The following is a 141487-nucleotide window of genomic DNA, read 5'->3' as shown; positions in this document are numbered from 1 at the left end:
GCGATCACAACAAAAAGAACTGCTGATGTCGTGTTGATATCCACCATACCACTAGAACCAGTGCCCTCTGTACTTAGAAACTCATCTGAAGCATCCTACAAGATAAAAAAAACAGTCCATACATTCAATGGAAGAACAAATGGATCATTCAGAAAGGATTCTTAACCCATGAGTAAGGAGTTCCCTCCTCAAAAGAGATCGAAATAACAGTAACTAAGGAGAAGATTACCTTTAATAGCTTGTCCTGCTCATTAGCTGCTTCTCTGGCACTCCATGCAGACCAGTAAGATGCAGATAAAATGGTACCAACGGCCATGAGCCACAAAAACACCTCAGCTATGTCAACAAGTGGACGCTTTGGAGAGTATAGCTGAACAGCAACTGAAGAATAGGGAACCATATAATGAACAGTTTACAGAAAATAGTTTGCATGCTAGATCAGGTATTTACCAATCAAGGAAACTATTTGAACAACAAAGCAATGGTGAATTAAAGAATATATTTGAAATATTTTTGAAACCTTGAAAGCATGCAGAATAAGGGAAAGCATACCTGAAGAGTTGTTCTTTAAACTTTTTTCCAAGCTGGCACCAGCATCTTGTGGAAGCATGACAACCGGAATGCTTATATTTATGGCAGTTTCATTAGCTTCACAAACCATTTTGAAAAGTTCTGCAGAATGAGAACCAAAGAGTTTTAATTGACAAAATTAACATGGTTTAGGTCTATTGTTACTACCATTCATTATCATTACAGACAGCCATTACAACAAGTTGTCCTTTTCACATAACCATGGACATACTTACCAGCACCCTAAAATAATGAAACAGCCAATAATATATAAAATAACTATGAACATTATTTTTTTAGGCATTATCCACAAAAAATAAATTCCACTGTTAAGTGCTTCCACAGGTATTGACAAACTTAAAGTCACGACAAGATGGAAGGATAAATTTTGTAATCAGACAACAGGGGAATCTGGATCAGTATCCATTCAATATAATATTGTCCACTATTTTTCATAGCAGAAAAACTCATTTATGATAAACTGCCATCCCCAAGTTGAAAAAGAAGTTAATCTTCCAGCATTTTATAAAAGTGTAGAATTCTAATAAACAAAGTACCTATACTATTTTTTCCTGCAAAAACAAAGGCAATTCAGGCTTTTGGAATATAATTCACTTGATCAACTTGTTTCAAATGCAAAATGGAGCTTTAAGGATAATCATTCCAAGATTGGTCATCAGCAGTAATATAAGTGAAATCCATACTGACTTAAGAAAAACCCGCAGATGGCTGAGGAATGGAAAGAGATGTGGGTATGGGACGTGTTTGACTACATCAGAGAAAATACACATACACCTACATACCTGTCTGGTTGTTTACAATGAGAACTGCAGAAGCACCAGCATTTTCTGCAACCTTTGCCTTGTTTGTGAAACTGCAGTTACCTCGGTATACCAAGATGACTTCACCTGTTAGCTAACAAATGGCAAGATAATCCAAATCATAACCCTGAGGAATAAATGAACAAATCCATAGCTTTCAATCTTTGCATCATATGCTTCACAAGGTGAGCATGTAAGTTAGACACTAGAAATTCAACTAGTCAATGCAGAAAAATATAAACAAAGAAAACCTTGTTTTTGGGTGTACTGCAACAATCAGGAGGATCTGCAAGAGTGAGTGTTGTTTGGTTAGCATGTTTCTCTTTTGATTCCAAGGTAGGACCGAATCGAGCACCAACACCAACATATTCATTCCCTTCTTCATGATCAACCCAAGTTGGTACTTTTACCTATGAAATCAAAGTGGATTATGAGTACAATTACAGATTCTCCTTGTGGAATAAAACAAAGGGTTAATAAAACAAGAAATGGCTCAACATATTCATGCCTCCTCCACAAGAATCATCTTAGTATGGCTAAAGCTTTATCTAAACCCATTTTCTTCTTTAAAAAAAAAGTCTGGCACATACAATTGGCTTTGAAAGGCTCTTACAATTCAAATCTTGCAGCAACTCAGATAGCATCAAAAAGGGAAAATAACCATCAAAAAGGGAAAATAACCACCAAAAAAATATTACCTAGGAAGTCTGTTTCTGAAATTAAAACATTTGAAAAATCATCATCCATCACAAGACCTGAAGGATTAACAACTAAACCACAAATATATATATATATAAACAAAGCCATGCTTTCTAAATTAATTTTCCAGGAAAAACAAAAACAGAATTCAGTACGCTGCACCAAAAATAGAAAACAACGGAGTATTTAAACAAACCAAAAAGTTGAGTCCAAGTAGTGAGGAATATTGATGATAATCAACAAACCGCAAATCATACTTCAACCCAAAAGGGGAAAAGATGAAGAACACACGCTTCAATTAAAGTCCAAAATCAAAAGCCAAAAAATATTCGCGCAAAATTACGTTCCACTCACACCAGCTTCAACAACAAATAATCAAACAGAAGAACAAGGCCTCGTTTGGTTAATGCAAGTATAAGAAGAGGAATCAAGCCTAGGAATCTGAATTTTTTTTCGTCACTCATAAACACTGTTTTGGCCACTCCAAAAGCATCAGAAAGCAAAATTAGCTCATCGTGTCAAATTCTCTCAACCTTTTAAAAATCAGAACAACAAAAATAAAAATAAAAATTACAAAATTCACTTTCCTCCACTTTCCCTCTCTGTTTTCTCAGCAACCAAACCGAGACCTAAGAAAGCACAAGAAAGCTGAAAAAGAAAGACGAGAATGAAGTGGATCGAAGTAGGACGTCTTACCAGAACGAAGTTGTTCTCGCAGCCAGGCTTCTTCGGAGCGATGTCATCCTGGTGAACTATGTCTCCGGCGAAGGCCACAGTAAGAGTGCAGACAAGAAGAACAAACAGAAGGAGCAAATTTCTGGGAGAATCCATAGAAACGAAGCGATTTTCTGGGGAAACAAGCGGAGAAGGTTAGGGTTTGGTTTTGTTTGGTTCCAACAGAGGGAGCAAGAGAAAAAGCAGAAGAGAAGACTGGGAAATCGATGAAAAATATATCATCTACACCCTCTCTGCTTTGCCTTTTTCTTCCCCTTCTTCTAGTACATGAGAAAAATGCCGTGTTTTTTTAACCGTTTGGACCTTTTGACAACCAATCGCACCCACCGCGTGTTTATCACTGACTAAATAATCTCAGTTGATAAGAACTGCAACCACCTTGTACTACAATCTACATCATTGTACGGCCTTGTTTGGGCCGTATAAATATTTTTTCCTTTAACAAAAATTGGAGGAACTTGAGAAAAAATACATAAAAACAAAATATTATATATATATATATATATATATATATATATATTAAAATTTATTTTCATATAAAATCTATAAAAAAATTTAATAAATTCTAACTTTTTTATTTTTTAATATTTTCTGAAAAAAATAATATAATGGTAAAATTAATAAAATAATTTATAAGTTTTTCTCATTATTATTCAATTTTAATTTTTTTTGATATATTTTTCCTTAGTATTCACTTTTTTCTTTATATATGTTTGGTCAATCATTTGGTTCAGGGAATGTTTATTCAAAAGTCATAATTTAATATTTTTGAAAAAAGAATTTTAAAGTTTTATTTAAGAATTATCTTCAAATAGCCTTTTTTTTACTAGTGGAGAAACACCTTATTTTTATTACCATTTGACTAGGGTTTTATATAAATAAAGAAAGAGAAAGCGCGTGGGGACAAGGTCTCTATTTCATTAATAGTAACTGGCTACCGTCTGGTGAAGTTAGGGCCTCCGTATAGACCGTACAGATAAGACGGCGGAATAATAATTACCAGGAATTCTGGTACCAAGCGGTGAATCCTAGGCCAGTTCTATACGTTTCGAGACACGATTGGTGGGCATGAGGAGTCAAAGACCGCCCCGAATTTCTTTGACTTTTTGTTGGGTTTAGCAAATTCAATGATGACACGTGTCATATCGGTATGGGTGAGGAGCATGGGATAATGGAACAGGCAATTCAGAGGGTGGAAATATGTTGGGGTTTTGGTGGGGTGTTATCTCACACATACCATACCTGATGGTGGAATCACACGTGGGGGCTCACATGTCTGGGCCCCACACTGCTTTCTACTGTTTTGTCTTTTGCCTCTCTCAAAAGTAAGCGGGCCCAGGCCCACTGGGCCTCCCCATGATTCTTGATGAGTATATCCACTATACATTATTTTTAATTTTTTAAGAAGTTAGGAAAATACAAGGAAAGTACACTCCAAGGAAAATACTAGAAAAAAGAAATATTTTATTATATTTGGTTTAAATTAGTTCATCTTTATATAAAAGAAGAAAAATATAACATGTAAAAATAATTTATTATCTTTATTTTTTTTTTTTTTACTTTTTTTTCTCTTGATTTTATTTTATTTTTTCTCAAATTTTCTAGAACCAAAATAACCTAAAAAAAAATTAAAAAATAATGATTTCCCATGTTTAATTATCATAAAAAAATATAAAATAAATTTAAATATAATTAAAATTATTTAAAATTTTATACATTTTAAATTTATTTAACCTTTATATGAAAATAAATAAATAAATGAAGAGTTTAAAGAAATATGTAAGAATAATTTTTAAAATATACCCCTATTTTATATATAAATTTTCGTAACAAAAAATTATTATTTTAAAATTTTTATTTAATGTATAAGTTAATAAAATATTACATTTTTTATATATTTTTTTTAATGTTATTTTCTATTTTGTGAAATTGAATGACTTGATTTTGACGAAAATGTAGTGAGCCACGTCCTCAAAGCAAGATGTGGGCATGATTTAGAATTAAACTTGGTTTTAAAAAATAATTAAAACCATAGTGGTGTCCAAAGATTTTGCTCCAAGTTAATAATTTTAAATCTCTAAGAGCATCCTTGATGTTGGTCAAAAGGTGATTAACAGGGCTAAGATTTGGTGGAATGCCCTTTAATACCACTTTCACCTTAAAATAAAAAAATATTTATATTAAAAATAAAGTGGATAGAAAGCAAGCATAAATTACTTATGGCTGGATAATATGAATCATTTGACTTTTGAATATTCTTAGTAAACTATTTAAATAATCCAAAAGTTCATTAGAATGAAATGTCTTCCAATGATACCTGTCAATCATGGGTGCCACGTCTGTATCCCAATACCACTACAATTCAATAACTTTGTAGCTAACACCTTATTACTTTATATCTTATGTATTGTCTCGATAAACTCTAATCTATTTCGGATCATGTTCTCTTTTTTTTTTTTTTTAACTCTAATCCCATTTTTTTCTCATTCAATGTCTAGTTTTCATCCGGCTAGATTCAAGAATTAATTTCCATTTCAAAAATTAATTGAAATGATTATTTGTATTCTTACAAATGATTTGTTAAACTATGTAAGATGTTTTTAAAAATATTATTTTGGATAATAACATCCTCGTGACTTTAAAACGTTATATATATAATATTAAGAATATTTTCTCCTATGCAAAGCAGAGATGCACTTGGTAAGGTGCCCAATTGAACCTGATGTTTACGTGAAGTTGATTTTTAATATTTGGGTTAGACTTGAATTTAGTTTTTTTAACTTGAATTTAATTTGAGTTGGGTTCAAAGTAAGGTTCGAACAAGTCGAGTTATCTAATTTAATATTATTATAACATTTATGATATATATTATCATATATAATAATACTTATTTATTTTTTAGATTTTTTTAAATATCAAATTATAATTATATCATATACTTTTTCATTTTTTTAAAAAGATGTATAATTTTGTTTTTACTTTTTTATTACTATTTTGAAATTTTGTCTCATTTACTATTTAAATTTTGGTGTGAATATATAAAAAAAAATTAAGAATATTGTGAATTGATTTTGAATCATACAAACTAACTAAAATGAGTCTAGTTTAATCAACCCAACTAAAACGTTTTTAACTTTATCAACTCAAACTCAACTCCAGCTAAAAAAACGGTAATTGAGTTAAACTTAGGATGGTGTTCAAATTGGGTTTGGCTCATATTAGTCACCACCCCACTCATATTTCAGCCCTAATTTAATATGAAATATCATATGACACCTCTTATATCATTTGTAATAAATCACTCCTTCTCATTGTGATATTATCCATTTTATGATATATATATATATATTTCATTTGATGTAAAATATCACAATCATTATTTATACTGATATGATATATTTATCATGTCTCACAAGATTTTAGGGTTAAATGGATCGACACCTCTTGCAAGACTCAACAAAATAGAGGTCAATATTAGAATTAAGGATTAGTTCTAATATTATGTATAATAATCCACTTTCAACTATGTGTTTGAAACGTAATGGTCCTAATGAATTTAAAACTCGTTTACATAGTTGAAAAGAGATCATACGTGTCATGAACTTTTACGATTCTACAAAGAATATAGTGTAGAATGCACCTTTTGTGATTCAATATATGGAGATGAAGTTGAGGTCGCAACTATTGAAATTCAACACACGGGATAATAGAATGGGCAATTCGTGTAGTGGAAATGTGTTGCGGCAATGGTGGGGTGTTATCTCACACGTACCATACCTCATGGTGGAATCACACGTGGATGTGGGCCCCACGCTCCTTCCCATTTGCCTCTCTCAAAGGTAAGTCGGCTCAGGTCCATTGGAACTGCCCATGATCCTTGATGAGTATATTCCCATATACACTATTTAAAATTTTTAAGAAATTAGAGATTTTTTTAATGCAGTGTTTGGTTTCAGCATTCAGGAAAGCGTGTCATGCTTGGCTCCAAGAAAAATCCTAAGCAAAAAATATTTTATCATATTTGATTTAAATCACTTCATCTTTATATAAAAGAAGAAAAATAAGGAAAAGAAGCTTATCAAAGCATATAAGCTCCAATATTTTTATTTTTTTTTTCATTTTTTTTCTTTTATTTTTGTTCTTAATTTTATTTTCTTTATATTTTTTCTTTATTTTTTCTAAAACCAAAATAACATAAGGAAAAAAATTAAAAAGGAATGATTTTTCATGAAGTTTTGCGAAAATTTATTTCTCTAAAGGATTAATTTGTGGTTCTTATGAGGAACAAGAAGACAAGTTATTGGTGTCTAGGTTGTTCAAACATCTTTATCTCAAACCTATTTTAAGTGTTAAGTTTTTGAATTTTAGAAATAAAATAAGAGTAGAAAATCTTTTTACCTCAAGTTTGGGGAATGTTGGAGAATGATTAACTAATTAGTGGAAATTAATCTAGCTTTGTTAAATCATATTGTCTTTTAGTTTCAAACATTCCTAATGTCGTGTTTGAAGACTTTTGAGAAGTCAAAACCCATTTTTTAAGTTCAATAAAAACTTTTATGTCTGTTTGACTAATTTTGTTTAAAGAGGTTATGACTTAAAAAAAAAAATTAATATAAAAGTCTAAAAAATATTACTTCTTGTAGAAGCTCTATTTTAACCAATGCAATAAGTTTTTTCATGTTTAATAAAATTTTACAACACCGATATTACCCTCTAAAAGTTATGACTCTAGCTTCAGTTTTATCTTTCCTCCAAAGGAAACTATCCCAAACAAGACCTAAATCTAATAAGCCTACACTTAGTATAAAAATATAATTATATAAATACATGAACATGCTGCTTTTCTGTACAATGTAATTAGAATATAATCCTTATACATACTCCAGAATCTCATAAGGAAACAAAATGGTGAAAGACGAGAAGAGAAAAAAGGAAAAGAAAAAAATAAGTTGAGGATAGACATTATGAAGAATACAAAATGGTGTACGTAGATATATATAAATGTTCAGGGCTGCTGCAACCACTCCTGAATTGCAGAGCGAAGAGCCCGGTTGGGACAAGATTCAGGTGACCAAGCTTCAGGTTTGTCATGGGTGAAGTGCTGTGGCCGCCATCAAGCCATCCTCGCAGAGCCTCGGCCTCATAGGTGAACCCATCAGCTGCCACACAAGGGTCTTGCATGATTTCCTGCAAGTTTGAGACAATGAGAGGAATGTGTAAAGTACAGAAGGGATTCTCAGTAAGGCTTGTTTTTGAAGCATGAAGGGTTCTGGATATAAGGAAGAATTCAGAGTTGGTTTGCTGACACAACTGGGTAAAGAAGGTGTGAAGTTACACTGATTATGGAGAAAGTAATGGAAAAGACAGTAGAGAGTGAATATGAGTGTAATGAAGTTACCTGGAAAATGGGACAAATGAAGTAGGGTGGAATCTGGCCACGCTCTTCAGAACCGACCCGAAATGATGATGATGAAGCTCCACATGAAACCTTCATGGGTTCAAGCACCCTCCATACTTCTGAGACAAGGTCTGGCCTGCTCTTCCTGTTCATCTCAGAGCACCTCAGTGCCATGAGAGCCAACTGCTTAGCCTGCACAAAGGGCCAGTCCCCAGCCAAGGGATCCAACAGGGTGTTCAAATTTCCCTGATCTAATGCATGTTGCACTTCTTTTGTGATCCCAATTGCTGGTTTCCCTGTTAACAACCGTAATAATATAATTCCGAATGAGTATACATCTGACTTTACAGTGAGCTCCCCTGAAGAGAGGAACTCAGGATCCATATAGGCAAAAGTTCCCTTTGGGCCAGTTCTGCAACACATGGTTGCACTGTTGCTCGAATTTCCATCATGAGAGATCACACGACAGATTCCAAAGTCGCTGAGCTTGCTCCCAAAGTTGGCATCCAGAAGAATATTGCTAGGCTTCAAATCTCCATGCACTATACTGTCAGGATTATTGGAATGAAGGAAGATGAGCACGGAGCATAGCTCTGCTGCAATGCGAATACGAGCTTGCCATGACAGTGGGGGAGTGTTGTCCCTGCAGTTGAGTCGGTCTTCCAGGCTTCCATTTGGAAGATACTCATAGATGAGTGCCCAGGCTTCTGGGCAAGCACCTATGAGAGTTACCAAATTTGGATGCCTCAACTTACTCAAAATGTCGACCTGCAGTACCAATTTTGTAAGTAAATTTACTTTCATTTTTCTACCCCAGGTTCTGATATGTTTGTTTAATTTTTCCCCCAATTGCAAAAGATTAACTACTATATTAAAATGCAGATATGGAGAAAAAGAAAAAAACTAGGGCTACAAGTTGGATAGGTTGGTTGAGTTGATGGCTAACTTGAGCCCAATCGAATTTAAAAACAATTAATCCCTCAACCCAAACTTTAATCCGAGGTACTGAACCCAAACCTAACCCATTCTCATTTTTCTAAGTTCGGATTGAATTTGGGTTGCTCAAGTTAAACTCATATTCATCGGGTTAAACTTGAGTTAATCAGGTTAGACTTGGGTTGGTCTGTTGATTAGGCAACATGATTCAAAATTCATCTATAGTGTTTTTTTTTAAAAAAAAAATCTATATATTACTACCAAAATTTAAATAGTAAATAAAACAAAGTTTCAAGATAGCAACAAAAAAAAGTAAAAATAAACTAATATATCATTCTAAAAAAAATGAAAAAAATATATGATATAATTATAATTTGACATTTTTTCTTGAAAATATATATAAAAAAAAAAGAATATTATTATACAGCATAATAGACATTATAAAAATCAAGTTTGGGAAAGGCCCAAGTTGTCTGAACCTTATCCTGAAATGAACTCAAATTAAGTTTGAGCTGAAAAAACTCAACCCAAGATCAATCTAAGTGTTGAAAATGTTTAACCAAGCTTGCCCAAACATTGGGTTGGGTTCGGACCACCCCGCCCAAATTGCACCCTTAAGGAAAACTTATATAATATATTAAAAAAAGAAAGGTCCCCTTGAAGCAGGAAATCCTTTTATAATTTTCATAACAATTTTCTTTATAATCAACTACTCACTGCATTGACAAAATTGAGCCAAACAATTAATTCTAGAGTGAATCACATTTCCAGAAGATATCAAAATAACACTTTCAAGCATATAAAAGAAAGTTGTATGCAAGATATGCCATGTATGATTGTGTGATTTGACAAGATATTTTGGCTAACTAAGACAGCGAGTGAGTAAAGACACAAGCATGAATTCAACGGACATAACATGCAATATCAAATAATATGCACTGCATATATTCAATTGGAACATATGCCAATTGAATGGGAGTAAACAAACAGCAAGACATCCTCAAAAATGCATCTACATTTGCCTAAATGATTAATTGATTCAAATATAAAATGATAAGACAATGCATTGAGGGTACTTGACATATAATTTACCTGCAGATGAGAACAAGATTCATGATATAGGATTTGAATTCCAGATTAAATGATTGATTTAGGGCCATCAGCCTGAAATTGGATGCTGAAGACAAATGATTCCAATGATTTTTGAGTGAATATATAGCATGCATCTTACCTCCTGTTGAAATTCTGTTGGGCCTTGGAAGCTATCAGAATGCAGCATCTTTATTGCCACTTGGGTATGGCGCAGGCAACCTTTGTAAATGCTTCCATACCCCCCTTCCCCAATTTTCACTGATGGGTCAAAGTTCTGAGTTGCTTTCTCAATTTCTGCAAAAGAGAACTCAGCAAAGTACTGAGGCGTATGTGAAGTTGATGCTCCCTTTTTCTTGAGTTCCTCAGCTGTTTTGATTGCATTGTCGCGCTCAATCTGCAACTCATCCCGTTCTTTCTTGTAATTCTGTAACAGCTCCACGGCAGCGATAATCTTCTCCTCCAACTCCTTTACCACCTGCTCAGAATCTGCAATTTGATTCTCCAGAAGCGACTTATGATTCAAAGAAATCTTCAGTTCTTCCATGATTTCTTGTTGCTTGTTCCTCAGGCTTTCAAGTTCTTTTCCTTGGGCTTGTAATGCCTCCTCAATGTCTCTCCGCAGTTTCAACTCCTCACTAAATGATCTTTCCACTTCTTTAGCCTGTAAATGGGGGGGGGGGCGCATGATTAGCAGCACACATTACATTCATTAGTAGTCTTCATGTTTATGCTTTGAATGTAAGGAAATATTACTCAAAACGATATCTGCCCAGCATACTGGCCATCTAGATCATGCATGATAAATGTCTCTACCCCCTAGATATTACACAAGCATGAAGAGAGAATCTTTAAGGCTATGTGTGGTTCCAGGGAAGTACTAACGAAAGTATAAAAAATTGTTAAGGAGAATGATTTTCTCATATTTGGTATATCATAGACAATATGAAAGAAAATAAAATCTAATTCAAATTAATTAAAGACTTGTGCATTTTCAAATTATTTATTTTTTATATGAAAGAGGAAAAATAAGTGAAAAGAGTTTGAAGAAGCAAGTAAAAATAATTTATTAACTTCAAATCTATTTTCTTGATTTTTCCTTCACTCTCTTTCCCTTTTTGTGCTTGACAGCCGAAAGAAAAGCATCACCATAAAAGAAAAAATGAGCATTAAATATTAAGTCTTACCCTGCGAATAGCCTCAATAGCATCTTTTTCAGCTTTGCTGCGCCTAAGAGACTCTTGAAAAGCTTCCCGCCTGGAATTTTCAGCTTCCACCATTGCTTGCTCAAGTTGATCATAAATATTTTCTTCCTGAAAAAAATTTATGAACCGTGTTTGCAACTCTTCAGATGGTGTAGATTTGAGAGGCTTGTGTCACTGAATCAACTTAGTTCATTATGCTAAAGAGAGAACATTTCTTATAATCCCAAATATGAACATAAACTTGGAAATGTACACATGGCCCATCACATAAATATATATATATCTTTCCTTGTGACAGTTTTGCACATACCAGTACACTGGGAGGAGATGAATGGTGAAGAGCCTGCTTGGCTAGAGGAGACGCATGTGACTCTAATCCATCTTCGTTTACCTCACCAGCCATGTCACCTGAGGAGCACGTAGAAAAACCTGAACCCTGAGAAGGACTTCTCTTTGATATCCCATCCCAATAGTCAGAACTCCCTTCCCTACCCATCCTGCTCCATGGTGCTGACACCCCTCCAGTACCATCGGGGGAAGAAAGCACTGTAATTCTCAAGGGGACTGACATTGTTCTGGGTAAGTCTTGACCTGGATTGACAAGTTTTGATCGATGATTCTGCCCCAGAGATACGGACATTGATCTGAAGGTATTTGATTGCCCTGTTTCATTGTTTGGACTCGCTTGCTGTGATGGAGGTGTTCTGAGCTCTATATCAGCCCCATCCATGCTACCTTCCCTATTTAGATATAGTCCTTTCATTAGAGATCATGAGAGTAACAATCAAGCGATAGTTCAAAAATTATGAGGTTATTGATGAAGGAAGCAATTTTACTAGTTACAAGTGCACAGCCTACCCTATAAATCAACCAATCGGATATTTTGTAATCATAATTACAAGGTCCATATAGACACAATTGTCGACAAAGCATAGAAAGCCATCTCGATTGAGTAAAAATTTTACCAAATAAATATTTAATTAATAAATTACTGATATACAATAAATTTACAAAAATGTCAAGCATACCTTGTGTAGATGAGGTGCCCCCTGCATACGAACCAAATATGACAGAATAAAGGAGCCTTATCCCGCACATATGCTGCCTTCTTTGACTTCAGCTCTAACATTCTCCTTGAGTAGTGCTTATCCGCTGCTGCACCCACGACCAGTTTCTTGATCCCATGTTCAGAAATGAGTTCCAAAATACCCTTCTCCACATTCTCTGACTCGATATACAGTTTCTCCGCTCTCACCTAGAAAAAGAAGTCAGAAAGGGCAAAGCATGTCAGGGAATTTAAAAACATGATTATTCAGTAATAAAAAAGAACTCCAAGGATTTCAGAATCGTGTAACAGAAATTAGTGCTTTTGTACAATTTTATGATATACCCTCCTTTTACACTCATTGTAAATGGGTGTAATACTGAAGACTTAGCTTTATTAACAGAAGTAAAAACTAGCTCAGCTATGCAGTATAAAGTAACTCACAGGAAAAATACAATTCCACAACAACAAAATTACTAAATGTACATGAGGAGACAAAAGAAGAAAACAATACCCCTGCTTTCCTACAAATGAGAAGGTAGTCATTTAGAATCTTGTGCATATCTTGCCTCTCAAGATCTCGGTAGGCTTTGACCTCCTGCTCCTTCAGTTTGCTGGCAGGAAATTTCCCACCCACTGTAGACCAAGAAAGAAGGAAGCAAATGAAAACTCCAATTAGCGTTTAAAAGACTGTAATATTATCACTTCAATTCTTCTCCTCTACAGTAAATCGTAGCATGGATTGGAGCTGGAGGAGACCTCAACTCAAGATCCATGGTTTGTCTGCTTTAGACATCAAAGAACTTGGAAATCTTTTCAATTAAATTTATCCCAAATTCATAAAAGAATGCTTTTGTAAGTTACAGCCATGAAATAATGATTAACCTAATGACTTGAATCATTATATTAAGAAAACTTTTAAAGCGACTTAAACTTTTCCTAAGTTGTGAACTTAAAAGCAAAGTAGATAGAAAAGGCAATTTAGTTGTAAAAAGTAATTACACAATAACTGGGGTAGACTGTTTGGCTAGATAGTAGAGAAGATAAATCAATCATTTTCAACCAAAGACGCTTCTCAATTTAGCAAATGGCAGGTCATATGGCTCCATTTCTTGTTTGATTCTGGAACCAAAATATTGACCCAAAGTTAAATTGAACCGGAGTCTTTTTCAGCTGGAAAACATTCAGCTGCAAACTCATAAAGTTCACGTTCCAAATTTAGAAGAAAAAAAAAATTCATTTTCTTGTAAACCATTAATCATTCAAGCGAACATTAACACAATGGTCAAATCCTTTTAAAAAAAAAAATAATCAAGCACAAACTTGGAATTACAGAAAAATCGAGATCCAGGGCCAGAGAAAAACTGGGGCAGCAACTGATGAAGTAAAGACCATTTCTGCAAAATGTTCTCAAGACCAGTGCTTCGAGCTGAACAAAACTGAGTCAATTGAATTTACCACTTCTAGCAATTAGGATCAGATTAGAAGAGATAATCTCAGAATATAAAAACTGCATCCCCATTAGAATATCATAAAATTCATCAGTTTCAAAACAATGATCATCAAACGACAAAAAATATTGAGCTGGGCACTTGTAGTTCAACAAAACTGAGTCAACCCAGCTGGAAATTCAAACAAATCAACCATCATTTCACGATCAAATCTCAAGAGAAATGATGAAAATAACAATAATTCAATACCCATCAAAATTTTAAGCCAAAAAAAATGCAAATATAGAGAGAATTACTAGAAGGGACCATCTGGGCTAGCCGATGAACATGAATTACAAAATTCAAACAAATTATCCATCATTTCACATTCAAATCACACGAGAAACCATCAAAACAACAATAATTCAATACCCATTAAGATTTCATCAAGAAAAATGGAAAACATATATATAGAGAGAGAATTACTTAAAGGGATCGTCTGGGCCGGCTGATGAACATGAACTATACTAATTCTTTTGCCTCCAGAGTTCTGTAACGCCCACACCAGAATCGATTTACTCTCCTTCACTTCTTTGCCAACTGCCACAAATATCTTATCTTCGACCACAAGAGCCAGCGGCGGTTCCTCCACAATTTCTCCAGTGCTTGACATCACCGCAGAGACCCCAATTTCATGTAACCGTACGTGATCAAGCTGCTGTGAAATTGCCGGAACTGGACTCACCACGGCCATTGAAACATGCAATAATGGAGAAGATGAACATCAAACGCTCATGGCTATTCAATTCAATTCTCTCTCTCTCTTTAAAGAAAAAAAAAAAAGGGAAAAGGAGTTTTTCTAATTGGAACCCTAATTCATCATTGGGTGGAAAGGGGTTGCTTGTCTTCTGCTCTCAGAACTGGTGAACTACAAAACAAAGAACATTGATGAATTTGGGATTTTTTTAGTTGGATAAATTAATAGATGGGGGTCTCCATCTCCAATTTTCTTCCAAAATTCTCTCCCCAAAAACCCTAACACACTCTCTCTCTCTCCAAGTTTCTCTTTCCACGACCCTGTCTGCTTGCTTGTTGCCTTTCTTCACCTTGAAGAAGCTTCTCTGAATTGCCTACTGACTTAAATAAATCAAAATTTTAAAATAAATAAATAAATAGATGAAGCTTCCACGACAGCACCCTCCCTTATTTGCTTACCATGAGGTTTTTTTTTTTTTTTGTCTCTCTCTCTTCTAAATATAAAGCATAATTACTTGAAAATTGTTTAATTAAAATAATTCAAGAAGTATTTTCAATAAATTTAAGGTAGAATGAAAGAACCTATAATAAATAATCAATTCATGTATAAATAAATTTGCTAAAAATAGAGAAAATTAAAATGGATCGGAGAATAAAATGATCCATGATTTTCAATTTCTTTCCAAAATAAATCTATTTTAACTAAAAATGAAAGCTCATAAATTTAAATTAATCTACTTATTTACCAATCCATCAACTTCTTAAAATTGTTATAAATTTATATTTTTTAATTTAAAAACATTATTTGAAATTTTTATATTAGATTTGATAATATTTTTACTCAAAATGTTATTAATTAAAATGTTTTATCTAAAAGTATTTTAAAAAAATTACATATCAAATATTTTTTGTAGAAAACACTGTAGGTGAAAGTGATTCCTAAATCTTATCAAACACCTATTTTTTTATTTTTTTTATTTTCAAAAATTCTTTTTAAGTGGAAAACACTTCATAAAATCATTATCAAATGAACTTCTAATCATACTTAAGTAAATAATATAAGAAAATATGTGATTAAAAATATAAGTAGATATTTTGAAAACTCTAATCAAAAATAGTTTTTAAACTTGAAAATATGCATGGTAAATCCTCAACATATTTATATTGAAGATAGGTTATTTTTATAATGAATTAATGGATTTTTTATAATATTTTTTTATGTAGTATTTTGAAGAATAATTCAAAATATAGAAAATACTATATGAACTTTTGCCATCATATAAGAGTGGTTCCACCTTTCAAGATAATAAGTTGAGATTTTTCTTTTTTTTTCATATTTTATAATTTAAGCTTCCAAAAATATATTTTTTTGAAAAATAATTAAAAACTATTTTCAAGAAATATTTGATGATAAATTTTTTAATTTTACTTTTAAAAATATACAAAAAATCACTTGAATTAATTTTTAATAGTCATAGTGATTGGAACGTTATTTTATATTTAGAAACGTTTGTAATCGGAATAAATACACTTTATATATAATAAATTTTAATTTCTTTCATCAAATTTTAAAATATATTATTTTTAAAAAATAAGTTTTAAAGGGTTGGTAAATCGAACATTTTTATTCATAAAATAAAAATGGTGTTCAAACCCCACCTCAATAGAATAAGTTATGAATTAAAAAATTAATAGCTTCCTATGATTTATTATAATTTATTTAAAAAATAAATAAAACAGTAATAAATATCTTTCGTCTTTGGTTTTCTGTATCATAATTGATAATTCAACCTCAACCATGAGCTATTTCCCTGCCGACCGAGGAGAAAATAATTCGTGTGCCGCCTCTACAGCAAGACTCGGTGGTCTGCATCCACCAATGCCGCGTGAGAGACACGAGCCCACGAAGTCGAATGACAGTTATTACAGTTGACCTAAAGACACAGAACAGGAAACTTGCCGGTGGAAACGAGGCCACGTGGAGAGATCGGCGGTAAAAAGGGTTACACCTGGGTGGTTTTATCGCCGTGGACAAATGCCAAGCGACGGTTTTGCAGAGAGTATCAAAGTCGGGGCATCCGAATATTCCTTTATCCATGGCCCCACAGTCATCCGTACATGTTGACTTTAATATTTTTTTTTTATTATTTCTATTTTTATTTTTTAGTTGTAATTTCCATGAAACAAGCTCTTGTCTCCCTTATTCAATGAATTTGGGAAATTATTGAAACATTTCTCTGAAACTTGAGATTTGAAAACTTGACTTTTCTAAAGGAAAAAAAATCAGAAAAAAATCAAATAAATTATATTAGAATGTAGCAAGCAAAAAGGGAAAAAAATTATTTATTTATCATAGATTATAAAAAATATAATATAACCAAACTTTTATATCTTAAATTCTTCATTAGGGAATATGATTAAAAAAATGATTTAATAACAAATTTATTAAGTTAGTGTTTGGTAAATAAAAATGATTTATAATTTAATTTGAGTCATTAAATAAATTAAATATTTTTAATAATATGATTTAAAGTAAAAAAATAACTTTAAAGAATAAATAAAAATAATTAATTTATTTTTTAAGTTTACATTTTTTTTTCTTTTCTATTTATAATTATCCTAATTATTTCAATGACCCTTTTGCTATTCTATAACTTTTATTATTATTTGATATTCTTTATTATAATTAAAATTTGTGAAAATAAATATGCCAATGATTTAGAATAAATATATTTAAAATAAAAATTAAATAATAAATTATAAATAAATTGTTTAAATATAATTTAACTTAAAATCAATTTAAATTATTAAATAATAAATATTAAATTTTATCAAACACCCTCCTAATTTCAACTTAATGTAATTTCAACTTAATTACAATGTTTTTTCCTTTCACGTCAATCTTTAATTAAGATTAGATTATTAGTTTTGAGACAAATTTATGACTTTTAAATATGTGTTTATTATTTTCCGATGAGGTGGAACCCTTATCCCTTAAAATTTGATACCGAATCTTTGATGAATCTTTTCAACAATACGTGGATCACACCTAAGCATAAAAAATAAATAAATAAATTTAAAAGCTCTGAAAAATAGTAAACTATGATGAAATAAAATCTAACACAAGCATTAATGATATGTCACTATTGATGAGTTGTACAGGGCCAAAAACAACTAGAGTAGGCAGTGTGGGTCCAATTGAAGTTTTGACTATGTGAGAGTACTTAGCCAATCACTATTTATGAGTTGTACAAGGCCAAAAACAACTGGAGTAGGCAGTGTGGGTCTAATTGAAGTTTTGACTATGTGAAAGTACTCGGCCAAGGGATTTTTTGTCTCTAATTTCTTGGTGAACAAGTATTTATTAATTCAACTACCTACAAGTCACACTCAAATAATTTAAGCTTAATATCAATAAGTTGTACCAATATGAACATTAAATCTTAGTAGTTTTAGCAAAACAATGCTATTTTCTTGGTAAATATCGGAGAAATATCATATACATGAACACGCATTTTGAAAATACCAATAAGTTGTATGTTTTGATTGATTGAATTAAACAAAATTTATAATATGATTTTCAACTATATATTTTGATATTTTATATTGTAAAAATGATATTATAAGACATTAGTCTCTTAAATGTTTAGTTTGTAAAATAATTTAAAAACAAAATAATATATATAAAGATATTTTTTTTATTTTTGTTTTTTAAAAAAGTATTAATAGGGGGAGACAAATGCAAGATTTGGATTTATTTTAAAAAGATGATAACTTTTAAAAAATTTTAATACCTCAAATTTTAAAAATAATTTTTACGAGGGTAAGGTAAAATCCATGCATAAAAATTAATATTATTTTTTTTTTCAAAATATAAAACAAAAAAATGTAAGCCTATTAATAATATTTATAATTAAAATATTTAAAATTCATAAATAAAATTTTATTTTACTACAATAATACCACTTTTATGTCATACCTACCGTCTAAAATATGATGAGTTAGCATATTCCAATAAAACATAAAAAAATACGTACATTTATCTCTTATTTTATATTTATATTATATTTGATCAACTAAATATGATTTAAAAATATTTTTTATTAACGATAATAACTATAATATAAAAAAACATCGTTCTACTTGCTATTAGAATAAGAATGAGTTGAATTGACCAGCTTGATTTATACTTGAATTAAAATGGTAAAAGGCCGGGGATGAGCTATCCTATCCCCAGTAAAACACAAGCCACAGTCAATAGTGTAAGATTCAAGTCAATTTGGAGAATAGATCTTCATGGTATCAGCCTAACATCCATTCGATTTCTTGATAAATATCAAGAATATATTTCACGCGTTTTCAGAATGGAATAAAATCTTAAGTCACGGGAAAGTTCCTTTCGTTAACGGTGATAGAGATGTTTAGTCTTTGATTTTGAATGTATCTTTTTGTATTTGAAAGTTCATCATAATTTGTGTGGCATCGTTCACGTTGCCAACCATCTATGCCAACGCGGTTTTTTTTTTTTTTTTTTAATTAATTTATTTTCTTTTTGATATATCTTTCTTTATTGCTTCTAATATAAGGCTTGTTATATTTTTCAAAATAAAATTTAAGGACCCACTTAAAAACGTTTGGAAAATAATTATCTAAAAAGGTTTTTAAAAACGGTTTTAAATTATTTTTAGTAATAAATTCAATTTACGAACTTAAATATGAAAAAAAAAAACCATATTAACCCATTATCTCTATGTCAAACAACTCAAATGATATATGTGCATGGTCTCATGTAGTTATTCAAAATATTTAAATGATCGAAAACATCTAAAATTAAGCTCGGTTTGGTATATGTTTTCGAAAACAACCTTTTGTTTTCTAAACAAAAAAAAATATATGTTTGATAATAAAAAATAATAATAATAATTTTAAAAAATATATAAAATATAGTATTTTAATTGTTTTTACCTATTTTTTTTAGAGTTGTTTTAAAAAATAATTATATGAATACGAAAAATTATTAAAAATAAAAAATTGAATATGAAACTTATTTTTAAAACATGTTTAAAAATATATAAAACATATTAAAAATATTTAAGGTTCCGAAACAAACATTTGTTTTACAAAATACTAAAAAATGGTTTAAAAAAATAATTGTCAAACATAACCTAATATTCTTATAAATAAAGAAAAATCAACACCACCACTGTAAAAATTTTTTGCAGAAATATTGTATTAGTCGATAATACATTATTGATTTAGTACTATATTCAATTTAATAAAAAATAACGAGACTATTTTAGATATATGAATAAAATGTTTTTTAATGATAAAAAAAATATATTTTTAACACAATATCTAACACATGCCTCTTCCACACAATGACTTCCGTATGGGCTATCTAAAACTATATAATATGACTTAGGGGTGATGCATGCTTGACAAAAAGGAATAAAAAACATCTCTCTGAATCAAATAGATTTTAAATTGATGATGGAGGTAGACTAACAATACTTGTTGTCTTCACTTCACTTCACTATCATTTAATATTAAACATATAAATATTAAAAGAAGTGAGGTGACTTGTAGACGCGCTTTTCCCTCTTATAATAAGAAAATTATTGTATCTTTCAATAATCATGCAAAAATTATACAACAACTTTAATTGAGGTGGCTATGATTACTTTCCACTTAAGTAATGTTCCGGAAAGTTAATGAAGTGAAGATTTATCAGAAAAGAAAAAGGTAAGAAAATTCTACATATCTTAATGTCCATTCAAAAGTTAGGAGAAAAAAAAAATTATTATGAAATATTTTCTTTTGGAAAAATTCCTTGGGCAAAGATGAGTATTTTCATTTTCTTTTGTTTGGTAAAATTTAATACTTATTATCTAGGGAGAATTACCCAATAGGGTGGACTGGACAGAACAATTACTAAAAATAATGGTATTTTCTCATAATTTCTGGGAAGGATTTTAATAAGCTTAATATACCAAAATTGTCATTTAATTAAAATTTTTAAAATTCAAAGCATTTAAAGTATTTCACTTGATTTTTCAATACATTTATGGTACATGGGTCATACATATTGTAATTATTGATATTCAATTTTTAAATCAAAATTTTGGGTTTAACCCTTACAATTATATATAATTTTTTATTTAAATTTACTATTTAAAACAAAAATACTTTTAAAAAATATTTTCAAAATATCATTTATTGTTTTTTTTTACATTTTTTATTTTTATTCTAATTTTTAATTTTGTTAGGAAAAAAAAAATAAGTTTTATAATTATATCATAAAAATGATGATTTTTTCATATACATATATATTATAATTTTAAATTGATAAATTATATTTTTGTATTAAATTCAAGGAAGATAAAATATTTAATTTTTCATTCAGATTCTCTAAAAATAATAAGAAAATGATAGAGAATGTTTAATCATTTTTTATTTTTATAATAAAATAATTTAAAAAAATTTATATGATTTTTTTTCCTTTGCATGGTGTTTTTTTTTTAAAAAAAAAACTTCATATAAATTTTTTTTCTCAATGCATCGAGTGGATAATGTTAATATATTTGATATGTTGAATATTAATAAGATATAAAAGGCGATTCTCAAGATTATTACTTTTATTATAAAATACAAATACAACAAAAATATGATATAATTACAATATAAATACACTTGCATTACAATACATTACAATAAAACCTAATTAAGAAATTTTTAAAATTTTTTATAAAAATGGTAATTTTGTATTATTATACCATATTTCAAAACATACTTATATCATAAATAATTTCTGAAACCAAATCAAACACTAATTTGAATTCACGAGACTTGTAGTTTATATATATATATATATACAAAAATTATTAAATAATTTCAAAACACTAAATAAATGTTGTTAATATATTGATACAATGCGTTAATACCAATAGGGTATGAATAAACATTTTTAAAATTATTACTTTTGTAATGAAATATAGGTATGACATAAATGTACTATACTTACAATATAAATACACTATCATTATAATATAATTTAATTTATTTTTATTTAATTTTTACACGTGCAATATTACCCAATGAATAATTGTGAGTTATTCCATTTACTAGATGTGTGTTAGTCAATTGAATATTTATATATTATTCAATTGATGAGTGCTCGTAAAAAATAATTATTCATTATATTATGATAACAAAGTTTCTAATTATATGTTTTATATATAAAACGATATAATAAATTTAGGATATGGTTTTTATTTATGAGATATTGAAAATTATTTTTTTTACAAGGTTCTTTAAAAAATCTCAATTTTTTTGAAAAAAAAAATAACAAATTTTTAAACAGGTCGTTGATTATCTATCAACCTGTACTTATTATCATATAGGAACCCCACACAATCTCAATTTATTTATAAATTATATAGAAAATATATTCAAGTGTAAAATTGTCATCTAAAAGAGTGAGCCTTCATAGTAATTATTTTTTCCAGCCTACCATATTTGGTAATTCTCCCTATTATTTAATTACTTAAATTGGCTTTAAGTTAAATTATACTTAAATAGTTAATTTAAAACTTATTAATTAATTATTACTTACATACGAAGGTTGTTTGATAAGATTAACTTAAAACTTATTTTAAATTATCAAATTAATATATTTATTATTATAAATTATAATTAGGGTAAACGGCGTTGAGTAACAAATGAAATAATTGAGGTAACTAAGGAAAATGATGATAAAAATGTAAAATCAATATGTGAATTAAAAATAAGTTAATTGTTTTTATTTAATATTTAAAATTATTTTTTATTTTAAATCATACCATTAAATTATTTTATCAAATATATTTAATTTATTTAATAAATTAAAACATATTATTAAGACACTTTAAATTATTAAATTGATTTACAAACACTTGTTTAATATTTTTAATAATAAAATATAATATATTATGACGTGTATGGTACAGGAATGAAAGTAGAATTAGAATAAAGTTGAATTACAATAACATATAAAAAGGAATAATTAAAATTTCAATAAGAGCGAAAATTGATTTCTTTAGTAATAAATTTTTTATTTTAATTCTTATTTTTAAAAATGATTTAAATAAGTTCACAAATAGAAAATATAACCGATTTCTTATTTTTATTATTTGTTCCAATAGTTCAAATATAATTTATGATTATTGCTAATAATTTGAGCTTAAGTGCAATTCACCAAGCAAGCTAACAATATCATCATCTACTTGTCCATGAGCATGTCAACTATTAATGTCGACGATAGCTTTTATTTTTGAATCAAAGTCATGGGAATTTTGATCCATTTCCATATTAATTTAAATAGATGATGGGCCCGTAATATTCTATTGGCTGCCGTTAGGTAATGTGGATGAATAACTGCCAAAAATTGGTCTCCAAATATTATACACATTTGTAATGTGGTTGGACTAACCAAAAGCATCATGCCTTGGGGAATTATTTTATGGGGATAATAATATTATATAACGTTATAATAATTTCGATTTTGTTTACCACAAATATGATGCATTCTATGTGGCTGACAAAGTTTCATGCCCAAAACCCGATTTGATTGTTTTATTGGTAAATTTAGTTTGCATTTCATAGTTATTTTAAGAAGTGTTTTTATATTTTTCAATACTTGAAAAATAAAAAATTTTAAGCTTAAAAAAAATAAATTAAAAACACTTTTTAAAATCACTATCAAACTCGTTCTTATACAACTACAAATTGAAAAGAAAAAAAAAATAAATTTAAAGTTAAAGAAATATCTCTTTAAATATTTGACTTATTTTTCATTTTTGTATATTGAAATTAAATAATTTAAAAATTTTATAAATTGTTGATTAATTTTAATTATATTTAATTTTATTTCGCATTTTAATAATGAACCAATAATTTTCTCTTAATACTTTTCCGTGCCTGTTTGAGAATGTTAAAAACATTTTTCAAAAAATAACTCTTAAGAATAATTTTTGAAAATAGTTTTAATTGATTTCAAGGGTTAAAACAGTCTTCCCAGATCTCTAATAAAGTCTGTCTGTAAGACGACGTCGTTTTAGCACAATCACATTTCCCGCCTAGTTGTGTTAGTCCTGTACTCCTGTGTGTACAAGACTCGTTGCTCTTTACTCTCGTTCTCTCGTTCGGTTCAGTCAGCGGATCGGTCTCCACGATCACGCATTGTCCAAATCTCCACGATCTCAGCCGTTAATTTGATGAAATGAAGATGAAGATAAACAAAGCCTGCGATCTGAGTTCGATTTCAGTTCTTCCTCCTCATACCAGGTTCGTTTCCATCCAAAATCATCAGTTTGGTTTCTAAGAAAATGTAGGTTTCCGAGAAAACGTGGAAAATGACAAGAAGTCAATTTTGGAGATTGAAATTTTCGTTATTTCCATAACTATTTAGCTTGTTTGAGTTCATTTTCGCTTCTCTCATAATGAAAAGAAGACAGGTGAAAAAACTGGAAAATAAGAGATATAGTGAATTTTAAATTTTAAAATTGTTATTATTCGTGATGTAACTCAGCGTAATTCACGTCAATTTGGTTTAGTTCAGTTTGGTTTTTTACTTTCGAGAAACAGAATCAGAAAATAGAAGATTTAGAGGTTGTTGTTGCTTTCATTTTCTTATCGACCGAACGGAATGAAGAACATTCCAAATCTAAATTCATTTTGATTATTCTTGTTGTTACTAATTCTTTTTGTTTGCTCTGGCGATGATTTAAAGGAGATCAAGCACCGTGCCAACTGGACCACAAGTATCACAGCAGCTCCGATCACAGCAGCAGTCACAGCAATCTTTCTCGCAGTCGCAGCATGGAATGTTTTCTCAGTTTTCACAGAACTCTCTTGATGAAATTGTGGCAAATGATCAGGTCAATTTCAGTTTCAATTTGAACATTTTGGCTTGAGACGTTTTGAAATGCAATTCTACACGAAATCTACTCTCTTCTGCATTTCAGAAGTCTTTCACTTGCTTTCAGAGCTAATGATAGTATGTAAAATCTGTATTCTAAGACATTTCAATTTTCAGCTAGGTAATGAAAGGAAATCAAATTGATTTGAACATTTATTTGGATGTCAAGAAAGATTATGGAAACATGAGGTCTTAGCATTATCCTTTTTTTTTGCTGTTTAATTCCTAAAGAAAGGAAAAACTCAACTCAAATGATTGCAAAATACTTAGTTTACTAGGGTGACAAAAATATGGGAATTTTTCCACATATTTTCATCCAGATTTATCAGCATATGAATGACTTTGCAACAGAAACATGATTTTGTAGGATGGTATTTCATTTAATGTTTATGATTTGCAATATCATCACTCTTAACTTTTGTGAAACTGTTTTTTGTTTCCATCTTTCCTGAGTTGCTGATTTTTTTTTTCCATACATAAATAAACTGTATTTGTTATTTCTCTCTTTGTGTCTTTGCAGAGATTTGGTTCTCAAGAAAGAGAGAATTCGATGAAAAGGATTTCTTGCTTAGCCCCAGTTAGTTTTACAAGGGAAGAGAGTCAAATTCCAATTTCAAGGTCTTCCACCAGCCTAGCTCGCAAATGGAGTTCTGCCTCCGCTCCTGATTATAGATGTAAGCCTTCTTTGTTGTGATAAAACACTATTGTTCATTCACCTGAACAAGATTCAAAAGGGATTCAAGTTAGTTCACCATCCAAATTTAGCATGTCAAATAGACTTGTCCCCTTGTACCTGTGGTCATGTGCTAGCACAGAATATTAAATTGTGATTTGCCTGTGCAGGTCAGATTGGTGAAGACCTGGAGCACAGGATTGGGATGATGGAAACTTCATTAACCAGGTTTGGAATGATCTTGGATTCTATTCAGAGTGATGTCATGCAAGTGAATAAAGGAATGAAGGAATTCCTAATGGAGAGTAAGTGTCAAAATTCCTCAATGCCAGAAATAGAAAACATCCATTTAGTTTTCTGTTGTAGTACTTCAGTTTACATACAATTAAGTGCACAACTGACAAATGAAGAAAGTCCTGAAAAAGACATTTGGGTCATTAATTACTTTAGACAAGAGGGCTTAGTTTCCAAACGTACTGAGAACAAAACTCTAGGAGGATGTGCCATTTGATGTGGCTCTACAGATTCAGGTGAATACAAGACAAGGGAACACCATTTCTTCAGTGTATATGTAATGATGCATTTTCACTTACCGATGGCTAAATATTAATGGTAGATCTTCTTGGGGTGACTTTGTAAAAAAGAATATAGTTCCATTGGATTGACATGCATATGAAATCTGAATATGTGATGAGCAGTGAACTCACAGGAATGAGGAACAGAGTTTTGTTGAAATTGAGATACAATTTTAATCTTCTTTACAGCTGCAAAAGTTTATTTTTATAGGCTCATGATTCTCAATTTCGTTCAGTGGAAGGCCTTCAGCAGAAGTTAACTGTTCATGATAGCTCACTTCTGCTAATGGTGAGAACATTGTTATCTGGCCTGGTTACTTTCTCTCTTGTACTCCCTACTTGTATGAATCAATGGATGAAGACTTCCTGACATAACTGAGACATGATAACCAGAACAAGGGACATGAAGATATCAAAGATAGGCTTGATGCTGCCTTGAAGTCTATTTCTGATGAAATGAGCAAGGATTTATATCAAGACAACTTACAGCAGAGCTTCTTAATGCTTTCAGCTTTACCAGAGCAGATTGAAACGTGTTTACAAAAATTACAAAATGAACTCTGCAAGACCATCACCAAAGAAATGCAGGCATGTATAATACTCTAATGGAAAATGCTTCAATACATGAAGATTTTGAACACTGCAAGATAAGTCCTGTTTATTTGAGACAATGTGGAGAAGTGCTGAATTGAATTATATTTCTTTCTCAAGGCAATATTTCAATTGAAATTTCTGCTTTATATATCTCTGTGCTTCCCAGCATTGAAATTTACTTATCTGTGCATCATTCAATTGTTTGCAGGAAACCGCACACATCCTGAAGACCCCCAACCAAAAATATGCAATACAGACTTTTTTTCCACCAAATGTACACTGCTATTCTCAGACAATGATCTACTTCTTACCTCTTTCCATGCAAACAAGTATTCTGATATCTGTTCTCACAAAACCTCTACATTGCATAACTGTAGAGTACCAGTTACTGTGCCTCTCCAAAGGAAAAGCCAGAGCCTCTCAAGAAGTATGTATAATTCTTATTCCTTTGTCACTACTCTGCTCAATTAAACCATTTATGGCATGAGCTTGAAAATGATGTGATCTCCTCAAAGATAAATACCATCAAGCAATTTGCAGCTTGGGGACTGGCTTTTTTTCTGTTCCTGTTGATGAGGTGTAAATTTTAGCAATGGAGAAAGAATTGAATCACAACATCCTGGAGTTCAAGCTGCTTGATGTGAAATAGAAATAGAGTCCTGAACATTAATATCTGCTTTAGCATGATATGTAGGATGGTTAAAAGTGTTTTCTGACAGACTTAGGATGCAATCCACTTCTCTTTCAGAGTGTACACATTAGTTAATTCCGAATCTTTATTCAATATCATTGCTCCTTTTAACCTTGGGAGAGACTAAAAAGATTCTTCATGATCCCAGGCCAGTTTTGCCCACAAAAGTTTGTATGCAAGCAACTCTACCTCCAAAGATAGAAATGGGAAGCTGGAACTCAGTACAACGAGAACGAGCCACTTTCCCAGATAGGAACTCCAACAGGCAGCCCAAACAGAATGGAGTTTCTCCTCTTGAACGGGTAACTCAGTCTTTACTGTTCCTCTTGTCCTTTTTTTGGATAGAACAGTAGAATATCTTCTAATTGGGAGATGCATAGTACTGACTTCTATTACATGAAATACATGGGCCAAGAATTTTACATTTCCTTATGCAGAAAGAAGTACAAATATCAACTTATACCAAATGCTAGTTAATGAGTACCGCATGTTCAGAATTGTAGCCTACCATGGCATAGCTATGGTTAACCTTTTTCCCTTATATGTGAAAAAAATATTGCAGTTACTCCTTTGATGAACTGTGTAAATCCTTTTTTCTTTTTTGCGGGTCACCTGAGATGAAGGTCAATGATGCAGGAAAGAGAATGCAGGGTTATCATTGACTCTGATGAGGAAATTGATGGAGGCTTTTCCTGCTTGCTTCAGGAAAAAGAATCAGGTAAGTGATTAAATGCAAAACTGTAGGTTGTGATTTTTCTTGGTGACTATTACTCGTATCTTTTCCTTGCTAAACAATTTTCGAAGTCAAATATTCCTTGAACCAGAAGTGCTAGCTGGTGTCCTAGACATGGGGAGATAAATCTGAACTCTAGCATAAGTTTAAGAAAATTAATGCATGTTTGGTTCAAGAAAAGTACCAAGAAAAGAAAAAGAAAATGCTAAATAAGATGATTTTCTTATATTTGGTTTAATATGAAAAGTATAAAAGAAAATAAAATTAGTTAGAAATTTATGTATATTCAAATTATTTAATCTTTATATAGAAAAAAACAAATGAAATAAATTTGAAAAACATGTAAAAATATATTATTAATTTAAAATTTTTTTTATCATTCTTTCTTTCATTCTATTTTTTTTCCCTTTCATTTCCCCTCAAAATTTTGAATAGCCAAACATAGGGTAAAACTGTCCTGAATGGATTCTTTATTGTTCTATGAAGAGATGCTTTTAGCAGAGATTGATCAGTCTCATATGCTGGATAGAGTTTTAAGATTCAATGCTGAAAAAATTATACTAGAAAACAACAGTCTGTCTAAACACAAAATGAATCAAAGCAAGAAATAGACAAAAGAAAAGAAAATTCCATTCCAAAGGTCCTTCCATTTTTCCTTCACCCGAACACTCCTTCAAAATGGGTTTGCATTTGTAATATTGGTCAGACATTTTACTTGCTTAGACTGCCTTTTGGCATACATAGTTTGTTTCATGTATGTTTTTTCTTTTGGCTAACACAGGAAACCATTTGGTAGAGGAAGTGAAGGAAGAGACTGAACGAATCCTGAGGAAAGCAAGAAGGAGAAAGAGAAAATATTCTAACACTATTATTTTGAATTGAGGTACGATGACATTTTATAGCTGTGAGACTTTCCATTTTCTACTGTACTTGTGGTATTGCAGATATAAATTTTTTTTTCATTAGCTTAGTCCAATGAGTGGTTGAGAACTAGTCTTAAAGGTGCTTTTCGATCTACAATGGAATGAAATTATTCCTTTGTATTTCACCTATCAGTTGAAATTAGTCAAATCTGTTTTTGATGTGTTTTAAGGTGGTGTTTCTTTTTTTACTTAATTCTAAATAGAACTTTAATGCTTAATAGTATTAAATATTAGGTTATTTATTTTTGTAGTATTTTATTTTTATTAAGTATTAAAAAGTAAAGAAAAAATGATATGTTATTTTTTCTATTTAGAAAAAGCTACATATTTTGACTTTTTTTATTTAGTAAAAAGTTTATAATAAGTCATAAAAAAGTAAAAAAAATAAACAACAAAAACAAATTGCTTTTAGTAAAAAACCAAAAAAAACAAACACCTTCTTTTGTAAATATCATCTCTAGGGGCCAATTCATGGAAGAAACCCATAGTAACGCCCTAAAAAAACCCAAATTTCTGGTAACTTTTTATATTAACATTGCATTTGGAATGATAGGACTTTGGAAAAAAAAATGATTTGAAATTTGAATCTAAGATAATTTAAGTAATTAAGAGTGGTTTATCATTGTATTTTTTTCGAAATTTAGTTCCAAACATAGAACAAGGTTTGGCTCGGACGAGATAAAATTAAGTTTGAGCTCAACAATTTATTTTATTTTATTTTATTTTTCTCTACTATTACTGGAGTTTTTATTTTGACATTAGAAATATCAAACATGTACTGTTTTCAACATCTAAACGAAAATTTGGGAGACAACTTTTAGGCCGTTAATTCTTCAGAGCCCGAGCCCAAGAGTGGCCCAATTCAGTCTTAATCTTCAATTGGGATCTTAAAGCCCAAAACGCAGACGTTACACAGCAAAAGCCCACGATTCCCAGCTGCGTTTTTATGGTATAAAGAAGCCTTATAATTGAAAATTGAGACAAGATTAAACGATAGGAAAATTTCAGCTTGACATGCTGGCAAGAAAAGATGATTAAGTTAGACCTAAATTTCATGATTAGGAAAAATCTGATGGAGGTTATTTAATGTAAGAACCTTATCTTCACCATAAAAATTTACCCGTTTTGATAAAAGATAAAAATATAAAATTAATAAAATTATCAGATTAAAAAACATGTATTTTTTTTTAAAAAAAAAACCTAAATGTAACAATTTTAAATTTTAAATCTTGCCCTATCAAATTGAGCTCAAACTATTATTCATCAACCATTCTAAGATAGGAGTGTAACTTGTGTAAATTGGGTTGAGTTAATATTTAATTCAAACTTAACTCATGAATAAATTACATTTGGTTAAAGCTCAATTCAATTTGGTTTATAACTTGAGTTGCTTAACCCAACCTCAATTTGAACATTTTTTTCCCAAACTCGAATTAAAATAGGGCATGACTCAAGTTAGGCAAAAAATATATCGATGGCTAGGGTTCAATGTGTTATGGGGGTTAATCGAGTCAAAACTTGAACTAGTTTGGGTGATATTATCTTGGGTTGGGTTGGATTGCACGAAAATAGAAAAAGAAAACTCACTTGTTATATTCATCAATGTAATGTAATGATTTGTTAAAAGATAAATTATTTAATTTTAATAAATAAAAGTTAATCCATCCATTTTCATATAATTTGAATATGAATTAAAATCGTTAAAGTTAATTAAAATTTAAATATCATTAGTTAAATAACATAATATAAACCATAATTATTTATTATATATATAATATCTATTTAACTAAAATTATTATATAATTTAGATTTGAGTTACCCTACATGCCAATCCCATTACAACCCAAATTATTATTATTATTATTATTTTCGCCCAAATCTAAGTTAAATTGTAAAAGGGGTTGTCCAAATATGCTCAAAGTCGGATTAAATTCGGATGGGTTAGGTTACACCCTGTCATACCACAATCATGGACTTAAAATTCAATGGTCCTATGTTCTTCATGGGGGTCCAATTCCCACCTCTATTAAACCCACATGTGCCTCCTAACCACCAATTCCCTCTACATTCCTTTTTCTTGGTTGTCCTCCCAAATTCACCTTACACCATTTGGTCCCTTCACAGCCCTTTTTCATTAACCATCTTCTCTTATCCTCTTAACATTCTTTCCTCAACTCTCAAGATTCCCATTATGCTTCAAACCAATGATTATATCAATAGATTGCAAGATTATGGAATAATGCCTTTGTTTACTCCTCCCCTTTGTCTTATTAAGACTCCCCTAATTAACTTCAATCCAATGATGGAGAATGGCACACGTGTCAACCAAGTGGGCCCTTGATGTGTGATGGTGAAACCCATTATAGTACTGTGGAATGAGTCATGATTCCACTCTCCAAAATGGATCATCATTTGGGACATGTTTAAAAGTAGGGTTCATCCCATAATCTTTGATTGCTTTATTGAGTGTAATGCAACTTATCAAACTTTTACTTTTTTTTCTCAGATTGGGTGTGGGTTGGTGCTCTGCCTTTTACACCCATGGGTGTGCCCAAAAGGAGGGGAGGCATCCAATGCTGCAGGGCAGAAAGAAAGAGAGAAAGAAAGAGAGAGTCGTTGGAATAGGTATGTCCTTATTCTTTTATGTGATGGATAAATAAGGCCACCCAACCCACCATCAACCCTTATCCCAATTTTCAAGGAGGTTGAGTTCCCCATTGTTGGATGAAGTTCAAAGGAAGTTTGGTTTGATTCCTTCACAAGTTTCTTTGTTTCTTTTTAACTCACTTAACAAACAAGTAGACCATTTGCCACTCTTCCTTCTTTTAAGACAACTTAAAATAAATAAATAATAATAGTGGCCAGTCATCATCTAGGTAAACATCAGCCAGTCTCCCCCAAACCATAATCTGAAGCTGGGAAATAAAAAAAAAAAAAAAAAAAAAGTTCTTTAACATATAGAATAGAACATGTAAGGTCAGAGTAGTGACATCATTTGGTGCAGAACCCTTACATGGTAACTACCAAACATATTCCCTTCACAACATAAGAACCAAACTCCTCCATAGTCCATACAGAATCACCTAATTTGATAATCTTATCTCAACCATGTCTCCATAAAATATTCCCATTTCATCCTTAGAGCAAGTCAATAATGACAAGTTGGAACATTTTTGGTAGATTTAAACCCCACCAAACCCACAATTATTGCATCTTATGATTTATAACAAACCCTCTAACAAACTATATCCTTCTATAGATAATTCTCAAATAGAAAAGCCCACATGTATACTAAGACATTCTAACGAACCCATGGATTTGTACCTATTTTCTATTTTTGTTGTTTAGCTATTTTAAGATATAAAAATATATGTACATATTTAAAAATAATTTTTTTTTTAATATAGAAATAGTCCTCTAACAAGGAATATTTTTAGGGGTTCTATAAAGTATTTTGACAAATAATTAAAAATATAAATGATATTTTAAAAACTTGTACGTCATACATAAATATATCATACTTTTATGTAGAATTGACCGAGAAAGTTATCTTAAAATCTATCATAAAACCGATGTTTAAGAACTACTTAAATAATGTTACCAACCTAACAAATTTTTTTTGCTTTATCTTTATGAGATGCATCCAAGACTTTGGACTTAAAATCACTAATCAATATGACTTTTTTTTTTTTATGGCTAAAATAATTTATTTATTTATTTAATTTAAAGGTTTGAATATCATTGCTTTGCATCCAAGGGTAGAGAGGAGTAAATAGGTAATGGAATCCATTGGAAAAGCTAGTGTAGAATGATTAAATTTTGGAATGAATGCTTGCAGTGTGGTCCTCTCTTTGTGTATTCCATTCCTCCTCCACCACCTTTCCTCTCTTTAATTTACGATTGAATACCCTTTCAGAACAAGCAAAGCAAAAGCTGACTTATACTCTGTGGGATGCAGGCTCTCACACACATATATTTCTTAAATAAAAACTATATATATATATATATATATATATATAGAGAGAGAGAGAGAGAGAGAGATGAGAAAACAAACAACATATTCATCCATCTCCTTCTCAATCACTATCCCATAAAGTTGTTCAATAAATAGAGTTAAAATTTGGGTTGTTTTTGTATTTCATATTAGGGTTTCTTGTTTGGTAGCAATCAAACTTTTGGCCACTTGAGAACAAGAAGTATATATATTGATGATTACAATGGAATATCAAACTTGTATACACACTCGATAATGTGGTTTATGGTAATTATAATAATTATTTGTGGGGCCTATCGTCTTTATTTATCAAATAAAAAATTTAAACTATGATTAAAGTATGAGAAAATATCACCCAAATCATGAAAAATGTGATCACAACATGAAAAGTAAGATTTGATAACGACAAAAAAAAAAAAAAATACTAAAGATGCAAATAACGTGAATTATAAAAATTTAATTTCTAATATTAAAACTTTAATAGTAATTGATATTAAAATTTTGATACGATATTTCATAAATGATCGATACTAAAACTTTGTTAATATTATTAAATAGTGTCTGCAGGTGAAGAAAAAAAAAATCGATATAATGTTTTCCTATATAATCAAATGTATAAAATAATGGATATTTTTATTCATTTTCTTTCTCCTTTTAGTAACACTTTACAAACTTCTTTAAATTTTCCATAAATATTTGTTTTAATTGTTGTTAGAAAGTCAAATAATTTTGTTGAGAATCCGCTCTTTTAAGTACTTATCGGACAGAGAAGAGTGAGGTGGGAGGGGTGTTATCTGTAATGGGCCTTCTCCATAGAAAAATGAGGCCAGCATGGGAGTCGGTAAAATGTGGGCCCAACATCTCTTTCAATGTGTTGGGGCCCAACTGAACTGCCTTTTGGGCCAACAACTCCTGACATTAGAAGACCAACAGGCATCGGTGAACCCAAAATAGCATCTCTGCATTCCTCTGCCTTTTATTTTCTCAGCACGCACGTGCCCCTAACCTTTTTCTTTTTTGGCCTTTTACCACCGTCAAGATGCCATTCCAATGAGCAATGAATCTAGGGTTTTAGTCATACCTATCTTTGAAAAATTCATAATGCTTGTTTGGTAACATACATACCAAACATTCAATTTGGATTCTTCATATACGAAATCTAGGCCAAGGTACCACCATAAACCTTTGATGAGTTTTAATATCTTTTATAAAATTCGATATTATATCTAACAAAAATATTTCAAAAGTCATTAATCAAGTGATTTATCATTTGATTTAATAAGAATATTATTACACCCAACAATTCTCGATAGGAGTTGATACTCTGTCTCTAATACCAATTTTCATATTGAAATTTGATAATCTCATTTAAAAACTAATTGGTATCTATAACGAATATGTCAAACATTTTATAACATTCAACATCATATCTCAATATATTTGTTTTAAAAATTATTATTTAAGTGATTTATCATTTGATTTAAAACCGTTACACCCCCAATAATATATGACCAATATATTAACATATAAGTACAAATAAAAGGTATTACAATACAAATCAATGAGATTAAAATACAAAATAATAAGATTACATATCAATAAATCACAAAGTAATGAAACGTCAACCACAAAAAAATAAGATCAAGATTGTAGTACATAATACCTTTTCGATGTCGATGTCAAGTTTAAAGTTAGATTAGCGATATTCATTCACATCCTTTTTCATAATATTATTTAATGAGAATTAAAAATATTTTATATTTAATACACGCTAACCACATTTTAACATATCAAATCACTATTTTTTATATAATTAAATAATAAAACTATATAATAAAATAATCATCATGCATAAACAAAATAATAAGAAAAACCCTAAACGTGTGGAGAAGAGTAGTGTTGCTCATATGTGATAAGCTTCATTCCTATCCTTAGGTTGGAATCTACCTATTATTTTATACATAAAAATTTTGTCACGTGGAAACACTTCTATGGTCAAGAGTTTCTAATCTTAGGGTCATGTCATCTATAAATATTATTATCAAATCTCTTTAAAAAAATTAACACTCTTAGTCGTATTCCATTCTCATTAGCCAAAAATATCAATAACCAAAAAAATGTTCCCAACTCATAAAGGGGTTGAAATCCATATAATTTTTTATCCATAAATTCCTTGTCATTGGAGAATAGCAAGGTCGTATGATCCCTTGCCCACCTTAATTGTGGTTTTGTTTTTCTTAATTGTACCGACAAAAACATAAAAAGTACCATTCATTAACAAGAATATGAAAGGAGACAAGGTTTCCAATTTGATAAATTAATAGAATAATGTAATAAAATATTTTATGAATTAAGAGTCATTTGTGGGTGATTTTAGGAGGGATGGAAGTATTACTAATGGTTGGAAAAATTAATTTAAAAAATATACATTATCACTTTTTTGAATATAAACCCGTTTGATAATGATTTTAAAAAATGTTTTTACTTTTTTTTAACATTTGAAAAATTTTATCATTTCAGTGTTAAAAATATTAAAAACATTTTTCTAAAATCATTATCAAACACATTCTAATTATTTTATAAGTGATTTTTTAAATTTTTTTTTCCTTTTATAATAGTATATTAGAAATACTTTTTAAGTAAAATCACTTTAAAAGAGTGTTTGAGAATGATTTTAAAAAGTATTTTTAATATTTTAAAAATAAAAAATTTGAAGTATTAAAAATTATAAAAATGTATTTTTAGAATCACTGTTAAATGTATTCTAAGTCTATTTTTAAAAAACGTTTTTGAATATAAAAAGTTTTTTTAAAAAAATAAATAAATAAAGTGTTTGATCAAATTTTGAAAAATTATATTTAATTTGATATATCTCAAGAAAAGGTAAATTTCTTTAATCATTTCTTTAAACACAAACATCAAATTTGACCGCCCAAAGCCGAAAGCCACAAGCCACCCTCATGACCCAATACTCTCCTTGAAAGATTTTCTTGCAAGAGGGATGGAGATTTGAATTTGAACTCAGCCAGCCAACCATCATTGCCATCATAATGATAAATAAAGATTAGTTGTTATTCGTTAAAAGGAGCATGGCATTAAGGGCTTTCCTCCTATTTCTTTTATTGATTTCATTGATTATGATATCATCTTTGTGAGGCCCCTTGTATACTCTTCATTGTCTTCCTTACTTTTAAGGCCTCTAATCTCTTCCAATGGCAATCATTCACCTCCCATTTTGTTGAATATCTTTAATTCCAAATGGGTATATTATACTCTATAAACTAAAAATAAAATAAAATTACATAAAAATTTTGCATTTTAAATATTAAATAAATGTTATCATAAAAAATGATAATTTTATTATGGTAAATATGATACGCAATCCAATTCAACCCATTTATAAATGAGGTATAATTATTTTGTTAGAATTAAGAAACATTTAGTAAATCAAAGAATTTGTTTATGATTTATATCTACTAATTTGAAATTTAATTTAATTTTTGGTTTGATTTGAATGACTACCTAATTTCCTGAATCAAATTTGTTAGAAAAAATAGTTGAATAATTCTTGTTTTTGTAAAAGGACAATTTTCTCTTCTTGGCCTGTTTTAATTGATGTTCACCAAACGTCTACTCACTCTTTTTATCTCTTTCTACCCACTGTCCTCTCTCTTTCTCTGTCTCTGTCTCCCTCCCTGTCAAACGCGTGGATGCGTATTATACCCATCATCTCAATTCTCAACTCTCATTTTTCAATCCTTATACGGACATTGTCCGCTGATGTTACCTAGAAAGCAATAACAGGAGGAGGGAGAGAGAGAGAGATAGAGGGAGAGGGCGTGAGACGGAGGGAGAGAGAGAGAGATGGGGGGAGAGAAGGAGAGAAAGACAAGGGGGGTTTGAGTGGTGACACTGATGATGGTTGAACGTGGAACTGTAGCTGAAAAATGGAAACCCCCCAAACTTTTCTTCAATGGAAAGCTCAAATGGGTCCCTCAGCCCAACCCCAACTGTCACCAATTCTTCTACTATCAGCCAACAGAGTAAAGCTCTCTCCTTTCTCTTTCTCAACTTTCCTTTTCCTCTTCTTCTTCCTCCTTCTTCTCTCTTCACTCTTTCTCTATCCTCTCCCTTTCCACTGAAAATTTCACGTTATAAAAACATGGGTCGGTGCTAAATAAGCATTTGGGCATCTCTTTTTCGCCTGTCAAAAGATACCCACCAAGGAAAAGTTTTGGTTTTGCTGAGATTTTTCTCAGAAAATTTGCAGAAGTGCGTGATGTGGGTATTCCATGGCCATGACACCCATAAAGAAAAAGCTTCAATTTTTATTATATTTATGCTAGAATTTCCAGATTCTTGATTTGGGTTTTTTCAAAAAGCTTGATTTTTTTGGATCTTTCGTTGTGAATTGGCGGTAATCATACAGAATTGAAGTGTTTTTTCTTCTTCTTTTAATTCTATCTTTTTGGTGGGTTTGGAACTTTGACATTGAAGTTGAACTTTCAACTCCTTATAGCCATAAACCTGATTTTGTTGAATTGTGGGAGCTGTCGGTTTGAATAAAATGTACAGAAACCATAAAAATAAAAATAAAGTGGAATTGATGGCTATAGCATCTGGGTTTTTTTTTCTATTTTCGTCATATCCTTCCTCAAAGCCCATCTCTAAATACTTACCATAGTTGAGGTTTCAAGGCTGAAATTTCAAGGAGTGCAGTCATCCGATTGGCTTTTTCATGAAAGAGAGGATTGAATTATTAAAATTTGGCCTTTTTTTAGTGAAGAATATTTGATGCTGCTTAAGGCTTATGGATGAAGAAAGGAAGCTTTGATACCTTGCCATCCAAAGAAAAGCTTTAGTATCTTGAGCTTTACTCTGTTGAGAGAAAAAAAAAAGCCAGAGGGTTTGATTTGAATTTTTGTGGGTTTCTCTTTTATTCTCATATCTGGCTGCATCATCACTCTTCTTGGGGAATATCAAATTGAATTTCAGGTATTTTCTCATCCATTTTTTATCATTCTAGAAAATAAGACTAATTGCTTTGAATTTCAGGTATTCTCATGTTCTCATTGTTGTATCATATGTTTTTTTTCTTTTTTCAAGTTGATTGTTCTAGGAAATAGGAGTAATTGCTTTAGAAATTCTGCATTTTCCTGAGCCTGAAAATATTGTAATTTGGTATGTTCAGCTATGCTGATTTCCTTGGAAAATGGAGCAAAGTATGGATTCAAGTCAGCACGAAAATAATAGAAAATATGATCTTAGGGGAGAAAATATTTCAGAGCTGCAGGAGAACAATCTAAAGCATGGGTTGTTGAAAGATTATTGGTAGGGTTGAGCATTGTTTTATTGGTCAAACCAAGAAACATCCTAGCTTGTCTAGCTTATGAGATGTGAGGTGTGGTAGAATTGCCATAACCCGAGCCTCCTTGAAATGTTGATGACAATGTGAACACCTTGGTGATTCACTCTTTGGCTTGTGTCTGATCTTGCCTTTGGGTGTTATTTTTTCAATGGCTTCTACGGTTGTTTTTTTCGGGTTTTTCTCCAGAGCCTGAATTGTCATTTTTAGTGTTCGTCTGTGAAGAAAAAGTTAAGAAAAGGCCATAGGTTTATGAATTTTCAAATCTCCTGAGAGCTCCAATGAAGATCCAGGACTATGAACTCGATTGTTTTTTCTTTTCTTTTCTTTTTTTTAATTCTAATTTTAATTGTTTCTGTGCTTCAATGAAATCTCCAGAGTAGCTTTTACTTTCTGGTTAGATCGAATGCCCCAGCTCCATGTCCATTCCTTTAATTTTTCTAGACTTCGTATTGTGGTACATTGCTTATGGAGGAGCCTTTCTTTTGGTTTCCAGGTGGGGAAAGGGGATGGGCCAGACGGCAACTTTTCTGTAAAATATCTTCTAATTGTTGTTTCTATACTTCTTTTTCCATGCATCAGGTTCAATGTGGCCCTAAAATAAGGAAAATTAGATGAACACAACATTCTGAAGCTGCAGAATAATCCATTAATGATGGGAAAGAGATCGCAGAGGCGCCCTGTGCGATATGAAAAAGGTCAGTCGGGCTGCATGTGGAGTTTGATTAATATGTTTGACTTCCGCCATGGTCGATCCACTCGGAGGCTTCTGTCAGATAGGAAGCGTGACAACTGGCAGGCTGTCGGTAAGAGACTTGTTTATTATTCAAACAAACTGTATATGATTCTATCCAATTCCTCAGCTCAGGGCAAAAAAAGAAGTAAAAAAAAAAAAAAAATTGTTGTTGGGCATGAAGCGATCTGTACTTGTTCCTAGATCCATGTCGACATTCAGATGTGTGCTTTTTTGGCAGTCTTGTCATACATGTTAATTTTAAATGTCGATATCTCAGAATCTTCTTTTTCCCTTCTGCAGGCGAAGGATATTCAAAGGGTACATTTAACTTGTTGACCGACTTTGATGAGAAATGTCAAGGCACTGATGTAAGTTTTGATAATTTACACACACATATCCCAACTGAATGTGTATTTTGAAATTTTAATCGTATATACATGAGAGAAGGGCATTCACCGTGTTAGTGAACCTCGTAAAATTAGCAAATGGTGAATTTTGAGCCATTTGCTATGGGTGAATTATATGAATATTGATTGATATTCTGGCTTCTATATGTTCCAGGATGGGGATGAGTGCCAGATGGTGACAGCTGATTCTTGTAAACCAAGCATGAAAAAACTCATAGAGGAAGAGATGTCGAACGAGGAGGAAGTGAAGAAGCAGATGACCAGTGATGAAGTAGAACCAAAACAGTCTGATCCAGAAAAAGGAGACCCCGTAAGAAAGAATCGAAGAAGAATAAACAAAAGCAAGAAAACATGCAATGTGCACATCCACAATAATGCTGGATCGGGAAATTTGTCTAAGTACAATTCAGAGCAACAATTTATGAGTAGTCTTGATCTAGATGCAATAATGGAAGAGCTCTGTGGCCAGATCCATCAGAAAAGTTCTACTTGTGGGAGGCATGACCATCATGGTGAACATAACATGCAGCCGGATAAGAGGTGTCCTGCTTCCGAGGAAAAGTTAAGTGAGGCAACTAAGGTGTTTATAAGTCAGAAGTTTGCTACTGGGACTGCTGAAGATGGGAAGACGGAGAATTCCCAAGAGTTCACAGATGCGCTTCAGACATTAAATTCAAACAAAGAATTGTTTCTGAAACTCCTACAAGACCCAAACTCGCTGTTGATGAAACACATTCAGAACTTGCTGGATTCTCAGGTAGAGAAAGATGAAAATTCCATGTCACATGAAAATTCCAATTCACATAAATATTCCAAATCACTGCCAGGATCCAACTTACCAGATCGAGAGCTCTTGAATTTGAAACAGTCCAAGGAGTTTACCAATCATAAGCAGCATAAATTTTTCAGGAGAAGATCAAAGTCTCAGGACAGTATCTCATTGAATGGAAACGAGAATTACCAAGCTTCCAATAAAATAGTCATTTTGAAGCCTGGACCTGTAGACTCAAGAAATTCTGAAACAGACAACGGTTTTGGGTCCTTGATGCAATCTCACAACGACATGACAAATACAGGGCCGAGTGAGAGAACCGTTTCTCATTTTTCTCTTAATGAAATAAAAAGAAGGTTGAAGCATGCCATGGGAAGAGAGCGGCAAGGGACCGCTCATAATGGTGTTTTACATAGATTTCCATCCAATCATCAAAGTTCAGAAGATGGCAATAAACGGGTTAGTGGTGAGAATATTGGTATGCATTCTCCAAATAGAAGCCACTTCTATACTGAAAGAATCCCGAAACCTTCTGCTGGCAGCAAGAGGGGAGATAAAATTGGCAAGCTGAAAGACTGTGAAATAAGTATGGAACATGACACTTTGGGCTATCCCAACCAAAGGGTATCTACCATCTACTCCGAGGCCAAGAAACATCTTTCTGAGATGCTGAGTAATGGGGATGAAGATGAGGATATTTTGATCCGACAGGCTCCGAGAACACTGGGAAGGATACTCTCTCTTCCCGAGTACAACCTTTCACCCATTTGCAGCCCTGGGAGGGACTGGGGTAATAACTTTGTTACTGCACAGATGAGATTTTCTGCTTGTGGGAAGTTTCAGAGGGTAGACGAGAACACAGGACGGCTCAAGCAAGAAAACAATGTCGGTCATTCAACTCCATTGGCACAAAACTTCAAGAATCGGACCTACCCTTCTGATGAGAACCAGGATGATGAAGCACAGGGTTCTAACTCAAGTCCCAATATCTCAGTTGAGGTCGTTCATGATAACAAAGTGAAAGAAGCCTGTTCTACTAGAGATGAGATAAGTTCTGAAGGTATCGTTTTCTCCCTTGTCCAAGTTATAGTGAGAAGCATGCTTAATAGTTCCCCGTGCTCTGTTTTTGAAATTTCCAATGCTGACTTAACAGTTCGCAAAATCCTGCAGGTGATGTGGAGACTGTAAAAACAATTGATACACTTCTAGAGGAGAACAGAGTCTTGGATATTTCCTCTGAATCAATTCGCTCCTCTGTTATCAAAGATGATCAAATGGAATGCATCACAGCTGAAAGTTGTGATGAAAAGGGATATATTGAAAGCTTGAAATCAGTGAGCACCATCACTTACTTTGTTTGTACAGCACATATAATTGTTAGAGAGATGCCTGGGGCTGCCTATATTCTAGTCTTCAATTAGAAATCCTCCTCTATAAAGCATTTAAGAAATGAATGCGTACAATATCAATCTATTTGATAGTAACTCTCTCTCTTACATTTGACATCTTTAAGATATTTTGAAGAACTTTTAATAGGAATGGTGTTTTTTTATTACTTCTAGTCCTACTATTTCTGACTTTCCAACATCTTTTGGGTCGTTTTTTTAAGGATTCTGTTGAAGAGGATCAACGGCAATCTTCTCCATTGGCATCCCCATCAAGCTCTCTGATGGACAAAGGGGTTGTACATTTAGCGAGCGTCATGGATAGAATAGAGAGGCCAAGTCCCATATCTGTTCTTGAGCCTTTATTCACAGAAGATGACATCAGCCCTGCAAGCATCAAATCTAAACCCAGTAGGCTTTATGTTGAGAACCCTACAGTCATTCATTATTTACTCTTTACTGTTGCTTTCTTAATGATCTTAACCCATTCAAAATTTGACAGTTGAACAACTAATGCAACCACTACGAATCCAATTCGAAGAACAGGATGCTTCTGCTGCACATCTAGTTACCCATATTAAAATCGGTGTGGAGAGTAAGGACTCTGTGTTTGAGTACATAAAAGCAGTCCTGCAAATCTCTGCCTCAAGCTTGGACGAATTCTTCCTGATGTCCCTTACTTCAGATCAGATTCTTGACCCGTCATTGCTTGATGAAGAAGAGATATCTTCCTTCCAACTTTGCCATGACCAAAAGCTCCTGTTCAATTGTATTAATGAAGTTCTCATGGAGGTATGTGAGCGCTATTTTGGTTGCTTCTCTTGGGCATCAATTGTAAAGGCAAATATAAGACCGGTCCCAAACATGAAGAACACCATTCGTGAGGTATGGGAAGGAGTTCACTGGCATCTCCTTCCCCAACCTCTACCTCATAACTTGGACCAGATTGTCAGAAAAGACATGGTGAAAACTGGAACATGGATGGATCTTCGATTTGAAGCCCAAATTATTGGTATTGAAATGAGTGAAGTGGTCCTCCAAGAATTAGTGGAAGACACCATATTGTGCTGCATAAATGAAAGTTCAGAAAATGTATTCACAATGCCTCAAGCTGACTTGGAGGAAGATGAAAGCAGTGTCAATCAGTCAAATACGACATCCTGTTAGCTCCTCTGGCTGAAAGGAAAGCAAACAAGCCATATCTTGCATGCCAGGAAGATGGGCTGTGTAGCATCTTACCAAGCTAGGAGTGAACTTCTCCAGCTCTCCCTCCGAGCTTCCATGGACAACACATGACATAGGTTTTTCTAACTTCATCTACCTGAATAATGTAGATACAATTGTCAGAATCTACCTCGTGAATTTAACCCTGGCTGACAAGTTCTTCCAGTATGGAAGCTATCAGACGACGAGGCAAGAATAAATAAATAAAAAAAGAAAAACAATTCACGGGTGATCCATGCAAAAGTACAAAAGCTTCTGTTTTCATGGTCAGTTCCAGGTCAGTGGATTCTAACCTAGAGAAGATGGATGTGTTTCTCATCATTTATCAATGGTGTTGCTTGTTAGAATCTGTAGGGTTTGGTGTGTTGATTGTGATGGGTATGGGTGTTTGTTTGTATCTAAATGTTTGGAATTTCCTTTTCTGCTTCTTCTTTCTGTTTGATTCCATTCATTCTTGTTTCTGTTTTCTGGAGTGGTTTTACAGATTTGGAAGTATTCTGTGACTAGCTGTAATATAGAAGGATAAAACACAAAAAATAAGTAAATGAAAGAGTTCATACTGGAGTGTTGTTGTATGCATTGGGCTTCTTGTTTTTGTTGTGCTTTGGATTATTGAAAATCATGGGTTGGCATAACGTAAGTTCAGAATATCTGAACAAATCTTTTTAGGATGATTCGGTTTCTTCAGTTTTTTCAATTTCTTCTTTGACCATAAGGGCCTGTCAAAACAGGGTTTTTAAAAAACACTTTTGGTCTAAAAAGTGTTTCTAAAAAAATCGGGTGTTTTGCAAATTTAGAAAACATTTTTAAAATTTTGAAAAATCACTTGATAGTGTTTTTCAAAGAAACGTGTTAGAGTTGATTCTCCTAAAAATACTTTATAAGAAAACATTCTACCAAATGCACTCTAAGATATGGAGAGAAAGAGTGATATCACTCTATTCTTGGCAATGGCAAAATTGTGTTGGTTTTGTAAGATTTTTATTAGATACATATTTATGAAATTAGAATGCATTTGCAAGCAATTTTAGGAAGTGTTTCTAGTCTTTCTAATACTTTCGAAAGATAAAAATTTACAACTGCTAGAAGAATCAGAAACACTTTCTAAAATCATTATCAAGTACATTCCTAATGTTTTTATAGAAATAAAAAATAGATAGTATTTTTGATAATATGTTATCTTAAAAAAATAATTATTAAATAATTATCTAAGAATCATATCAAGTGATTTCTAGATTTTCAAAAGTCACGTTTAAAAGTGTATCAAATACCTATTTGACACAAATATGAAAAATAGTTTTATAATGACATATACACGATGTAAACTTATCAAAAATATATATATATATACACAATGTAAAAGTTTTTAAACTATTTTTAATACTTTCAATTGTTTCTAAAAGAATTAATTAGTTAAAAAAAAAAGGATGAAATGATACCTCAATTTGTAAATCTAATTCTTTTTTATTTGAAAAATAATTCATAAATATTTTTTATCATTTCAAATATTTACATATAGAGTTCGATAGAGATGATTATCTTTACAAGAAAATAATAAAGGTAGTTTTGTTCGAATGAAGCCAAAATAGAAAATGGTTAAATTTCAAATTTTGGATTTTCAATGATCATTTTTATCAAATAAATCCTTCTAAAAATATTGTATATAAATAAGTATTTGAAAAGAGAGATGGATTTTGGTAAGTTTGTTAAATGTCTCGATTTATATTGAACTTTTGTAGTCATATTCACTCCCACTAGAAATCCTCATGATTGCCATCTTGGCATCCTTGTGGTGGAGTCTCAAATTCATTTGGCAGTTTTTCCTTTCCTTTCCAAGCTATCCAACTAATTATACCATGGAGTTTCCTTTCCCTTTCCATGGGGGTCATTTGCAGGTACATGTTTGTTTTCATATGACCCTCTCTACCCCCTACTCCATGCCCTCTATGTAAATATATGAGTCTTCCTTCCAAACAGCTCCTTAAAAATTTGAATTGATCTTGTTAAAAGGGGTGATAGAGCCCTAATTTACATATTTTTACTTAAAAAGTAATTAATTTTTTACATAAATATTATTTTTTATCATTTTAAGTATTTATATGTAAGTTTTAAAAGAATTATTATTTTTACAAGAAAAAATAAAAATATTTTTATAAAAAAAATGGTTAAATTTCTAAAATTGGGTTTTCAATGACTCTTTTGATCAAATAACTTTAAAAATTAAGACTTATCTAAACCTTATTCTAAAAAAACTTTCATTTGGTTAACATTTGTCTCAGATTTAATATAAACATATTTAAAGTTCGTTTAAAAGTGTGTTTGATAATAAATTTATAAAATATTTCTAGTTTTTTTAACGCTTAAATGATAAGATTTTTTAAGTATTAGAAAAGTTATAAACGATTCTTAAAATTACCGCCAAACGAGTTATAACAATACTTTTAGAGAAAAACTTTTAAAATAAAATACGTTTTTTGAAATAAAAAAATCCAATGTTGAGTAAAATTTGAAAAACTTTTTTAAAATTTTGAAAAATTACTTACAATGTTTCTTAGAAAAGACAAAATTGATAGATAATTATTTCAAAAACATTTATTAAGAAACACTTTGATTAAAAACACTCTAAATAAAATACTATCAAGAATATTATTAAGTGTCATCAATTTGAGAGGAATGGTTATTAGATATATTCATATCAAATCTCAAGAGTATGTACCAAATTTTCACTTGAATATGTTTAGTAAACTGACAAAAAAATGTTTTTTAATAATTTATTTTAAAAATAATTTGTTTTTAGAAGCAATGGTTAAATGGTTTTTTGAGCATTAATTATTTGTTGTTTTTAAAATAAAATTTTATTTGAGAACTGAAGAATGAAAATTAATTTTTTATCTCAAATGAAAAATAATTACTAAACCATACTTTCATCACATAGCATCCATGAATAATAAGAAAAAAGAAAAGAAGATAAGAGCTCTCATAACCACACAACAAAAAAAGGATAGAAAAGGGGATGAGAAGTAGAAAAAGACAATTTTTCATTTGAAAAGTGAAAATCTTTGTGAAAATTGTTTTCATCACACTTTTTCAGAACATATTTTTCTCATTTTGTTTTTGTTTTCCATATTTTCATAATAAAGAAAAAAAAAGCCAAAACCAAAAATATATTTAAAAAGAAAAAAATTAACAATAGTTTTATTTTTGTAACGTGAAGTGGGCCAAAATAAAAATTAAAATAAAAATATTCATACTATTAATCCCTAGAAAAGTCGTTTAATTTTTTATTTTTGTTTTTCTTTTTTAACCCGTATAATTTTATTTTTTTAAAATTACTTCTCAAATAAAATAACTTATAAAAAAAAACCCTAATTTACCCTCCTTTTTTTATTCGTTTTTTGGGTGTATGTAGATTAAAAAGGAATATAATATTTTTGTTTAATTCTTATTTAAATGCTATTTAAAAGTTTTATATTTAAATTTAAATTTTAAAATAATAAAATATTTTTACTAATGTATGTAACATTCCTCGCGATAACAAATGAGAGGGTGGGTGGTTGAAAACGAGTATATGGCAAATGAGTGGATGCGGGTTGGTTGTAAATTTGTAATAAATAGTAGGGGCATAAGTGGAACATATTGTGAAAGTGAGTGGACCGTGGACTAAATCCATGCGTTTTCATTTTGGGTCTTCTTTTATCATTATGACATCAACTAACGCAAATCTAATGTGGGCATAGATTTTTTTTTTTTTTTTTTTCAATTAGAAATATTTAGTATAACTCACACAATACTTTTAAAAGTATTTAGATAAAAATCTTAAATATGAAAATATGATTTTAAAAAGTAAAATGATAAGAGTGTGTTTAACAATAATTTTATGAAGCGTTTTTATCATTTTTAATACTTTAAAGATAAAATTTTTTAAGTGTTATAAATACTATAAGCACTTTTTAAAATTATTGTTAAACACATTCTAAGAATATATTTGGTATCAAAACGTTTTTAACTTTTTTAACATTTAAATGATAAAAAATTTCATGTATTAAAAATGTTAGAAACATTTTCTATAATCACTATCAAACGGGTTCTAAAAGCCCATTTGACAGTAATTTTAGGAAGTGTTTTTTAATTTTTTAACATTTAAAATTTTTTATCATTTAAGTGTTAAATAGACTAAAAACGTTTTATATAATCACTATAAAAAATAATTTAAGTTTTGTTTAACAATTGTTTTTTAAATAATTTTTTTGTTAAAACATATATGTATATAAAACAAGTTTAACAACCAAAAATCTGTTTTCTATTTTGTATTTTATAAAATAAAAAATAAAATATTTTCAAAAAATATTTTTTAATTCTTTTAATTTGTTTTTGTAAGATTGTTTTAAAATAATAATTATATAATGAAAAATAAAGTATTAAATATAAGAATTATTTTTAAAACATATTTAAAACCGTTAAAAATATATTAAAAATATTTAAGGTTCCTAATATATTTTTGTTCTACAAAATATTATGAACAGTTTTTTAAAACTATTTTTAATAATTATTTTCAAAAATAATTACTAAACGTTACCATAAAATCATGAAAAAACATCAAATTTATAAACGCATCTATCTCCCTAAAAATAGATTTTTATTTGTATAAAACTCCTAAAAATATTAAAATAAGTCATTTTTTAAAATCTAATATTTAAACGTAAAATCAGTCCCATGACAATAGTGACAACTTCAACTCCTACTTTGGTTATGTTAAAAGCATAAATTAAAATATATCCCAAATTTGTCCTTAGAATTTTAGATAATAATAAATTTATTATTTTTTGGTTTATAAAAAATGTCTCTTGATTTTATTTATAATTTTATTATATGTTTGATAACCAACATATATTAAGGAAAAAACATTAAAAAAAATCATGTTTGATTTATTGTGAATGAAAAATAAAATATAATTAAAAAATTGTTAGAAATTTATATATTTTAAATTATTAAATAATTATAAAAAAAATAAAAATAATGAAAATAATTTTTAAAATATATAAAAATAATATATATATATATATTTTTCTTCTTACTTTTTATGCTTTCTTACTATTTAATTCCCTCGGTTTTTTTGGAAACCAAATATAATTGATAAGCTAATACTAATCACCTTTGTAATCTCAATTTCATTTTATTGCAATTTAGAATTTATGTGTTCAATTTTAAAATTTTAGCAATGAATAAATATATCTTTATTATTAGTTTAATCTCATAGTTTTAATTAAATTTAAGAGAAATTATCTATCAAATACATTCTCTTGCTTTTATTAACCAATCCAATCTTGTTATGTTATTTGCATACATTTTATTGAATGCAATATCAATTTAATGCGATGGCTTTGCTGATTAAAGTCTAATATATATATTATAATGAAAAAGCCAAGAAGAACATAAACAAAAATATGTTTCATTATAATTTTTTCAATTGTTCATCAACTTTATTTGTTTATTTATTTTAAATTTCATCAAGTTCGGTAATATACAAATTTAAATTTTTTTATTACTATTTAAATCTTAAAATTTTTATTACTTTAAATCCTATATTTTTTTAAAGTGATTTTTAAAAGCATAAGCTAAATCAATATATATATATAAAATATATTACTATTTTTTTATTTTAAAGATATTATTACTATTTTTTATTTAAAAAAAAAAAAATCAAAATATGCACTAAGTAAAAAAATAAAATGCAAAATATTAAAACTAACATATCCGTTAAAAAAAATTTAGTTTCTAACTACCCCATCACCTTTCCTAGTTGTGGAGTTAAAATCTTAATTACCTCATTAAACACGGGATTAACATGATGGTTAAAAAGAAGCCATCTTTAAATGTTCGCTAATCTAAAATTTAAAATATTTCACAAATGTAAGTTACAAAAGATCACACTTAAATGTTTTAAGTATGGTAAGAAAATTAAAATTTCAAATAATTTACTAAAAATAAGATTAAAATTAGTATTACAGTGTATGGTTGAAAGATTTTTAATCAAACCTTCGGGTTTTTTGTGTCATAATTTTAAAGTTGAGATTAAAAGTAACACTACCATTGCAAATATACTATAGTTAAGTATTCATATAATGTATGAACACAAAGTTAAAACTAATCATTTGGTTAAAAGAAGATTAACACTTGAATGTTTTATGAAATATATATTTAGAGGATTTTAAAATACGAAATATTTCACTAATCGTAATATTAAAACAATCAATTGTTATTTACAAAAATCATAATCCCATAAAAAATGATTACCATTAAGAGTTCATTTGACATATTTTAAAAAAGGTTATAATATTTCTAATATTTAAAAAAAAAAAATAAAGTGCTAAAAATGTTACAAATAGTTTATAGAATCAATACCAAATGTACTCTAAATGTTCCACTAATCATAATATTAAGACAATCGATCATTGTTAACAAAAACCCTAATAGCATAATAACAATATACATTTGGTGCATCCATTGGACAAAACACCCACCCAATCCTAAGCAAAACATTGAGTTCAACCCAAGAAAATGGTGCACAACTTAAGGTTGAACAATAAGTATAAGATAATTAGGGTTTAATTAATCTATGTGGTGCATGAGGTAAAATTCCAAATATGACCCTATAAAAAATTCTGTAACAAGGGTAAGTTGAAAATACAAGGAAATATAGGATGTCTAAAATGGGAAAAGAGGAATAAAAATATACTTATATTTATATCAGTAGATCTCTTTCTTTTTTTTTTTCCTCTCTCCCCCCTTTATTCTAGCACCAGAAGCAAAGCAACACAGAGGCATCATCGTCATCATCAGCAAAAACCATAGAGTCAAAGCCCCAAAAGCCTCAGACCCATTTCTCTCTCTTGAAAAAACCCATCTTTCTCTATCTAGGGTTTGTGTACGTGTATGGGTTTTGCTTCAATCTCAAATCTATTATCAATCAGGTATGAACATTTCTCCGCTAATCTGAGATTGTTTCCTGTTTTGTCACGAGGTTCATGCCTTTATTTCAAAATTGCCATAAAAACCCTAGTTTCAGTTCGTGCTCCAGGAGACTTTGGGTTTGGAATCGGAAAATCAGCGCCCCTTCAAAACCCTAGTTTCGATTCGTGCTTTAATTTACGGTGCTTTTCTTGTTAGATTCGGGCGATTTGATGCGCGGGTGTGGGTTTTTAGTGGTGTGGAATCTGGGTTTGATTCAGTGGAATTTGGAATTCGGTTCGATTCAGCTTATGTGTTGGGTTGATCTTCGGTTTTGGGTTTGGGGTTTTTTTTCTGGTTGTTTGGGTTCTTTCTTCTCGGGTGTTGAAGTGATTTGAGCTGGTTGGGTGGGTAAAAAGTTGGAAAATTGAGTATTTGTCAATGGGTTTTGATTTTAAGGCTAATAGATCATATCGATTTGTTGCATAAATGCCACTGGATTGAGTTGCTAGTTATAAGCTCATTTTGTATGTTTGAAAAGTCAAATTCAGTAACTGCAGAAGGTCGGAATGTTTTTCTTTTGGGTTTGAAATTTTTTCTTCAATGTTTATATATTCAAAGTTTTAAATTTTGGCAACCCTGTTAGGATTTCAAAATACGCTTCTAAAATCTTAAATATTTTCTTTGATCAGAATTTAGAATCTTAAATATTAGCGACCCCAAAATGATGGGATAGGTTTCTTTTGAGTGCATTAAACTTTAGTATCTATATTTTAAATTTTAACTGTTTGCAACTCCAGACTATTGAGTTGTCCTTTATTTTTTCTGGTACAGAATTTTGATTAAGCAAGTATGGGATCTCAAAATTATCGGTAATGCTCACATAAAGAATTCAAGTAGACCATTAAAGAATTCCAAATTACTGGGTCATACTCTGTTAAGTGTGTGTATATGCAAAGAACGTTTAATTGTAAATATATTAGTGTTCAAAGTTTTATCAAATCACAGCTGTATTAATGCTTAAAATTTGAACATTAGAAATTCCAAACTATCGGATTATGCATCGTATTGGGGTTCAAAAAATTCCACAATGCAATGAAATAATAAGCTAGCAACAAAAAGCGGTTTATTTTAAATCATCCTATTGGGATATTCTGTTTATCTTGGCTTGATACTCTGCTGTTTCTCTATGTTTAGTTCTTCTCTTATACCTTTAGTTCCCTTTCTGACAGGTTGCAGTATGCATAATAGATAACATATTTAAGGTTCCTGGGATTTGTATCTCATTTGAATGAGCTAAGAACACGGTGCTGAAGGCAAATAAAGTAACCCACTCATTCTATATAGTAGTTGGGAGACCATATTTGACTTACAGATCCTATGCCTGATGCCATCCCATTGAATCCTGTTGTATTGTATCTGGCTAATGAGTTTGATTTATTAGGTTTGGTTGACTTTACAATTTACATTGTGGTGAGTCGGCTTCAGTTATTGATGGTTAGATATATCCTAGTTAGCAATCTTTTATGCAGTTTAGCTTCTATAGCTTCCTGTAGTGGTTTGATGCTGGAGGCAGTATGCCGGTGATAGTTGGGAGAAATGCAAAGGTATCATGCACCCAACTGCAATAGTGCAGTCAATAGCAATGCAATTGGTGGGCCATCAGCTAGGGATAGTGCTCGAGCTGATTCGTCTTCATTGTCAGCTAACTTCTCCCTGAATTCAAGGTGAATATGTTTCTTAAGGGCTTTTATGGAAGGCTTATTGTCTCTCCATCTTCTCTCAACCCAAAAACATGCTTGTACAGAAATAGCTATTAAGCATATCGTTTCAAAATTTAATTTGGTTCATGATTGTATCAATGTACCATGGCGTGCACTTCTAATCATAACAAAAATTAATTGTTTTACTTGTACTTGCTGATGGCTGAGTCCAAGTGTTCATTGCTTGTCCATATTTTTGGTGATTTTATTTTATGATGTATTTTCATGCAACTGCATGCTGACCATGCTAAGAAATTAGGGTTGTTTATATTTTGCATACCAACAAATAAGGTACCTATTTAGAGAAATATGCTAATTTGTGTTACTTTGCATTTTCATAATTTGGAACTAAGATGGCAATGGTGGATATTTCTTTACATTTCCATTCTTTGTAAGGCATGTTATCATGGTTTATTAACTTCATAAATGAAGGAAGCAGTTTGAATCATAGGCTAGCTCTCCAGCTCTCTTGATTTTGGAAGTTTTTTGAGATGTGAGTATGGAACCTTATGGTCCTTTTCCAGCTGCAGTGCATTAACTGCATGCCTGTTGTTGGACACTTAGGCAAAAAGATGTTCTCACATGCACAATGCCTTGTCATTCTTGATCATTGTGTGTATTTTTTCTTATTTCAAGATTCAAATGTCACTTATCCACATCAGAAAAAGAAAAACAAAAGTTTGAAATGTTGCTCAAGTTAGATTGTTATTCCTTCTTATCTTTTAGAGCTTATTTATCTGAATGTACTTTAAATTTAGCAAATTTTGATCATGTAGGCGACAATCTCAGCTAACACCATACAAGTTGAAGTGTGATAAAGAATCTCTGAATTCCAGGTAAGTTTTGCAATAAAGTAATTGTGTTCCTTTCATGCAAAAATGATTGTATTTAGAAATGCAATGGATTGGAGTTGGATTTCATATTTCTCACATTTTGTCTTCATGCTATTTTTACATTTCAGTACATTGTTGGATGAGAAAGTGTGGAATCTTCTAGTTGTCCTGCTTTGATGCTTATTTTGAAGCATTTTATGTTGCTACTTGCTATTCTTATTCAACATCATGGCTCATCTATTTTTTTTTCCCTCTCAGACTTGGGCCACCTGATTTTCACCCCCAAACTTCAACTTGCCCAGAGGAGACTCTCACCCAGGAATATGTTCAGCATGGATACAGGGAGACTGTTGTGGGACTCGAGGTAAACTTTTGGAATCAACCATTTCTGTTCTATTTTTTAGGTAGTGACCCATATACAAGTCAACATCACATTGCATTTTTGCTGACAAGTTGGTTAACATCTTTTGTCTCATTCATTTTCCAGTTTTTTTCATCACTTTATCCGATAATCCTGCTTTTATTTTGTAAACATGTCTTTGCTTGAGGCTACTGCTCAATTGGTTGACATTGGGCATTGTAACCATGATTTGATGTCCTAAGGTATTCATTCATGTATGCTTCAGAGTTCCTTCTAAAATAGTGAAGAAACTTTGTCATCAGCCCATTTTCTCCATTCTTTGGCCAGCAGATGTTGTAGTATGATCATTTCAGATGTTATGTGTTGTAGAACTCTTGTGAGAAGCAATGTTTGAGTGGCTGGTTGTTTCAGACTCTTTTGCATCTCATATCTGTTGTAAAACATAAAAACTTAGTGTAGTTTTAACTTCTAGGTCATTGAACCCTAAATTTGACAAATCTACTGCCATGATGTCATGATTTCCTTGTGTTAACCTGAGTATTTCAAGTGTTCAAAATCGATAGAGTGAGATTTGTACCTGCAAACTTGTCCTTTAACATTGTTGAAGATTTAGCATTCACACACATTTCAATAATCACATGCCTATATTTAGTAGGAACATTTGACATTTATTCCCACCTTCTGTGGCCTCTGCCACTTGTGATTTTCTTACTGGTTTTACTGGCTGAGTATGTCAGGATGCCAGAGAGATCTCACTCACTCAGATTCAAGCTTTCAGTAAGCCTACAGTTCTAAAATGCAAAGAGGTGATTTTCTTCATTGCTGAATCTCTGATTGCTATTCTTGTTTGGCAGTGTGCTACAAATTCTACTCTATTCACCAAATCTGATTGTCTTCCATGAAAGATATGTAATGTCTTTACTTTTTTCCAGGCAATCAGAAAGCGGCTTAGGGCCATCAATGAATCTCGGGCTCAAAAGCGCAAGGTGATGCATTTATCCTTTTGAAATTAGTGATGAGTACTTGTGGAAATAATTTTTTAATTCAACAAATAACATATTTAAAACTTGTACTGCTCATCTTTCCCTGTATAATGTTATGTTGAATTCATGTATATTTAATAGTGCGTTATTATTTTCCCTTTTGTATGATATTTAAGTTTTGACATCTCATTGTGGATTTTGAAGCTAGAGATTTTTTTTCTATAGCAGGCAGGTCAAGTTTATGGAGTGCCTCTTTCAGGCTCACTCTTGACTAAGCCTTGTGTTTTTCCTGAGCAAAGGCCTTGTGGTGAAGACTTCCGAAAGAAATGGATTGAGGTTTGTCTTTCACTTTTCAGTAAGAACTTCATGGATGCATCAGAATGAATTTATATCTTTAGATAAATTGTAATTCATTAATGAAAACAAGAATATAGAAGTGGTACATTGGCAATCGCCTGAAGAGGCATGTCGGTAGAACTGCCAAATTATTGGTGATCTAATTGTTGCTAGGCATCAACCTTGATGCATTGGTGTTGCATTGGATGCTCTGCCAATGTAGGCCAATGGTGGATAATGCTACCATTTAGTTTCATAAGTTTCCTAAAGTGGCTCTCAAGTTATTCCAAAAAATCTTTGAACGATCCTTCTTGGGTAATTGAATGTTTTTGGGGTTTTACTATTCCTTTACTATTCCAAGGATGGGAACAATATGAACAACAAATTTCTATTTGCCTGAAGCTCTGGAAAAAATAATAAACTTGGTTACCATGTTCCAAAAGTCCTCTAGTGGAACATGGTAACCAAGTTTTACTATTCCTTTACTATTCCAAGGATGGGAACAATATGAACAACAAATTTCTATTTGCCTGAAGCTCTGGAAAAAATAATAAACTTGGTTACCATGTTCCAAAAGTCCTCTAGTGGAACATGGTAACCAAGTTTATTATTTTTTCCAGAGCTTCAGGCAAATAGAAATTTGTTGTTCATATTGTTCCCATCCTTGGAATAGTAAAGGAATAGTAAAACCCCAAAGTCCTAGCAAATAGGCTAAAGAAAGTGTTGGATAGGGTGGTCTCAGTTGACCAAAATGCCTTTGTGAGAGGGAGACAGATTTTAGATGCTTTTCTAGTAGCTAATGAGGTGATTGATTATTGGTATAAAAGAAAAGAGAAAGGGTTGATATGCAAGTTGGACATCGAAAAAGCCTATGATAGCATCAATTGGAAATTTCTTATGAAGGTTCTTCGGAAGATGGGTTTTGGGTCTCGTTGGATGGACTGGATGTGGTGGTGTATTTCTACTGCCAAATTCTCTATATTAATCAACGGGGTTCCAGCTGGGTTCTTTTCAAATTCAAAGGGGCTGCGGCAAGGAGACCCCCTCTCTCCATACCTTTTTGTCTTGGGTATGGAAGTGCTTAGCACCATTGTTAGACGGGCTGGTGAGGGGGGCTTTATTTCAGGCTGTAGGATGCGGGGGAGAGGGGGGGAAGAGCTGACTGTTTCTCACCTCCTCTTTGCTGACGACCAAGGAAGAAAATATCGCGATATTTTGGCGATATATCGCCGAAATATCGTGTATCGAAGGGTTTCGACACGATATTTCTTGGAGAAATATCGGTCCGGCGATATTTCGGGATTTATCGCGATAAATCGTTGATTTCTCGAGATATATCGGTGATTTGGCGATAAATCGGCGATTTTCTCCGATATATCGCGCGGTCAACGCGGGTCAGACGCGCTACAGTGCCGGTCAACGCGCTACAGTGTCGCTACAGTACCTCTCCAAGTCTCCATTTGCTTGCTGCTGAGGGGATTTGAACCCCAAACCAAAAGGTTTGGGGTTCATCCACTTACCACCTGGGCTAAGTCCCCTTTTGATATATAATATGCAACAACTATATATATACTTAAATTCATTATATAAAGAAAATATAAGAATATTTTAAAGAGCAAATTAATTATAATTATTTTATAATTAAATGCAAAGTCTTTTAATTAATTACCAAAAATATAAAAATTATATAATTTTCTTCATAATGTTTTTAATATCATTAATAATTAATTAAATATTAAAAATTTATATATATATCATTATTCATTTTATATTGTTTAATACAATTGAATTAAATGGATCATATTTTAATATTAATATATATTTTAAAATTAGACATATTATAATCAAATATCATAATATTAGGTGTAATTTAATAATAAATGTACACTTATAAAATTCATATTTTTATCGATGCATACGATATTATTATCAAATATGATAAATCATGTTATACATATATCAAAATTTTCAATAAAATAACTTTAAAATGTCTATTATACTTCTAATTATATTATTATGAGGTTTTTCTTGCATTTCCATGAGTTTTTAACAATTTTAAGCCTACCAATAATATCCACCGATATATCTTTGATATATCCAAAAATATCTCCGATATATCCGTAAAATCGAATTACCGATATATTCGTGATTACCGATATTTTCATCCTTGCTGACGACACACTCATTTTCTGCAAAGCTAGAAGAGAGCAACTGACCAATCTAAGTTGGATTTTGGCGTGGTTTGAGGTTGCCTCCGGCCTTAGAATTAACCTGGCTAAGAGTGCCCTAATTCCGGTGGGGGAAGTGGATGAGTTGGAGGAGTTGGCGGCTGAGCCAGGTTGCAGATTGGGGGCTTTACCCACTGCGTACTTGGGGCTGCCCCTTGGAGCCCATCATAAAACCTCATCTTCCTGGGATGGGGTGGAAGAAAGAATGAGAAGAAGACTAGCCCAGTGGAAAAGGCAATATATTTCGAAGGGGGGAAGAATTACTCTCATTAAGAGCACTTTGGCCAGCATACCCATCTACCTCCTTTCCCTTATTCACATTCCTAAGCCTGTGGCAAGAAGGATTGAAAAAATTCAAAGAGATTTCTTGTGGGGGGGAGGAAGCTTGGAGGGGAAAGTTCACTTGATTAACTGGAAGGTGGTATGTAGCCCTAAGGAGGAGGGGGGATTAGGCATCCGAAAGATAGATTTGTTGAACAAATCATTGTTGGGCAAATGGGTTTGGAGATATGCCTATGAGAAGGATAATCTTTGGAAAACGGCGATAGGGGTGAAATATGGTCAAGAGGGATGTGGGTGGAGGACTAAGGAAGTTTGTGGGCCTTATGGGGTGGGGTTATAGAAGGAGATCATGAAGGAGGCGGATTGGTGTTGGGAGAGCATGGATTTTAAGGTTGGGAAGGGGAATAGAGTCTTGTTTTGGACGGATAAGTGGCGTGGTAATGAGGCACTTTCTCAAACTTTTCCTCAGTTATTTACCTTGGCGGGTCATAAGAATGCCAAAGTTTGTGAAGTGTGGGATTCTAGTTTGGGTCAAGGAGGTTGGAATCTCAGTTTGGCTAGAGATTTCAACGATTGGGAGATGGATCAGATAGGAGAAATGCTGTATCTTCTGAAGGACTTCAGGATTTCTCCTGAAGAGGACTCAGTGAGATGGAAGCGGGAAGGCAACGGTGTTTTTGGGGCCAAGGGGGCCTATAAAAGGTTGAGTGGCTCCTCAGCCGGTGTTTTTCCAAATAGACGCATTTGGTTGGATAAGGTTCCAACAAAGGTGTCTTTTTTTGCTTGGGAGGCATCGTGGGGGAAGATCCTCACCTTGGATAAGCTTCAAAGAAGGGGATGGCAGCTCCCTTATCGGTGCTATTTATGCGGCTGCGAAGAGGAAAATGCGAATCATATTCTCTTACATTGTATAGTGGTTAAATCTATTTGGGAGATTACCCTTGCCATTTTCGGAGTTCAATGGGTATTCCCAGAGTCAGTTATATAGGTGTTACTTAGTTGGAGGGGTTCTTTTGTGGGGAAAAAAAGAAAAAAGATATGGAATTCCATTTCGTTGTGCATTTTTTGGACGGTTTGGAAGGAAAGGAATAGGATAGCTTTCAGGGGAGGGTCTTTAGATATTCAGAAATTTAAGAATTTTTTTGTATGTAACTTGTGGAGTTGGGCTGGGGTGTACATTGGTGAGGAAACCTACTCTCTGTTAGGCTTTTTGGAGTGGCTTGGGACCACTTGAGGGTGGGTGAGGCTTTTCCCCTTTTTTTGTTTTTCCAGCCTTGTTTGGGGCTGTTCAGTATACCCCCTGTATACATGCGGCTTCTTAGCCTTTTCTAATATATTTGATTGTTCATCTATCAAAAAAAAAAAAAAAATGTTCCACTAGAGGCCTAAAATGTCTAAAAAGGTGCTGTCATAACACGGATATGATGATTCTTTGTCACCTTTTATACCTTCTCCTCAGTTTGGTTATATTAATATTGAGAGTTTCAATAAGGCGTACTAATTTTTCAAGGGTTGGTTCATATTACTTTTGAGACTTCCCAATGACATATGTCACTACTGCATTTTCCGTGTTCTTCTGTTTAGTACAAGTTAGAACAACATGCCATAACATATTATGAATCTAGAATTTCTATTGAGATTTGGGTTTTCCTCTTTTTATATTTACTCAGTTTTTATCTTTTTATCTTTCTTATAAAAGTTTTAGTTGCATATTGATTGAACTCCAAATTCACATTAATGGATACAGATCCTCCTCTCCTCTAGGTATCAGGTGTGAGATTTAATTTAGTGGTTGAGAGAAAATTTTAGCTTATGACTAGAATGCATTAACCCACAATGAATTTGTTGTCTTAAGGGAGAGATTAGCTTTGTGGTTATGGTTCTCCAGAGAGGTTGTGCATGATCATGTGCATTGAATGTCTTGTTGTGTTTGTTCGCATGCATTGGAATTTGGGTAAAGATTGAGAAACTGGATTGGAACTTGGATGTCTACTTCTGGGCTTTCCATTTGTTGTAGAGGCGTTCAGGAAGTTGAGGGCCATAGAAGATGTGGGAGAGATGCTCCAGGTTTCCATGTGTCAGTATGTAATTTCACAAATATTTTATGCTGATGTTGCTATTGGCTTCGGTGGTGTGGAGGTGTACTGTTTGGAATATTTTAGGCTTGCATTGCTTTTGTTTTAACGATTTTTCAGGGTTGAGCTGTTGCCATTTTACATGGATAAGAAGGAGCTAATTACAGTAAGTAGGGTAAATGATGTGGTGGGATTTTAGGCTTACTGTGGCATTGGTTTGTGGAGCTCGAGTTCCATTCCAACTGCTTATCTTGGTTCATAGTTGAACTCTTCCTTGAAACCAAAACTATTTTGGGCTCCAAAACTATTTTGGGCTTCAGTTAAATGTTTTGAGAGGAGGTTGGCAATTTTAAAAGAAGAATTTGTAGGCAGGTGGGAGTTCACTCTTTATCTCAAGTGATGTCTCCGCATCTGGTATGTATTCTTTTTTTCTTTTGATGGATAAGGAAGAGAATATATTAAAAAGAGGTGCCAAAAGAGCAACTCAAGGTATACAGTACCTATACACCCGCTGCCAAAATGGCTCTAATAGGATAAAGAGCAACAAAAAAGAAGGGGCAAAAACAACCTCAACAAGTGCCCAACCAATAAAAGAAACTAACTAAAGTTAAGAGGATAATCAACTACAAACAACTTGTATGTATTCTATGTTGATATGGTCCATTTTAATATCAGTGGAGAAGTGGTCCAGAAATGTTTGAAGGACTTCTCTTGGGGAGGACTGTAGGATGAAAAAAAGTGTCAGTTGCTGGAATGGGGTAAGGTGTGTAGGACATGGTCAAGTATCATTAAGCGGAACAGAGCAAGTGTGTTCTCCAGTTAGTGTAGGGTATTTTGAATCATGATATTGGCCTTCTACAACAAGACTATTTAAGAAAAGGGCTGCAGAGGCTTGCTTGTGAAAAAGAGTTGTGGAGGCAAGTAGTGGTGGGGAAGTATGAAGAGGGGTAGGGAAGGTGTTTTGCAAGGTGATAGATTTGCGTTGGTTGCCTTGGAGGGGATTAGGAAGGGGTGGTGGGAAACCTACAATCTAATTTTTTTTTGTGGTGGGGCCAGAGGATGGAATTGCTTCTTAATTTGACTTAGCCCTTTGGGAGTGGTTTTGAGAGGGTTGGAAGTGCTTCTTAATGCTTGGGACTGTTTTCCTTATAAAAATTGTGTGTTCAACAAAATCTAAAAAATCTAAAAAATCAATAGAAGTGATTTTTTTATTGGTATTTGGTAATTGCTTCTTCCGAAAGTCACTTTTTTATTGTTATAACCAAAACACTATAAGATACTTCTTTATGATTTATAACCAAATAGTCAGTGATTTTCTGTAAAAGTGTTTTTGATAGAAGTGTTACTAACAAAAGAGGTGCAGATTGTATAGACTAAACATGTTCTTACAAAAATCACTTCCAAGTGGGATCTTACTTGGACATCTCCTTTTACCCCCGTTCTGGAATCTATCTTATGTGGGACAACATGTGAGTAAAATGACAAGTCTATTTTAGCATCTTGAGAAAGGGAATCTTAGGGCCTGTTTGTTTAGTGTTTTCAAGAACTGTTTTCTGTTCTTGAAAACAAAAAACACCAAAAACTCGTTTGATTGAGAGAGCCATTTTTGTTTTTGTTGTTCCCCGTGTTCTCAAAATGGCACTGTTTAGAGAACAACAAAATGTTGTTTTCCCCGTTTTTTTACTGTTTATAGAACAAATTAAACAACAAAAAAATCATTTGTTCTCCGTGTTTTTTTTTCCTTCCCGTTCTCATCTCATCTCCAGCACAGTCCGTCGCCTCTTCTTGATTTTTCCCGTTTCTCATTTTTGATTCAGGGTTCGTGAAATTTAAATCCAATAGCACAATAGCAAGGAGACCCCTAAAACGGATCCAGAAAACACAGTGAGCAAAAGAAAAGCAATTTTTTTTTTCTTGGGGGTTTTGCATGGATTTTCTCGGAAATCAAACGAGGATGAATTTTCCCGGAAATTGAATGGGGCATGGATTTTCTTGGGAATCAAACGGAGGTTGAAAAAAAAAAATAATAACATGATTAGATTAGTACCTGCGAGGATTGAGAGTGGCAGAGAGAAGGGGATTTTCCCGGCTGAAGGGCAACTTCAGAAAAGGGCTTCTTGATTAGATTAGTACCAGCGAGGATTGAGAGTGGCAGAGTGAGAGAAGGGGATTTTCCCGGCTGGAGGGCAACTTCAGAAAAGGGCTTCTTGATGCCCGAGTGAGAGAAAGAGATAAAAAAAATTAAGAACAAATTTATCTCAACTTAATAAAATATGCTATAATTTTTAATAAAATTAAAAATTAAATAAAAAATATATTAATAAAAATAATTTTATTATGTTTGATTTATTTTAAAAAAATATAAAAAAATATTTTTATTTTAAAATTAATAAAATAAATAATTTTTTAATTTAAATGAACTATATATCTAAAAATTATTTATAAATTTATGATATAAAATTACTTGAAGAAAATATTTTATTAATTGAAAAAGAAAAAAAAAACATCTTTCAAACGTGTTTTTTGTTTTATTTGTTCTAAATTTTTTTTTATTAACTCATCCAAACATGTTTTTTTGTTTTTGAGAACAAAAACTGTTTTTTAAAATTCAGTTTCCAAACACAATTTTTTTTGGAAAAACACCAAAAACTGTTCTTAAAAACCGTTCTCAAAAACTGTTTTCCAGAACAGTTTTCAAAAACAGCAACCAAACAGGCCCTTAGCTTTTTTTGAGAAGTGTTTTTGAAAACAGTTTTGAAAAATAGTTTGAGAATTGTTCTTTAATGTTTTGTAGAACAAAAGTTCGTTTGGAAACTTGAAACATTATTATTATTTTTCTATGTTTTAAAATAATTTAAAAAAAATGTTTTTAAGAAGTGAAAACAAATAAATGTTTTCTACTTTCTGGTTGCCAAACATGTTTTCCAGTTTTTTTATTCTTAAAAACGAAAACTGTTTTTGAAAATAGCTTCTAAACATACCCTTATGTTTTGTGAAGTATTATTTTTTTTTAGATATATGGAATACTTGGTAATCTAGTTGAAGAGTGACATCCACTGGTATGTTGTTTAATTTATCGCTAGAAGTTTCAATTCTTTTAGCAACACTTTCTGAACATTTTTAGAGTTTTCTCATGTTTTTCTCCGATTATGTTTTTACACCGTTGTGTAATAGCTCCTTTATTAGGTTTGGTTCCTTTATTGGGTTTGTTTGATGCATTTTGCTACTAGAGAACATTTTTTCTTTATTATTTTTGTTTCCTTTTGTTGCTTTTGGTGTATTTTCTATGCTTTGCTTGTATATAGGTTACCCCTCTTTGGCACCTTTATTGATTTTTTTTTTCTATTTAAAAAGAAGATATAAATGAAGTCTTACAGAAAAAGAAGAGACCATTGACCAAATTCTACTTAACTGCATTAAGGTTAGGGTGTTGTGGCAACTACTTTTTGCTCTCTTTGGAGTGTCTTGGGTCTTACCTTTGTCGGTTAGAGAGATTCTTCTTGGTTGACATGACTTTTTTGTGGGTAAGAAGTGCAAAAAGGTTTGGAAGGTAGCCCATTTATGGTTTTTTTGGATAGTTTGGAAGGAAAGGAACATACTTGCCTTTGATAACAAGGAGCAACTTTTGGTACAAAGGCTGAAAAACTCCTTTGTTTTGTACTTTTTAGTCTTGGATTAAGTCGTGTATGGATGAAGGGCCTCTTCCTTTAGTCAAATTTTTTGATTTGTTGGGCTCTAGATGAGGGTGGGTAGTGTTTTTTGTAACCCCCTTTTTTTTGTAGGTTCTACTATTAGGCGACAACTGTATGCTTCCTGTATGCTTCAGGACGCCTTTTGGGCGCCCCTTCTTCTTATTCAACATTATCTTGATCTTACCTATTAAAAAAGAAGTCTTATAGAAAAATGGTCCGAGGCACTAACCTGGAACATTGAGAAAAAGACTAGCTTAATAAGCAATGTCCAGTCAACCAATCTTAGGAAAGTATGCAAATGGCAGTTCGAGTGTTGGATTAGGCAAAAAATGAAAATCAGCAAAAAACTGAGGTCCAACTTAAAGGACATTTAGGAGGAAACCTTTGAAATGAGCTACATACCAATGCAAAAACACCATATTAGTAACATGGCTACCTACAACTTTGCAAGCCACTTCTCATACATAAACATGACAAACATCATTAGCAATGCAGCTATCAACTTCAGTTCTCCACTCTCCTGCTAATTTCATTTGGAAATCAAAAGCCTTGTCAAAAGTCAAGGCATCTACTTGATTTGTGGCCAACAAGAAGGTTAAAGCCATTGACCTACTTCAATCGAGAAGACCTTTTAAAACCCTTAGTCCAGATTGTTGCATTCTATGTATGGGCAGTGGAGAATCGATAAATCATCTTTTTTATGCTGTCCAATGACTTTGGAGTTATTATACAAGCTATTTAGATTGCCCAACTTGGTTTGGGTTCATCCTAGAAGTGTCTGTGACATGTTGAACATTTCTTTTATGACGTTGGGGAGCACGAATAGGGGCAAAGTATGGCACATTGCATGTCTTACATATATTTGGATAGTTTGTGGGGTAAAAAAATTCAAAGATCTTTGAGGACAAGTGGAGGACATCCAAAACTTTATGGGACCTAGTCTATTTCTATTCATCTTTTTGGGCATCTACTATCATAGCTTTTAAGGGCATTCCTCACAACTTTATTTGACTTGATTGGATTTTTATATGTAGTTCGAAAGGGTCAAAATATTAATGTCGAGACATTTTGATGTTATCTGGTTTATTTTTCTTTTCCTTTGTTTTGATCAGGTTTTGTATTTAGGGAAGGATTTCTCATCCTTCTCTTGTTTACTCTATTAATGAACATGCTTTTGTTTCTGATAAAAAAAGGGACGACTTTGGAAGCCTCTGTGTCATGTTCCTATTTTTCAATATCATTGCAATGGTGGTATTTCATGATAATACTATTTTATATGGATTATGAAAGATGGAAAACCTCCTTTTATCGTTGGATTCACTTTTTAGTTGGTCTTTTTTCTTTGCCAATTTGATTCCTGTGGGGTACGTAATCTCCTCCCTCATTTTACACATGCATGGAGTTATTTTTGAATGCGAATTTATTTCTAAAAAAAGAACAAAAGAAAGAAAGATTTCATTTTTTCCTCCTGATAGTTCTGTTAATATGTTTCCTTCCATTTCTTTGCTCTGTGGATTTCCTCAAGGGGCTATTATCAGGGATCCTTTTTGCAAGGTGGCACACCTTCTCTCAATTGTTGCCTCAGTATTACTCAGGCATTTCTGTTGTGCAAGTTACCCACTGTAACATGACCTGAAGGAGACATGATTTGGATGTTAAACTAAACTATTCACTTGTTTGGTCTCTATCTCTTGGGTTCTGTTTGTGCAAGCTAAAAAAAGTGAGGGAAAACCAAAATACCTGAAACATACCCAATTTGATATCCAGTTTTAACTGAATGATGTGCCAAAACCTGAACTTTATTTTTCTAGTTTGGGCATTACTTCATTGCATTTAAATTAAAAATGTTGTTTGAAATTTGATGATTTGAAGTCCTCAGCTTCCTTTCTCCCCCCCTTTTTTTCCAGGGTTTATCCCAACATCACAAACGATTGCGTTCTTTGGCCGATCATGTTCCTCATGGTTTCAGGAAGAAAAACCTTTTTGAAGTTCTTATCAGGAATAATGTTCCATTACTGAGAGCAACTTGGTTTATTAAAGTAACTTATCTTAACCAGGTAGATTCTCCAAACACTCATGTTGCTTCTTTGGACTGAGCTTAGCTATTGTTAATATTGAAGGTAACAGATTATGGCTGTTTTCTTTTGCAGGTTCGCCCTGCCTCTGCCAGTATTTCTTCTGGCTCACCTGACAAGATTCAGTTGTCTCGCACTGAGCTCTGGACAAAAGATGTTATTGATTACTTGCAGGGCCTCCTGGAGGAATTTTTCTCAAGAAATAATTCTCATTCCACTCAACACAGCAGGGATAAATCACAACAAATCCTTTATGCTGGGTCAATACAGCACAAGAGTGACCCTGTATCAGGTCTTGATAGTGAGGAGCCTTCCCTACATTTTAAGTGGTGGTATGTGGTGCGGATCTTGCAATGGCACCATGCTGAAGGCCTGATTCTTCCTTCGCTCATCATTGATTGGGCTCTTCGTCAACTACAGGTATTGATTACTGCATGTCATGTTTATGACCCACGTTGAGTAAGATGTATATTATGTGCTCCAAGTAGGAACAACAATGAATATTGGTTATTTTATCACGTTGAGATAGCAGACCTTGTTCTAACTTTAATATCTATGCTCTTTCAGGACAAAGAATTGCTTGAGATCTTGCAGCTGCTATTGCCTATCATATATGGTGTTATAGAAACTGTTGTTCTATCTCAGACGTATGTACGCACTCTTGTGGGAGTAGCTGTTCGTTTTATCAGGGAACCTTCTCCAGGTGGTTCTGATCTGGTTGATAATTCGAGGAGGGCATACACTTCCTCTGCTCTGGTTGAGATGCTTCGATTTTTGATACTGGCTGTGCCTGATACATTTGTCGCTTTGGATTGCTTTCCTTTGCCCCCCTGTGTCGTATCTCATGTTGCAAATGATGGGAGTTTCTTAACGAAGGTATCTGAGGATACAATAAAGATAAAAAATCGTCCTGCAGAGGTTCCTACTGTGCTTAGAGATAAAGTTCTTGATGGTCAGTACCCATCCTTGTCTTTTGATCACATTGTTTCATCCATTCAAAAACGTGCTGATAATCTTGCTAAAGCTGCAAGTCCAGGGTATCCATGTCATAGTGAGGCAAAAGCTGTCCAGGCCTTGGATAAGGCTCTTGTAGATGGAGATGTGAGAGGCGCATATAAATTTCTCTTTGATGATCATTGTGATGGTGCTGTTAATGAAGGCTGGATTGCAGAAGTCAGCCCATGCCTAAGATCTTCATTGAAGTGGATTGGAACTGTGAGCTCATCACTTGTTTGCTCTGTATTTTTCCTCTGTGAGTGGGCAACATGTGATTTCAGGGATTTTAGGACTGCTCCACCCCATGATACGAAGTTCACTGGGAGGAAAGATTTCTCTCAAGTTTATATTGCAATTCGGCTTTTGAAGCTAAAGTTGAGAGATATACAAAATCCAGGCTGTTGCAAGAATAACAGCACAGCTGGAATCAATACCCTTGCAAAAGGTTCCAGTCAGCCAAATAATAATTCTGGCAGAATTTCGGTGGTAAATGCATATGAAAACAAAAATAACTTGAAAAATATGGATAGGGCAAGCATAGATTCATTGGATATTTTCCAAAGCCCTGGTCCTTTACATGATATTATAGTTTGTTGGATTGATCAACATGAAGCACATAAAGGAGAAGGTTTTAAACGCCTTCAACTGCTCATTATGGAACTTGCACGGTCTGGCATTTTTTACCCTCAGGCGTATGTAAGGCAGCTTATAGTTAGTGGAATTATGGATAGGAATGGACCTATTGTTGATCTGGACAGGCGGAAGAGACACTATCGAATCTTGAAGCAGCTGCCTGGGTCTTATATGCGTGATGCTCTGGAGGGAGCACAAGTTACTGAAGTGGGATTACTTTCTGACGCCATTCTTATTTACTCAAATGAACGTCGCCTTGTGCTTCAGGGGCTTCTTTGGGATCAATATAAAAGTAAGAACATTGCAAGTATTTCATCTCGTAGACCAAAGCACCTGCCAGTCTCTGCTAGAGATGGTGCTTCCCCTGCTTCTGTTGATCAATGGAGGACTCTTCAGTCTGCATCTAGTATGTTATCTGGTAAAACTGCCAAAAGCAATGCTGACATTGAAGAATTGAAGGCTGCTATTTCGGGATTGTTGCAGCTTCCAAATTCTTCTACAACATCTGCAGATACTGGACTTGATGAATCTCAAGGGAGTGTTAAGAAGTCTGTTGGGTCAAATTGTAACAAAATGGATCTAGTAGAAGGAACACCTGGATGTGAAGAATGTAGAAGGGCAAAGAGACAAAAATTAAGTGAAGATCGGAGTTCATATCAAGGACATTCACCAAATCCATCAGATGACGAGGATACATGGTGGGTGAGGAAGGGGCCTAAATCCTCAGAGTCCTTCAAAATTGATCCACCTCTTAAAGCAGCCAAGCAGACCTCAAGGGGCAGACAAAAGATTGTCCGGAAAACTCAGAGCCTTGCTCAATTAGCAGCTGCTAGGATTGAGGGTAGCCAGGGAGCATCTACAAGCCACATATGTGATAACAGGATAAGCTGCCCTCACCACAGAACTGGTATGGAAGGAGAAGCTCCTAAGTCAATAGATGAGGTGAAAGCAACTCATTGCAGTGATATTGTTTCAATTGGAAAAGCTTTAAAGCAGTTGCGTTTTATGGAGAAACGGACCATCACAATGTGGTTGGCAACTGTAGTTAGGCAGTTTGTTGAAGAGAATGAAAAGACTGTTGCCAAGGGTGGCCAATTTAGTCGGCCTTTCTCTGTTGATGACAGGAGCTCTCTGCGATGGAAATTTGGTGAAGAAGAATTGTCTTCTACACTCTATTTGATGGATGTTTGTAATGATTTAGTTTCAGCAGCCAAATTTCTTCTTTGGTTGTTGCCCAAGGTTCTTAGTAACCCCAGTTCTACAATTCATGGAGGGAGGAACATTATGATGCTGCCTAGGAATGTGGAAAGCCATGCATGTGAAGTTGGGGAGGCATATCTGCTGTCTTCTATCCGAAGGTGCACTCATTTTATACCTGTTTTTTTTAATTTTTTATTGGTCCCAATTAATAAATTAGAATACATATTTTGATCATTTCTATTTTTATTCTCTGTTAGTTGGCTTCATCTTCTGCTTGCTCTTCTACTTTTGACTCATATCTGCTGCCTTTTTACTCATGAGGGTTTTTTTTGTCCTTCTCTTTGCTTTTAATTCAGTTGTAGCAACTCACAAGACATTTATATTTATATAATCTTTTCTATTTATAATCAATAGCAATTCATAGGATATTTTATTTATGATCTTTTTGCTCATTAGAGGGCTTTTTTCCTCCCACCTCTTTTCTTTTAGTTTAGCTGTTGCCACTGATAGACATTTTTATTTATTATCTTTCACTATCCTTCATGGGTTTTTTGTCCTCAGTCTGCAATGTTGATAAGCAACAATTTTGCCCCAATGTTTCTGGTATCCTCTGTCTGATATATTTGTATACCTCCGTATCTAAATAGCCTTTCTTCCCTCATAAGATGAAGATCTAGTACTTGTATTCCTCATGATTTTGCCCACCGCCCGAGTTTACAACTTGAGGAGAAGGCAATATTTAGAGGTAAAATTGTTTGAGAAGCATTTAGATATTTAATTTCTGCCAGGTAAACAAATGAAATCAGTTCTTGCAAGTTCCTAACTGTTTTGAGAAACTAGCGCCAGGAATTTCAAGCTTTGAAAATCCCTATTCTTTCTTTTCTTTTGTCTGCCCTTAAAACTATCTTCCACCAAATTCTTTTGTTTACTTTTCTTTACTTTAGTTTATCATGCCGTTTTACACTAAAGTCATGCATTATTCAGAGTAGACAGTTTTAGTTATCTTTATATTTTTTATGATGAAATATGTTGATTGTGTGCGTATTCTTCTCTTTATCATCTTAGTCCATAGATTGGCCTGCTTCTTGCAGAATAATTTTTAATTCTGTTCTTTCTGTATGCTTAACATTGTCTATGGCAGGTATGAGAATATACTTGTTGCAACAGATCTCATTCCTGAAACCTTATCTGCAACAGTGCTCCGTGCTGCTGCAGTTATGGCCTCAAATGGAAGGGTTTCAGGTTCATTAGCGTTGGTTTATGCTCGATACCTGTTGAAGAAATATGGTAATGTGTGTAGCGTCATTGAATGGGAGAGGCATTTCAAGTTAACAGGTGATAAGAGACTTATTTCTGAACTTGAATCTGGCCGGTCGCTGGAAGGGGAGTTTGGGTTTCCACTTGGAGTTCCAGCCGGCGTTGAGGATCTTGATGAATTTTTCCATCAAAAAATAAGTCACACTCGGGTATCCAGAGTGGGTTTGAGCATGAAAGATATAGTGCAAAGAAATGTTGATGATGCTCTTCACTATCTCTTTGGCAAAGAGAGAAAACTTTTTGCACCTGCTACACCCAAAGCTCCTGCCATCGAAAAATGGGATGATGGATATCAAATTGCTCAACAAATAGTTATTCAACTAATGGAGTGCATTAGGCAAACTGGTGGTGCTGCTCAAGAAGGGGACCCCTCTTTGGTGTCTTCTGCTGTTTCTGCAATTGTCTGTAATGTGGGGCCATCCATGGCAAAATTACCTGATTTCTCAGCGGGTAATAATTATTTGAATTTTCCTTCCACAACAAGTTCATTGAATTTTGCTCGGCGCATTTTACGCATTCATATTACTTGCCTATGCTTACTTAAGGAAGCTCTTGGAGAGAGACAAAGCCGTGTATTTGAGATAGCACTTGCAGCAGAAGCTTCGTCTGCTCTTGCTACAGCTTTTGCTCCTGTAAAGGCTCCTCGTAGTCAGTTTCAGTTGTCTCCTGAAGCTCATGATTCCAATGCATCCATGTCAAATGAAATTCTGAATAACTCTGCCAAACTCGGGAGAGCTACCAAAATTTTAGCTGCTGTGTCAGCACTTGTTATTGGGGCAGTTATTCATGGAGTCATTAGCTTGGAGAGGATGGTAACTGTCTTCAGGTTAAAGGAGGGCTTGGATGTTATTCAATTTATACGGAATACACGATCCAATTCGAATGGGAATCCCAGGTCACTTGGGGCTTTTAAGGTGGATAATTCAGTTGAAGTTTGTGTGCATTGGTTTAGGCTGCTGATTGGGAACTGCAAAACTGTTTGTGATGGATTAGTTGTGGATCTCATGGGTGAACCATCTATAGTAGCTCTATCAAGGATGCAACGAACACTCCCTCTTAATTTAGTCTTTCCGCCTGCATATTCAATATTTTCATTTGTTGTATGGAGGCCATTTATTCTTAATGCTAACATCACAAACCGTGAGGACATCCACCAATTGTATCAATCTTTAACATTGGCCATAAGCGATGCCATAAAGCATCTGCCTTTTCGGGATGTGTGTATGAGAGACACTCACGGTTTCTATGATCTTGTAGCTGCAGATGCCAGTGATTCTGAGTTTGCTGCCATGTTAGAGTTGAATGGTCCAGATCTGCATTTGAGAGCTATGGCCTTTGTTCCTCTACGTGCAAGGCTTTTCCTGAATGCCATCATTGATTGCAAAATGCCAAACACTTCATTGACACAGGATGATGTAAGTTGGGTTTCTGGACATGCTGAGTCGAAAGTTCCATATGCAGAAAATGAGACCAAGCTTCTGGATAAGCTAGTGCATATTTTGGATACCCTGCAACCTGCAAAATTTCATTGGCAATGGGTTGAGCTCAGGCTTCTGCTAAATGAACAAGCCCTTGTTGAAAAAGTCGACAACCATGATGTGACCTTAGCAGAGGCTATTCACTCTATGTCACCCAACCCTGAAAAAGCTGTGGCTTCTGAGAATGAGAACAACTTCATTCTGATCATTCTGACAAGGTTACTTGTACGGCCTTATGCCGCAGCCCTTTTCTCAGAGGTGGTGCACTTGTTTGGGAGGTCCCTGGAAGATTCAACGTTGTTGCAAGCTAAATGGTTTTTGGTAGGTCAAGATGTTCTATTTGGAAGGAAATCTATTAGACAACGGCTTATTAATATTGCTGAGAGTAAAGGTCTCTCCACTAAGGTCCAGTTTTGGAAGCCATGGGGCTGGTCTTATTCTAGTTTGGATCCAGTTGCCACCAAGGGAGATAAGAAGAAATTCGAAGTCACTTCCCTTGAAGAAGGGGAGGTTGTAGAAGAAGGTACAGACTCCAAAAGATATGGAAAAGGGTCTACCCAAATGTCTGATTTTGAAGGTTTCAATGTCAGCCAGCAGCATGCAACTGAGAGAGCTCTTGTTGAATTGGTTCTTCCTTGCATAGATCAAAGCTCTGATGATTCACGCAATGCCTTTGCAAGTGATTTGATCAAGCAGATGCATACTATTGAACAACAAATAAATACAGTTACTCGTGGGACAACTAAGCAGGCAGGAACTGTTCTTTCTGGAGTTGAAGGTCCTGCAAACAAAGGCAATAACAGGAAAGGTATGAGAGGTGGTAGTCCTGGTTTAGCTAGGCGACCAACTGGAGTAGCTGATTCTGCACCACCCTCCCCTGCAGCATTGCGAGCTTCCATGGCACTGCGGTTGCAGTTCCTCCTGAGATTGCTTCCTATCATTTGTGCAGAAGGGTAATTATATGCTAACCCGTTAAAGCTTCTCTCAGTGCATTTCATTGAACATTGTGTGTGTTTTATCGGAAGCACTTTATGTCTTGTGGCTTGTTTCGTTTTACTGGAAATTGTTCCCATGGATGTTGGTCACAGATAACTCATTCTTGGTGTATAAGATTGCTTTGGCCTTTTTAATCCACTAATAACCTCTACTCGTATGTTACAAACCTATGCAAATCTGCTGATTTTTCTTTTAGGTTACCTACAAGTTATTGGCTAACAAATGGATTTTTTTTTTTTTGAAGTAATTGGTTTATGCATGTGTGGTTGTGTTTGGCCATTTCTTCAAATTGTGAAGTACCTTCAGCGTAAAATTACAAAGGACAAGCATTTAAACAATTTATTGTACTTGGTCAGGGAGCAATCACGGAACATGAGGCAAAGTCTTGCCTCAGTAATACTTCGTCTCCTTGGAAGTCGAGTTGTGCATGAGGATGCAGACCTCTCCCTTTATTCCACGCAGAGTCCTCCCTCAAAGAGGGAGGCAGAGTCACTGATGGAGGCTTCTACTGCTGCTTCTCTTGATTTATCTGGTGAAAGTCTCTTTGATCGGCTGTTGTTGGTTCTCCATGGTTTGTTGAGCAGTTGTCGGCCGAGTTGGCTGAAGTCAAAGTCTGCCTCAAAGTCAACCACTGAATCTATCAAGGAATTTTCTGGATTTGATCGTGAGGCAGCAGAGAATTTACAGGTTCGATTCTTTGTTGAGATTATTTCATTGTTAATGAGCATACCCTTAAATTCTCTCGATGCAACCATAGGGAATTGCCCGATTTCCTGTATAGTTTTGTTTTTCTCCCTTCCTTTTCGTACACTTTGTGTGCACGAACTTTTTAGTTCAACCTTCAAATCTTGAGGCAAAAAAAGGAAGAATGCTGAATGGTCTCTCTACATATCTTATTTATCGTGCAGAATGACTTGGATTGCATGCAATTGCCTGACACGATCCGCTGGCGTATCCAAGCTGCAATGCCAATTCTTGTCCCTTCTGGCCGGTGTTCCATCTCTTGCCAGCCACCATCTGTCTCCTCTGCGGCTGTTGCTTCACTTCAACCGAGCCTCTCATTTCCTGCATTCCACCCTGGAAATACAAACCAGTCTCAAAGGAATTCCAGTTCTTTGGTGCGACCTGGGAAACTAAAGAATATGCCGTTGCAGCAGGACCATGATATAGAAATTGATCCATGGACGCTATTGGAAGACGGGGCAGGGGCCGGACCATCTTCAGGTAACACTGCTGTGATTGGCAGTGGTGACCACGCTAATCTTAGGGCATCTAGCTGGCTTAGAGGGACTGTGAGAGTGCGGCGAACGGACCTCACATACATTGGTGCCGTGGATGATGACAGCTGATCTTATGGTTAACTTCCATTCTTGATTTGGTCCACAATGAGCAAATCCGTCATCAGGTGGTTATAATCTTGTGCTTGCCCTTCTTGCCCTACGACCGTGAAGGGAGCTGTGAGGGACATTCTCTCTCGGCGAAGGAGGGGGCTCTATAGGAGGAGAGAAATGTGAAGATGTTCTCCAGCAGTCCGCTTCCGACCTGGCCTGGCCTGCTCGACTACTGACCGCCCTTTTGATCACCTCCCACTTTCTGGGCTCTGCGCTTCCAGGTACGGTTCGGAGGCTTGTTGTATATAGAGGGATAATTGTTTCATTTTACCAATTGAGATTAGTAAAATATCTCAAGAATGATCTGTAGCTCTCTTATGCTCATCAATCTTGTCATCTCTTCCTCTGTAGTTTTTTTTTTTTTTTGATATTGCGCAGGATCATTTTATAATTTTTATTACATGTAGACTTGAAGATGAGGCCTTCTACTTAATCTCCCAACACTCACAATGCAAGAGCCTCCCTCTGCCATACTAGCGTATGGGTTGGGGCAAGTTAGGGTCTCTTTAGCAGTGCTTTTAGAAAGCACTTCTAGTATAAGAAACGCTTTTGAGAAAGTACTTTGCCTGGAAACATTTGTAGAGAAAACGGTTTCACTAAAAGCAATTTGAATGAAGATACTGTGGACACACTCTTAATTACTAGTTTTCTTGACGGAGACTTTTTGTGAGCAACAACGTTATTAGAGGTTATATTTGATAAGTAGTGTTCCAATAAAAACGTTGAGGTTTAGTTCATAGGAAGCACCGAGGAAAGAAAAAAATGTCAAAAAAATGGTTTTTTTCATATTTGGTTTCATTATATTAAATATAATTAAAATTAATTAAAAATTTATATATTTTTAATTTATTTAATCTTAATAAACGAGGAATATAAAAATGATTTTTTTTTTTGTTTAGTTTGATATTTCAAGTTTTAAAAATATTAAAATTACTTTTCAAAATTATTATCAAATGCATTCTAAAAGATTAATAATTCAATAATTTCTTTTAAAATTATATTCATGCCCAATGTTACATATACAGCATCACTTCTTCTATTACTCATTTGTTGCATGCAAAATTTAAGAATAATAAAAAAATGAAATAAAAGATGAGAAATGCAAAATTGGAATGAATGGAAGAGGCGATAAAATCCATTCACTGGACCTCATTTGATTATTTATTTATGCTTCAGTAAATTCCATTCCCACATCAAGAAAGAGTCCAAAAACAAAATAAAATTTATTGAAGGAATTCCACTACTTCTTCCCTAATTGCTTCACGTACTCACGGAATGGAATCGAACAATCTGAAATCAAGAACACCATCGTTATTAAATATAATAGAAATATATTGTAAGATGCAAAAGGGCTTAGAGAAAGTTTTTTTTTTTTTTTTTAAATGATAAAATCGTTTTTTTGAAAAAAAAAAAAATCCTATTTTGAAGAGAGGATTTTAATATTTGAAGGGTTTTATTTTTGTAAATATATTTAAAAAACTATTTTTAAAAACAATATTATTTAAATAAAAAATTTCACAAAAAATAAAGTATGATAAAATTTCACAAAAGTTATATATTAAAAAAACAAACATTCAAATAAATACACTTTCAAACAATGCAGAGTAAAATGAGAATAGCATATATAAGAGTTGGTTTGAAAATATTTTTAAAAAATACTTTTTAAGTCTAAAAATAGTTTTTGAAAAAGAAATTAGAAGTTAGACAAAATTTAGGATTCCCTTCTAAAAAAAAATTAAAAAATCAATTATAATATTTCATAAAAAAAATATTTAAAGTGATTATTTTTCAAAAAGCCGTTTTTATTAAAACTATCCCAAAAAAATAATTATCAAACTCACTCCAAATAACTTACGTAGCATCCAGAATGTAGTGTCCAACATCGAGGTTTAAGCCTCGACCTCGACCTCGACCATTAGCATTAACATCGAAGTTTAAGCCTCGACCTTCATTATTCTCGTCCAGATAGCACTAAAAGGAATTTTAAAAATAATAAAAGAAATTATTTGCTTGAAATTTAAAGTATTACTAAAAACGAAGATTAGGTTTGGTTCTCAAAAAGTATCAAAGAAATAAAAAAATATTAAGAAAAACAATTTTATTGTGTTTGATTTTATTATATAAAATGTAAAAAAAAATTAAGTATAATTAAAATTATTAAAAAAATTATATATTTTTAAATTATTTAATTCATATATAGAAGAATTAAATCTATAAAAAATTTAAATAATATATAAAAATAATTTATTAAATTTATTTTTGATTTTTGATTTTTAATTTTTTACTTTTTCTCCCAATTTTCAGTTACTAATATTTGCTTTTAAACTTTCGAGAACCAAACGCTGAAATATAACAAAAAGAAACATATATACCACTTGGAAGCCAGCTAACACACGACATGAAATGCAGAGCACTCTCAATAACAGTATTGATTTTCCATTGGAGAGATGGGCAGTATGAAAACTTCTAGGCCTTTGGATCTCCAAATTTGCCCTATATATATATATATATATATAACAAATTAAATAAAATAGTGAGAAAAATGTTATCTCAATTCTCCCCAAAAGAAAATATAACATGGATTAAATTATGTTTGATTTTTGAAAAAATTGAAGGAAAATATAAGAAAAAATAGAGAAAAATAAAATAAGGTTAAAAAAAAATTCTAAAATCAACAAGTTATTTTTATATTCTTTTTCAAACTAATTTCACTTATTTTCTTTTATTACATAAACATAAAATAATTTTAAAATGTATATTCTTTTTTTTCACTTATTAATATTTTCTAGAACCAAACACACCCTTAAGAAAAATAGAGAAAAAAATCTTATAATATTCAATTTTTTTTTTTTCAAAAAATCTTTTTTTATGTTTGGTGTTTTATGTAAGGTATTAAAATAAAGATTTTTTTTTTTTTAAAAAAACTCATTTTTTTTTGGTTTTAACAAGTGTACAAAAATAATTTTTTAATTTTAAATATATTTTAATTTATTTTTATGAAAATTAAACAGAGCCTAAATTAAAAATGAAGAAAAAAAAAAAAAAACAACTTACCCTTCTTTAACATGATAAAAATTTGGGTAGGGTTTCCCATCGAGGCGATTCACCTAAAAATATAATAAAATAAATCATAAATGGCAGAAAAAATAAATACCAAGAAAGTAAAAGAATGTAGAGACATTACCTCCTCTATGAGGTGAGTCAAAGTAGAGGAGAAGGGGGTTCTACAATTCCTACATGCCAAAATTTTGATGCGTTTCCATTCAGATCCATACGGTTTGTATGGTCTCTTTGCCTTTCTTTTTTCTAATATCCCCTGCAACATTCCCTGAAAAACACCCTCGCAGAGTTCAGGCTGGCTAAGGAACAAGACCATTTCTGATATATGGAAAAAGAAAGAAAGAAGGAACACAAAACCCAGGATTAAAATGAATGGTAGGGAGAATATAAGCTTGAATTTTATATTGAAAGTATTGAAATTCAAAATAAGGATAATTATGATTTTTTTTTAAAATTTTGATTTCTTCTTATCCAAAAATATTACTTTGAATAAATCTCCATTAAAATATTGATGAAATTTTACTTCAAATCTCCTTTATTTCTTTATTTTGATTTTGAAACCATAGTTTTAGGAAATTGAATGTATTTTTATTCAAAATAAGGATAATTATGAAATTTCAATTTGTTAACTTCTCCCAATAATTTTGAATATTTGGGATGGAATAGCTGACAAAAGAAAAAGAAAAATTCTATTATATGTTTGGATTGGGATGTGAAGGAAAATTTTTCGTTTATGAGAAGAAAAAGGAAACAGAAAATATGGTTGTTGATGGTTCGGGTTTTTGGAAATTTTCACAAGAATAGAGTATTTTTAAAGAATATATTTTTAATTATTTTTAAAAATGATTTTAAAATATAATTGTATAAATATGGGGAATGATTTAAAATAAAATACTTATAAATATTTGAAAACATAAAAAAGGTTGAAAATATTCTAAAATTCTGTTTACTAATTGTTTTTAAAAATAATTTTTGAAAATAATTTTTAAAAATCGTTCTTTGATGTTGTCTATAACAAAAGTCTATTTGTGAACATTTTAAATAGGGTCTAAGTTTTTAAATAAATTGGATCTGTTCGACCATATTTTTTAATACTTGTTTTTAAAAACAAGTTCAAAAAAACATGATCACATGGATTCATGTTTTCCTTTTGTTATTAAAAACTTGTTAAAACAACTTCTACTTATTTTTAAAATATTATTCTCTATTTCACTTTATTTTTAAAATTGTTTCTAAATAATAATAGTCAAATAATATTAAAAATTTTTAAAAACAATTTTTTATTAATAAAAATAAAAAACCATTTTTAAATCACATAGCCAAACATGCTTTATTTTAGAAAATATTAAGAGCTTTTCCCAATAATTTTTTCTAAGAATCTTCTCCAAATATACTTTTATTCTAGAAAACATTACAAACTTGTTTGTGAATTATATTTAAAAATAAATTTTTGTTTTTTTAAAATAAAAAAATGTTTTTAGATTTATTTAACAAAAATAATTTTTTAAAATTCATTTAAAAAATAAGGTGTTTTCTAAGAATATATTTTAATTATTTTAAGTTTTCTTCACTCATTTTTTATTTATTGTTTTTAAAAATAATTGTAGAATGATTTAAAGTAAATAGAAGGAAAAAAGAGCCACAAGGGCCACTTGAATATTGGTTGATAGGACCTTTAAAAAGGCTGCACACTTAGAATATTTTCATTTTAGGAGACCACAAAAGGGATATCCATGACTTCACACCCTTTTTTTTTGTTTTAAATTGTTGCATTTTTTTTCTTCAAAATCCCTAAATAGTAACAATCTAAGTCCCAAATAGTCATGCTTTTTGAAACTTGTTTTTTTAAAAAAACATGGGTAAATAGGTTTATATTTTCCTTTTATTTTTAAAATTGATGAAAATAATTTCTAACTCTTTAAAAATTGTTTTATATTTTATTTTATTTTTAAAAATTGTTTTTTTAAGAACAACAACCAAACAATATTTAAAAATTTTAAAAATAATTTTCTGTTTTTTAAAAATAAAAAACTATTTTTAAATCGTACAACCAAACAAATTCCTATTTTTCCACCATCAGGGAATGAGGGGATTGTTTGAGTAATTCATACAATTGTTGGAGAGGGAAATGCACATATTAACAACAAGCTTAATTCTAGCACGGGATAAATTGATTATAAAAATATTTATCCACTTATAATAGAGTTACATTTATAGAAATATAAATTGAATATATATTCCATTTTTCTTTTTATCTTTAATATTAACATTTATAGAAATATAATCATGATATTGATTCAATATAAATGTACATTTAGCATTTCAAATTTCATTTAATAAAACAAATATAAAATTCAACTATTAAGAACATCTAAAAAAATGACATAAAATCTTTTTTTTTTTTTTTTAAATAAACTTTATTCACATATGCTTTATCATTCTATTATCCTAAAAAAAAAAAATCACTACATTTTTAATGCACATAATTATTATGTTTATCAATTTGTGAACACCCTTTATTATTTGTTTATGTCACAACATAAACATAATTAATCAAACCAGTCCAACCTCTTCCAAAAATTACTATTATTTAAAAAAAAAATTAGACTATCTAAGTCAATGGATGGGTGGTTTAGTTTTAGGAATTTGATTATTGAGTACAGAAACAGAAGTGATTAAAGAGGAAGATAGAAAAATTATAAAAACATCATGTACACAAACATTATTATTATTCATATCATAAAATGATATATGGAGAATTCTACGGTATCGAAATGAACACACAAAATAATTATAATCCGCTGTATCCACAAAGTCCACCAGCCCCACCAACAAAAATTCCATAACCCCACTCTTTAGAGAAGCCCTGACCCCCCACATTGTAGCAGATGGGACGGTTCTCAAATTTTGTAAGCATGCGATCATTAACATCAGTGAAATTCCCTCCCAATTTTTCTACAACCTTCATCCCTCTAATATAGCATGCTGACCCGTAGCCTCCTTGCGGCGATTTTGTGAACTTATGGCCGCTTCCCATTGGCGGAAAAGGATCTTCCCCAACAGCTGTTCCTCCCCATACTGCTGTGGTTGCATGGCTCGTGAAATTTCTCAACAAACCCTTAGGCCAGTACCCTATCGGCTCATCGTTTCTTCCATGAAGTAGCCACCAATGGCCCTTTTTAGAATCCTATCATCACACAAGTACAAGAATTAGAATAGCCTTTCTGGTGGTGGGTATATAGATTTGTATACCTTGCATAGGTTTGTATACCTTGAATCGCTTTTCTGACGTTTCTTTATAAATGAATTTATCTTTACTTATTAAAAAAAAAGAATTAGAATAACAAATTGTTGGATCGACAAACCTAATCAATCTTGTTACATTATCCAAGGAATGTCGGGTATTGAACTTCCTGTTGAGCTCATGGGATCAAGTTGTTTGCCATTCAACTTATACATTGAGCGACAAGTTTACTCCTCTTATATTTTGGCCCACTTATGATTTATGTTTCATTTTAAGGACAAAAATTATGTGTGGGAGCAATCAAGAAAAGTAACAAAGCCTTCACTATCTAACCTTTCATCTACGTCTCTATTGGTTTGTTCCACACACTTGAGTATTTGTTTTTTGTATGATACAAAAACAAAATAAATTTAACATAGTTATCCTAATAAAATCTTTTTCAAATTTAACCTATCTTTTTTTTCGACTCTAATTTATGTAACTTCAGTTACTAATTTTAATTTAAAAGAATCGATCTTCTTCCAAGCTGCCTCAAACATCTAAGTTGAGAGAGATAAATTGAACAAGTATAATAGTTTCCTATTAGTATGTACTATTAAACCCAAATAAGAGTTATTGGCTAAGAATTATGGTAGAGAAGTTTATGAATGTTTTCTTCACACTTACGAATGAACAAAATATTGAAGAATTGTAGACATGTGAAATCAAAATTATTGATATTGGGTTTTTATTACATAAAAAAAAAAAAAAAATCTTTTGTCATAGTAGAAGTAGAAGTAATGTAGATTATTTCTTTAACTTTTGCTTGATTGTGATTGGGTTAACATAAATGATGCTTAAGGATGAAATAATTAAATAGGCTTAATTGTCTGGAATTACTAAAATGTTATGTAATCTCTATGAAAATTTGAGAAGATTATTTTTACAAACCTTATAAATGGTAAGCTTGATATCATATTGCTTTCCATGATACTTGGAGACGTTGCGAATCTTCATACCTAGAGCAATCTTCCGGCTCGTTTGTACAAAACCAGGGCACCGGATGTTATAGCATAACTTTTGCTCAAATGCAGTCTAATATAAAAAGAAAAATATGGTCAGAATTATATGCTTTTTAAAAATATGAAGTATAATATATTATAGGTAAAAATAATCTTAAAAAAAATATAAAAATGAGGGCTATACGTATAATTTTCATTTTTTAAAACATGGGCATTATTTAATCATTTCCATCAAATGAGATTTTTTTTTTTTTTTTAAAATTGGGAATTATTTATGATTTAGGCACAAATATTTCTATAAAAAATGCAAAGCGTTTTGAAACTTACACTCCAAAATGTATGAAGTCTGGTGCTGTTGTCCTTGTATATACCCGGAAATATCTGAGAATTCAACCAGTTTTGAGAAGATATATAAATGTTAAAACTTCGAAGAATTGAGAATAATGACAATACTTACTGCCCATCCTGCTGCTAAAGTAGTACAACAGTAATCTTCGGGGCCAAAGAAGAGCTTGATGATCACATTGCTTTGTGGATCAGGTCCAATCATTGCAGGATTATATACATTCAGATATGCCTGTGCTCCATAGTATTTTGAGCTTGGTTTCAGTGTGGTCTGCTCCTCAGCCCTCTGATCATCACTCACAGACTTATTGCTTAGGTTATGTTTGATATCAAGAAAATGATTTTTCTTAGTATTTTCCGAGAACCAAATATAGTTTTAACGTTGATGCATGACATAAAAATGGTTAATGAAGAAGAGAATTACAAAATAACCGAATCCAATTTTGGCATCTGGTTGTTCAGAATATGATTTGAAGAAAGCTTCTTTGGCTCCCTTGAGATCTTCCTTTCGTGTTCTTTGAATTGGAACTGTTCCAAGTGGGCACCCTTCTCCAAGTCCTATTTCCACAGTCTGATCATCAGATGTAATTGATGAATCATCTATGGTGGATTTTGGAAATGACCCAGTTGGTTTCATCTGCATGCATGCATGATGATTAGGAAATTGATTATAAAAAATCTTTTTAATTATGAGAAAAATAACTAAGAATTAACTAATCCATTACCTGAACTTTATGGTTCTTAAAAAGAGAGTGGCCCAGAGTTGGTTGCTTGTTGATATCCACACAGTCATAGATATCGCCATCATGCTCCTGTAAGATTCAGTCATTATGTTTGATTAGGGAAAGCTAGATGTATTTAGGAAATTGAGGAGAAAAGTAAAAGAAAAAAAAAAAAATAATAAATTTAAGATATTTAGGGTTTGTTTCACAATCGTTTTGGAAAATGATTTTTTGTTCTTTAAAACAAAAAAATAACAAAAACACATTTAATAATTAAAAACTGTTTTTTTTATATTTTTTTTTTAAAACAAAAAAAATGGTGTTTTCAGAAAACATTTTTAGTTATTTTTATTTGTTTTCTAAGTATCGTTTTAAAAAATAATTATATAAATATATAAAATAATTAAAAATAAAATATTAAATATAAAAATTATTTATAAAACATGTTTAGAAAAATAAAAAAACATGTTAAATATATTTCAGGTTTCAAATAATTTTCAAATATTATTTTTTAAAATAGTTACTAAATAAACCCTTTATTTTCATTTTGAATTTTTCATAATAGAATTAAACATAAGATAATTATTTTTCTTAATTTTTTTTTCTATCTTCTGTGCAAGCATAAGCAAAAAGAAGACGAGGGAAGAGAAAGTAGGATTACTCACAATACTGAGTTGGCTTTCCCACCCAATGTCTTCTCCTCTTGGTGTAGCCCAAGCTCCATGGCCATTAACAATGGCCAGAAGAAGAAGCACACTGTAACGGTATATAACCTTCTTAGCTTCCATGGCTACCACACTCATATGCTTGTGAAATTTTTCTTGGGTTTGCATCTATTTATAGGCACTACAAATTAAATCTTTGACTTTCTTTTTCTTTTCTTTTTGCTATAGATAGAAATTATTGTGCAAATCCATCAGATTTTTTTTTTCTTTTCGAGGATACAATGCCTTAAATTTGAGTTTCTTTCTAATTAGGTAAAATCAAAACATACTATAATTGCAATTAATTAAAAGTAGTGAGTATTAATTACTCCTCCACTAAATGAAAATTTTTTTAATTACCATTTACCTTTTTTTTTCTTTTTTCCTTTCATTTTCATTTTTCATTATCAGATATAGACATTAAGATATAAGATGAATAAGATATATGATAACCAAGTGCCAAAATTGAAAATAGTTATTTTATCATTCAATTACTTTTTCGATTCTATTTTTGAAATATACAATTGCATACTATTAGACAATCTCAGTTTTGGAAAGTGATAAGAAAAGAAAAAAAATGATAAGAAAAATAATATTTTTTATGTTTGTTTTCATCGTGGAAAATATTAAAGAAAATCAATTATATATTTTTAAATTATTTAATTTTTATACTGTGGAGGAAAATAAGTGAAATAAATTTTAAAAAGCATATAAAATAATTTATTGACTTTGAATTCATTTTCTATTTTTATTTCATTTCACTTTTCCTTTCTATGTATTTTTTTCCACTATCTCTTAAATTATATTTGGTTCATGGAAAATGTTAAAGAAAGAAAAAGACGCCGAATATGATTTTTCCCTATTTGGTTTCAACATGAAAAATACATTTTTACATTTTTATATAAAAAAATACAAAAGAAAATAATATATAATTAAAATTAGTTAAAAAATTATAATTTTTTTATAAAAATAAGTGAAATAAGTTTAAAATAATATATAAAGATAATTTATTAATTTTAAATCTTTTTTTTTTCTTCATTTCATTTTTCCTTTTATTTCCTTTCTCCCACTTTTTTTATGAGTTAGCATTACAATAATAAAACAAATATAGTTGACTTATTGTGCAATATTTGAAATTAGTTTCTATAAAACCTTAGTATTTATTAATTTCTCTCTCACTTTACTAAATGCATTTTACTATTTATTACATGACATATTTATTATTGCAACAATTTAATCATACATTACAATATTATTTATAAAAAAATAGATTACAGCTAACATTCGAAGGAGTATAGATGTTTGATGTCTTAACTTCCTTAAAGATTCACTAGGAAATTTTTGAGCTTTATAGTAAGTTTGACAACCATTTAAAAAGTATTTCTAATATTTTTAATATTTGAAAGATAAAATTTTTAATTTCCTTAAAAATTCACTAGGAAATTTTTGAGCTTTATAGTAAGTTTGACAACAATTTTAAAAAGTATTTATAATATTTTTAATACTTGAAAGATAATTTTTTTTAAGTGTTATTAAAACTATAAATATTTTCTAATATCACTATCTGACATACTTTTTATTCTTATATAATAAACAAATTTTTGTAAAATAAAATCACCCCTATAGATTCTAGTTAAAATTACCAATAAATTAATTAGTGGGCAATTATTAGGTTTAGAAATATGCATAAAATACTTGTACCTCCTGTTTTGGTGGAAAGATGCTATATTTTATTTTATTTTTATAATCTCTTTTATTTGAGAAATAGAACATTGAGAGTGCATTATACAAGTAGAAAAAATTAATCAAAATCCTAATATATATTTGGTTATACCATAAAAAAAATAAAAATAAAAATAATTAAAATTAATTTAAAACTTATATTTTCAAATTATTTAATCTTTATAGTTAAATTAAATAAATTTGAAATAACACACAAAAATAATTTCTTTTCACTTTTTCTTTTTATTTTATTTCCTTAGTATTTTCCCCTAAGTTTTTGGGAAAAAGACTTGGGAAAAAAGAAGATAATATGAATTTGCTCCTACTAAAGACACAAGTATTTCATTTAGGGTCATTTAGAAAAACCGAAATTATTATTGTTGTTGTTATCATTATTATAGGATTGGGGTATTACATTAAAAAAAAAAAAAAAAACATAGAATAATTACCAATAACATAGTCCACCAGATCCCCCAACATAAATTGTATAACCCCAGCTACTAGACATCCCTTGATCCTCCACAGTGTAGCACATGGGGATGTCCTCCCTTTCTTCTATCTCTACTTCATCAACATCCAAGAACTTGCCTCCCAATTGTTCTTGGACCTTAATCCCTCTGATGTAGCATGCAGACCTGTAACCTCCTCTCCTGGATTCTTCAAACTTATGGCCACTTCCCATGGGTGGAAGAGGTGCAAATAGACCATAAACATCTCCTCCCCATTTTCCCTCTGTTATATGGCTTGTGAAATCCCCCAACAAATCCTCCGGCCAATACCCCACCGGCTCGCTGTTCCGACCGTAGAGTAGCCACCAATGACCAGATTTTGGATCCTATCATTTTAGAAAAAATAAGAATTATAACACTGCTACATACATTTAGTGAAATAACCTATAATAAATCAAATTGAATAAGAATCGGTTTGGTAATGATTCTAAAAAAAGGTTTTTAGTACTAGAAATATTTTATAAAAAGAGTTATTTTTAAGCACTAAAAAGATAAAAAATAATTACTAGAATCACTATCAAACAAAATCTAAGTTTCCATCATTATCTTTAGTAAATGATGGATAAAAATGGATTATGCTAATCTCGAGTTAATTACTATATGAATCAAGATAATTGTTTTGCACCAACCTTGAAAACGGTAAGCTTCAGATCATATTGCTTGCCAAGGTAGGTAGAGATGTGAGAAATCTTCATACCAAGAGGAATCTTCGAACTCACTTGTACAAAACCCATGCACAGAGCATCCATGCAACTCCTATTATGATAGTCCACCTGTAAAAAAAGGTTATTTGATCAGAAAGGATAAAATAATCTCTCATGGGAAAAAACAACATTGACTTATTTTTTTGGACAAAATTGACCTTCAAATAAGATTATATTTACAACTTAAAAAACAAGGATTATTTTTGGTACAAATATTTCTATGAAAAATGCAAAAGCTTGTGAAACTTACACTCCAAAATGTATGAAGTCTGGTGAAGGAGTCATTGTATAAGGCAGGAAACACCTGAGATTAATTAATTCAATAGAGTTTTGAGCATATCCCAATTAAAACTTGGAAGAATTGAGAATGAAATTGAGATTAAATATACATATACTTACTGCCCACCCTACTTCTAAAGAAGTAGAACTATCCTCAGGGCCATACCGGAGCTTCATCATAATTCTACTGAACTGCTGGTCTGTAGTCAATTTAGGGTTATATACATTGAGAAATGCCTGTGCTCCATAGTATTTTGAGGTCCTTTTTCTTTGGGTGTGCACCTCAGCTTTCTGATTGGTTGAGTAAAATCTGTTAGTATTGATCCAAAACCATATAAATCTAATATGATATAAACTGGTTAATGAAGAGAATTACAAAGTAAGCCCCTGGTTCTTCCAAAGGCTGCATACTATCTTTAGCAAGTTGTTCTGAATATGTCTTCAAGAAAGCTTTGGCTCTTCGCTTATCTTCCTTCGGTATTCTTCGAATCGGAACTGTTCCAAGTGGGCATCCTTCTCTGAATCCCACTTCCTCATATTCGAACATCATGGGGAAATCATCTGTGGAAGGTGCAGGAAATGATGAAGGTCTCATCTGCAGGTGATAATTTAGCAGCGAAGTTATGATGGAAACAAGCTTTTTAAGAAAAATGACTAAGAATTGAGTTCATTGCCTGAATTCTATGATTCTCAAGGAAAGGATCATTCAGAGAAGGTTGTCTGTAGATATCCACACAATCAAAGACATCTCCATAATCGGTCTGTAGATTAAAATTAATTCATAGTCAATAACACAGTAGTATATAGTAGAAAAAAATCAGAGAAGAGAAGAGAAACTAGGGTTTACTGTGATGCTTTTCAGACCAGGGATACCCTGAATCCTGAGTTCACTTTCCAACTCAATTTCTTCTTCTATGGAGATACCCCAAGCTCCATGGCCATTAACAATGGCCAACAGAAGAAGAAGAAGACTGTAACAGTATGTGATCTTCGCCTCCATGGACACCCTGAAAATTTTGTTTGCATGTACTTACATATTTTTTTCTTTGTTATATATATATATATATATATATATATATATATATAGAGGATGGAGTCTTTTGACAATCTCTTAGATTTAAAATTCGGATTTGGTATCCATTAATTTCTGACGAATATTCTATATATGTAAATATTGTATTTAAAATAAAGAAAGTATTACATAATTGTAGTTCAAATTTAATTACTTTTCCAAAATTATAATTGTGTAATTAGTCAATCAAGCAATGGATAGGAGCATGACTGAGGCCAAATGTTTGGGCATTAAGCAAGATTTATTACACATTAGCATGATCATCATCTCAATCAATTTATTGGTAAATAGGAAATATCAATTTACTTAAAGATCATTTTGGTAGATATATGTTTATATTTTTGGAAATCTTTAATGGCATTGGTTCTTGGAACTTTGGACACATCAATTTTTTCATTTCTATGTTTCTCATTTTTTTTTTTCATTCTTTTCTTCATCTGCGCACACCATACAAATTTTAATCTAAATTTTAATATAAAACCTATGAAATTTATAGGAATGAAAATAAAGAAAAAGGAAGATAGTTCAAAATGAAGGTGAATGGGAAGAAAAAGAAAAAGATTAGGATTTGATGGGGAGAAGGGGAAGAAAAAGGAGGAAGGAGTATGGGAAGGATTAAGGGTCATAAGAGAGATTTTGTGGGTGTGTTTAATATTTCTTAATATAAAATGATTTAAACTAAAAACATGTATATTAATAACTAAGGGCTCATTTGGATAAACTTAATGTTTTTTATTTGCAAAAAATAAAATTAATAATAACTCTAATGAAAAATATAAGAACTCCTATATTACAAGAAGATCATGATAAAATTCATTTAAAAAGATTGAGGTATTGATAAATTTTTACTATTTGATATTTCAAAAATGATTTTCAAGAATATAAGATAAATTCCTACATTTTATACAAGAGTTCTCTATTTTTATATATAACTTATTGTTTGTAATGACTCGCATATAACCATATAGGTATTGTCTGTTCTGAATTAAATGGACATTTATAACTTTAAAATATGTTTACAAGATTAAAAAGAGTTAATATTTATATACTATCAAGAACTTTATTTCTTATCTAATATGAGACATCACAAACAAACACCTCTTATATATATATATATTGTCCTGAAGACCTATTATTTTCAATTTTTAAAAGCAAAAAAATAAGAAATATATTTAAATGAACACTAAATTGCTATCTTCTTGTATCTTCATATTTTCTTCCTATTGCGATTTTAAAACCCCAATACAATTAATAAAAATGGCCTAGGTTTTTTTTTTTTGGTTAATTATTTTTATTTTTAAAAATTAAAATTAAAATTAAAAGTGTATCTAAATGAGAAATCGCTCTTCTTTGAATATTCATTCACTCAAACCCTAATTTCCATAAACCAAAATAACTTAAATTCCAAATTAGTTTTTTTTTTGCCTTTTTTTTAAAAATTAAATTAACAAGAATATATTCTGATTTATGAAAGAAAAAAAAATCCTACAACTTTGATTTATCTTGTTTATAAAAAAATCCATAAAATTTACTTCAACAAAGAAGTTAAATCAAGAGAAAGTAACCCATTTTAATTGACTTCATAAAGAGTTAGATCACGAGGAATTCACCCATTTTCTTGTTAACATCTATTTCATAAAAGATTGTGTTTCTTATTGTGTTAGTTAGATCATGAGAAACTGACACATATATACAAATTTCCTTGTCTATCATAAAAAAGTGAAATTGGATCTTATTTTCTTATACTAATTGAAGTGTAAGCAAATAAGATCATTCATTGAAGATGAAAAATATTGGAAGTAGCAATGGATACTATTTTTATGACATGATGTAAAAACTTTGTAGGAAAGGGAATGGGAGGAAAGAGGTTCTACATGAAAAGGAAAAGAAATTGATGGAATCAGAATCAAAATAAAAAATTTAATTGAAATATTTACTAAACTGTTAAGAAAGGGAATGAAAATGAAAATTATTATAATTGGGATGTTTATATTTATCATATTTTCCTTTAATAAAAATAACTATCTTAATGTCCTATTGTTTAGGGATTGAACGAGGAAGAGTCACTATAAAAGGTTTTCACAACATATTATCGAAACTTTTTTGATTAGGGCAACCCTGAACTGGACAATATCATATGGAGGTTGGGGTTGTGACGAAATGATATCAAAACCTATATATAAAGAGTGAATGATGAAAATTTATATATAAAGAACTTTCAACATGTTATTAAAGTTTTTTTTTTTTGTGTTTTTTTGTGGGTCGTGATAATTATTACATTTAATAAGCCAATATTATGATATAATTTCAAATATTTTATACAATATTTAATATTTTAGATAACTTTGAAAATATATATTTCATATATTTAAATAATTTAATTATAAATATATAGAAATTAAATATTTTATATAATATAAAATATTAAAATCATCAAATTTTTATTTTTATTTTATATAAATAAGTATTATTCTAATATTTACATATTTATATTTATTACCAATGATGCCGACATTTTTGTATTTCTTTGATTCTTTTGGATTCAATTAGATGGCCATTTATATAAATTCCAAAAAAAAAAAAAATTAGAGGCTTGTAATAATTTTTAAAAATTATTTAAAAAGATAAGGTATTAAAAAATTATTTTTATAATAATTTTATATGCAAATGATAAAACATGGATAATGTTCATATTAAATGCAATATTTCAAAAAATAAACATAAATATAATATAATAATATTGATAATAAAGCAGTACAAGATGACATCAATACCACCCAACACAAATAGGATATAAAGTATTTTGATATTTTAGAGAAAAAAAATCATTTTCTTTAATTATTTTTGAAATTTTATGTGATATTTATTTGTGAAATATAGCTATATTCAACAAAAGTCATTTTTAACTTTATCTAGATTTAGTTGGTTCTTCAGTTTCCTTTGACTGCGAAGAAAAGTCAGTAATCTCTGATTTTCATTTTTATTATTAAAAAAAAAATGTATAGATTTTGAGATTTAGGGTTCTTGTACTCTTCAAATCTATTCCACTTCAATGCTCTCTCAATCTTTTTACTGTAAGTTGAAAGATTTCTTTCCTTTTTATGCTTGGATTTTCCCATGTTCTTCGATTCTCTTTGTTGAGTAGAATTTTCCTCGGAAAAAAAAATGTTTTTTTTTTTTTTTTTGCTCGTTTGGGAGCTGAGAAAACGTAAGAAAATGGAGGAATTCTTTTCTTCTACTAAGTTTTATGGGAACCTAATGGTGGGTTTTACTGTTCTCGCTTTGATTCGATGCTTAAGTGGAATTGTGTGTGATTTTACAGGGCAATTGAAAGATTTGAGCTTGTAATTGCTGTTCAGCTTTGTGGGTTTTGAGCATGGATGATGAGAAAGTACAAAGTGGTGGTTCAGAGAAAACAATTTCTCAGAATGATGCTGATGCTCTGAAGAGATGTTTGGAAGAAAACAAAGACGATAGTTCAAAATGCAAGGCTCTGGTTGAAGCATTCAAGGATTCAGCTTATTCCTCTTCTTCTACTAAGAAGCCATGCACACCAATTAGCCTCGGTCGTGGTTATTTGACTGATGTATGACGATTTGGATGATTTGGGGTAGCCCATCTTGTTCATACAATAGTGATGTTGAATTGAAGAGGAATTTTTTCCTTTTATCTGTTTGGCTCCAAAGAAAATGATTCTTTGAGAAATTTGTCCTTGGGAAAGATGAATTTGGTTATCAGAAGATTGTTTCTTACTGGTTTTTTTTTTGTTTAGAATAGTTTCCTGAAAATATCTGAGGCTTTTGGAAAGCAATCCTTTTCCCTTCAAACCAAACAGGGGCCGGAAATTCGCATGGGTTGTAATTTGTGGTTTTAGGTGTGACAAAAGCTGTTTGTTTGGTAGCCGAGAAAATCATTTGTTAGAGAATTTTGTTCTTGAAAACAACTGAGAACCTTTGTAAGAAATGTTTTCAAAAACTGTCTTTTCAGAACAGTTTTTGAAAACATTTTCAATCAAAATCGCATTAGCCCCCAAACAATGGCCTTGGATAATTTTGGCTCCATGTAAAAACCTTTTCCCACCTGCAATTCATTTTCTTCATAAAAAAAAAAAAAAAAAAAACTTTCCACAGCGATCAAATCTATGGACCCCTCATCCCTGTTTATATACATGAAATTGCAAAAGTTAGATGCTTATGATCAGAGCATGCTATGTATAACTCATGCCTGAAATCTACAAATGGGAGACTCGATGCTTCCCATTTAGCTTACAGAATTAGCCCAAAAACATGAAAGAATCAAATATATATCGAGGTTCATCAACATGGTAAATGACCTAGAATATCATTAGATCGATCAAATATCGAGCTTTGACATTCGATTTTGCATGTCTTCTACTACTGATCTCTCTTTGCATCTCATGTTTCTGTCTTCATGTAATACATCTTCAATCCAAGCAACAATGCTGAATGCTAGACTTTCCAACACTCTAGAGTAGCTCTCCAGGATCGCCTGCCCGACATCCTGCAACAAATATTTTCCTTTCAGTGATTTTCTACTCATGATTTTCCTGGAATTTTAGCTTTTAGTAATTTGGATGCAGTTGCTCACCTTGTTGTATTGGATCTTGCATGCGTCCAAGCTAGTCTGTGAAAGCTCAGGGTACCTCTGTTTCAAGCAAAATAGCAAACTCTCGGCTCTCTCTGCTAACACATAGTTTTTGTCGGTCCGTTCGGTTTCTGAAATTAGTTGCTTTACCATGTCCCATGATGATTTGGAGTGCGCTACGCATGCTTTTCGCCTCCATGTATACATTGAAGCTTCAACCCTGTCTGCAAGCTCAAGGGCCTCGTGTTCGGATGAAATATGGAGGTAGTCCATGAGTTGATCAGGGGAGAATTTATCAGAAGTGTTCATGAACCGATACATTGCATCTCCCAGGCCCGCTCGTCCACTCTGAAAACAAGAAATTTCCCGTAAGAATCAACTTCTGCAATGGGAAGAATCTGTGATCAAACCGAGAAATGAATGTTATTATTCGATCTACAAGGACTAAACCTTTGGGAGTGCAGCAATGTACGAGTCTGGGATTTTCATCTCAGCAAGAAGACTACTGTTGATGGACATGGCCGCTTTGTGAATTTGATTAGCGCAGTCACGAGTGTGTTTCAGGTCCTTCCTCGCCTTCTCTGACAGGCCACCTCGGGGAATGCATGGAACCGGCAACCACCATTTCTCATCTGGCCGCTGAGTAATCAATCGAAAGGAGCCAGCCCGGGTGGCACTCACCAGCTTCCCCTGTTCTGCATACCAGAACTCTGTTTCCTTGAAGCTGTCTAATATTTCCTGTGAACCAAAATTCAAGTTCTTCTGAATCAGGCCTTCCAAAAAGACCAGGAAGTTCAGCGGATGGAGCTTGTCTTACCTGGAGCATTGTGTCGAGCTTTTGCAGAGCTGGAAGGTTGATATGGATATCTGATCTGGGTCTACTTGCCATCACCTGAACAAAACCGATAAATTGTGTCAAAAGCAAGCGAAGAAGACAATACCCAGAAGTGAATTTGGATGTGAGACTACGAAAATTTTCACCTCAACGCTGGTCCCATTTGGTAAAGTCTGCAATGAGGGGAAGAATTCCACCATGTAATCACATACTGCGAGCAAACAACTCATTTCCCTCTTCCACATTGATTTTTTCTCAGGACTCAGTGGTTCTAATTTCTGGTTTTGGCCAAATATAGTAGCTGCACAGAGAGGAAAATACATGAGCATTGACATGGAGAACAGAACAAACACTTTTTTCTGTTTGGAGGCCGAGAAAAGGTGGAGGAAAGTGTTTTCCTCAGTTTTCTCAGCAGCCAAATGGATAATCATTTCTGGCAGTCTATTAGGAGAAAATACCGTAGAGATTGGTTATGGCATTTGAGATTGTGACCGCAGTGCAGACGCCTTTGCCGCTTCCTGACATGTCTTCACCCAGCAAAAGCTTGGAAAATCTTTCCTTCATCAGTTCAAGCTCTGCCCAGAAAATCAAATACAAGTTAGTTAAGCAAATTAGAATCCAGACCTTAGCTTTCCCGGAAATGAGGTTTGGACCCACCTGAATCTAGAGCATCATCATCGTATTTAGGGTCTAGATCATGCTTGTGCTGCTTCATTTCCAGTCCGGTAAGAACAGCCTGCTTATGGGGCGTCTCTGTCTGTGTCTCTATCCTCGTCACGGGCCAGGCTGACGCAGAAGCCTCGTAGGAGTAGCTGATGTTGTCTTCTGTACGATCCGAAAAGTTTGATGACTGAGAGTAGGTCCTCATGTATGAAATGGAATCAGCGCTCGGTGTTGAAGAATGCGCAGTTGATCGAGCGCTCGGTGTTGAAGAATGTGCAGTTGATCGATCAAAATGATCAACAGTATAAGGCAAACGATAACCCAGATCATGATTCTCATCTCGGCTCGATGATCTCCTCATTTGTGCTTCAAAATTATTGAATTAACGAATTCTGTGCTCAGAAAAACCTGCATGTAATCAACCAGACTTGAAGTTTTGGCCGGGAAATGGATTAAAATGCAGAATCTGTATTCAAAAGGGATGGTTTTCTTTTCTGAAAAGAAAGCAAAAGAGGCCTCTCACAGGTCACTATTGATACATGAAAGCAGAAAATGCCTGAATCTGCAGCAAAGTTGCGGTCTAAAGCAATGGAAGGAACATTTTCTGGAGGTAAACAAACTGAAATTTGAAAGCTTAAAGCCAAGAAAAAAACAGCCAATCTACAATCTTAATCTTACCTTTATTTGAGAGAATTTGAATTTTAAGTAAAGAATGTAGAGAAAGCCTTGTTGAAACAGTTCCCTCCTAGTCCTCTCTTTCTCTTCGACACCCTTTTCTGCTCAAAAGAAGGCCATTTTTTGACCAGACCCATGTGGCCAAGACTGCATAAAAAATGAAAACCGGCGACACTCCGGTCAAATCAGAGAAACCCAGATGCAGAATTGGCTGGAATTCAGCTTTGTTTGAAGGATGTAGGAGGAAGAAGAAAAGGAAAATGGATAAAAGCTTGAAAAATATACGATATTCTTAGTTGTCATAGATGATAGTCAATTTTATAAGGAAAAAAATGTCGACCCTCGTACAATTATTCTCACTAGATTGATTACTATATAACAGTGTAACGTAAAATTTGGTATCATATGACAAATTTATAAGAAGAATATTCAGTGATTACTGGCATTTTAGGCGTGTGAATGGGTCTATTTGGTTGAAAAAAAAAAAAAAAAAAAATCCTTCTCCGCGCAAAGAAAAACAATGGAGGAGAGCATGGTGTTTTTCCAAAAATATGTTTTGAAATTATGTTATTTCTAAAAAAGTATGCCCAAGCCAAGCTTCATATATAAACTTACCGTTGAGGTCATAGACTGCCATATTTGTATGCTCTCTATGTATTTCCAAGCTCTCGCTCTTTTTTTGGAAACAAATGTAGACAGTAGACTACAAAAACATCCTTATATTTTCATTTTTATCTTTATTTATTTATATATTTGAAACAATGAACCTTTAAAATATGTCAAAAAATAAATAAAAATCATATGACATATATATTTGCATGAATTTTTTTGTGTCCAATTTAATTATATATTTGTCACATAGGTTTTCCTTTAATTTTTTTTTTTTCAAATGAAAATTCTTAACAAAAAGTTTTATTTAAAGTCTGTTTGATAATTGTTTTTTAGAGCAATTTTCTATTAACAAGAAAACACGTTTAATAACAAAAAAAAATTATTTTCTATTTTTCATTATTAGTTGTTTTCACTTGTTTTTTTATATTATTTAAAAAAATAATTATATAAACACATAAAATAATTAAAAATAAAATACTAATTATAAAAATTATTTTTAAAACATATTTTAAAATATTAAAAATAGATTAAAAATATTTTAGATTTTTAAATAAACTTCTATTTTATAAAATATCAAAAAATAATTTTCAAAAACTATAATTTAGAACTGTTTTTAAAAAATACTTACCAAATAAACCTTTAATATCTCGGTATTGTGCAAAATTAATATTTAAGTAAGTATATATTAAAAAAAATACACCCACACAAACACAACGTGGAGGTCCAAATTCCATGTTTTCGGAATTTAATAAGGTACTCAGGTGGGAGGTTAGCTCAAGGGGCATGTGGGATACACTAGAGACTTTGAATTCAACCCTTTTGTTGCCTTAAAATAAAAATAATTTGAATAAAAAATGGGTTTATGGTAATGTTATTTTCATGGAATATAATCTTTTCAAAAGGGTCAAGAGATAGACGTGAACTCCATTTATGTGCAATATTATCTTTTATTTATTTATTATTTTATTTATTTTTTAACGTGGCTTATGGAAGTGTTGTAGGGGTGGCGACCTACAAATTCAGGGCTCTTTGCAATAAATTGAAAAGTCAAATCATTCTTTATATTCAAATAAATGCATGAACCTGATTTTTAGGGTTTGATGCCATTACTTTCCAAACATGGGTCAACGTATTAAAATTTTTGTGGTAAGTCAAATTTGTTGATTTATGGTAAAATATTGAATGCCCTTTTTGATTTGTAAATCTTGAAACTTTGAATTTAAATTTACTTTTGATTTATTAGGTTGATGGTGGGAGTTTCAAGTTTTTTTTTTTTTTTTAGTATAAATTTATTATTAATGAATTTCAAACTAAAATTTTTAATTTTATAATGGTAAATAATTTTTTTTGGTATTATACAAAATGTCATGAAATTAAAATTTAATAAAATTGGAAAGATATGAAAAATATAATTAAGGTCAATAGATTATATATGGGATGCAATAACTTATATTAAGACTTTTAGTAATATATAAGTGTCGTGTCTCGTGTTTAATTTCAAAATGTTGGATGAAAGCGAGAAAAAGAAAATGGAGAGGAATGTTAGAAGATAAACAAAAATAAAGCTAAAAGGAGTTTATCTGAAACTGCTTTTAAAAACGGATTTTTAACTTTAAAAATATCAAAGTAAGTTTTTTGAAAATATGTTGGTTTTTAGTATAAATTTGAGTTTTTTTGGAAAATGTGTTATATTTAAAACAAATTTAAGATATTTTTCATAATTTTTTAGAGTGTTTTGAAAAGATAATTAAAAATACAAAGAATAAAATAGATTAAGAATTATTTAAATTTTCAAACAAAATTTTATTCCTAAAAACAATTTAATTGAAACCGTTATCATGATTTCAGAGAAGATAGAATTGTGATTAGAAAGCATCCATACTCATGATAATAATTTTTTTTTTCTTTTTCTAATACCATTTCCATGATGCACTTTTCTCAGACACCAAACAAACACACAAAAAGAAAAAAAAGAAAAAAAAAATCATTTTCTCATCAAATCCTCCTAAATTTGTTTCTTCTCATTTCTATAACTTGTCCTCTTATTAAAAAACAATCTCCACCAAGAAAATTTCCAAACACTTGTAATGGCTTTATAGATTGAGTGTCTCTGCTCCTTCTCTGCTTCAAATTCTCTAGTCTCCCTGTACTCTTCCTTCACTTCCTTCAGTTCATATTCTCTAGTCTGTATAAGCTCTTCTTTCACTTCATAATCTCTAGCCTGTATAAGCTCTTCTTTCACTTCATATTCCCCTGTCTCCCTCCTCTCTTCTTTCTGCAAATCACCATGATTATATTCTGTTTCACACTGAACCGCTAACGTAAAATCAATCAATGGGATTATGTAAAAGCATACTTACTTTTGCAATGAATTTGAGTCCAACCTTTATCATTCCTTTGTAGGTATCATCTTCAAGAACTACATTATATGGAGCTGGTGTCAGTTCCATGAATCCTTTTGTGTATCCCTCCGTTATTATTCCACCAAGATGAATGCTGCATAGCGAAGGAAATGATTCTTACAAAGTATGAAAGTTGTTGAAAATAATTTAGAAATAATTCACAATGCCATATAGACCTAAGAGAAACTCATTGTATGCATTCATCATGATTAAAAAAATCGAGGTTTACAACCATAGTCCTTAGCTGAGAGCTCATGATCAAAAGCCTGATCGATCCACCATGATCGATGTAACCATGCTAAAGACAGCTTTTTACATGCTCAATGGATGCAAGTAATTTGCCTTGTGGACATTCTCTGTGACAATACGATACTATGTTTTATAGCACCATGAAAAGGAAGGGAAGGAAAGAAGTATCACAAATAAAGTAAAGTTCTCTAGTTTATAACTTTAGTGACTAGACAATTTCTACCATTGCAAAAGTGGAGTGGGGGATGATAGCTAAGGGCTTGTTTGACAACGTTTTGGAAACTGTTCTCAAAAGATAGTTTTTAAAACTAGTTCTTAATTGTATTCAGGAATAAAATTATGTTTGGAACTTAAACATGGAAAATAGTTTTCTCGACTTATTTGCCTTGAAATTACTATGGACTTATGTATAATGTAAAGGTTTTCTAACTATTCGTCACATTTTCGATTATTTCTTAGAAAACTCTACCAAAAAACACCTAAAAACACCTCAAATCTGTTTTAAAAAAAGACTTAATTTTAGAACAAATTTTAAAAAAATTGTTCAGTAAAAAAGAAAAAAAAAATTAAAAAGTAGTTTCCAAACAAACCCTAATAAACTTCAATTTATTTTTGCTATTCCTGTACTGAACCTAGTCATGGTGTTTGGGGAGGGGACATAATTCAAGGTTAGGAAAAATATCTTAGATGAAGAGAATAATAACCCTTTAGTAAGAGATAACAAGATTTTTTTGCAATCTCAATGGACTTGAGAATGCTATGAAGTCAGCACTAAGATCCGATCACAGTGAACTGGATATACAAAAATTCCCAAACAAAAGAAAAGATTTAATGTAGCAAAGAAAAGATGAAATCTAATCATCATGTAAGTCTAGAGGTCATTACATTGTCTCACCAATCAATCCACCACCTCTGAAGAGCTCCTTGTCCATGATTCTGAGTTTGAGATGGGTTGAGTTTTTCCACTCAGAATGTGGGAATTCAAACATAAATTTCCCATTCCAGTAAGTTTTCTCATCTTTCCCTACATCACCAAATTACATTACTACGAAAATCTGAACCTATTAGAATTGGGAGTTGCGACATCAATATACTGGAAAAGAAGAACAAGAACCAGACCTGATGATATTTTGCTTCTATGGATCTGAGTTCCACATTGTATTATGACATAATATTTCGGTTTTCCTAACAAACATATTATCAAGTTCAAATTGTTAATAATGCATCCAATACTATAAAAATAAAAAGAAAATGAAAAGAAAATGTGATTGTTCTTTACTCTCCAAATGAATGATACAATCCTATAAATATAGTGTTTACTATTATTAGTAGAGATGAGAGGAAGGAGCACCGAAGAAATTTCTGTGCTTGATGTCTTCGGCACTAACAAGAAGCACTTCAAGGATTCCTCCCGTCATGAGAAGGGCTGCTGTTGGTCTATGGAGAGGTTCTATATGCTTAATCGGGATGGCAAAGTTAATAAAAAGGGAGCCTCAAAACATAGTTTAATGTGACATTTATTTCCCTTTATGAAGGTTTGAGGTTTCATAATAAGGAACACTTCATAGAAGAAAATAGAGACGTTTCAAAGGAGTAATGAATCCCTTAATTTGATCACCATAAAGCAGAACTTCATGTACAATAAATTCAAGAGTTACATGCTTTATTGTTGTTTAACCACATATTCAAACAGAATATTATAAAAAAGAAGTGATGAAGTGTGGACTCACCACTCTGCATTTCAAACAGCTTCCACCATTCTTTCGTGGTGGATGATTGCAGTAAAGAGTAGCAGAAGATCCAAATGGTGGAGCAAAGAGAGAAGCCAAACCCAATGAGGCAACTAGTTTCATGGGCTTCAAACAATCCAACTTCTTCAAGTGTGCCTAACTACGAGATATGGAAAAAAGGTGATCTTAATTTATTCTTCAAACAAAAGGAGTCTAAGCTTTCTAAGCTCTCATGAAGTTCCCTTTTAAGTATTGACAAGGATCAACTCGAGAATCAACATAAAGACTTAAATTGAATCTCTATAAAATGGATCTAACAGAAGAAAGGCATCTATATACCTGACACCATTTGCTTTATAACGATAAAGCTCTGGTTAATTGAACATAATCTCAACATATACGTCTTTCTAAACAGAAGTCTAACCTGCAAAGCCCCAATTAAAAAGTACTTATCAGATCATAAAATGAAAACCAATCAATTTTAAAGCATTTGGAACTGACTCTAAATTGAATAAGAAATTCAAAAAATTTATTTCCAAATTTTTACAACATTAATTGTATAAGGGGAAAAAAAATGAAATTTAATGAGAAATCAACCTCCTACCATTAATCACTTCAAATAACATAAAAAATATTACTGTGCTTCAATCATACTATAGCCCATTTCCTTCTTTAATCCCTTCTCATCTACCAATTTTCTCAGCCTCTCCACATCTCCCCATCTACCCTGTTCTGCATACAAGTTTGACAAGATCACATAATAGCTAGTATTTTGTGGGTCCAAGCCAATAAGCCGTTCAGCCACAAGCTCAGCGATCTCAATAGACCCATGAGTTGATCTACAACCTGCAAGGAGAGCCCCCCAAATTCTTTTATCAGGTTCCATCGGCATTTTATTCACAAATTGAAGAGCCCCTTCAATATTTCCCCTACGGCTAATCAAATCCACCATGCAGGCATAGTGGGGCAATTTTGGAATAATACCATACTTTTGTTCCATGGAAGAAAAACAGCTCCAACCTTCATGTTCTAGTCCACAGTGACTACAAGCCGATAGAACAGAAATGAAAACAACCTCATTGGGCTTTACCCCACAAGCTAACATGTTTGAGAAAGTCTCAAGAGCCTCATCTCCGCAACCATTTAATCCATAGCCATTAATCATTGAACTCCAACAAACGAGGTCTTTGGTCGGAATTTCGTTGAAAATAGCTCTTCCTTGATTTATTCTCCCAAATTTGCAGTATAAATCAATCAATGCTGATGATAAAAATGCATTGGACAAGTACCCTGCTTTAGTTGCATGAGCCTGAATGCTTTCCCCAAGCTCTTGAGCTCCTATTAAAGAACATGCTTGTAGTAAACTAACAAAAGTAATCTCATTAGGCCGCTCATCAGTTGATTGCATCTGTTTGAATGTTTCCAAAGCATTATAAGGATGCCTACTATGACCATGCACTGAGATCATTGCACTCCAGGAAATGTAATCCTTTTTATCGAGCTGATCAAATACAATTATAGTTGACTCCAACTCACCAAATTTAGCATACATTTGGAGAAGTGCTGTTCCAATGGAAACAAAAGCCAAAAGCCCATTTTTCAGTAGGAAGCCATGAAAAGCTATTCCAAATTTATGCTCATCTGCTTGTATTATTGCCACAATCATATCCTGCACAATTGTTTCATCTGCCCCAAAGCAAGAAAATTGCATCCTGGAGAAAGCTTTAAATGCTTCTCTTGGACAATCATTTTCAATACACCCACGAATTATAGTTGTCCACGATATCAAATCCTTCTCCAATATCTGATCAAAAACTAGCATTGATGCCTTGAAATTCCTACATTTTGCATACATGTCCACCAGTGAGTTGTGCACATTTGTTAGAGGATGAAACATCTTCTTTATCGAAAACCCATGTATCTCTTTCCCAAACAACAAAGCACCAACATTGGCACAAGCTGGCAGGATACTTACAATGCTTACATGGTTTGGTTCGACACCATCATATTGCATTGCTCGGAAAATCTCGAAGGCTTCCTCATATTGCCCACTCTTCACACATGCTGAAACCATTGCACTCCACAACACCAGGTCCTTAATGGGAGTTTGGTTGAAAATTTTCCAAACAATCCCCATATCATAATCAGAGTAAAATCCAATAAGGGCTGTTGCAACTGAGACTTCTGACTCAAACCCCAGTTTGATCACTGACCCACATATCACCCTCATCATATCTTCCAAACCCAACCCACTAATAGCCCGTATTACACTCAGTACTGTCACATGGTTGGGCCTCTGCTCGGTCATGAGCATCATTTTGAACAACCCCACTGCCAATTCAGATTGATTTTGCTTCACCAAACTGGAAATTTTCGATGTCCAAGATATTACATTATCTTTTTCACCATGAAACTCAACTGGGTCTTCGTAGTATGCATAAGTATTGAGCATACTCCTGTAATATAAACCATACGCTGAGTTTCGGATAAAAACATTTCTCTGGGTAATTTCTTCGAACACCTTGTATGCATTTCGAAAAGGGGAGCGCATTATAGATCTGGTGATGGCTTGAGATGTGAAGATTTGATTTTTTTTTTTTTTTTTCTTCAAAGACTTGAGAAGAAAAAAGATTCGAACGTCGTGGCTTGAGGGTGGCGAGTGTAGTTGAAATGCCGTGAAGGTAAAAGACTAAGAGCGAGTGAGTTTGGAAGGACGGAAAGAACAACTAAAAGGGTAATTTCAAAAAAGAGTTAAAGGAAAACTGAAACGACGCTGTTTGCAATCAACAACTCCGTTTTGACCGGCCCATTGATCCCAGCCCTAGTTCAAGCCTGCCTTAAAAATATGGGTCTAAGCCTGGTCAGATCCAATCCTAGCTGGATCATTCTAGGGCAAAATTGGGCTGATTTTTTTATCCAAGCCCAATTATGGATGGGCCCATGTCGAGTCCAATAGTTGTCCCATCAAAACCCAATAAAAAATAATAAAAAAATGGAAAATTTGACATATTATAAGTTGGGCTGAGAGTTAAATTCGCAGGTAAAACAGCATGCTCAAAGCCCAGTTCAATTACTTGCCCAACTGTAGCTTATATAAAACAACATGGTTTTAATTAACAATGTCTAGTAAATAGCCAAAGCTTATTATTTAAAACTATTCTCTATTTAACTCTATTTATAAAAAATAACTACCATTATAAATATATATATATATATTGTAAATCTAAGAACTATTTTCAAATTTTCAAAAATTCTTTTTTCTTTTTTTCTTTTTTCATAAATCACATGGTGAAACAAGTTCTAATGATATTTTTATTTTCTACCTAGTTTAGGTAAAAAGAATGTTGAGAATAGAGGTGACAATTGGGTTTTCAAACATGATATATTTAGTTATCGTGTTTGATTTCATTTAAAATGAATATGATCGGTTTATTATATAGACTCTATAACAAAATCCATATAACCCATTTAATAAATAAATCGAATTGGATTGAGTCGAAATATATTAAATTAATAAGAAAATTAAACAAATACTATTATAATTCACCTAATATGATTATTACTTGTTTAATTTATTCAAAACTTTAAATTTACATTAATCATAAGATAGCTTATTTATCAAAATGATTTATAAAAAACATAATAAAATCATTATGATTTATTAATAAGAATCTTATTTGAAAAAAAAAAAAAAAAAGCTTAAAATCTACAATTTCATAAGGGGTTATATTTGAGTTATTGGCTCCAAATCAGGATTAGATATTGTGATGTAGAAAAAAGAAAAAAAAAAAAGGGTGCATAAAGAAAGAAAGCAATTGTTGTGACATCTAGAGGTGGAGATGGCTAAAGACTTGCAATTAAGGCATCAAACACCACTAATAGTGGTTGTAGTGGTAATATTAGTAGTAGCACTAGAGCACTAATATGTTAGACAAAATAACTTTCACATCAGCTTGGTCTACTACTTTAAAGGCAATTGTAATGAAATTGACTGATGAAATGGTTCAATAATTCAGTTGTCTGCTTTTGATTTTATCTTAGTTTTTAAATCCACAACGAATCCATGGAAAGGAAATGACTCCAAATGATATGGATCAATGAATGGACTTACTGTGAACCCCACTCTATGAAGACCCATATGTGGTGTCAGCTTTCTAGTTGATAAATGGGCGAATATGCACTTGGATTTTTTCATAAGATCCAACCTGGGGTCAGGCTAATTGATATTATATTTTAAAATTATAGTGAATTATTAGATTCATGGATGATATCTAGAATAGACTGTCACAAATGATAATGCGACCGACTCTAAGCTTGATGTGAGAGTTTGAGTGTGAGCTAAACAACAAAGACATCGTGTTTGTATAAAGGGTAATTTTAAAATCTCACATCAATAAATGGGGATTTTTTTTTTTGCTATATATATATATATATATCACATGTTTTTTCAAGTTTGAGAATCCGTACAACTTATAGTAGACAATATTAAGAGAAGAATTTATTGGATTCAGAATAAATAATATTTAGTGGATAATATTAAGAAAAGAATTTATTATTGGACTTATGAAAGACAATATTTATGAGGAACAGAGTTGGGAAAGGTATTTAAACCAAAAGGTTTTCGAGATCCTATATACTCAATAACCAAGTATTAGAGAAGGATTTATTGGGTTTAAGATAAATTATATCTAAGTGGATAATATTAAGAGAAGAGTCTATTATTGGGCTTAGGATATATAATATTTATGAGGGACAAAGTTGGAAAAGGTATTTAAATCAAAAAGTTTTCGAGATCCTACCTGCTCAATAACCAAGCACTAGTGTTGGCCCTACTCTTAGGCCCTATTTAGTTAGATTTCCGAGAAATAAAAGCTTCTATATTTATTTGGCTAATTTTACTCAAAAAGCTTATGACTTAAAAAAAGAAAAAGAACAAAAAAAGGCTTAATATGCAAGTCAAACAAACATTACATCTAAAAATTCTATTTCAAACTTAAGCAAGACATTTTTTTTTTCATATTTAATAGAACTTTTATAATATTAATATTGCCTTTTAAAATTTTAACTTTGAAATTAAAGCCAAAAAAAGAAAATTATCCCAAACGAAACCTTAGTTTAAAGAATCTAAACTAAAAAATTTTGTGATTAGAAGTATATAACAAAGAAAATGGTAAGTTATTGTAGTGGTACCTAAAAAAACAAAATATTCAAACCGTTGAATGTGTATAGTGAAATTTAGGTCACTAAAGATACAAATGAATGAAACCAATGTACAAATATATAAATATACAAATAATGAAAATTAAAATGTATAGTTGGTATCACCAGGTTGAAAATTTCTTTTTGATACCTATCAAAAAGTACAGTTTGTAGTGTAGCCAGACTTGTATAACAAATTCAAATGCTAAGATGCCTCCTTGCAACCAGCTTGGCCCTGCTCCATTCAACGTCAAATTAACAAATGCAAGTGTCTTCATGTTTGCTTTCTCAACATAAACAACCAAAAATCATCTTTATGACGCAGATGCACCCTTCCTCAATGGCTGTACATAATCAGTAGAGTAGTCTTCTTTTTCTTCTCCTTGTAACAGACCTACCCACCTATTTAACAGACCTACCTTTGTGGGACAAACCCTACATCTCTTCTGTAGCTAATTTTCTTCCAAGTAATCATGTCTGAATCTGATCAAAATTCTGTAGAACTGCCTGTTCTTGATATCTCTCAGTCCTTACAACCTGCTTCTCTACTGTCTCTTGCTGAAGCTTGTAAAGAATGGGGTTTTTTCCACATAACCAGTCATGGAATCACCAAAGATCTTTACGGCAGACTGTGTTTACTTTCCAAGAGCCTCTTCAGCCTCCCTTCTGACACCAAACTGAAGCTGGGTCCTTTCTCTTCTCTGAAAACTTACACTCCTCATTTTATAGCTTCTCCTTTCTTTGAGAGCCTCAGGGTTTCTGGACCAGATTTCTTTGTTTCTGCTCAGAGTTCTGCAGATGTTCTCTTTGACAAACAGAATTCTGAATTCAGGTACTGTCCCTTTGTGTTTTTATTATGCTGGTTAATTTCTCTTCACATTTGGTTGGGATTTTCCTTTACTGGTTTGCTCTTTTGACAGTGAGGTACTGCAAGAGTACGGGAAGAAGATGACAGAGTTGTCAAAGAGGATCATGGAGATTGTGCTGATGAGCTTGGGTGAAGGTTTTGTGAAGAAATACTATGAAGCAGAATTCAATGGATGTCATGGATACTTGAGGATAATAAACTACTCACCCCCAGATGATTTCAAAGAAGAGGTTGAGGGGCTTGGTATGCATACTGATATGAGCTGTGTGACAGTAGTCTACCCAGATGAGATAGGGGGCCTGCAGGTGAGATCAAGGGAGGGGAAGTGGATGGACATAAGCCCATGTGAGGGTACCCTGGTGGTGAACATAGGAGACATGTTGCAGGCTTGGAGCAATGGAAAACTAAGGTCATCAGAACATCGAGTTGTTTTGAAGAAACCGGTGAACCGGTTTTCTCTGGCTTTCTTCTGGTGTTTTGAAGATGAGAAGGTGATCTTGGCTCCTGATGAAGTTATAGGAGAAGGAAACACAAGAATGTACAAGCCATTTGTTTGCTTGGATTATGTGAAATTCAGAGAGAGTAGTGAGGAAGGGAAGTTTGAGAAAGTTGGCTTCACTGTTAAAGATTTTGCAGGCATCAATATCACCAGAACACACCCACCAGAAAACCTAAGTTGAAGAAGCTGTTCCCAGTTGATAACTTTTCTGCAGTATCCCTTCATTTGTGGTTATGAAATAAGCTATTGGAAGTAAGATTGATGCTTCTTGTAGGGTTCTTGTTCTTGTGATATTGAAAAAAATGAGATGAATGATGTATTTTCAGTTGAAAATTTGACACCATATTTGGTTATGGGAAAATACTTAAAAAAAAAAAAAAAAAAAGAAGTAAAGAACATGATTCTCATGTTTGATTTATCATGTTAGAAAAGGGTTTCAATTAAAAGGATCACATAATCCCTAATTTGTAAATTTAACCTTTATTTTTTTAGCCTAAAATATACTCTTTTTGACAAAATGTCCTCACTTTTTTCTTGTAAAAATAGTTTTCTTTTTTAAAACTTACATGTAAATATTCAAAAGAATAGTTATATAAAAAATAAGTTACTTTTCAAATTCAAATTCAAAGAGATGTTAGATTTACAAATATGGTCTTTTTAACTAATTGTTTAAAAAAGAAGGAAAAGAAATCAAATATACTTAAACCACGTTTGGTTTCTAAGCATTAAGAAAAGCTAAAAAAAAATAAAGATAAATGATTTTCTCATGAATATGTGACGAGAAAAAGTGAGGAAAAAATTATTACCCAAAAAAGTGTATTTTTCAATGATAAATTTCTTTCTCTTGACAGTTTTTTATACTAAACATGAAAAAACATTTACCAAATTTTCCCTTCCTTTTACTTTCCCCTTAAATTTTTCAAAAACCTTAAGAACCAAACTTAACCTTAAAACTAGTTAGAAATTTATTTATTTTTAAATTATTTAATCTTTATATAAAGAAACAAAAACAAGTGAAATAGGTTTTAAAAAGTATATAAAAATTAATTATTTAAAATTTAATTTTTATTTTTTATTTTACTTTTTCTTTTTCACTATTTTCTTTCCTTCTCATTTTCCATCAAATTTACCACCAATCAGCAAGAGAGAAAAAAAAAAAAAAAAAGTGATGTTGGGTTAGTTGGGTTTGGAGAGGTTTGACCTGTTGGAAGTTAATGGCACAAAAAAATAGTTGTATAGTGGGAGCTCAACCTCCAACTTGTCCACTAAATCATTAGAATGAACTCTTGTAGAAAGTTCACAGCCAACTCTACAAGCCTGAAACTTCATATGAGTGCTTCAAAGAATATCTCTTGGATCATACAATAATGAAAATTCTGGAGAAAGCAAGTAAACCCCACCAATAATAAGAAGTGTTCATGTGCATTAAGTAGAGAATCAAAAGAGTGGGGTCTAAGAGATTAAAGGTGATGCTGCTTTCGTCAACATCTTTTGTTGCTTGAAAAACAAATGGGAACAATGTTTAATAATGGATGAAGTTGGCAAATTGGTAGTGGTCTAGGAAGCATTTTTCATAAAAAAAAAAACCATCCCTAACTTAATCATTAATTTGCCATGTATAATTCGATTATGTGATCATGATTAAACCACAAAGGTTTCCTTAGGAATCTTAATCACAATATTGGTCAAATAATCCACTACTAGTTGCTAATTCATCTAACAATCAGTACAAACTAACCGAAAATGAAGACTAAGAAGGTTTATTGAAATGGGATTCAGACATGAGAGGACAGTAGATAAATTTACACAACATATTCAAGAAGCTAAAGTTAACAACATACCCAGAGAAATTCTACAATGGAAGTTGATAATAGGACTCCATCTTCTGATCAGCATTTGCTTGTTATCCTCCATAGTGCCTGTTTGATCATCCCTGCTGATGCCACTGCTCGTCCTCGAAACTGGAACCAAATGATAAAGAGACAAACATCACATGAACATTGAGGATGAAACTTCAAGAAAGAGTATGGAAGTTATTCTTTATTGAGGTTAGATCAGATAGCATACTGGTAAAACTAAGTTACGAACAAATGAAGGGAAAAAGTCATAGAAATCTGCCTGTACAGACCTTGGATTTAAGTGTTAAAGTGAGAAAACCGTCATGGTTTGATGATTGAACTGAGTGACAATCCAAGTGGAGGTTGTTTATGGCATCCATGATATCAAGCAATAAGTATTCTCTCCAAGGGCATCTCATCTCAATGAGTACCTCCTGCTCATTTATGCGGACTTTCATGTCTGATGATGGCAGGCTGTCTTTAGGAATGATTTCATTGATTTCCAGGTCAGTTTCATCAATGTCACAAGCCTTCCTCTTGTTTATCCACAGCTTCTTTCCATCATCAATCATTTTGTCATCATAATTGTCTGATGTCTGTTCTACCATATCCAGGTATTTCTGTCTAGCTCTTGCTTCCAGCTCTGTCTGCAAGTCCATACTAGTTTCCAACTCTTCTACTCTTGCCTCAAGCTTTTTCAGGTACTCTATTGTGTCACCGAGAATTGATACTTCATCGATCTGCATAAATGTGAAACTTAGGAGTTAATATTGAATTTGGGATTTTACAATACCCAACACTAAGCCTAAAAGAAACATGACTTCACATGACATGAATGCTAAACATAATTTCCAATGAATGGTAATTGAATTACCTTGTTGATAGAAGGAACCATTGACCTGAGAACCAGAAACTTCTCTTTCTCTCTTTTTTTATCTGATAAAGCATGTTGCTTGCAGATGCCATCACTTCCAGATTTCCAAAGCCCGTCTCTTCCAGCATTTTCTTTTTGGGACTTGAAACCGCAACCGCCATGCATCAAGGGGACCGTAAACAAGATCTTCTTTAATATTCGTTGTTGTGTTTGTGGCTTTTGGGCATCAAGTATTCCTCCTTTCTTCCAGGTTATAAAGCTAGATTTGATATCATAACAGCGAAAACATGAATTTCCAATCAACGGGTGTGACTTCCTGAGAACAGTAGAAATAGTTCTTCTGTAGTGCAAATCATCATCAGCTCCAAGATCCAAGGAGCTAAATTTCGTGTCATTGCATTCTTGAAGGTCTTTCAGTCGAACATTGTTTACATTTTCACCCTTGGGGGAAGAGTGAATCCTTTCTTGGTTCACAAAAGCTTGTGATATACAGTCACTAGAATCCATGGAACCTTGAACACCATTGCTGAAATCATCGTCCACGAAATGCCAACTCTGAACTTGTGAAGCACCTCCATTAATACCTTCAAGCATGAAGGAGTCCTCTGTCTGGTGATCATCCTCACAACCATTTGAACAGTCATCAGGAGAACCAATGTTATGTTCTTCATGGATGTTTCCGTGCAATTCACTCATCCCCTCCTGTTCGAACTTGATTTCTTCAGTGGCGGGGTACAATTTCTCCAAAGCCATGGTCTCAACTATATCATGATCAACCTTGGCACACATGCGGTCTTTATCATCATCAGTGTTACAAGGAACAAAGGAAGATTTCTCAGAGCAGATAGGCTTTGAAAGCTCGAGTAAACAAGCTTTGATATGTTGAATGAGACTAGGATCCTCTGGGACCTTGAGTTGACAATCCCCAAGACAAAAACACAGAGAAGAGTTGTTTAGCAGCAGAATCTCATATAGCAAACAGAAGAGATTGGTAATCAAGCACTTGAAAAGAGGTTACCAGCTCTGTAACACCTAGCTCAATCACACCCCCCATATGAGGAAAACATACCACTGTCTGGAGAAAAGGGAAAAAAAGAGAGAGACATTATGAATAGCATTTTGTGTTTTCATAATAGAAGTATAGGTACAGGCATCAGAATTCAATGCGGGCACAAGGAGTTGGAGATTTCACAAATGCCAAACAAGTAAAAGAGTGAAGCTATAGTAATATGATATGCAATTTTCCTAATAAGTCATTAGATGTATGTTTGTTTTCTGTAGTCAGTTTTCATTTCTACTTACCCAACTTGCTTAGATACATTTCTATGAGTTCTGCTTTGCAAACAGAAATCAGAGTAGACGTTGGACATAGGCCCATTATTATTGCAAGGTATAGAACATTATTTTCTCTGGATATGTTTTCTTTTAGGTTTTGTGCATTCTAATATTTGAATAAATTCTGTTTTTGCCACTCATTAGCAAATTGTTAGTGTAAAATATGATGTAGCATGGGGCATAGACTGGGTTGTAGGATGAATATTACATTTCTAAACCCAGCCTAAACTGAAGTTTAGGCTTTAAGATTTGAGCAAACCACTATAGCATTGTGTTGGTTGCCAAGGCTTAGGCCGGCCAAACCCATTGGCATGTATAACTATGATCATATGGTTCTTGACCATCAGAGAGATAAATGTACCTGAATAGACGCGCTCTGAGGGCAATGGTTGATGTCCGGTCATTTAAAAACAACAGAGAAATTCAGAAAGTTAGCTTTCTAGTTGCTTGTAAAATAACTTGGCCATAAAACTGAGAATGGCCTCAAAATTTGGGATACATGTCAGCCAAAGAAACCAACCTTCGCTAGCAAAGATCGAGAGAAAACTTTGCTATCCGCATATTGAGCATCACAAAGCCAGATGGATTGACCATTTGCTAGTGCTCTTCCTGGCAAACTATGCAACAATGAGAAGAATTGTCATAAAACCATCTAATGAAACATATACCTCAATGAAATTGATGAAGAAAATTATACAGAAAAGGAAGAAAAAGAAAAGAACTCATACAAGATATATGGATGTGACACAAAATCTATAGTTCAATTATGAAACTGAAATTTCACCCTTTGCATTAACTCTTGGTTACCTTCTATAATCACAATAATCTTGACCATTATATTTGGAAGATCATATCAAATATAAGCTACAGAATGGAAAAGTTGAGATTGGTAGAATAGATGTAAGTACCCTTCGCCAGGATTGAATACAAAGGACATGCAAACCAAGTAATACCACTCTGCATCTGAGAGATCTTCTGGAGACAATGCAGCAGAAGGCCTCTTGGACTGTTGGTCGGTTTCACCTTCTAAGAGAGACTCGTACAACTCTCTCAATTGCTCACTCCTCTGTAAGCCCATTTTGTCGGCTTTAAGTTCCATTTCCTGGACTGTCTTCCTTGTCTTAATGTCCCCATTATAGTACCCCCCACTCCATTCCAGTACCCTGAAGAATAAGAACCAAACCACATTTTCACAGAGTAAGCAAATGGAAATGTGTGTTCAGGTTGTGACCCGAATGCAAACTTCAAAGATTAATTTCAATTTAAAACTCTTGTGATGAACATACAACAGGGATAGTATTACTATTGGGAAACTGAAGAACACTATTGGGAAAGAAAAGCCATAAAAATCCTTCTTGGTTCAAAATTTTTGAAAATTTTTGGAACTCCTAGTGGGGCATTTTTACTCTAAAGAGGGATTTGATTCACTTCTGCTTTCTGTTTTCCATTTTCCATAACCCTTGCAAAAGCTCACCTTCAGAAAAGGGAAACATGCCTTTCCAAGAAAGTTAAGAGCAAGGACATGTTAAGAAAGATCAGCTCCCCATCTTGCAGACTAAAATCCATACAAACCAGATACTATTTTCTCCAATTTTCCCGAGAAACTACACTAATGTTACTCAACATTTAAGAACCTAAGCTCTAAAACAGTATCAGAAGGTGAAGCCAAGTTGAACTACCAGTCGATAATGTAAATAGTCAACTCTACCCAGATGCAAGCATCATCAATTCCCACTGGGCAGTTGCAGCATACCATTTGCGATTTTTTTGCCTTTATGGAGAGACCCCATTTCAGGTATAATACCCCCTTTTTTTTTCCTGGGAGTAAGTACAGAATACAGATGGTGCTCATTTATTTCAGATTCCATAAAATATATACAAACCCAGAAAGGGAAAATCAAAGCGGATAAACGTTTGTAAAAGAAACGGAAATGGAACAATGAAAGAGTTACATAAATAGAACATACATGGTCCTAATTTATATCAGATTCCATAAAATAGATACAAACCCAGAAAGGGAAAATCAAAGCTGATTTGTTTGTGAAAGAAAGGGAAATGGAACAATGAAAGAGCTACATAAATAGAACATACATGGTGCTCATTTATATCGGATTCCATAAAATATATGCAAACCCATGTAGAGAGAAAAGCTGATAAATGGTTCTGAAAGAGAAAATGAGGTAGGAAAAAGGAGTTGCATACCCTTGTTGCCTGGTTGACAATGACCAGAAAATAGCATAGCTCCACTGGATACTCCTCACAGCCACAGCAAGCTGTTTGCTTAGGTTTTCTGGAACCCCTTCCTGGTTTTGGACCCCATTAGCCATTTGCCCAACACAGAATCCTAAATTCAACTCACAGAGATAAACAGAAAAGACCCATCAACCAACTACACAGCAGGATTGACCAGCCATCCTTGGAGGAAAAAACTTCAGATTTCTAGTATGAATTCATCTTCTCAGCCTCACCCAGATGGGCAGGTGGCTCATGAGTAGTTTTTCTTAAACAATTCATGGTCCCAACCCAATAAGACATATCTGAAGCCTACTTGTGCTGGCCTTGGGTAGGCTGGTGTGGTAGGAAAGTGGTTTCTGCGCTAGAAACCCACATTCACACTAGGAGAAAAAAATTCATGCTGGTTTTCTTGAAGACAACCATGGGGTTTGGAGGTTAAAAGGACATAACCCCTGTGACTGAAATTTGACCTTTTGGGAAAGAATTCAATGGACTAGATTTCTTCTGCCAAAATTACAAAAGAATCTGCCTCCGCCTCTCCCTTACTTATTCCTCAACAAAGAGCAAGGAATCCCAGATGGGATGATCCTCTTCTTAAAAACAAGAAAAAGCTGTGGGCTCTCTTTTTGATGGGTGGGTGAGATAGAATCATACAGGTGCATAGCTACAGTACCATTATCAGTTCTACGATAACTTTTCTGTTTGAAACCTCTTTATGGCAAAATCTTTTTCATTAAAGGCCTTAGGAGTCTTTTTCTTCCCCCCCGCGCCCCCTCCCCCTCCCCGTCCCGTCCCTTTTTTTTTCCTTTTTGTATTTTTTTTTTTTTACATTTTTTGCTTTTTGATTTTTTTGACTTGTAACACCACCTCTTTGTCCCTATTAAAAAAAAAAAAAAAATCATTATTATAATTATTATAATTGACTTCCCAATTGATAGCATGTTTCGCATGTGTTGGTGTTGGTGTTCATCTAGAAAGGAAAAATAAAATAGGTTCAAACTTATTAGAGTTTTTTTCAAACTGTTTCTCCAATTTTGTTTATCGTTTTTCCCTTCAATATAAAGAATAAAAAAATTTTAAAAAAAACATATATTTGTAAAATAATTTTAAGACTAAATCCAAATTTTCAATATCATACCAAAAAATAGTCACTTATTCAATTTTGTACATTATATTATATTGTACCATGGATCATAGTACTCGCATTAATGGGTCATATATTTCATACTTAGGTTAAAATTTTATTTTGGAAAGCATGGACCTCATATGATACCAAAAGAGTACCATACCATTTTTTTGTTATATTTAATTTTCCTAAAATTTAAACTCCACTTGACATGACATGAAAAATAAAAGCACTGACAAAGGCTTCTCTCTCTCCTAGATTCCTTCCTCATTTTTTTAGATCTGTAGGCGACTATGAGAGGTGGGGCATGAAGAATCATACCACAAGCTCAAAATCCTATTTGCCAAAGGGCAAAAAATTAAAGAAATCTCAAACCCACATGCTTGAATCAAAGAGAAAGGCACAAGTGGGTTATGGTGATGGGGAAAAGGGCTTGAAAACTAGTGTTCAAATGGCAAGGAGTTGGAGTACATTATTGCTTGTGGAGGGGCCAAGTGAGGACATGATTGCCATCATTGTTTTTGTCTTTGAGGTATTTACTCTCTTCATCACTTTTTCTTTGTCTTTTTTATATTTGTTTTCTTCTCACAAATTTCAAATTCCTTGACATAGAGAAGGGATTGTGTTTGGATCTTGTAAATAGTTTCTTTCATTACATTTCATTATTATTTAAATTGCATTTACATTTCATTTACATCTTGAAAGAAGTAATAAAAATATGATAAAATAAGTGGTGAATTATTTAAAATATGTTTCTTCAAACTTTTATAACAAAAAAATATTTAAAATTAAAATAAATAAATAAATAAATAAACAACCATCTATATTAGTAATGAATAGGGAAAAAAAATTGCTATGAACTCTACCAATTTGCATAATAAATAGGTTGGTTTTTCAATTGAAATTACCATTCCTTCACTATTTATGGGGTACATTTTTATTTTTTTCTCACTCAGACACAGTCCCACTTCCATGTCTTTGCTGCTGTACCATTCTATTTGGCTGTTGTCCTGTTTCATTTGTTGTTTTTTCCTTTTCTTTCCAGCCAAACAAACAAACAAAAAGAAAATTGTTACCAACTCTGTCATAGACATGTGACTGATTGGTACAATGGACTTTTGTCTTTCAGAAATTATTCACATGCATTTAATTTAATAATAGTAACTCTATTTCTCACCCATGGTATATTTGGAATTTACCCATATGCTAAAGTCAATTTATTTAGACTATCATAGATAAAAATGACTGATTTTTGTTTAATTTTAATTTTAATTTTACTTTATTGGGTGTTTTCTTTTTCCCAACTTAATTTTTTAGGTGAGTAATCATCTACAAAAAAATAAGCAATATATATGTTTGGTAATTGGTAGTTTTAAATTTATTTATTGGAATAAAAATATGATTAGCAATTGTATGATAAAATGTTTTAGAGAATCACTAATAATTTTTAGCATGATGTTTCAATAATTTCCAATTATAATATCTAAGATATCAATCCTGTTTAAAAATGAAATTTGTTTCAAAGTGGTTCAACATTTTTTATACCATTTTTTTAATTAAAATTTAAAGTCCGAATGTAAAAGTACTTATGATTTTTATTTTCAATTTTTAAAAAAATTTTAATTAAATTTTTTTTTAAAAGATAACAAAGCTATTTAGAAATGTCAAAACTAGTTTAAAATAAGTTATCTTCATTTAACCGTATTTTATTTATTTATATTTATTATTATTTCTATAAAAAAATAAAAAATTAAATGAGATGAGATGAAGTGCAACAGTTATACTCAAACCCAACCCATGTTTCGAGTTTTTAAAAACTTTTCAAACTCATTTTAAATTCGTTTATTTTTATTTTAAGTCTTTCTAGTGATATATGATAGATACTCATAAATATTATCATTAAATATGGATTTGGAAATTATTTTTAAAAATCTATAGAATTATTCAAAATACGTGGAGTATTTTGATGGAATCTTTTTCGAATATATATAGATAAGAAATATTTTTTTATATATGGAGTGAATTGGCAGCTGAGATATTATTTGCAGTGAGGATGAAATTTGCAGGAGAATAACGTGAATATGATAATGGCATTTTCCATAAAACAAGAAAATTCAATTCTCGAGGTAATATTTTAATGCTTTTATTAAATGAATTTAATGAGCATGAGACAAACCAGACTTCGCCATCCTCTCAATGAATGGTGCAGATTTAACGACGTCGTTTCGTACGTCAATACTGCGTCACTTTCTGCACGTGCATGTGGGCCATGCATGCGTGACAATTAATGAGTAGGTCGGAATATTTTTGTCGATTTTCCTTTTTCTTTTCCTGGCCTAGGCTATTTTTGGAGAAATTCCGAGTCTCCAAATAAGTATCTAAAAATAATTTTTATTAATATTTTTTATTTTTAATAAATCATTTAAATATGATAATAAATAGGAAATGAAATAAAATTTTAATTAAATAACTCTTGCATAAGTTCATTTAAAGTACTATTTTATTTTATTTTTTTCATTTCCTTTTATCCACCTAACTAAGGGAGAGAAAAAATTTATTGATTTTTTAAAGAAAAAACCTTTAATCATGTTTGATTCCCAAAAAATTCTAGAAAAAAATACGAAAAAAAGAAAATAAAGAGAAAAAGTGAATAAAATAAAATAAAATAAATTTAAAATTAATAATTTATTTTTATAAGTTTTTTAAAACTTATTTTACTTCATTTTCGTAAAAATTAAATAATTTTAAAATATATAAATTTATAACTAATTTTAATTATATTTATTTTTAAAAAAAAAATTATAATAAAATTAAACATAAAAAAAATTATTTTTCTTTACAATTTTTTTTTTGCCTTTGGACTTTTCTAACCAAACATAACCTTTATCATATTTCTTTTCTAAGTAACATCACCTTTCACCTCAAAAAATATAATAATAATAATAAATAGAAAAAAGGTACCACATTTGATATCGTACCCAATAGGATTAGAGCCCAACAAACTGGGACTTTTGAATGATGGTAAATAGAAATAGAATATAGTAAACACAATAAAATAAATTCATAAAAAATATGATTTGAAAACTTTTTTCTTTATATCTTTGGGTATGATTTTCTCCACAAGTTCCATGACTTTTGTCTTGGTGCCATCAAAAATCCACTTCAGTAAGTTTGTCGCTGCGTTGGAGTGTTCAGAAATTCCGTTTGAGCTTGAAACACTGTTGTCGGCAGAACTTTCAGCTGAGCTTGGAAGAGCATTATTTTCAGCTGCATATCATAAAAATTTTGACAATTATAAGATGATCTAATGATGCTTGGTCAAAGTAGATGTCTTCTATGACACGGAGCAGGACCATCTAAATAGAGTCAAATCCACAATGTCATTACTTAATCCAAATACAAATATAAAGATTGAACCTGAGTCAATATGGAAAATGCCTGAACTAGATTGGAACAACGAGTTGGTCACAAGAATTTTCACCATGTCTGGGCTGTTATTTCCTTCTTTTCCTGGCTAACTGTCATGACTAAAACCCTTGAGAGCTCAGTTATCATGGCTGTGGAATCCAAGTTGCTTGGACTCCAAAGCTTCTTCATGGTTGATAGAGGTTTTTACCATAAGCTGCTTTCTCAAAATTTCAGTTTTTGGGCTTTATAGCCCCCCTCTAACTTTGTGTAATTTACCCAAATTCTCATCTGTCATATACATGGTTCCAACCTTTTCAAACCTTTGAGTGTATTCCATAGGAAAATAATGATGGGCATATTTCCTATACATACACCATGGAAAGCATGACAGTGATCAACAAGCCTTTCCATGACAATTGTATATTAGGGGTTTTTTTTTTTTTTCTTCTTTTAAGGAAGGATAGGGAAAGGAAAGAGGGTGATGATTTGGAGATGGCTTACCCCAAAAAAATTCTCAAACAGCAGCCTAATGAGAAACAGAAATTATAAGCAATGATGTTTGGTTGAGGTTCATTCTTGCAGAGTGGAGGAGAGGGAGAAACAAGTAGCAAAGAATGGTAAAGAATATAAGGTATTTTGATGTGCCATTGAAGATCAAACAGTCTGATCCCAATACAAGAAGCTCAATAACATTTGCTCTATATGTAAAAAGAAAGACAAGCCCATTCTGAATCTGCATTTGTCGGAACATTGCCACATTAAAATTTTCCAACAGTGATATGGAATTGAAGGATAAATGGAAGGAAAAGAAAATAAAAGGAGAATTAAACCAGGTGATTGCCTGTATACGTGGAGAATTTGAAAATCTTGGGCAGGCATAACTTTCAAAGAAAACAGATGAGTGTGCTTTCTTTACGAGAAAGAGAGATAGAGGAAAGTAGAATTGGGATGTCCCAACACCTAGTCAACCATGGATTTTCAGGGAGCAACGACAAACGAAAAAGTATGAGCGGATCAGGTTAAACAGAATTTGGTTAGAAGTGCTTCGCAAGCATAGCAGAAGGATTGCTGTTCAGCCATTTTATCAAATACCTTCCAAACTACAATAAAATAAAATAAAAAACCAACAACAACAACAATAATTTGTGCCAAATTAAACCTTCTAAAAGTTAATTCTCAACCAAAACAGGATTTCCATAGCAAGAAAGCAAATTTGAAGTTATGAAAATTCATTCTGCTAGGCAAGCATATTAACATCTTTTGATATATGAGATATGATTATGTCTTGGCAGATATAACTTTTTGTTGTGAGTTCCAAAATATACTAATCACATAAGCTTTATTAACTAATAAATATCAACCTCCATACTCACCTGCATAGAATGACTCTCTAAGCTCCTTTACTACTTCATTGTTCAAGACAGCATCCCAAACAGTATTATCAGAAGCTATGGCCATAACCATCCTCTACAAAATAAATGAATTAATAAAATAAAACAAATTAGACCAATGTGAATTAGATTTAAATGTCAAAAAGAAAAACCACCATACTTTAACTCTTCCCAGGAAAAGGAGTGAAGAACCTTATTACTACTTTATTTTGATATATACTTATAAGATGAGGTCTTCATATTACACTACCAACTAGTGGGTTCAAATTCTATGCAAAATGCAATTAACTAGTTCAATCCTCATGGATGCATAAAATAACATTAGATAGAATAGATGATCAATGTCATGAAATTAGGCATCTCCTAAATAAACAAAGGAAAAAAAAAAAACACCTTTGGAAGCTTGAAAGAATGTAATCATATTGCACAAAGGAGCTATACAATCTACACTATATTGTTGAAAGACTGCATGAGTTAAAGCTTTTTCCTTGTCCCATATTGGAAAGGAATAGATGTTTAGAAGGGATGTTGAATCCCATAATCTGTCTCATAGGCTTGTGGACAATAGTGGGAGACCCATGTGCATACAAGAGGCCTAAGTGCACCAAGTACGATTTCAGGCTCAAAAACCATTTAACTAGGAGGAGAATTCTGAATACAATTTTGATTTCTTCCTATTTCCCACTTTGGTGCCTTCCAATAGATATACCATGTGGTTCTGCATATTCTATTCTAAATACAATTTTCATTTTATTCCTACTTTTGGTGCCTCTATGCAGTTCTGAAGAATCCTATAAACACGGTTCTAGAGTATTCTAAATACAATTTCGATTTTATTCCTTCCTTTGGATATTTATTGTTCAGCTGAAGAAGTTGAAAGGATCGAAAAAACAAGTTTAAGTTTATGCATCAATTTCAACTTTAAAATCAAGAATGTCATAAAATTAGCTAAAAATAATTCAAGTATCAGGAGAAAAATGCATCAGTTTATTAAATTCTTGAATTGTAAATGTTAAAGAAACTAGGAGAATGTTGTTTCGATCTCACAACATTTCAAACTTCCACCCATTTGAGATAAAATCTTGGTTAAGAATGTGTAATGGTACAACTATAAAGAACCTGAATAGCCGTGTCGGTCTGCAACAAATGGAAAGCATCATAAGCTCTGTTAGATCCATAAGTCTGCAACACCATTGGATTACATGATTGTAGTGACGGCTCTCGTGAATCTGACTCTGAAATTGAAGAAACTTTAAGTATCGAACCACCAGTAGGACTTGAAATTGCATCCATTGCCTCCTTATCAGTGTTGCTGCCGGCCGTCTTCGACATGCTGTTGCCACCGCCTCCTCCCATGCCTTTGCTGCTCCCAAGGGATCTATTCATCTCCTCCTTTATCTATAAAATCTCCACACAGATTTTGATATATACACTTTGGTCTGCACCCCAAGAGGAAGGCTCTGAAAGAGAATATATGCATACCATATTTGGCTGAATTTGCCAATTTGGTGGATGGTTTCGAGGGTATTGTTTGGGTTATCCCCATTAATGCCTCCTTGTGTTTTCTTTTTGAAATATTTTTTTCCTTCTTGTGTTTTTTTTTTTTTTTGGAAATATTTAATTAAAAGAAATAAAATAAATTTTAAATTATAAATCTAACCATTTTTATGTTTTTTTCTTAAAAAATAACTCATTTTAATATAAATACATTTTATCATTTCAAGTATTTACATATAGGTTTTTAAAAAAAAGATTTATTTTTACAAAAAAATAATGAGGGCATTTTTATCCAAATGGGATTAAAAAAAAAGTGAGAAATTAAATTTTAAAAATTAGGTTTTCAAATATTATTTTAATCAAATAACATTTTTTTTTCAATTAGTACATGTCAGCTCCACTAATAATGCAATTTAGCCTGTTAATTTTATCCAATTCTATGATTGTTTGTACAAGTATTTTTTATACTTGGATTAGACTTACTCAACTTGAACTAGGCTTAATCAAAGGGTTTGACAATTTAATTTAACTCGTAGTCAATTTGATGGGCGTCAATTTATGTTGGTGCATCATACTCATGTCGTTAAAGCTTAAATATTCTACCATATAGGTCAATTCAAATAAGGTATAAATAATAATTGTTTAAAAAACATAAACTCAGGTCTTCTTGTTTAATAATCAAATCGAGTCAGGTTTCATATAAGTTTATATTATTTCTCTATCATAAATGTTTATTTCTTAATTAATATATTTATTTAAAATGAATTAAATATGAGTTAAATAATTTAAAGTTTTAATCAATTTAATCAACAAGATTATTAAATGAGTTAATTTGGATCAAATTCATGTCATACAAGTTGACCCAAAAATTACATCTTTATTAAATGGGTTAGGTAGGTTGACACTAATTTGACCCAAACCCTATGATACTTGAGTTCGTGTCATGTTGTAAAATTGTATCAAATTTTATCACCTCTAACCAATTTAATATTTTATAATATTTATAATTTGTATTGTTTTATATACTAATATTCAATTAATATCATTTCAAATAATTTAAATATATATATAAAATTTAATTATATTAGGTATTATTTTATTTGTCCCTAAAGATAAATAGATTTTTTTTTGTTATTATCTAAAAAGATAAATAACTTTTTGTTATTATTTAAAAATGACGTAATATTTATTATTTAACTTGGTAATCACCGTTCTAAGAATGGAAAAGAATAATACAAAGAAAAAATTGATATAAGGAAAGAACAACTAATATCCTAATATCTCAACTTTCCTAATATCTAAACATTCCTAATAGCTCAACACTGAATGATATAAGGAAAGCATTCCTAATATCTCAACAATATGTTGGTCAAACTCAACTTTGATTAATACAATCACCCGTTCAGATCGAGCCTGACCCAAACTCAACTCAAGAGGTCTATTAGAGATTAAGGTTCAAATTAGATATTTGTTAATTCGAGTTAGACCTGGGTTAGGTGTAAACTCAAACTCACCAACTGAGTTGCATCCCTGACCTCAAGAGACGTTATGATAGCCATTGAAATAACACCTAGCTATAAAGTATGGTAACTTGCGATAGACTAAACCGAAATAATGAAAAAGCATTGCTTTATTATTGGAATTGAGTTAGAAACTGAATAAAGAAAGATCATGAGCTAAGTTGATTCAACATTGGCCACCAGGACCCCCAAATAAAAATATATAACCAGTGATTTCACTAAGATAACTGGGCATGGAAACGTTATAGCAGTGAGGTCTGTCCACAAGAGCCTGAAGTTCAGGGTCAATGTCTTCAAAATACCCTCCAGCGGCAGTTTGATACCGCATACCACTTATGTAGCATGCCCTACCAGTACCTTCCGACTCAAAATGGCCACTCCCCATGGGCGGACAAGGCTGCCTTGGGCTGAATATTTCTCCTCCCCAGTTTACCTCTTTGGCAACTTCAAATGCTCCTCTGAAGAGCTCTTTAGGCCAGTACCCAACACTTGCGCCATTTACCATTAGATACCAATCACCTGATTTGGAATCCTAGAGATAAAAACCAAAAAACAAAAATAATACCCTTGTCTTAGGATTCTATTTTGGAAGAGTTTTTAAAAATAATTATGAAAAATAGTTTTTGATAATGTTTTTTTTTTCTATTGTTATTTGATGTGTCGTAAAATAAAAATATGTTTAAGAATTTAAAATGTTGTTAACTTATTTTATATATTTTTTAAACTAATTTTTATCTCTAATATTTTTTTTAATCATTTTTTATATTTTTATAATTAATTTTTAAAACAATCTTAGTTGAAAGATATTTTGTAAACACTTTATTTTTGTTTTCAAGAAAAAAATTATTATTTTTTATTTTCTGGTTATTAAACTTTTTTTTTTTTTTTTTTTTTTTTTTTTATAGAAAATAGGAAACTATTTTAAAAACAATTGGTCAACCAACTGGACTTAGCTTTTTAACATTCTATTTTTAGATACCAAAACATAGCCTGAAAACAATATTAATAACAAATATGGATTTACCAACCTTGGATACAAGAACTTCAATGTCTATTTGTGAGCCATTGTAGTTAGAGCCGGGAAATGTTCGACCCAAGGCAAATTCATGGCTTTGTTGTACAAATCCTGGGCAAAGAATATCATAACAACCCGTGGTCTTACTATTATCTGCCTGTAATAATAATATCAAAATCAAATCTAGTTAATAACAAAGGATATATCTTTTACCAAAGTCCTAACTTAAGGTTAGGTTGGTTCTTAAAAAAATTAAGGAAAGAAAATGGGGAGGGAATAGGATTTTTTTAAAAAAAAATACATTATTAAATATAGTTGTTTAAAAACTATACAAAAATAAGACACTTTTTATCATTTTTTTTTAATTTTTGTACTAAACTCATTTTTTTTTTAATAATCAATTCACTTTTTATCCTGAATTTGTCTTTTAAAAAAATTGGTTCACTTTTTATATTAATTTTTTTTTTTTTGCACTAAACTCGTCTTTTTAAAATATGAATTCACTTTTTATATTAAATTCATCTTTTCAAAAAACCAGTTCTTTTTTTTATAAAATCTTTTATACTAAACTCATCTTTTAAAAATAAAAATGAACAACTCTTCTTTTCAAAAGAAGAATTCCACTCAAAATTAAAAAACTAGAATAATTTTATAATTATATTTTATTTTATGGTTTAAAAAAAAATATAATACTTTGTTAAGAGAAAAATTTATAACTTTTTTTCTTATTTGGTAAAAATTTATATATTTTTGAGATGGTTACCTTTTATCTAAGAAAAATTTTTAATAAATTTTTTCATTTTTTTCTTATTATTTGTTTCAACATTCTTATTTTTACTGTATAAAAATATAAGAAAATAAATTTCCACCATTTCTTTCTTTTTCTTCGGAATTTCCAATAATCAAACAAAATTCTTATAGGCTTTGAAACTCACAGTCCAATATGCAAATAAATGAGTGAAGTTGTCGCGATAAACCGGAGGCATCACCTGAAGTTTTAAAATTTTATAAATATATTAGTCATAAAAAATAAAATAAAATAAAGTAATTAGGGTTAAGACTTTGTCAGAGTAAAGATCGAAAGTTTATAATATACTTACCGCCCATCCTACGCTTACAACACTCTTGGAGTCATCATCAAAGCCAGTGGAGAGATAAATGATAGAGCCACTAACTTGGTCTGGAGATAGAAGTGTAGGTTTATATACATTCAATATGCTCGTCACTCCATATATTGGCTTGTCATTTGCAGCAAGCTTTGCAGACTAATGTAGCAAAATATTGTGTAAGTGACTCAAAATTAAGAAAATATAATCTAACTTTAAGTTAAACATTTGAAGGCAAAGGTTACAAGATGTATAGGAGCGTCCGCAAGTGGGTGATTATTTTCTGCGTATGCTTTCGTATGTAATTTTGAAAAAGCTTTCGCCCGGATAAGATCTTCCTTTTCTACTCTTCGAATTGGAACTGTTCCAATCGGGCACCCTACACCAAACCCTGATAGCCCTTTTCCTTTCAAGGGTCTATCTTTCATTGATTCCGGGAAACCATCAAAAGTCATCTGTTTGGAAATTAGATGCAACCATTAGTACTTAAAAGAATTTTTAAAATAAGACGAATAATTAATTGGTAAATTACATATGATGTTACCTGAACTTTATGATTTTTAAGCAAAGGATGATCCAAAGACGGTTGTTTGTGAATGTCTACACAATCAAAGATCTGACCCGAATCTGTCTGGAAAGTTCATCCTTCAGTCATTTTAGTATGATAATAGACAAAGTAATTTAAAGGAAAACTAGATTGTAAAAAGATGTAAGAGTGGTTGGATTACTCTAATGGTTTTAACGGCAGGCTTATTCAGGATCTTCAATTGTTTTTCCAATTCCATGTCTTCTTCTTTGGAAATGCTCCAAGCTCCATCAACATCAACAATAATCAAAAGAAATAACACAAAACAACAACTGGTGATGGCTTTGATACCCATGTTTTGCAAATATTTACTTATCATGTTGCATATATATTATATAAGGTCTGTATAATAATTTAATTTAATTATTTGTTAACACTAAAATTAATTTAAAAATTTTTTAAAAGTGTTTCCTAAAATTTACCGAACATTCAATTTTTTTAAAAAACATTTTTTAAATTAAAAGCGTTTTTTAAGATTACTGTCAAACGGACTATCATATATGGAAATTGATTGGAATTGATGAATTTTGTGCAACTTATATAGAATCTAAACTTAGATTTCGATTATTCTCATTAAAATAAAATTTTAATTTTTCCTTAAAAGCTACAATAATTTAATTATCTTCAAAATATATTTATATAGTTAAAATTTGTTTTTTTTTTTGGACAATTTTTTTTTTCTTTATTTGCTTAACTAGAAGGTACGATAGATGGATTATAGAAATTGCAGTGAAAATATTATTCCAATAATAAAATTAATCAAATCATAATATCCAAAATTGATAAGTGACTATCTTTGAAAGTAAAATAGAATTGAATGATTACCTTATTAATATCAAATGAAATCCGTGAAATAAAAATTTCCTAAAAGAATCGATATTTCTTTTTTTTTTTTTAATTTATCCAAATATGCAATGAATGAAAAGGGAATGAAATGTCCATTCTTGCGCACAATACATGACCTTCTTAAATACATTTCTAATGAAAGTACCATTAAAAAAGCTATATATAAATCACAAAAATTGACTCTCCCGAAGAGAATTTTGGGAAATAAAAACTATATAATATTTTTTCTTTATTCGTATGTGTCTGTCACCTCAATAGATAGTATGATAGTATAGTAAAAGTGTTTTCAGAACCGGACCGGTGATCGAACCGGAAAAGTTATCGGTTCACGGTTTACTGGTCGGACCGGCGGTCGAACCGCTATCGAACCGGTGACGTCATAAATATATAATTTATATATTATTAAAATTAAAAATAATTATAAAAATTTAAAATATATAAAATTACAAATTTTAATAATGTTTGATTTTTATATTTGGTATATTAAATTAAATGATAAAGTTTAATATTTTAAATTTTATTAAATAGAAATATGTAATATTTAAGAAGATATATTTAAGATGAAAAAATTTTAATTTTATCCTTTTGTCTTTGTATTTTATTGTTTTTAAATTATTCTATTAACTAATTTATATTATTTTTATAATTATTATAAAAATAAACAGGAATTTAAATAGTTACAATTTTTTAAAGATTTTATGTAATAAAATTTTGAAATAAAATCAAACTTCCATGCGTCCAACCCTCTAGAGGCCTCTAATAGTCTCATTCCCAATCCCACATCGGAAGCACAAGAATTTTTTGTGCTCCATGTGCTCTATAAATAGCTTCCAACTTGCATTAAAGCCAAACAAGCCAGCAAGCTGGGCCTGGAAGCATGGCCCAAATGCAAGTGTTATTTTAAAATAAAAAATGTTGCAAATTGGGCTTGTAGAGATGGCCCAAATAAAAGTGTTTTAATCTTATCATTGGACTAGGCCGAGTGGCTTGGACCAAAGATGGTTTATTGGGTTGAGTTGGTAAGCATTGGGCCTGGAACAGGCCTTTTCTTAGTTAACAAGATCTTGTTTTTAAGTTATGACCGGTTTGCAAAAAACCGGACGGGTCATCCGGTTCGACGGTTCAACCGTCGGTTTGAACGGTTCAATGCCGGTTTGATACCAAAACGGTTCATTGAGTGGACCGAACCGGATAGTTCACCGGTCGACGGTCGGACCGGCCGGTCCGGTCCGGTTTTTAAAACCATGAGTAAAACTCTTATAAAATAATACTCTCAAAACCATCAGAAATTATTATATCAAGGAGGTTATTGATTTATCAATAAATAAATAATTTATTAATTTACTAATAAATAAATATTTATTCATTTATAAAGAGTAATATGTTTCTACTTTACATAAAAGTCTTAGAGACTATTAAAAAAATAAGAGATAATTATTAATTGTAAATGATAAAAGACTTTTAAAAATAAGATGTGTGGTTGTGAATCCGCATTTTTCATATGCGTTCACACTTGAAGATGAGACTCGTTTTTATTTGTGAAAAAATGATTTTTGAAAAAGTTGATATCATTACTTGTTTTAGTTTATTTTTAAAAAGAGAAAACAAAATAAGAAAGACTCTTTATTTGTATAAAAAAAACCTTTTTACAAGAGTGAATTAAGAAAATGAACTTTCTAAATATATATTATATAAAGACCTTTAAGGGTTCATGAAAATATTATTAATTTATTTATTTAACCAAGTTATTAATTTAGTACACCACCTTGGAGTTGGAATCAAAAGATTTTATTATTTAAACTAGGTTGTTAAATTATTTAACATTCATTTATTGAAGTTTTATAGTACATAAAATAAAATAGTATAATAAACAATACGATTAAAATATATATACATATATAAAAGAATAGCTTCATTATTTTAATTAAATTGGAAGCTGATATTTCATATTCCAAGTTTGATATTTCCCTTGCATCATGCTTGCATATCTCATTATCAGTTTGATTTGCCTCATTGTCTCATTATTGATATTATGTTCACATTGGGCACCCTTAGGTCCATGGTTTACGAGCTTTTCTATACATGTTGCATTTTATACATGAGGGTATGAGATTTTTATCATTGGGTATTTGGACATATTTTCCCTTCATTTCTATTACCTTATCACCCTAGCCTATGTTACGTCTCGTGTCTTAAGATCACCCTGAGGCCATGGGATCAGATGTCGTCTTCGACAACCCCTACTTGGGCAGGCATTTGAGATTTGGTTGATATTTAGATATTATCATGCTTTTTCTTCTGGGAGACACCTCTTTGATGTTTGGACCCGATTTAGTTGTGGATATGGATGATTGGGATTGCACATTTGATGATGGATAATCTGATGTTGTCCGATTTTTTGATTAACCATACGTCCGATGCCATACTGGGGCATATTTCCGTTCCGATTGAGATTTACAGGTCCTCATGGAGTTGCATGCTTATCCCCACTTACGAGATATGCGCCGAGACGATGACCTGTTTGTTATCTTGTCATGATATCCCAGTGGAGCCTCTCTTGAGCCATTCAATTAGACCCATACTTTTCGGCATCTGGATGTCATCATGCTTCTCCTTCTAGAATATGTCTCCTTGATCTATTGGGTCCGATTCAGTTATGGACGTGGCTGACTAGGATTACACATTTGATGATGGATGATTTGAGGTCATTCGATTTTTCGACCTATTCCACATTTGATTCCATACTGGGGCATATTTTCTCTTCGGTTGAGATTTATATATCTCCATTGATTTGCATGATCATCCTTAATTACGTGATACACACTAGATTGATGATTTGCTTTCATTTTGTCCTGATTCTCCAGTGGAGCCTTTCTTGAGTGATTTAGTCAAGCTCATACTTTCTGATATTGTCATGATTCTTGGATGAAGTCATCTCAGGTGCATAGACTCCTATGTCATCATTTCAATGGAGTACATGTCAGATCTCTTATACATCCCCATGGAGTTATTCTCGAGTTATCAGGACAAACTAGATGCACTAGTTGCTATACTGGGACATATCTCCCTCTTTTAGTTGTGGAGATGATTGTTTTTTCACAGACTTGTTACAGACTTCATTACTCGAACGAGGGATATTTCTTTGCATTATTGATCACAGTTTCGGTGATTTTAGCTGAGATGAGCCTCCAAAGGAGCACAATCTTCGGGTTTTCGATGTCCTACTATCCATGACTCTTCTGTATATTGTTGTGTTGAGGTCGCAGTAGTTACCCTGGCGAACTATTCTTTTAAGAATCCCCATTAGATCATTCATTTGAGATGACGATGGATTCTTCTAGTAGAACATTTTGAGTTAGAGACTTTTGACTTATTATGGCACTTCGTCAGGCCTCGCGATAGTCAGATGGGTTGTGAGGTTGTACTTATAGTTGATTTGATCATTCCGACTCGCTAACGAAGCATCTTTTGAGACTCAGGGAGTCTTTTTCAGACTATTCCAGTGGATTGAGAGTTGTGGCGGCACGCTACACTGGGGCATATTTCCCCCTCATAATTTCCTTGCAGCTATGGCGTTCAGAGCCACCATCTCCTTACAGTCCGACATTCATAGCCACCATTTCCTCGTAGCTCAGCGTTCAGAGCCACTGTCTATTCTCAGTTACAACGTTCAGAGTCGTATCTGCAGTTTGGCATTCAGAGTTGTAGTTTGTTTTTAGTTTGGCATTTAGAGCCACTTCATTTCCTTAGTTTGGCGTTCAAAGTCATCGTATTTTCTTAGTTTGATGTTCAGCGTTGTTGTTTCATTTTAGTGTTCATAGCTATTGTGTCAGTTTGGCGTTCAGAGCTACCATCTCGTTTTCAGTTTGGCGTTCAGAGCCACCATTCTCATTACAGTTTGGCGTTCAGAGCCACCATCCCTTCTCAATTGCGACGTTCATAGTCGTCCTTCATAGTTTAGCGTTCAGAGCCACTATCTCTTCTCAGTTTTGGCATTCAAAGTCACTATCTCTTCTCAGTTGCGGCATTCAGAGCCACCATATCTTCTCAGTTTAGGTGTTCAGAGTCACCATCTCTTTTTAGTTTGGCGTTTAGAGACATCATCCCTTTTCAGTTTGGTGTTCAGAGCCGCCATATTTTCTCAGTTACGATGTTCAGAGTTGTCCTTCATAGTTTGGTGTTCTGAGCCACTATCTCTTCTCAACTTGGGCGTCTAGAGCCACCATTTCTTTTAAGTTTGGCATTCAGAGCCACCATCTCTTCTTAGTTATGGTGTTCAAAGCCGCCATCTCTTTACAGCTTGACGTTCAAAGCTATCATATCTTCTCAGTTATGACATTCAAAGTTGTCATCCTCAGTTTGACATTTAAGGATGTCAATTCTCAGTCTGGCGTTTAGAGCCACCACTTCTTCCCAGTTACGACGTTCAAAGTCTTCCTTCTCAGTTTAGCATTTAGAGCCAACATTTTCTTACAATTTAGGCGTTCAGAGCCACCATTTTCCTTCATAGGCATTTAGAGTCATTTTTTCCAATTTTAGGCGTTTAGAGTCATTTCTTTCATCAGTTTTAGGCGTTCAAAGCCATCATCATATTCCCTCAGTTTGGTATTCAGAGCCATTGATCAGGTTGCCATTCAGAGTCATCATATCTTTATTTTGGCGTTCAAAGTCATCGTTCATAGTTTGGTGTTTAGAGCCATGTTTTTAGTTAGGCGTTCAAACTCATGTCTTCAGTATAGATGTTCAAAACCATCTCTTCCAGTTTTAGGCGTTCAGAGCCACTCACTTCTACCCTTTAGACGTCACCCGCATCACAACCACCATTTTCTTTTATAGGTGTTTAGAATTGTAGGCCTTTAGAGCCATTTCTCTCATTGGCGTTCAAAGCCAAAGTTTTAAGCATTCATAGTCATAGTTTAGTTGTTCAAAATTGTTCATCCCAGTTTTGGCGTTCAGAGCCACATTTCAGGAGTTCAAAGTTGTGATTTTCTAGGATTTGTTCTCCTTCATTGTGTGTGATATAGCTCTTTGAGCTTATAGCATGGGTCTTAATTGTATTGTTAGATGTCTTACCCCTTGTGTCCTCATATAGAGCACATGTAGAGTCCTTTTGTTCATTTGTTTGGTTTGAGCGAGTTTGTGTTCTACTTGTATACTTTTGGGGGTTGTTTTTTTTTCAATAGAGTTCACTTCATTCCACTTACTATTCACGTTTTCTTTTCACTCTAGTGTTCATATTCCTTATACTTGTGAACTCTATCGAAGAAAGACATATTTGTAGACCCCTATTTTTTGGAGAATGGTCTTTTTGGTTTTACTATTATATTATTGCTTTTGAAATAGGATTTGGTTCAGGGGCTTTGAGTAGGAGGAGCACCATTTATTTTTTATTCTCACCCAAGAAACCCAAGAAGACGAGGGTAGCCATCATCTCCATGCACTGACAGCCTTACCACCTCACCCATATCACCATTTTTTTTTGCTTTTGACCTGGAGAACCACCAAGCTCCCAAACACAGCGCCAAAACCCAACCCACACTAGTAGGTGACTCTATCTCAACACCCAACACGTATGCACCCACAACCCTCAACTTCATTTCCATAGATTGACTATCCAGTACTCACAACCTCACCACCTTGCCCATAACAGCCTCACCATCCCACCCATAACAGCCTCACCACCACACCCATACACGACCCATCATCGATACCCACTGCCATTTTAAAACAGCATGGAGACTGCAGCTGGGGTTCTGGTCAAATCCATCATTTCTTTTCCAGTCTTTGAATTGTTTTTTGGATGTTTCTTGGCCACCACAACAACTTCTTTTCTGGGTATTCGTTTAAAAGCAAGACACATCCCCACGATCGATGATCACAACCACCACTCTCATCCACACCAGTATGGCCTCCCTCGGGGAGAGCGAGCTAAGGAGAAAAGAAAATAAATGAGCAGCGAGAGGGGAATGAGCATAACGTAGATAGGGAGCAACTCCAGGTAAGTTTTTCATGAAACCTATTTTGAATTAAATACTTTTCTTCTCTCATTCCTCTTGTTTGCCTGGTATCGCTTTGTTGATTTAGGTATGGATAATATGGAATACATGCTGAACTTTATTGATTTTCGGATATTTCTTTTTATATACTTCGTTGTTGTTGATTCATCTGCTATTCTCGTGGGTTAATTTCGGGTTGTCACGACTCTGTTCTATATACATTGTGTAGCAATCTGGAAATATTTTTATTCATGTTTTGAATCTTCTCTAGGTTTTCCCCACTTGCTTCGAGCTCATGAAAGACATATGAAATGAGGCTTCATGCATTTAATTTTTGTTTGATTTTCTATTTGGTTTTTTTCTATTTTTTTTTCTTTTTCTTTTACTCTGCTAGTCTTTGCTCTATTCCTTCATTTACCTTCCTGTGAGTCTCTTATTGGGTCGTGCAGGGTTTGAGATGGAGTATATGAGATTGTTGAATGTCGGTGTGAAGCTTCCTTTTGAGTTGGGTGAGTGAAACCAGCAGATTCCTAGGCTTTCTGGGTCAATGCATAAGGATGGATGGAAACCTGATGCTCCAGAGTTTTTAGGCGATTGTGATGGGTTATGTAGTTTGGTCCTCAGGTGGCCGCAAGACCTTCAACCCCATAAGGATTTTACAATTAAAGGAGTATTTGTTGAATCGGTAGCCAATTCTTGATGAAAATGAAAGCAACTGGAAGAATCATGTTGTCTGCTCAGTCCATTCATCTTATTAAGAAGCTCCTGTAGTGGAAGAAACTGGTATTACTTGCTTAGTTGAATAAGTCATACCTTGGGACCAGCTTACCACCATCAACCCTACGTCACCAAACCCATCATACCCCTATCCTTCACTAGCTTACCCTCATGCACCTGTCACAGCCCACATAGTCACCCATTACTTATCGTCCTTCCTAGCCTGACACAACCCACACAACCACCACCAGCCTTCCTAGCCTGTCGCAGCCCACACAGTTATCAAGCAGCCTCCCTAGCTTGTCACAGCCCACACGGTCTCCAAGTAGCCACTTTGCACCTCGGGCACCCACTTATGCATGGCCACCCTTCTAGTGCACAATCCAACGACCACATGTTGATATCTTAATTCTTCATCTTTTGTGTCATAATTCCATTTAAAAAAAAAAAAAAAAAATCGTTTTCAAATAATTTTTAAAACTCAAATTTTCAAATAATTTTCAAAAACTTTGATTTTTAAAAATTAGGTTTTCAAATATTATTTTAATCAAATAACATTTTTTTTTCAATTAGTACATGTCAGCTCCACTAATAATGCAATTTAGCCTGTTAATTTTATCCAATTCTATGATTGTTTGTACAAGTATTTTTTATACTTGGATTAGACTTACTCAACTTGAACTAGGCTTAATCAAAGGGTTTGACAATTTAATTTAACTCGTAGTCAATTTGATGGGCGTCAATTTATGTTGGTGCATCATACTCATGTCGTTAAAGCTTAAATATTCTACCATATAGGTCAATTCAAATAAGGTATAAATAATAATTGTTTAAAAAACATAAACTCAGGTCTTCTTGTTTAATAATCAAATCGAGTCAGGTTTCATATAAGTTTATATTATTTCTCTATCATAAATGTTTATTTCTTAATTAATATATTTATTTAAAAATAAATTTAAAATGAATTAAATATGAGTTAAATAATTTAAAGTTTTAATCAATTTAATCAACAAGATTATTAAATGAGTTAATTTGGATCAAATTCATGTCATACAAGTTGACCCAAAAATTACATCTTTATTAAATGGGTTAGGTAGGTTGACACTAATTTGACCCAAACCCTATGATACTTGAGTTCGTGTCATGTTGTAAAATTGTATCAAATTTTATCACCTCTAACCAATTTAATATTTTATAATATTTATAATTTGTATTGTTTTATATACTAATATTCAATTAATATCATTTCAAATAATTTATATATATATATATATATATATATATAAAATTTAATTATATTAGGTATTATTTTATTTGTCCCTAAAGATAAATAGATTTTTTTTTGTTATTATCTAAAAAGATAAATAACTTTTTGTTATTATTTAAAAATGACGTAATATTTATTATTTAACTTGGTAATCACCGTTCTAAGAATGGAAAAGAATAATACAAAGAAAAAAATGATATAAGGAAAGAACAACTAATATCCTAATATCTCAACTTTCCTAATATCTAAACATTCCTAATAGCTCAACACTGAATGATATAAGGAAAACATTCCTAATATCTCAACAATATGTTGGTCAAACTCAACTTTGATTAATACAATCACCCGTTCAAATCGAGCCTGACCCAAACTCAACTCAAGAGGTCTATTAGAGATTAAGGTTCAAATTAGATATTTGTTAATTCGAGTTAGACCTGGGTTAGGTGTAAACTCAAACTCACCAACTGAGTTGCATCCCTGACCTCAAGAGACGTTATGATAGCCATTGAAATAACACCTAGCTATAAAGTATGGTAACTTGCGATAGACTAAACCGAAATAATGAAAAAGCATTGCTTTATTATTGGAATTGAGTTAGAAACTGAATAAAGAAAGATCATGAGCTAAGTTGATTCAACATTGGCCACCAGGACCCCCAAATAAAAATATATAACCAGTGATTTCACTAAGATAACTGGGCATGGAAACGTTATAGCAGTGAGGTCTGTCCACAAGAGCCTGAAGTTCAGGGTCAATGTCTTCAAAATACCCTCCAGCGGCAGTTTGATACCGCATACCACTTATGTAGCATGCCCTACCAGTACCTTCCGACTCAAAATGGCCACTCCCCATGGGCGGACAAGGCTGCCTTGGGCTGAATATTTCTCCTCCCCAGTTTACCTCTTTGGCAACTTCAAATGCTCCTCTGAAGAGCTCTTTAGGCCAGTACCCAACACTTGCGCCATTTACCCTTAGATACCAATCACCTGATTTGGAATCCTAGAGATAAAAACCAAAAAACAAAAATAATACCCTTGTCTTAGGATTCTATTTTGGAAGAGTTTTTAAAAATAATTATGAAAAATAGTTTTTGATAATGTTTTTTTTTCTATTGTTATTTGATGTGTCGTAAAATAAAAATATGTTTAAGAATTTAAAATGTTGTTAACTTATTTTATATATTTTTTAAACTAATTTTTATCTCTAAGATTTTTTTTTAATCATTTTTTATATTTTTATAATTAATTTTTAAAACAATCTTAGTTGAAAGATATTTTGTAAACACTTTATTTTTGTTTTCAAGAAAAAAATTATTATTTTTTCTTTTCTGGTTATTAAACTTTTTACTTTTTTTTTTTTTTAGAAAATAGGAAACTATTTTAAAAACAATTGGTCAACCAACTGGACTTAGCTTTTTAACATTCTATTTTTAGATACCAAAACATAGCCTGAAAACAATATTAATAACAAATATGGATTTACCAACCTTGGATACAAGAACTTTAATGTGTATTTGTGAGCCATTGTAGTTAGAGCCGGGAAATGTTCGACCCAAGGCAAATTCTTGGCTTTGTTGTACAAATCCTGGGCAAAGAATATCATAACAACCCGTGGTCTTACTATTATCTGCCTGTAATAATAATATCAAAATCAAATCTAGTTAATAACAAAGGATATATCTTTTACCAAAGTCCTAACTTAAAGGTTAGGTTGGTTCTTAAAAAATTAAGGAAAGAAAATGGGGAGGGAATAGGATTTAAAAAAATATATATATATATATATATATTATTAAATATAATTGTTTAAAAACTATACAAAAATAAGACATTTTTTATCATTTTTATTTTTATTTTTGTACTAAACTCTTTTTTTTTTAAATAATCAATTCACTTTTTATCCTGAATTTGTTTTTTAAAAAAATGGGTTCACTTTTTATGTTAAATTTGTTTTTTTTTTTTTTTTGCACTAAACTCGTCTTTTTAAAATATGAATTCACTTTTTATATTAAATTCATCTTTTCAAAAAACCAGTTCTTTTTTTTATAAAACCTTTTATACTAAACTCATCTTTTAAAAATAAAAATGAACCTTTACATTGAACTCTTCTTTTCAAAAAAAGGAATTCCACTCAAAATTTAAAAACTACAATAATTTTATAAATATATTTTATTTTATGGTTTTTTAAAAAATATAATACTTCGTTAAGAGAAAAATTTATAATTTTTTTTCTTATTTGGTAAAAATTTATACATTTTTCAGATGGTTTCCCACCTTTTATCTAAGAAAAATCTTTTAACAATTTTTTTCATTTTTTTCTTACTATTTGTTTCATCATTCTTATTTTTACTGTATAAAAATATAAGAAAATAAATTTCCGCCATTTCTTTCTTTTTCTCCGGAATTTCCAATAATCAAACAAAATTCTCATTTTTTTCTTACTATTTGTTTCATCATTCTTATTTTTACTGTATAAAAATATAAGAAAATAAATTTCCGTCATTTCTTTCTTTTTCTTTGAAATTTCCAATAATCAAACAAAATTCTTATACGCTTTGAAACTCACAGTCCAATATGCAAATAAATGAGTGAAGTTGTCTCGATAAACCGGAGGCATCACCTGAAATTTCAAAATTTTATAAATATATTAGTCATAAAAAATAAAATAAAATAAAATAAAGTAATTAGGGTTAAGACTTTGTCAGAGTAAAGATTGAAAGTTTATAATATACTTACCGCCCATCCTACACTTACAACACTCTTGGAGTCATCACCAAAGCCAGTGGAGAGATAAATGATAGAGCCACTAACTTGGTCTGGAGATAGAAGTGTAGGTTTATATACATTCAATATGCTCGTCACTCCATATATTGGCTTGTCATTTGCAGCAAGCTTTGCAGACTAATGTAGCAAAATATTGTGTAAGTGACTCAAAATTAAGAAAATATAATCTAACTTTAAGTTAAAACATTTGAAGGCAAAGGTTACAAGATGTATAGGAGCGTCCGCAAGTGGGTGATTATTTTCTGTGTATGCTTTCGTATGTAATTTTGAAAAAGCTTTCGCCCTGATAAGATCTTCCTTTTCTACTCTTCGAATTGGAACTGTTCCAATCGGGCACCCTACACCAAACCCTGATAGCCCTTTTCCTTCCAAGGGTCTATCTTTCATTGATTCCGGAAAACCATCAAAAGTCATCTGTTTGGAAATTAGATGCAACGATTAGTACTTAAAAGAATTTTTAAAATATGACGAAGAATTAATTGGTAAATTATATATGATGTTACCTGAACTTTATGATTTTTAAGCAAAGGATGATCCAAAGACGGTTGTTTGTGAATGTCCACACAATCGAAGATTTGACCCGAATCTGTCTGGAAAGTTCATCCTTCACTCATTTTAGTATGATAATAGGCAAAGTAATTTAAAGAAAACTAGATTGTAAAAAGATGTAAGAGTGGTTGGATTACTCTAATGGTTTTAACAGCAGGCTTATTCAGGATCTTCAATTGTTTTTCTAATTCCATGTCTTCTTCTTTTGAAATGGTCCAAGCTCCATCAACATCAACAATAATCAAAAGAAATAACACAAAACAACAACTGGTGATCGCTTTGATACCCATGTTTTGCAAATATTTACTTATCATGTTGCATATATATTATATAAGGTCTGTATAATAATTTAATTTAATTATTTGTTAACACTAAAATTAATTTTAAAAATTTTTAAAAATGTTTCCTAAAATTTACCAAATATTCAATTTTTTTTTTAAAAAAACATTTTTTAAATTAAAAGCGTTTTTTAAGATTACTGTCAAATGGACTATCGTATATGGAAATTGATTGGAATTGATGAATTTTGTGCAACTTATATAGAATCTAAACTTAGATTTCGATTATTCTCATTAAAATAAAATTTTAATTTTTCCTTAAAAGCTACAATAATTTAATTATCTTCAAAATATATTTATATAGTTAAAATTTGTTTTTTTTTTTGGACAATTTTTTTTTTCTTTATTTGCTTAACTAGAAGGTACGATAGATGGATTATAGAAATTGCAGTGAAAATATTATTCCAATAATAAAATTAATCAAATCATAATATCCAAAATTGATAAGTGACTATCTTTGAAAGTAAAATAGAATTGAATGATTACCTTATTAATATCAAATGAAATCCGTGAAATGAAAATTTCCTAAAAGAATCGATATTTCTTTTCTTTTTTTTTTTAATTTATCCAAATATGCAATGAATGAAAAGGGAATGAAATGTCCATTCTTGCGCACAATACATGACCTTCTTAAATACATTTCTAATGAAAGTACCATTAAAAAAGCTATATATAAATCACAAAAATTGACTCTCCCGAAGAGAATTTTGGGAAATAAAAACTATATAATATTTTTTCTTTATTCCTATGTGTCTGTCACCTCAATAGATAGTATGATAGTATAGTAAAACTCTTATAAAATAATACTCTCAAAACCATGAGAAATTATTATATCAAGGAGGTTATTGATTTATCAATAAATGAATAATTTATTAATTTACTAATAAATAAATATTTATTCATTTATAAAGAGTAATATGTTTCTACTTTACATAAAAGCCTTAGAGACTATTAAAAAAATAAGAGATAATTATTAATTGTAAATGATAAAAGACTTCTAAAAATAAGACGTGTGGTTGTGGATCCGTATTTTTCATATGCGTTCAAACTTGAAGATGAGACTCGTTTTTATTTGTGAAAAAATGATTTTTGAAAAAATTGATATTGTTACTTGTTTTAGTTTATCTTTAAAAAGAGAAAACAAAATAAGCAAGACTCTTTATTTGTATAAAAAAAAAAAAACCTTTTTACAAGAGTGAATTAAGAAAATGAACTTTCTAAATATATATTATATAAAGACCTTTAAGGATTCATGAAAATATTACTAATTTATTTATTTAACCAGGTTATTAATTTAGTACACCACCTTGGAGTTGGAATCAAAAGATTTTATTATTTAAACTAGGTTGTTAAATTATTTAACATTCATTTATTGAAGTTTTATAGTACATAAAATAAAAGAGTATAATAAACAATACGATTAAAATATATATATACATATATAAAAGAATAGCTTCATTATTTTAATTAAATTGGAAGATGATATTTCATATTCCAAGTTTGATATTTCCCTTGCATCATGCTTGCATATCTCATTATTAGTTTGATTTGCCTCATTGTCTCATTATTGATATTATGTTCACATTGGGCACCCTTAGGTTCATGGTTTACGAGCTTTTCTATACATGTTGCATTTTATACATGAGGGTATGAGATTTTTATCATTGGGTATTTGGACATATTTTCCCTTCATTTCTATTACCTTATCACCCTAGCCTATGTCACGTCTCGTGTCTTAAGATCACCCTGAGGTCATGGGATCAGATGTCGTCTTCGACAGCCTTTACTTGGACAGACATTTGAGATTTGGTTGATATTTAGATATCATCATGCTTCTTCTTCTGGGAGACACCTCTTTGATGTTTAGACCCGATTTAGTTGTGGATATGGATGACTGGGATTGCACATTTGATGATGGATAATTTGATGTTGTCCGATTTTTTGATTAACCATACGTCTGATGCCATACTGGGGCATATTTCCGTTCCGATTGAGATTTACAGGTCCTCATGGAGTTGCATGCTTATCCCCACTTACGAGATACGCACCGAGACGATGACCTGTTTGTTATCTTGTCATGATATCCCAGTGGAGCCTCTCTTGAGCCATTCAATCAGACCCATACTTTTCGGCATCTGGATGTCATCATGCTTCTCCTTCTAGAATACGTCTCCTTGATCTATTGGGTCCGATTCAGTTATGGACGTGGCTGACTAGGATTACACATTTGATGATGGATGATTTGAGGTCATTCGATTTTTCGACCTATTCCACATTTGATTCCATACTAGGACATATTTTCTCTTCGGTTGAGATTTATATATCTCCATTGATTTGCATGATCATCCTTAATTACGTGATACACACTAGATTGATGATTTGCTTTCATTTTGTCCTGATTCTCCAGTGGAGCCTTTCTTGAGTGATTTAGTCAAGCTCATACTTTCTGATATTGTCATGATTCTTGGATGAAGTCATCTCAGGTGCATAGACTCCTATATCATCATTTCAATGGAGTACATGTCAGATCTCTTATACATCCCCATGGAGTTATTCTCGAGTTATCAGGACAAACTAGATGCACTAGTTGCTATACTGGGACATATCTCCCTCTTTTAGTTGTGGAGATGATTGTTTTTTCACAGACTTGTTACAAACTTCATTACTCGAACGAGGGATATTTCTTTGCATTATTGATCACAGTTTCGGTGATTTTAGCTGAGATGAGCCTCCAAAGGAGCACAATCTTCGGGTTTTCGATGTCCTACTATCCATGACTCTTCTGTATATTGTTGTGTTGAGGTCGCAGTAGTTACCCTGGCGAACTATTCTCTTAAGAATCCCCATTAGATCATTCATTTGAGATGACGATGGATTCCTCCAGTAGAACATTTTGAGTTAGAGACTTTTGACTTATTATGGCACTTCGTCAGGCCTCGCGATAGTCAGATGGGCTGTGAGGTTGTACTTATAGTTGATTTGATCATTCCGACTCGCCAACGAAGCATCTTTTGAGACTCAGGGTATTGTTTGGGTTATCCCCGTTAATGCCTCCTTGTGTTTTCTTTTTGAAATATTTTTTTCCTTCTTGTGTTTTTTTTTTTTTTTGGAAATATTTAATTAAAAGAAATAAAATAATTTTTAAATTATAAATCTAACCATTTTTATGTTTTTTTCTTAAAAAATAACTCATTTTAATATAAATACATTTTATCATTTCAAGTATTTACATATAGGTTTTTAAAAAAAAGATTTATTTTTACAAAAAAATAATAAGGGCATTTTTATCCAAATGGGATTTAAAAAAAAGTGAGAAATTAAATTTTAAAAATTAGGTTTTCAAATATTATTTTAATCAAATAACTTTTTTTTTTCAATTAGTACATGTCAGCTCGACTAATAATGCAATTTAGCCTATTAATTTTATCCAATTCTATGATTGTTTGTACAAGTATTTTTTATACTTGGATTAGACTTACTCAACTTGAACTCAATTCAAGTTAGGCTTAATCAAAGGGTTTGACAATTTAATTTAACTCGTAGTCAATTTGATGGGCGTCAATTTATGTTGGTGCATCGTACTCATGTCGTTAAAGCTTAAATATTCTACCATATAGGTCAATTCAAATAAGGTATAAATAATAATTGTTTAAAAAACATAAACTCAGGTCTTTTTGTTTAATAATCAAATCGAGTCAGGTTTCATATAAGTTTATATTATTTCTCAATCATAAATGTTTATTTCTTAATTAATATATTTATTTAAAAATAAATTTAAAATGAATTAAATATGAGTTAAATAATTTAATGTTTTAATCAATTTAATCAACAAGATTATTAAATGAGTTAATTTGGATCAAATTCATGTCATATAAGTTGACCCAAAAATTACATCTTTATTAAATGGGTTAGGTAGGTTGACACTAATTTGACCCAAACCCTATGATACTCAACTTAAACCTGTAAAAAGTATATTGAGTTCGTGTCATGTTGTAAAATTGTATTAAATTTTATCACCTCTAACCAATTTAATATTTTATAATATTTATAATTTGTATTGTTTTATATACTAATATTCAATTAATATCATTTCAAATAATTTAAATATATATATATATATATATATATATATATATATATATATATATATAAAATTTAATTATATTAGGTATTATTTTATTTGTCCCTAAAGATAAGTAGATTTTTTTTTTGTTATTATCTAAAAAGATAAATAACTTTTTGTTATTATTTAAAAATGACGTAATATTTATTATTTAACTTGGTAATTACCGTTCTAAGAATGGAAAAGAATAATACAAAGAAAAAAATGATATAAGGAAAGAACAACTAATATCCTAATATCTCAACTTTCCTAATATCTAAACATTCCTAATAGCTCAACACTGAATGATATAAGGAAAACATTCCTAATATCTCAACAATATGTTGGTCAAACTCAACTTTGATTAATACAATCACCCATTCAAACCGAGCCTGACCCAAACTCAACTCAAGAGGTCTATTAGAGATTAAGGTTCAAATTAGATATTTGTTAATTCGAGTTAGACTTGGGTCAGGTGTAAACTCAAACTCACCAACTGAGTTGCATCCCTGACCTCAAGAGACGTTATGATAACCATTGAAATAACACCTAGCTATAAAGTATGGTAACTTGCGATAGACTAAACCGAAATAATGAAAAAGCATTGCTTTATTATTGGAATTGAGTTAGAAACTGAATAAAGAAAGATCATGAGCTAAGTTGATTCAACATTGGCCACCAGGACCCCCAAATAAAAATGTATAACCAGTGATTTCACTAAGATAACTGGGCATGGAAACGTTATAGCAGTGAGGTCTGTCAACAAGAGCCTGAAGTTCAGGGTCAATGTCTTCAAAATACCCTCCAGCGGCAGTTTGATACCGCATACCACTTATGTAGCATGCCCCACCAATACCTTCCGACTCAAAATGGCCACTCCCCATGGGCGGACAAGGCTGCCTTGGGCTGAATATTTCTCCTCCCCAGTTTACCTCTTTGGCAACCTCAAATGCTCCTCTGAAGAGCTCTTTAGGCCAGTACCCAACACTTGCGCCATTCACCCTTAGATACCAATCACCTGATTTGGAATCCTAGAGATAAAAACCAAAAAACAAAAATAATACCCTTGTCTTAGGATTCTAGTTGCGAAATGTTTTTTAAAATAATTTTAAAAAATAGTTTTTTATAATGTTTTTTTTTCTATTGTTATTTGATGTGTCCTAAAATAAAAATATGTTTAAGAATTTAAAATATTGTTAACTTATTTTATATATTTTTAAAAATAATTTTTATCTCTAATATTTTATTTTTAATTATTTTTTATATTTTTATAATTAAATTTTTAAAAAATATTAGTTGAAAGATATTTTGTAAACACTTTATTTTGTTTTCAAGAAAAAAATTATTATTTTTTATTTTCTGTTTATTAAACATTTTTTTTTTTTGTTTTAGAAAATAGGAAACTATTTTAAAAACAATTGGTCAACCAACTGGACTTAGCTTTTTAATTTTAACATTCTATTTTTAGATACCAAAACATAGCCTGAAAACAATATTAATAACAAATATGGATTTACCAACCTTGGATACAAGAACTTTAATGTGTATTTGTGAGCCATGGTAGTTAGAGCCGGGAAATGTTCGACCCAAGGCAAATTCATGGCTTTGTTGTACAAATCCTGGGCAAAGAATATCATAACAACCCGTGGTCTTACTATTATCTGCCTGTAATAATAATATCAAAATCAAATCTAGTTAATAACAAAGGATATATCTTTTACCAAAGTCCTAACTTAGGTTATGTTTGGTTCCCGAAAAGTACAAAGGAAAGAAAAAAAATGTTAAGGAAAATGATTTTTTCATGTTTGGTTGTCTTATGAAAAATATCAAAGAAAATCAAATATAATTAGAACTAATTAAAAACTTATATATTTTTAAATTATTTAATCTTTATATTGATAAGTTAAAATAAATAAAATGAGTTTAAAGTAACAAAAAAAATAATTTATCAACTTTTAATCTATTTTTTTATTTTCCTTCACTTTTTCTTTCCTTCTACTTTTCCTTTGTATTTTCTTTCCCTCGCATTTTCCCTCAAATTTTCCGGGAACCAAACATAGCTTCAAGGTTAGGTTGATTCTTAAAAAAATTAAGGAAAGAAAATTGGGAGGGAATAGGATTTTTTTTTTAAAAATATATTATTAAATAGAGTTGTTTAAAAACTATACAAAAATAAGACACTTTTTATCATTTTTATTTTTATTTTTGTACTAAACATTATTTTTTTTTTAAATAATCAATTCACTTTTTATCTTGAATTTGTCTTTTAAAAAAATGGGTTCACTTTTTATATTACATTGGTTTTTTTTTTTTTTTTTGCACTAAACTCGTCTTTTTAAAATATGAATTCACTTTTTATATTAAATTCATCTTTTCAAAAAACCAGTTCTTTTTTGTTCTAAAACTTTTATACTAAATTCATATTTTAAAAATAAAAATGAACCTTTACATTGAACTCTTCTTTTCAAAAAAGGAATTCCACTCAAAATTTAAAAACTACCATAATTTTATAATTATATTTTATTTTATGGTTTTTTAAAAAATATAATACTCCGTTAAAAGAAAATTTTATAATTTTTTTTCTTATTTGGTAAAAATTTATATATTTTTCAATGGTTTCCCACCTTTTATATAAGTTTTCTTACTATTTGTTTCATCATTCTTATTTTTACTGTATAAAAATATAAGAAAATAAATTTCCGCTATTTCTTTCTTTTTCTCCGGAATTTCCAATAATCAAACAAAATTCTTATAGGCTTTAAAACTCACAGTCCAATATGCAAATAAATGAGTGAAGTTGTCACGATAAACCGGAGGCATCACCTGAAATTTTAAAATTTTATAAATATATTAGTCATAAAAAATAAAATAAAATAAAATAAAGTAATTAGGGTTAAGACTTTGTCAGAGTAAAGATTGAAAGTTTATAATATACTTACCGCCCATCCTACGCTTACAACACTC

The 141487-nt window shown here is 31.8% G+C and overlaps 16 protein-coding genes and 1 long non-coding RNA gene across 26 annotated transcripts in view; 5 read left to right on the top strand and 12 right to left on the bottom strand.

Moving 5' to 3' along the window:
* The window catches only part of LOC117931850 (signal peptide peptidase-like 4), an 8900-nt gene extending 5840 nt beyond the window's left edge, over window positions 1-3060 (bottom strand). The window contains exons 1-6 of the mRNA XM_034852921.1: window positions 2787-3060; window positions 1643-1801; window positions 1374-1485; window positions 553-672; window positions 230-381; window positions 1-95 (exon numbers count right to left, since the gene is read on the bottom strand). The exon at window positions 1-95 is cut by the window's left edge and continues 88 nt beyond it. Of these exons, the coding sequence (XP_034708812.1) occupies window positions 1-95; window positions 230-381; window positions 553-672; window positions 1374-1485; window positions 1643-1801; window positions 2787-2921 (773 nt within the window). The 5' untranslated portion in view covers window positions 2922-3060. The remainder of the gene's footprint in view (window positions 96-229; window positions 382-552; window positions 673-1373; window positions 1486-1642; window positions 1802-2786) is intronic.
* Window positions 3061-7623: 4563 nt separating this feature from the next.
* LOC117932134 (U-box domain-containing protein 33-like) lies at window positions 7624-15038 on the bottom strand. The gene is given in 9 exon segments (XM_034853204.1): window positions 7624-7880; window positions 7883-8012; window positions 8224-8991; window positions 10391-10912; window positions 11436-11561; window positions 11764-12193; window positions 12482-12708; window positions 13013-13134; window positions 14415-15038. Coding segments are annotated over 9 exon segments (2643 nt in total). The 5' UTR covers window positions 14683-15038; the 3' UTR covers window positions 7624-7830.
* An 8788-nt stretch (window positions 15039-23826) lies between these two features.
* On the top strand, window positions 23827-28953 carry LOC117932463 (putative recombination initiation defects 3). Its single transcript, XM_034853720.1, has 11 exons — window positions 23827-24005; window positions 24451-24598; window positions 25160-25313; window positions 25483-25617; window positions 26124-26176; window positions 26281-26475; window positions 26690-26755; window positions 26859-26908; window positions 27321-27474; window positions 27809-27890; window positions 28687-28953. The coding sequence occupies exons 1-11, from the start codon at window positions 23941-23943 to the stop codon at window positions 28785-28787; spliced, it is 1203 nt and encodes a 400-aa protein (XP_034709611.1). The 5' UTR covers window positions 23827-23940; the 3' UTR covers window positions 28788-28953.
* A 7577-nt stretch (window positions 28954-36530) lies between these two features.
* On the top strand, window positions 36531-43286 carry LOC117932086. 2 transcript variants are annotated; one of them, XM_034853125.1, is made up of 7 exons: window positions 36531-36865; window positions 38770-38993; window positions 39224-39291; window positions 39485-41162; window positions 41273-41436; window positions 41712-41898; window positions 41990-43286. In XM_034853125.1, the coding sequence occupies exons 2-7, from the start codon at window positions 38840-38842 to the stop codon at window positions 42652-42654; spliced, it is 2916 nt and encodes a 971-aa protein (XP_034709016.1). In that variant the 5' UTR covers window positions 36531-36865; window positions 38770-38839; the 3' UTR covers window positions 42655-43286. The 2 variants fall into 2 exon arrangements, with proteins under 2 accessions (XP_034709016.1, XP_034709015.1); XM_034853124.1 differs by having other exon boundaries at window positions 36531-37817.
* Window positions 43287-49485: 6199 nt separating this feature from the next.
* LOC117932133 (mediator of RNA polymerase II transcription subunit 12) lies at window positions 49486-72937 on the top strand. 8 transcript variants are annotated; one of them, XM_034853200.1, is made up of 13 exons: window positions 49486-49682; window positions 51206-51386; window positions 52199-52258; window positions 52514-52619; window positions 53354-53422; window positions 53549-53602; window positions 53825-53935; window positions 64120-64269; window positions 64363-64707; window positions 64855-67274; window positions 68258-70864; window positions 71264-71594; window positions 71816-72937. In XM_034853200.1, exons 2-13 carry the CDS (start codon window positions 51259-51261, stop codon window positions 72254-72256), a joined length of 6822 nt encoding a protein of 2273 aa, XP_034709091.1. In that variant the 5' UTR covers window positions 49486-49682; window positions 51206-51258; the 3' UTR covers window positions 72257-72937. The 8 variants fall into 8 exon arrangements, with proteins under 8 accessions (XP_034709091.1, XP_034709090.1, XP_034709089.1 ...); XM_034853199.1 differs by having other exon boundaries at window positions 51192-51386; XM_034853198.1 differs by having other exon boundaries at window positions 51173-51386.
* A 484-nt stretch (window positions 72938-73421) lies between these two features.
* Window positions 73422-75702, bottom strand: LOC117931566. Its single transcript, XM_034852543.1, has 5 exons — window positions 75483-75702; window positions 75353-75405; window positions 74671-74791; window positions 74154-74269; window positions 73422-73588 (listed from the first exon to the last, which is right to left on the bottom strand). The coding sequence occupies exons 1-5, from the start codon at window positions 75672-75674 to the stop codon at window positions 73567-73569; spliced, it is 504 nt and encodes a 167-aa protein (XP_034708434.1). The 5' UTR covers window positions 75675-75702; the 3' UTR covers window positions 73422-73566.
* Window positions 75703-78149: 2447 nt separating this feature from the next.
* On the bottom strand, window positions 78150-81458 carry LOC117932583. The gene is made up of 7 exons (XM_034853859.1): window positions 81336-81458; window positions 80674-80760; window positions 80373-80585; window positions 80061-80234; window positions 79931-79984; window positions 79533-79676; window positions 78150-78545 (listed from the first exon to the last, which is right to left on the bottom strand). The coding sequence occupies exons 1-7, from the start codon at window positions 81456-81458 to the stop codon at window positions 78150-78152; spliced, it is 1191 nt and encodes a 396-aa protein (XP_034709750.1).
* Window positions 81459-83541: 2083 nt separating this feature from the next.
* Window positions 83542-85588, bottom strand: LOC117932581. The gene is made up of 7 exons (XM_034853858.1): window positions 85436-85588; window positions 85263-85349; window positions 84965-85183; window positions 84709-84879; window positions 84560-84613; window positions 84235-84378; window positions 83542-83931 (listed from the first exon to the last, which is right to left on the bottom strand). The coding sequence occupies exons 1-7, from the start codon at window positions 85586-85588 to the stop codon at window positions 83542-83544; spliced, it is 1218 nt and encodes a 405-aa protein (XP_034709749.1).
* A 2984-nt stretch (window positions 85589-88572) lies between these two features.
* On the top strand, window positions 88573-89412 carry LOC117931657. Its single transcript, XR_004654078.1, has 2 exons — window positions 88573-88734; window positions 88983-89412. It is a non-coding gene; the product is annotated as an uncharacterized LOC117931657 (long non-coding RNA).
* Window positions 89413-89789: 377 nt separating this feature from the next.
* On the bottom strand, window positions 89790-92612 carry LOC117931656 (rop guanine nucleotide exchange factor 3-like). Of its 2 annotated transcripts, XM_034852655.1 has the most exons (8): window positions 92442-92612; window positions 91758-92171; window positions 91559-91675; window positions 91247-91401; window positions 91083-91157; window positions 90716-91003; window positions 90269-90613; window positions 89790-90181 (listed from the first exon to the last, which is right to left on the bottom strand). In XM_034852655.1, exons 2-8 carry the CDS (start codon window positions 92122-92124, stop codon window positions 90014-90016), a joined length of 1515 nt encoding a protein of 504 aa, XP_034708546.1. In that variant the 5' UTR covers window positions 92125-92171; window positions 92442-92612; the 3' UTR covers window positions 89790-90013. The 2 variants fall into 2 exon arrangements, with proteins under 2 accessions (XP_034708546.1, XP_034708547.1); XM_034852656.1 differs by lacking the exons at window positions 91559-91675; window positions 91758-92171; window positions 92442-92612 and having other exon boundaries at window positions 91247-91429.
* Window positions 92613-94935: 2323 nt separating this feature from the next.
* On the bottom strand, window positions 94936-100129 carry LOC117932174 (putative pentatricopeptide repeat-containing protein At3g01580). The gene is made up of 6 exons (XM_034853279.1): window positions 98086-100129; window positions 97053-97151; window positions 96821-96886; window positions 96587-96725; window positions 95411-95546; window positions 94936-95325 (listed from the first exon to the last, which is right to left on the bottom strand). Exons 1-6 carry the CDS (start codon window positions 99980-99982, stop codon window positions 95056-95058), a joined length of 2607 nt encoding a protein of 868 aa, XP_034709170.1. The 5' UTR covers window positions 99983-100129; the 3' UTR covers window positions 94936-95055.
* Window positions 100130-102863: 2734 nt separating this feature from the next.
* LOC117932173 (gibberellin 20-oxidase-like protein) lies at window positions 102864-104382 on the top strand. Its single transcript, XM_034853278.1, has 2 exons — window positions 102864-103462; window positions 103551-104382. Exons 1-2 carry the CDS (start codon window positions 103104-103106, stop codon window positions 104176-104178), a joined length of 987 nt encoding a protein of 328 aa, XP_034709169.1. The 5' UTR covers window positions 102864-103103; the 3' UTR covers window positions 104179-104382.
* Window positions 104383-105619: 1237 nt separating this feature from the next.
* Window positions 105620-110962, bottom strand: LOC117932172 (transcription factor EGL1-like). Its single transcript, XM_034853277.1, has 8 exons — window positions 110247-110962; window positions 108953-109207; window positions 108565-108661; window positions 108406-108420; window positions 107728-107784; window positions 106710-107618; window positions 106126-106575; window positions 105620-105958 (listed from the first exon to the last, which is right to left on the bottom strand). The coding sequence occupies exons 1-8, from the start codon at window positions 110369-110371 to the stop codon at window positions 105887-105889; spliced, it is 1980 nt and encodes a 659-aa protein (XP_034709168.1). The 5' UTR covers window positions 110372-110962; the 3' UTR covers window positions 105620-105886.
* A 3430-nt stretch (window positions 110963-114392) lies between these two features.
* Window positions 114393-117689, bottom strand: LOC117932609. The gene is made up of 3 exons (XM_034853883.1): window positions 117324-117689; window positions 116187-116280; window positions 114393-114672 (listed from the first exon to the last, which is right to left on the bottom strand). Exons 1-3 carry the CDS (start codon window positions 117588-117590, stop codon window positions 114467-114469), a joined length of 567 nt encoding a protein of 188 aa, XP_034709774.1. The 5' UTR covers window positions 117591-117689; the 3' UTR covers window positions 114393-114466.
* Window positions 117690-119387: 1698 nt separating this feature from the next.
* LOC117932580 lies at window positions 119388-122223 on the bottom strand. Its single transcript, XM_034853857.1, has 7 exons — window positions 122071-122223; window positions 121887-121973; window positions 121690-121797; window positions 121337-121501; window positions 121172-121225; window positions 120250-120393; window positions 119388-119753 (listed from the first exon to the last, which is right to left on the bottom strand). Exons 1-7 carry the CDS (start codon window positions 122221-122223, stop codon window positions 119388-119390), a joined length of 1077 nt encoding a protein of 358 aa, XP_034709748.1.
* Window positions 122224-131387: 9164 nt separating this feature from the next.
* LOC117932579 lies at window positions 131388-134373 on the bottom strand. The gene is made up of 7 exons (XM_034853856.1): window positions 134221-134373; window positions 134038-134124; window positions 133841-133948; window positions 133487-133651; window positions 133317-133370; window positions 132241-132384; window positions 131388-131753 (listed from the first exon to the last, which is right to left on the bottom strand). The coding sequence occupies exons 1-7, from the start codon at window positions 134371-134373 to the stop codon at window positions 131388-131390; spliced, it is 1077 nt and encodes a 358-aa protein (XP_034709747.1).
* Window positions 134374-139188: 4815 nt separating this feature from the next.
* Window positions 139189-141487, bottom strand: part of LOC117932578 — a 3161-nt gene continuing 862 nt past the window's right edge. The window contains exons 4-6 of the mRNA XM_034853855.1: window positions 141463-141487; window positions 141293-141346; window positions 139189-139554 (exon numbers count right to left, since the gene is read on the bottom strand). The exon at window positions 141463-141487 is cut by the window's right edge and continues 140 nt beyond it. Coding sequence (XP_034709746.1) covers window positions 139189-139554; window positions 141293-141346; window positions 141463-141487 — 445 coding nt within the window. The remainder of the gene's footprint in view (window positions 139555-141292; window positions 141347-141462) is intronic.

This window comes from Vitis riparia, chromosome 15 (assembly GCF_004353265.1).
Source record: "Vitis riparia cultivar Riparia Gloire de Montpellier isolate 1030 chromosome 15, EGFV_Vit.rip_1.0, whole genome shotgun sequence".
Lineage (NCBI taxonomy): Eukaryota > Viridiplantae > Streptophyta > Magnoliopsida > Vitales > Vitaceae > Vitis > Vitis riparia.
This window is presented reverse-complemented; position numbering and strand designations above follow the sequence as displayed.

Excerpts from the sequence above, each read along its gene's own strand:
- LOC117932172 (XM_034853277.1), bottom strand. The coding sequence starts at position 110,371 with ATGGCTAATGGGGTCCAAAACCAGGAAGGGGTTCCAGAAAACCTAAGC. Across the intron at positions 109,208-110,246 it reads TTGTCAACCAGGCAACAAGG|GGTACTGGAATGGAGTGGGG; the intron begins GTATGCAACTCC and ends CTTATTCTTCAG. Across the intron at positions 105,959-106,125 it reads CTTTAACACTTAAATCCAAG|TTTCGAGGACGAGCAGTGGC; the intron begins GTCTGTACAGGC and ends ATTTGGTTCCAG.
- LOC117931656 (XM_034852655.1), bottom strand. The coding sequence starts at position 92,124 with ATGAGGAGATCATCGAGCCGAGATGAGAATCATGATCTGGGTTATCGT. Across the intron at positions 91,004-91,082 it reads AGCTCGACACAATGCTCCAG|GAAATATTAGACAGCTTCAA; the intron begins GTAAGACAAGCT and ends TTTGGTTCACAG. Across the intron at positions 90,182-90,268 it reads GCAAGATCCAATACAACAAG|GATGTCGGGCAGGCGATCCT; the intron begins GTGAGCAACTGC and ends TATTTGTTGCAG.
- LOC117932580 (XM_034853857.1), bottom strand. The coding sequence starts at position 122,223 with ATGGGTATCAAAGCCATCACCAGTTGTTGTTTTGTGTTATTTCTTTTG. Across the intron at positions 121,974-122,070 it reads CTGCCGTTAAAACCATTAGA|ACAGATTCGGGTCAGATCTT; the intron begins GTAATCCAACCA and ends TGAACTTTCCAG. Across the intron at positions 120,394-121,171 it reads ATTTATTTGCATATTGGACT|GCAGATAATAGTAAGACCAC; the intron begins GTGAGTTTCAAA and ends TTATTATTACAG.
- LOC117932133 (XM_034853200.1), top strand. The coding sequence starts at position 51,259 with ATGCAAAGGTATCATGCACCCAACTGCAATAGTGCAGTCAATAGCAAT. Across the intron at positions 53,603-53,824 it reads CTCGGGCTCAAAAGCGCAAG|CAGGCAGGTCAAGTTTATGG; the intron begins GTGATGCATTTA and ends TTTTTTCTATAG. Across the intron at positions 67,275-68,257 it reads CTGCTGTCTTCTATCCGAAG|GTATGAGAATATACTTGTTG; the intron begins GTGCACTCATTT and ends TGTCTATGGCAG.
- LOC117932174 (XM_034853279.1), bottom strand. The coding sequence starts at position 99,982 with ATGCGCTCCCCTTTTCGAAATGCATACAAGGTGTTCGAAGAAATTACC. Across the intron at positions 97,152-98,085 it reads AAAGAAGGAAATGGGCTATA|AACCTCTCCATAGACCAACA; the intron begins GTATGATTGAAG and ends TTAAGCATATAG. Across the intron at positions 96,726-96,820 it reads TAGAAGCAAAATATCATCAG|GGAAAGATGAGAAAACTTAC; the intron begins GTCTGGTTCTTG and ends TTGGTGATGTAG.
- LOC117932581 (XM_034853858.1), bottom strand. The coding sequence starts at position 85,588 with ATGGAGGCGAAGATCACATACTGTTACAGTCTTCTTCTTCTTCTGTTG. Across the intron at positions 85,184-85,262 it reads TTGAGAATCATAGAATTCAG|ATGAGACCTTCATCATTTCC; the intron begins GCAATGAACTCA and ends TATCACCTGCAG. Across the intron at positions 84,614-84,708 it reads CTTTAGAAGTAGGGTGGGCA|GTGTTTCCTGCCTTATACAA; the intron begins GTAAGTATATGT and ends AATTAATCTCAG.
- LOC117932173 (XM_034853278.1), top strand. The coding sequence starts at position 103,104 with ATGTCTGAATCTGATCAAAATTCTGTAGAACTGCCTGTTCTTGATATC. Across the intron at positions 103,463-103,550 it reads AAACAGAATTCTGAATTCAG|TGAGGTACTGCAAGAGTACG; the intron begins GTACTGTCCCTT and ends CTCTTTTGACAG.
- LOC117932609 (XM_034853883.1), bottom strand. The coding sequence starts at position 117,590 with ATGAATAGATCCCTTGGGAGCAGCAAAGGCATGGGAGGAGGCGGTGGC. Across the intron at positions 116,281-117,323 it reads AGACCGACACGGCTATTCAG|AGGATGGTTATGGCCATAGC; the intron begins GTTCTTTATAGT and ends TTTATTTTGTAG. Across the intron at positions 114,673-116,186 it reads TAGAGAGTCATTCTATGCAG|CTGAAAATAATGCTCTTCCA; the intron begins GTGAGTATGGAG and ends TATGATATGCAG.
- LOC117931566 (XM_034852543.1), bottom strand. The coding sequence starts at position 75,674 with ATGGTCTTGTTCCTTAGCCAGCCTGAACTCTGCGAGGGTGTTTTTCAG. Across the intron at positions 74,792-75,352 it reads TTTTATCATGTTAAAGAAGG|GGCAAATTTGGAGATCCAAA; the intron begins GTAAGTTGTTTT and ends ATATATATATAG. Across the intron at positions 73,589-74,153 it reads CACTACATTCTGGATGCTAC|ATTGTTCGATTCCATTCCGT; the intron begins GTAAGTTATTTG and ends TCTTGATTTCAG.
- LOC117932579 (XM_034853856.1), bottom strand. The coding sequence starts at position 134,373 with ATGGGTATCAAAGCGATCACCAGTTGTTGTTTTGTGTTATTTCTTTTG. Across the intron at positions 133,652-133,840 it reads GAACAGTTCCAATTCGAAGA|TCTGCAAAGCTTGCTGCAAA; the intron begins GTAGAAAAGGAA and ends TTGCTACATTAG. Across the intron at positions 132,385-133,316 it reads ATTTATTTGCATATTGGACT|GCAGATAATAGTAAGACCAC; the intron begins GTGAGTTTCAAA and ends TTATTATTACAG.
- LOC117932583 (XM_034853859.1), bottom strand. The coding sequence starts at position 81,458 with ATGGAAGCTAAGAAGGTTATATACCGTTACAGTGTGCTTCTTCTTCTG. Across the intron at positions 80,761-81,335 it reads GGGAAAGCCAACTCAGTATT|GAGCATGATGGCGATATCTA; the intron begins GTGAGTAATCCT and ends TGAATCTTACAG. Across the intron at positions 79,677-79,930 it reads GACTTCATACATTTTGGAGT|ACTGCATTTGAGCAAAAGTT; the intron begins GTAAGTTTCAAA and ends TTTTTATATTAG.
- LOC117932086 (XM_034853125.1), top strand. The coding sequence starts at position 38,840 with ATGATGGGAAAGAGATCGCAGAGGCGCCCTGTGCGATATGAAAAAGGT. Across the intron at positions 39,292-39,484 it reads AGAAATGTCAAGGCACTGAT|GATGGGGATGAGTGCCAGAT; the intron begins GTAAGTTTTGAT and ends TATATGTTCCAG. Across the intron at positions 41,163-41,272 it reads AGATGAGATAAGTTCTGAAG|GTGATGTGGAGACTGTAAAA; the intron begins GTATCGTTTTCT and ends AAAATCCTGCAG.
- LOC117932463 (XM_034853720.1), top strand. The coding sequence starts at position 23,941 with ATGAAGATGAAGATAAACAAAGCCTGCGATCTGAGTTCGATTTCAGTT. Across the intron at positions 26,177-26,280 it reads ATAGCTCACTTCTGCTAATG|AACAAGGGACATGAAGATAT; the intron begins GTGAGAACATTG and ends CATGATAACCAG. Across the intron at positions 27,475-27,808 it reads GAGTTTCTCCTCTTGAACGG|GAAAGAGAATGCAGGGTTAT; the intron begins GTAACTCAGTCT and ends TCAATGATGCAG.